This window comes from Hibiscus syriacus, unplaced genomic scaffold (genome assembly GCF_006381635.1).
Source record: "Hibiscus syriacus cultivar Baekdansim isolate YM2019G1 unplaced genomic scaffold, ASM638163v2 tig00110206_pilon, whole genome shotgun sequence".
Lineage (NCBI taxonomy): Eukaryota > Viridiplantae > Streptophyta > Magnoliopsida > Malvales > Malvaceae > Hibiscus > Hibiscus syriacus.
The window spans coordinates 1,866,882-1,971,770 of record NW_024062627.1 but is presented as its reverse complement, the minus strand read 5'-3'; the positions used below and the strand labels follow the sequence as shown (position 1 = coordinate 1,971,770).

Sequence of the window (104,889 nt, the reverse complement as noted above, 5' to 3'; positions counted from 1 at the left end):
GAGCGTTTGGGGTGAGTCTTGGTTTTTCGGCCGACGCGAGCGGCGGCCGAAACGGCGGTCGGAGCAACGAGGGGCCACCGGAGGGGCGGCCGGAAATCGCCTTGAGGAGAGAGGCCAGAGAGATTCAGTTCTCTCGTTTGAGAGAGAGACCCGAGTGAGAAATGAGAACAGGGGAGGGGTTCTGGGCCGTTTTTGGTAGATATATACCCCCCCATGCGACGTCGTTGTGAAGAGGGGGGGGGGTTTTGCATTTTTATCTGCGGGTTAATCCCGTTTCAGGTCCCCCGTATTTTGTTTCAATTTACGTTCACCCATTTAATTCGAATATTGTCCCCTAATTACATTTCCTTCCAAATTGGTCCCTTTTATTTATTTATTCATTTCTTTTCATTTTTTATTTCCAATTTCGTACATTTGTTTTTATTTTTTTTATATATTTATTATTATTTACCTCTTACTATTTCTTTATTTCATTTTTATTTAATATTTTTTATATCTATTTTTATTAAAAATTTCTTTCATTTGTCTTCACTAACATTTTTAATTTTGTAGATAAATTCCAACAAATCAAAGGTAAGTAATTTGAATCGAATTTTTTAAATTTTAATTTAAATGTCTAGTTTTTGCTATAAAGACAACCGACAAATTAATTGGTACCGAAAGGGCGGTTCAAGGGTGCTAATCCTTCCTTGACCGTAACCGACTTCCGAACTCGATACGTTTCTGGTACAACGCAGATCAGGTAAGATGGTGTCCGGCCCACCTAAATTCGTTTTAAAGTGGTCGGTGGCGACTCCAATCCACATTTTCAAGTCGAAGCCCAATTCCGGGACCCAACCGAAAGACGGTTACGACAGCTTGGCGACTCCGCTGGGGACCGGTAAGTGAGTCAGGCCAGAATTAATTTTCAGTTGTCTTTTTATGCGAAAATAGTAAATTTAAATTTAAATTTATTTATTCGATTCCAATTAGTTACCTTTGATTATTTTTGAAATAAATAGTTGTACTGACATTTTTTCAATGATTTCAGATTTTTAAAGTTTTCCATTTAAGGCTCTATACCCGAGCTCCGAACCCGTTTTAAGTGGGGGTGAAAGCGACGCATTCGTGTGAATTTATTCACCGCATATGCCTAGCAAGTAGCCTTCGGGATTCATATACCTTATGTCTTCGTGTGAATTTATTCACCGTGCGGGCATAAGGGAATGTGTCCTCTCGAGTTTAACTTAGTCCACACAAGCTTGTAATAGGCTTAGGACTAAGGGTCTGGCAAGCCCAAGGGGGCACCAGCAAGGAGAACTCGAGTACCTTTTTAGAACCTAAACCGGGAGAGTACAGAGAATTAGAGCCCACCCCAAAACCTCATTCCAAACCCTAGGCTATTTTGTTTCATGCTTTATTTTCTGTTCAAAGCATGCGAACTAGACAAATATGCGGTTAGGATTTGTTTGAAATTAGCATGTGGGATAGAAATCATGTCCGGGTAGGAATATTAAGCATGTTCGGGTAGATATCATGTGGGTAGGACTTTTATTTTCATGATTGCTTTTTATTATTTTCACATCACTAACCTTTTTCATTAATTGTTCTCTTTTGTTTTGTTTTCATCATTCGCATCATTTAAACGAGGTGTTGATCCACCAAAAATGTGTTTGTTAAACATAAATAATCTGCATTAATGGACAAAGGAGTTATAATACAAAGATACAAAAAGCTCAGAAGTCCAACCGTGATCAAAGAATACTCGGAGGCAAGGGTTGCAGGGGCAAGACGAGGAAATAGTTACTGACCTGGAGAGTCCTTTCAAAAATTACGAGAACAAGATGGTGAAACCCTAGCTAAGCCGGAGACCATCATTGATGAATTCCAAAAACAAGTCGACAAACTTCGGATGGAGGGTTCCAATGGCACTTTCGTTTGGAACGAGCTCGGCATAGAGTGAAGGCCGGAGATGCAGTCATTCGAGACCTTTTTTGGGGCAAGCAACTTATCACCCGCACAAGTTTAGCCAAAGGAACCGGAATGGTTCGACAGGATATTCAACCGGTGAAAAAGCGGAAGACGAATCAACTTTCCAGAGGCTGTGCAGAATCTATACCATCAAAAAAGTTTTTTTGTCTCTTCAGACGTAACATTTTTGTCCCCAATAAGGATTATTCAGAATAATAGGCACATTTTTCGGATCAATGCCTCGAACATTTCATGCATCATACATTCAGACATATTGTGCATTTTGTTACTTTTCTTTACATTCGCATTATGATTCCTTTTTTTTCATTGCATTCACCTGTCTCATCAAAAATGAGAATATTCCGACCCTATGACATATAAGGAGCTTTACCAACATTTGTTCGACGCACATGTGGTGTCACCATATCCAGAGAAATCCATGAAGCCCCGTACCCCAAGTAGTATGATGAGAACGCTCATTGCAGCGGAGTCCCGGGGCGCACTATCGAGAATTACTCCACAATCAAGAGAATCATACAGAAAGTACGTAACAAGAATCGGATCGACTTCAACAACTTGGGGGCATCCAAGTGAGGAAGACCATTTCATCATTTGAGACATTTTGTTTGAATTTGTTTTTTCATTTTTTTTCTCAAGTTTTTATAAGGATTTTTAAATAAATTTATGTTACTTTAAATATGTTAAGCAATGGATCACATTTGCAAACTTGCAATTCTTTGAATATCATTTGAATTAAGAAACTCTGAAATGGTTCAAAGTTACATATCTTTGACGAAGTAACATGATTTAAAACAAGGAATTTGACTTTACCCAGAATGTACACTCAAACACCGTACCCTGCTCTTGAAATTAACCAATATAACATTTTCCTTTCATAAGGTGCGGACAACATGGGGCATCCTTTTGCATATGACATTATTATACTTTTTATTTAAAGACGTTCAGTGATGATAACGATCTTCACAGATGGAATAGTCGAGTAAGTGAATCTAGTTTAGGTCAATTGCTTGAAAATTGAACTCTAAAGATGAAATTTTTTACTTTCAACAAACACCTAGACTATAACAGGTTCTTCTTGACAATCTTAAGAAATTGAATCCGTAAAAATTGAGCTATTCCGCTAAGGCAATTGGTTATAGAGGAAACTTGAAAGCCCTGGCCTTATGAGTAGATTACGTTCAAACCATGACATTGCTCGGACACTTGGCAATTCGGTGTTTGCTCCACTGCTCTTGTCAGGCCGAAGACTCTGTGATGAGATGAACCCTTCAGTTAACTTGATAAGAGTGATTATAATATTAAGCTGTCCCTCTAAAGCAATTGGTTTAATGCCCCGGCTTTATGGATTCAGCTAGCCAGATAATGACAAGTTAAATCAAATTTATCTAAGCAAGAAATTTTTGGTAAAACGGACTAAGGGAGTTAAGGGACACCTGTTATAGTCAACTACACACGAGCACTCAAGAATTTCATTTTTAGACCGATGTTTTTGCACTGCCTTTGTTAGAGGAGCCTACAAAGCTTGAACAAATAGAAGATTTCAGAGGACTGAAATAAAAGGTCTAGTAAGTGATCATGCTAGTTGCGTCATCTTGTCCGCACCCAATTGAAGTGCCAAAGCATGTCAAGATACTTTAAAAAAAATGATGACATTTTTTCCAAAACCTTAGAAAGGAGGTCAAGCGAAAGCCAACCCATCCATTTGAACATTTGTCAAAGAGCTGTAACTCTGAAAACGTTAAAAGAGCTATTGATTCCTTTGATATTCTTTGAACTCACATTTACAATTTGATTCAATTGCGAACAATATTTTACAACATTTTTATCATGTCTCTCTCTTAAAACAAGAAAAAGGAGAAAAACATTTTCAAGCAAAACAGTCTCAGATATGAAAGGTCTGTAAAGCCAAAGCTCGGGAAGCAAATGGGGCACGATCCATTCCAAGGACCTGATTGACAGACAAAGCACGAGACTCCATCCAGAAGATAACACATAATTCATTCATATCGCATGCATCTTAAACATACTTAGGTGCATCACGTTCATCATTTTAGCATACACGTTTTTGCAGCTTTTAGAGTCAAGTTTTGACTTCAGGATGAAGGATACTCGATTCTCAAGCGCCTTCAAAGAAGGATGGTGGTTGATTAACTTGGCAGTAAGAAGCTACACCTCAACCGACTTGACATCTTAGAACCAATTTCAGATAGGTTCGAGAACCAGTTCAAAACAAATCCAGTTCGACACAAACTCAACCATGAGCACGAAGGATATTGGACTTCAGACAACGCAAGTTCAACTTCACGACGAAGGGACCGCTGCTTGTCAAAAACAACTTCCCAATTTCAGAGCCAATTTCAAATTCCCAGCGAATGATATTGGACTCAAGACAACGCAAGTTCAACTTCATGACGAAGGGACCGCTGGTTGTCAATAAACAACTTCCCAATTTCAGAGCCAATTTCAACTTCACAGCGAAGGATATTGGACTCCAGACAACGCAAGTTCAACTTCACGACGAAGGGACCGCTGGTTGTCAATAAACATTTCCCAATTTCAGAGCCAATTTCAACTTCACAACGAAGGATATTGGACTCCAGACAACGCAAGTTCAACTTCACGACGAAAGGACCGCTGGTTGTCAATAAACATTTCCCAATTTCAGAGCCAATTTCAACTTCACAACGAAGGATATTGGACTCCAGACAACGCAAGTTCAACTTCACGACGAAGGGACCGCTGGTTGTCAATAAATATTTCCCAATTTCAGAGCCAATTTCAACTTCACAACGAAGGATATTGGACTCCTGACAACGCAAGTTCAACTTCACGACGAAGGGACCGCTGGTTGTCAACAAACAACTTCTCAATTTCAGAGCCAATTTCAACTTCACAACGAAGGATATTGGGCTCCAGACAACGCAAGTTCAACTTCACGGCGAAGGGACCGCTGCTTGTCAAAAACAACTTCCCAATTTCAGAGCCAATTTCAAATTCCCAGCGAATGATATTGGACTCAAGACAACGCAAGTTCAACTTCACAACGAAGGGACCGCTGGTTGTCAACAAACATTTCTCAATTTCAGAGCCAATTTCAACTTCACAACGAAGGATATTGGACTCCAGACAACGTAAGTTCAACTTCACGACGAAGGGACCCCTGGTTGTCCATAAACATTTCCCAATTTCAGAGCCAATTTCAACTTCACAACGAAGGATATTGGACTCCAGACAACGCAAGTTCAACTTCACGACGAAGGGACCGCTGGTTGTCAATAAATATTGCCCAATTTCAGAGCCAATTTCAACTTCACAACGAAGGATATTGGACTCCTGACAACGCAAGTTCAACTTCACGACGAAGGGACCGCTGGTTGTCAATAAACAACTTCCCAATTTCAGAGCCAATTTCAACTTCACGGCGAATGATATTGGACTCAAGACAACGCAAGTTCAACTTCACGACGAAGGGACCGCTGGTTGTCAACAAACAACTTCTCAATTTCAGAGCCAATTTCAACTTCACAACGAAGGATATTGGACTCCAGACAACGCATGTTCAACTTCACGACGAAGGGACCGCTGGTTGTCAACAAACAACTTCTCAATTTTAGAGCCAATTTCAACTTCACAACGAAGGATATTGGACTCCAGACAACGCAAGTTCAACTTCACGACGAAGGGACCGCTGGTTGTCGACAAACAATTTCCCGGTTCCAGAGCCAATTTCAACTTCACGGCGGAGGATATTGGACTTGGAACAATACAACTTACTTGGATTTCAACTTCACGATGAAGGATATCCAATTCCAGGCTCAGCTTAACGACGAAGGGTCACCCGCGGTTTCAACTTCATGACGAAGGGAATCATGCACACAAGCAGCATCAATCTCTAGATTGGATTTGAACCTCGCGACGAAGGATATCCAACTCAAAGAAGGATTATCTGTCAACAAAGACCTTCGAGTTTGACTACGCTCAGCTCCAAGGCACATCATATTTACAGAATAGCTCAAGACAAGAAGAGCTATCTATCAACAAAATCGTTGAGTTTGATTCCATTCAGCTCGACGGCACATCATTCACTACTTTTCGGTTGCAGTCGAGGTTTCTAAGTCAAGAAGAAGACTCGGGTTAATCGTGCCTCGGTAACAAAGAAACTATTTTCCGGCAGTATAGCTTAAGTCGAGAAAAGCTATCTGTCAACAAAGACCTTTCGAGTTCGAGTTCGTTCAGCTCGAGGGCCTATCAACCACATGATGGAGTCAATGAACTACTTTCCAGTCGAATTTCCAATCAGAGTCTTTAAACCGAGGAAAAGACCGAGGCAGACTACAACGAGAAGCCACATCCCGATTCAAATCCCAAACTACGGCTTCAATTCTATATCATTCCAAGATGAACTCGGCTTCACGACGGAGGAGTCATCCGCAACCCAATTCGACAGGGAGTTATTTTTCAACTCCACATAACGAAAATTTGTGTCTTTTTATCTTTGTCCTACTTTTCGTTCCACGAAAAAGGACAAAGAGGGGCAGCTGTAGACACTAATTTTCGTCGACACATTTTTTCCCCCTTTATATGTACCTACATATTTATATATATACATATTTTGAAACTACGTATATAATATATAGTTTTTAATAGTTTTTAAAACTATATAATATATAGTTTTAAAAAAGACATTTTAGAAAATATATATAATATATAATTTTTAAAATCATTTTGAAAACTTATATATATATATATAGAGTTTTTGAAAACATTTTTGAAAACATATATATTATAGTTTTAAAAACATTTTTTTGAAAACATATATATTATATAGTTTTTGAAGATATTTTTGAAACCATATATATTATATAGTTTTTTAAACCATTTTGAAAACTTATATAATAAATTGTTTTAAAATCATTTTGAAATTTATATAATATATAGTTGAAATTTTTTTTTGAAACATATAATATAGTTTTAAAACGTTTTTAAATTTATATAATATATGATTTTGAAAATATCTTTGAGATATATATTATATAAAGTTTTAAAACATTTTTTATCATATAGTATTTTATTCTTTTTTATTATTTGTTTTGTTTTTATTATTTATTTTATCGTTTTTGGGTGTTTGTACAGGTCCAAGAATCCAGTCCAGTGCACAGGTCAAGTAGTTGGGCCTGAACCAGCCCAAGACCCTTAGGGTTTCCCACATGTCTCACAGCACTGCGCCGTATGGGAAACCAACACGGCCAGTCATGCCAAACGGCCAGTCATGCCAAACGGCCAGAAGAGTCCGGCCGAGATCCCCGGGACTGAACCATCCCGAGGTACTCGGCAACAACCCACCACGATCCCGCTCATCTCGGAACCTGAACGGCCAACACCGGGGCTATAAAAAGCCCCCGGTTAGGCCATGCAGAGGGGAGGGTACCCACGGTGTGGAGGACATCATCAATACCCAAACAGAGAACAAAGATCATCAACAGAAACAGTAAACCGAGACAGAGAATCCACAATACCGAACACGGTAAACATCAACCACCACACATAACCCACAGAAAGCCAACAACAACAGTACCCACGAAAAACTACGAAACCAACCAAAGACGAAACAAAAAAACATTTCAAAACCCACATGCAAGGAGAGCAAAACTAGTAAATAACCAGATCACGCTGGAAGTCGAAAAGCCACCGACGAGAAAGGCAAAAGACGAGGCTTTAAGCGTAGATCTACGCCGGTGGGGGGATTTCTTGAGTGTTTAGGTTTCAGTTTCGGGTTGGGGGCAGTGAGACGAGCGTTTGGGGTGAGTCTTGGTTTTTCGGCCGACGCGAGCGGCGGCCGAAACGGCGGTCGGAGCAACGAGGGGCCACCGGAGGGGCGGCCGGAAATCGCCTTGAGGAGAGAGGCCAGAGAGAGATTCAGTTCTCTCGTTTGAGAGAGAGACCCGAGTGAGAAATGAGAACAGGGGAGGGGTTCTGGGCCGTTTTTGGTAGATATATACCCCCCCATGCGACGTCGTTGTGAAGAGGGGGGGGGGTTTTGCATTTTTATCTGCGGGTTAATCCCGTTTCAGGTCCCCCGTATTTTGTTTCAATTTACGTTCACCCATTTAATTCGAATATTGTCCCCTAATTACATTTCCTTCCAAATTGGTCCCTTTTATTTATTTATTCATTTCTTTTCATTTTTTATTTCCAATTTCGTACATTTGTTTTTATTTTTTTTATATATTTATTATTATTTACCTCTTACTATTTCTTTATTTCATTTTTATTTAATATTTTTTATATCTATTTTTATTAAAAATTTCTTTCATTTGTCTTCACTAACATTTTTAATTTTGTAGATAAATTCCAACAAATCAAAGGTAAGTAATTTGAATCGAATTTTTTAAATTTTAATTTAAATGTCTAGTTTTTGCTATAAAGACAACCGACAAATTAATTGGTACCGAAAGGGCGGTTCAAGGGTGCTAATCCTTCCTTGACCGTAACCGACTTCCGAACTCGATACGTTTCTGGTACAACGCAGATCAGGTAAGATGGTGTCCGGCCCACCTAAATTCGTTTTAAAGTGGTCGGTGGCGACTCCAATCCACATTTTCAAGTCGAAGCCCAATTCCGGGACCCAACCGAAAGACGGTTACGACACCATTAAATTGCTAAATTGTAATTCGGCAAATGAAAGAATGTTACCTTGGGAGTTCCAACAGCAATGCTGATATCTATATAATCTCGATAAATAATATCATCCCCATCGATTACAGCATTTACGATAGGTTGATGCTGAAGTGCACTGACAGCAGCCTGAAACAATGAAATAGAAGAAATGGGAAGGGGAAAAAAAGAGAAATCAAGTTAGTGAAGGTAGGCCATCAATGCATACATGAGTAGAATAAATCATCGCATACTTTAACAAAACCTGACATAAATCCGAACTTGACACCATGTTTTTCAACAAAGGCATCCTTGTAATCAGAGCGGAGCTTCATCAAATTAGTCCTTCAACAAGAAGAAAATTAATAAGAAAATAAAATAAATCAACTTATCACGAGTATAGTTCAAAGTAGATATGTGAGAAAAGTGAGGTAGAACAGGCAGTCAGCAGGATGCCTAAAACTTGATACAAAGAACTGAAATCCACTGGAAAAGTGAACTCACATGTCAACTTCATTGAACGTTGTCAACATTGCAAAAGTATTTCGAGAATCTTTCAATCGCGTAGCAACACATTTCCTAAGCCTTGTCATAGGAACCTTAATCATGAAACCATAAACTATGGATTATTTTCTAAGATGCTAACATCATATTTCCCAAAGAAACCATTTGGGTGTAAACAGAATTGAGAAGACCTACCCTTCTTTCTCTTTCCTTGGGTGGAAGTACAGGTTCAGTAGCCGTTCATCTTTGAGGTGGTGAAGCGGCTTTAGGCTTCTCCGCAGCAGGAGAAGGTTCAACTTTAGCTTTTAGCTTATCCTCCTTTACAGTTTTAGTTGAAGGAGATGGCTCGGAAGCAGCTTTTTCAGATTTTTTTTTTCAGTGGGAGCAGCAGCTGCTACACCCTCACCAGACTTTGAAATGACAGCAATCCTAGTACCTGGTTCCACTGTATCTCCTTCCTTGGCTACATACTGTTGAACTGTAAAATTAACATTCAGATAGGAGTATAGGAATAAAGAATAAGATAGATAATGCTGTGCATGCATGCGTGATCAAACAATCCAAATTTATTGATATATCACCTCTTGAAGCACGCCATCTTGGGGGCTGGCAACATCGATTGTAACCTGGTGAAGATAAACATTACATGTATTACGGGTGTAAATCCATACCGTATCTGCTCGTGGGAGAGAAAAAAAATGGTGAACAGTACCTTATCTGTTTCGATTTGAGCAATTGGTTTGTCTGCTGTTACTCTATCACCAGATTCTGCTCTCGAAAATTCAGATATATGCACAATCAACCACTTCCAAAAACAGACATTTAATGAATGGATAGAAACTACCAAAGCAGAATACATACTTTTCAAAAATGTTGCCAAAGTGCCATCACAATTGATTCTCCCATAAAAGGGACAACAGCATCAATCAGAGCCCCTTCATCACAAGCAAGTGAATAGGGAGTAACAAAGATTAGATTAAACTTAATATAATAATGACATTAAAAAGTAACGCATGGTTCTTTTCAAGACACCAGAAACTCACCAATATGTACTTTATACAAGAAAAAATGCACTAAAATGCCAAAAATGGAGCGGCAAGCACCAAAAAAGTTCTACATCAAATCATTACAAAACTAAATTACAGCCAAGATATTCATACAATTGCTTTCACTCTTTCCTACAGATTGAACGGAACTTCTGAACTAAATCAATTTTTATCAACCTATTGCCTGAAATAGTATGTTATGTTTTAGGATAGGAAATAGAAGAATTTTAGAGATTTCAGAAATAGAGAGATTTTAGGTATAGAAAACGTTCTTCATTCATAAGATGAAAAAATCCTTAAAGGATTGGTACAAGTTATATATCTACAGTACCAGCTGTCCAAACAGAATCTAAAACAAAATAACCACCTATGCTGACTCACCATTCCCTCGTTTATCACCAGACTCTTCTAACAGACTCAAGCCCCATCTTAAAGGCCCAACAGTAATTAAAAGAGAATTAATCTATAGACCCATTAACCCCTCATATGTCTCATCCGACTCTTCTAATTTCTTCAATTCCCAATTCTTCAGGTATCTCGATCCCTAGCCTTCCAGAGAAATCCCTAATTTCCTTCGAGTCTCCCCCAATTTCTGCTGTTTCTTCCCAACTCTTCCCTTCGCGATTTCCCCCAAATCAACACTATCAAACCCTAACCTTCCTGTCATCATAACAATACCCCCTTCTCCAGATGATTCTTGTCCCCAAGGATCGAACTGAGGAAATTATTGTCTTAAAACTGTATAATCCTCCCAATTTGCCTCTGTCTCTCCCATATTCGTCCACTGAATGAGCAGTTGAATGACTGCTCGATTCTGTCTTGTAATCACTCGCTGATCCAAAACAAGGGCTGGGTAAATCTTCAATTGTCCATCCGGCGCGACCTCTGGAGGATCGATCGAGATAAGTCCTTTGTTCCCTACTTTCTTTTTAAGTAAACTCACGTGAAAAACTGGATGGATCTTCGAATTTGCTGGAAACTCTAGTTTATAAGCAACTTGACCAATTTTGTTTTGTATCTTGTAGGGTCCAAAATAACGAGCAGCAAGCTTCAAATTTCTTCTGAGGGCCAGTGATGTTTGTCTATATGGTTGAAGCTTCAGGTAAACTTCATCTCCAATTTGAAACTCCCTGTCTGTTCTATGCTTGTCACTCATCTGCTTCATTCTGTTAGAAGCTTTAAGTAATTGCTCTCGTAGTAGTAAATTTAATTGTTCCCTATGTTGCATAACATCTTTCACTGCTTCCACCCTAGATTCTGTTGTCCATGTCACATTAGGGGCTTTATACCCATATAAAGCTTCAAATGGTGTCATCTGTAGAGCAGAGTGGTAGTTAGTATTATACCACCACTCAGCCTGAGCTAACCATTTGGACCAAGTCTTTGGTTTCAAGAAACACATACACCTCAAATACTGCTCCAAGCACTGATTCAACCTCTCTGTCTGGCCATCTGTCTCAGGATGATAGGCAGTACTAAATAATGTAGTTGACCCCAATTGCTTCATTAATTCTTGCCAAAACAGACTAGTAAAAGACTTGTCCCTATCAGAAATAGCCACCTTAAGAGGACCATGTAATTTGTAAACCTGATCAAGATAAACTCTAGCAACCTCCACTACTGTATAGGGATGAGATAGTGGCATAAAATGAGCATATTTAGTGAATTTATCAATCACCACTAAAATGCAATTATACTTTGTTGAAGGTGGCAATCCTTCAACGAAGTCCATTGTAATCACTTCCCAAGCATTGTTTGGGATTGCAATAGGCTGTAACAACCCTGACTTAGAAATATGTTCTATTTTAGTCCTCTGACAAATATCACACTGCTGTATATGCTCCTGAACTTGAATTTTCATCCTTGGCCAGAAAAAATAAGACTTAATTTTCTGATAAGTAGCTTGAATTCCTGAGTGACCTCCTTGTGGTGAATCATGCAAAGCCACAATTATATTCTGCCTCAAATTCCCTTTGCTGCCCACATAAATCCTATTTTTGAAATACAAGACTCCCTTCAGTAATTTCCAGTCCTGTAATTGATCTGGATTAATAACCAGAATAGGTTTATTTTCTTGAGCTAGAGCATCTTCTTCATAACTCTTTTCAATATCTTGTATCCAACTAGGAGTTATAAAAGTAACTCCCATTTGATCAAATTCACCAGAATCTATTTGTTGTCTAGAGAGTGCATCTGCAGCTTTATTAGACTTACCTTTCCTGTACTGAATAATATAATCCAACCCTAATAACTTTGTAAGCCCTTTCCTCTGAATAGTTGTAGTTAACTTCTGATCAAGTAAATGTTTCAAGGACTCATGATCTGTTTTAATGACAAAAGAACCACTCTCTAGATAATGCCTCCAATGTGAAACTGCCATCAAAATGGCCAAATACTCCTTCTCATAAATGGATAGATCTGCATGTTTAGGACCCAAAGCTTTACTCAAATAGGCTATAGGTCTTCCTGCTTGAGAAAGAACAGCCCCAATCCCTTTAGAACTCGCATCAGTTTCCAAAAAAAAATTCTACTCAAAATTAGGCAAAGCCAAAACTGGAGCATTACACATAACTTCCTTTAACCTTTCAAAGGCTGTAATAGCTTCTTGAGACCAATAAAACCCATCCTTTTTCAACATATTTGTTAAAGGCTTACTCAGTTCCCCATATCCTCTGATGAATTTTTTGTAGTATCCAGTTAAACCCAAAAATCCTCTTAGGGCTTTCAGATTTTTACGCAAAGGCCACTGCTGCATGGCTTTAATTTTTGTAGGATCTGTAGCCACCCCATCAGCTGATATTAAATGCCCTAGATATTTCACTTGCTGCTGTCCAAAGAAGCACTTACTTCTTTTAGCATATAACTTGTTTTCCAGCAGCACCTCCAACACTGTTCTTAGGTGCTGTTTATGCTCTGCCAAGCTAGGACTGTAAACCAAGATATCATCAAAAAATACAAGAACAAATTTCCTTAGATATGCTCCAAACAAATCATTCATTAAAGCCTGAAAAGTAGTTGGAGCATTAGTAAGACCAAATGGCATTACTTTAAACTCATAGTGTCCTTGATGAGTCCTAAAAGCAGCCTTGTAAATATCTTCCTCCTTGATTCTAATTTGCCAATATCCTGACCTCAAATCAATTTTTGAGAAGAAAGCAGCCTCATTCAATTCATCTAACAAATCCTCCACTATAGGAATAGGAAACTTATTTTTAACTGTAGTAGAATTAAGTTTCCTATAATCCACACAAAATCTCCAAGTTCCATCTTTCTTTTTAATAAGTAAACATGGAGAAGCAAAAGGACTTTTACTCACCTGAATAATAGAAGAGGACAGCATTTCAGTAATCTGTTTCTCAACTTCAGCCTTATGATGATGAGCAAATCTATAAGGTCTAAGGTTTACTGGTTGCGTTCCCTGTTTAAGGACAATTGCATGATCATGTTGTCTACTAGGAGGCATTCCTCTTGGTTCTTCAAAAACTTCTTTAAACTCTTCTAGTAGGTCTTCTAGTGGTAAAGGAATTTCACTGCCTTCTACTTCAGCACTTAACAAATAAATCTCTCCATTCAATTCAGTGTCCTTTTCTGCTAACTTCTGTAATTTGTCACCTGTGATAGATCTGATTAATGGTAGCTTCTGAGACCCTTTAATAACTACAGTTTCTCCATTATTCTCAAAACTGATAGTTTTAGTTTTAAAATCCATCATTATAGGGCTGAATTCTTCCATCCAATCCACCCCCAAAACCATATCACTACCTCCCAGAGCTAATACTCTAAAGTCATGCTGAAAATCATAGCCTTGCATCTTCCAGCTCACCTTATTACTCCTAGCAGTACTGAACAGCTTCTCCCCATTAGCTACTGTGATGACTAATGGTTGGGTATGTACTAATTCAACCCCTTCCTTGGCCCATTTAGGAGTTACAAAACTATGGGTGCTGCCACTATCAATTAGCACATTAATAGGTTTTCCTCTGATAAAACCTTGGATTCTCAGGGTAGTATGCCCCACATTCCCTGTAATAGCATTAATAGAAATTTCCAGAGTCTCTTTAGCTTGATCTTCCCCCTCTCTAATCTCTCCTTCTACTAATTCTTGTTCAGGCTTCTGAGACCCTTTAATAACTACAGTTTCTCCATTCTTCTCAAAACTGATAGTTTTAGTTTTAAAATCCATCATTATAGGGCTGAATTCTTCCATCCAATCCACCCCCAAAACCATATCACTACCTCCCAAAGCTAATACTCTAAAGTCATGCTGAAAATCATAGCCTTGCATCTTCCAGCTCACCTTATTACTCCTAGCAGTACTGAACAGCTTCTCCCCATTAGCTACTGTGATGACTAATGGTTGGGTATGTACTAATTCAACCCCTTCCTTGGCCCATTTAGGAGTTACAAAACTATGGGTGCTGCCACTATCAATTAGCACATTAATAGGTTTTCCTCTGATAAAACCTTGGATTCTCAGGGTAGTATGCCCCACATTCCCTGTAATAGCATTAATAGAAATTTCCAGAGTCTCTTTAGCTTGATCTTCCCCCTCTCTAATCTCTCCTTCTACTAATTCTTGTTCAGCAGAATCAGTAGGTTCCTCTTCCTCCATACAGTTGAGCTGTCTCACTTTGCACTGATGTCCGGGAGCAAATTTTTCCCCACATTTAAAACACAAGTTATTGACTCTTCTGTAATCCAATAAACTCTGTTTGTTACTAGTATTAGGAGGAGTTGTCTTAGGCAAAAACCCCTTATTCCCACTGCTCTGTTGAATATTTGAGGGATTATAAGAAAAAATTTTGTTAGCCACTTTATACTTCTTCCCTTCAATCTCATTAGCCAATTCATAAAGTTTTGCTTGCCTGTAAGCTTCAGATAACTTCTTTGGCTCTAACACCTTCACCTTGTGCTTTAATTCTTCCTTGAGACCACTAATGAAGCTTGACACAAAATAAGCCTCCTCCAGATGCATGTTCTGTTGCAGTAAATAGGGTTTTAGCTCTTCAAATTTTTCTTGATATTCCTCCACACTCCCCTTCTGCATCAACTTATTGAATTCTTCAATAATATCAGAATAGTTTCTGTCCCCAAATCTGTGACACAAATCAGCCTCAAATTCCTGCCAAGTAACTCTATATTTCTGCAATATATAACCATCAAACCAGGTTTCAGCCTTCCCTACTAAGTACATAGCAGCTAATTCCAGTTTTTGCTCCTCTGGAATTCCAAACAAATTAAAGAACTTCTGACATTTCCTAATCCAGCCCCTGGAGTTGTTACCATCAAACATTGGTAACTCCAATTTGGGTCTCTGTAACACAACATTTGTATTCCCAAAAGGGTTTTTACAGTAGCTTCTATTATCAACATATTCATCTCCTTCCCCCTTAGTCTCACTAGAATTACCCATCCTATTTTCTTCTTGCAACTTTGGATTAACAGTTTGATGACCAGTAAACCCCACAGGTTTAGAAGCTAATATCCCAGGTTCATTCGGTTGAAAAGTATATTTCTCATGCTCGTTAAGAACCGTAATCAAACAGGGTTGTTTACCTCCATTTTTGTCCTGTTTCTCAACTGTTGTTGGTTGGTTCTTCACTGACTGAGGTGAATCCTTCTCCTCAGCTGCTTGATTGACCAGCTGCAGGATTCTCTGCAAATACCCCCTGTTCTCAGTCATTCCTTCTTCTAGTGTTTGAATCCTTCCTTCCAACTCAGCTTTCTGCTCGGTCCACCACGACGGTAAAGATTCCTCTTTCACCTCCATGGTCTGTTCTGTTACCTCACTGGTTCCAATCTTCTGCATCTTCCTTGTCTTTCCCAGCTTGAACTACTTGATTTTGGATCACAAAACCAGCTCTGATTACCAATTTGTTATGTTTTAGGATCAGAAATAGAAGAATTTTAGGGATTTCAGAAATAGAGAGATTTTAGGTATAGAAAACGTTCTTCATTCATAAGATGAAAAAAATCCTTAAAGGATTGGTACAAGTTATATATCTACAGTACCAGCTGTCCAAACAGAATCTAAAACAAAATAACCACCTATGCTGACTCACCATTCCCTCGTTTATCACCAGACTCTTCTAACAGACTCAAGCCCCATCTTAAAGGCCCAACAGTAATTAAAAGAGAATTAATCTATAGACCCATTAACCCCTCATATGTCTCATCCGACTCTTCTAATTTCTTCAATTCCCAATTCTTCAGGTATCTCGATCCCTAATTTCCTTCGAGTCTCCCCCAATTTCTGTTGTTTTTTCCCAACTCTTCCCTTCGCGATTTCCCCCAAATCAACACTATCAAACCCTAACCTTCCTGTCATCATAACATAGTACTTCTTGTCAACAGCAAAATGGGTTTTTGACAATGGCTAGATGTTAATGGTCTATTCCAGATGAAGTGGTGTCAAAGAACAGTTATAGAGCAAGGAATTGAATTATAGCAAAAAAAATTTACCTATTTTCTAGCATTAGAGGACACTCTAGATACTGAAACACCCGGCAGAATCGCCTGTAATGAGTTCCTTAATATCTGGAAAAGCAAAAATAAAATCCAAATGCTTCAGCTAAATAAACTATTGAGATACGATTTTATTCGTTCTAATCTAAATTATGTCGGGTTTAAATATTTTGATTTAAATTATTTCTTTATTTTTAGTTTATATCATTTCATTTTTAAAACTAAATTATAATCTTTTATATTATTAAATTAAATTTATATTGATTAAATAGATTTTTGACTTCGAGACAAACCGAAAATTAATATAAAGTTTTAGCTTGGGATTTCATAGACTATTTATTTCATCATTAACAATCGTAGCAATACAAAAACATAAAACATATTTCAGAAAAGAAAGAAAAAAACATGAAACAGTTGCTGATCCGGAAACAAATATAACAAGATAAAAATACATTTTTTATTCTTGAATAATTAAACTTTATAATATATGTTGGGAACAATCTGCTGCATGACTTCAAGGGAAACCTCCAAACCCACCGCCTACACCAGCTCCACCGCCAAACCCACCACCTGCGCCACCTCCAGCTCCGCCTCCAAATCCACCTCCACCAAATCCACCACCACCTCCAGCTCCCGCTCCGGCACCAAGACCTCCTCCTGCTCCCGCTCCGGCTCCAAACCCACCACCAGCACCCCCACCAATTCCACCTCCACCGCCACCTCCAAACCCTCCACCGCCACCGCCACCAAGTCCACCACCTCCACCGAGCCCACCTCCAGCACCAGCACCCCCACCAAATCCAGCTCCACCACCAGCACCTAACCCTCCTCCACCTCCACCACCACCAAAACCTCCGCCTCCACCTCCTCCTAAACCACCACCAATTCCCGGACGACGACGAAACAGAGTTTTCTCATCCTCAAACCCACCCGCCGTAAGCTTCCTAGCACTAGCAGCAGTACTGCAAATCACAAATGCACCAATAAACAAGACAAGAAGAAGCTTGCAAGAAGTCATCTTTTGCTGATATAACACTCAGATAGATAAATTTGCATGAAGAACTGGGCATCCGAAGGAAGGTTTATATAGCAAAACAAGGGAAGAAAAAAGCCATGGAAGAAGCTTGTAAGAGCACGGTTGAGGTATTAAATTCCGTCCATCTTCATCATCTGAAAGCCATGAAAAAACCCTAACCGTCTTTTGTTCTGGAAAGCATTTGCTTTTATGATTCAGAATCCAAGTTGCATGGACTTTTTAGGGTTTTTAAAAGAGAAAATCGCCTCAGTGACAAAAAAAAGTTATAATATACGATTTTAACCAACTTTTTTTGGATTTGCCAAAATGACCAACAAAATCGCAACGCGAAATAAAAATCGCAACGCGATCCCCAGAATCGCAAATCAGTTTCCAGAATCGCAAATCAGTTTCCAAAATCGCAACGCGATTCTTGAAAATCGCGATGCGATAGTACAAATTCGCATTGCGATTTTCCAAAATCGCAACGCGAATATGAAAATCGCAACGCGAACACATAAATCGCAACGCGTATCCGTAAATCGCAACGTGTATCCGTAAATCGCAACGCGTATGGGTAAATCGCAATGCGTATCCGTATATCGCAACGCGTATCCGTAAATCGCAACGATAATACATAAAATCGCAACGCGTATCCGTAAATCGCAACGCGATATTTAAAGCGCCATTATAATCGCTACGCGTATTTTATTTTCAAATTACAAAAAGAATATTAAGACAAAATCCCGTAATCGCAACTCATAACCTAAAACCTAAAATCACAACTCAGTCCCATCTCCATCTCTCACTCTCTACGGCGAAGAAATCCGTCCCCATCTCCGAAGATTTCCGTCCCCATCTCCGGCGAAATCCCTCACAACCATTCACGGTCAGAAATCCCTCACAATATTCAGAAATGGAAAATCAACCTCCGAGGGTTAGTTTTTTTAATTATTTTATTTTGAAATGTTTGCATTATTGTAGGTTTTTCATATTGAAACTGATGATAAGTTTACTGGTCATTTCAATAATAGATTAACCATTTCACTTAGATTTCATTTCGCGTTACGATTCTGTCGTTGCGATTTTCATTTCGCGTTGCTATTCTCTCGTTGCGATTTTCAAGTTAGTATTTGTCTTTGTCTTTGTTCTGTCTTTTGGTTGAAGTAATGCAATCCATTCAAGTTTCAATTTGCAGAAGAGTCGCAACGAGATAATGAAAATCGCAACGAGAGAATGACTGTCGCAACGAGAGAATCGCAACGCGAAATGGAAATCGCAACGAGAGAATCGCAACGCGAAACCAAAATCGCATTGCGATTTTCATTTCGCGTTGCGATTCTCTCGTTGCGATTTTCATTTCGCGTTGCGATTCTCTCGTTGCGATTGTCATCTCGCGTTGCGATTCTCTCGTTGCGATTTTCATTTCAACCAAAAGACAAAACAGTGTTGCAAATTTTAGTTTAAAGAATAAACTACTACTTTTTATGTTTATTGTTTTTGGTATATCTTCACAGTGTAGTTTTTGGTATATCTAACTTGGTATGTTTATTGTTTTTGTAGAAATTTTTTTCGGCTCAATTGACCTTGAGAAATAAAGTCAGCCTGGCCACTACAATTGCAAAGAAGCTTTCACCTGCTCAAAGACAATTGTTTGAGGAAACCTGCTTCGGGCCATGGCTGAGAGTACAGCATCCGGGTGGAGATGCTAATTTGACCCATTTGTGGCTTCAGACCATGACATCAAATCTACCCGACAGTATACAACGTGGTGAGGAAGAGATATGGTTTCATTTTCCACCAGCGTATACTTGCTTTGGGCGGAAGGAGTTCTGCTTAATCACTGGTCTACGATTCGGACACGATGATGTAGGCCGGTACACTCGTCATATCGCCCGCCCATCATGGTTATCCCGGGTTTTTCCGGATGAGTCAATGGAGAAGCCGAACCTACATGTCGACGACCTGAAGAAATTATTTAATAAGAAAGCTGGTTTCACTCGGATGGAAGACGTCGATGTTGTCCGAGTATGCCTTCTACTACTTGTGTATGCCGGCTTTTTAGGCAGAGAGGCCAGACAACCTATTCATCGGGAGCTAATAATATTGGTAGAGGACCTGAATGCATGGAATCTGTTTCCGTGGGGTTCGTATATATGGAAAGCTACCTGGACTAAGTTGTCGTCTGCCTTTGATGACCGCAAAAGTTTGCGGGGCGATGGGTCCAAATACACTTTGTCAGGCTTTGTTTGGGCCTTTAAGGTAAGAATTTCTATATAATGTTTCTAAAATTATAATTAATTATTTAACAATTACTAATTTTGTTATTATATTGTTTGTAGATTTGGATATTCGAGGCTTTCCCCAGCATGCGTACATATGCAATAAAAACGTCAAATGATATTCCCAGGGCTATTTCCTGGAAGAGGAAAACTCTGTTGGATTGGGAAGACTTAATACCATATGCCACAATAAATAATGTAAGTTAACACAAATACTTTCATATAATATATAAACAAGTTATTAATAGTAGACGTTTAACTTTGTTTGAGTTTTTATATTTTAGGAGGCCAACATTCCATTACAAAGACTGTCACCCACGGAGGAAGAGCTTGCCACTGATTGGTGGCAAGCTAGTCAGAGTTTTTTTGATGGCACGGATGATGAGCAGCATCCACTTCCTCCAATTCGAGAGCCATCACCTCACCTAGAGCCATCACCCGATCGTGACGACTATACACCTCTAGAACGAGAGCCATCACCTATCCCGTCACATCATCGAGCCTCTTCTCCACCATCACCTCATGATAGGCGACCGGCAAAGATGCCACGACTCCTATCTCCCTGTTCTCCACCTCCACATCAACGGGATGAGTCAAGGGAGTTACGTGATGAGGTCAATGCCTTGCGTGAGGAGATCGGTACTCTACGCGATAACGATGGTGCATGGCGTGTGGAGGTGTCAACTTTACGTGGTGAGGTTGCCGCTCTACGTGAGATGATAGTATCGTTGCAGAATGAGGTTCATACTCTACGCAACGAGGTAAGTTTAAGATTTTCCATATTTAACTTAATGATAAATTTACTCGTAATTTCACTTAGATTAGCCATTTCACTTAGATTGCTTAGTAAATTTATTCGGTTGCTGCCAATTCTGCTAAACTGTGTATTCTTTAACACTGTGAAATAGTATTTGTCTTTGTTTTGTCTTTTGGTTGAAAGTAAATTTGTTCGGTTGCTGCCAATTCTGCTAAACTGTGTATTCTTTAACACTGTGAAATATATTTGTCTTTGTTTTGTCTTTTGGTTGAAAGTAAATTTGTTCGGTTGCTGCCAATTCTGCTAAACTGTGTATTCTTTAACACTGTGAAATAGTATTTGTCTTTGTTTTGTCTTTTGGTTGAAAGTAAATTTGTTCGGTTGCTGCCAATTCTGCTAAACTGTGTATTCTTTAACACTGTGAAATAGTATTTGTCTTTGTTTTGTCTTTTGGTTGAAAGTAAATTTATCCATTCAAGTTTCATTTGCAGAAGAATTTATAGTTTACTTTCGCAACACGAAACTTAAAATCGCAACGCGAAACCAAAATCGCAACGCGAAATGAAAATCGCAACGACAGAATCGCAACGCGAAACCAAAATCGCAACGACAAGATCGCAACGCGAAACCAAAATCGCATTGCGATTTTCATTTCGCGTTGCGATTCTTTCGTTGCGATTTTCATTTCGCGTTGCGATTCTGTCGTTGCGATTTTCATTTCGCGTTGCGATTTTGGTTTCGCGTTGCGATTTTAAGTTTCGTGTTGCGAAAGTAAACTATTTCTTCTTCTGCAAATTGAAACTTGAATGGATTGCATTACTTCAACCAATAGACAAATCAAAGACAAATACTAACTTCAGGGTATTAGTTTGAAACATATTTTTCTTTGTTATCTGATGCATTTTGTGAACTATGATAGAATAATGACTTGGGTGAATACAATGCAAGTTTGAAACATATTTGTCTTTGTTTTCACTGTTTAAATATCATGTCTGTTTATTTACTGATTTTTGTATTTAATTATTTAGCGGCCCGATAGAGTGGATGCTTTACGTCGGGTTATGCTTGCACGACGGAGTTCGCGCATCAGACAGCGTGCACGTGCTATTAAGTCTCCGTACACCCCAATAGTGCGAAGACACCGCAAGAAGAAGCCCGACTCGCCTGTCATCCCTCAAGAGTCCACTCCTATCGTTGAAGAGGCCCCCCATATCATTCCTCGAGAGTCCCCTCCCACCGTTCAAGAGGCAACTGTCATCGTTGAAGAGGTCCCTCCCACCATTCCAGAGCCCGATTCACATGGGGTAATATATCGAAGTATTGAGAAACCCCCACCGGTTCCGGACATGATGGATGAGAGTTGGCTCTCGTATGAGTTACCGGCCAGTACCATACCGGTATCTGAAGAGGAGAGGGAACAACTACCGGACACAATTTTGGATAACACCCTTTGGGCTAAGACCGCAGTTGATTTTTATCTACATGAGCGGAGCAAGGGGTGTTTCACTGACATATGCAAGCTCACCGATGATATCTTTTTGTTGCTTGAACGGCCTTGGTGGGGCGTATTATTAGGGGTCGAAGACAATGGCTATTTCGATGGGGGGGTAAGTCTTATATTTTTCTTATATTTCAATTTGATTAATTTTTTTTTTAAATTTATGTAAGTCACTAATATATGTCTTTTTTTGTAAAACAGCATATCGATGCGTGGGTGACACGTCTTCTAATAATAAGAAAACTTAAGAAAAATAAAAATATACGATATACAATAATGCCGACGTCTTTTCACGCCGTTCACTTGAAGAATGCACGAGATGAATCATTTGATTTGGGCAATGGACAAGCTAAACTTTATCCTGCATGGTGGGAGGTCGATAAGGTTAGTATTTATTTTAGATTGAGTTTAAAGGTTTTATGAAATAAGTGCGCAAATGAATGAATTATTACTTATGATTGCAGGTGTTTATCCCTGTTTTGGAACGTAAACATTGGATTCTCGTCGAGCTTCAGCTCCCATCCCTTAAGACAATAGTGTATGACAGCATGATAAATTACATATCATTGGCTGATTTAAGAGATGTTATTAAGGGATGGAGCTCTCATTTGGCTAAATTCTTGGATGCGATCAATTATTGGACTCGTTCTGGAAACAAGAAGCCAAAGAAGCTCAATATTACAGTTATTAGAGACGAGACCGCGCCACAACAAACGAGCGGAGCCAGAGGAGATTGTGGTCCTCTCGTATGCTTGGCGTTGGAGCGTTTGACGACGGGAAGCATCAAGTATCTACCTCCCACCGATAGAGATAAAGCTGCAGTAGGCTTGTGGTTTCGGCATTATATGGCTAAATCGATATATACGAGACGCTGCCTACCTGCATCCGCGTTATAAAAATGTCCATAAACAATTGGTAAGTTTATATACTTATAAATGAAAATGTTTGGTTAAGTAATTAGAATTCAATAATTTGCGTAGAAAGTGTTGTTTGAACAAATGTTTGGTTTCTGCAGGTTAATCTCAGAAGTGAACTGCGTGAAAATGATGTCGAGCTGCAAAAGTTGATTCAATAGTTTAATTGATTGTTTTTTGATTGTTTAATTGATTTGTAAAAGTTGATTCAATTTTTGATTGTTTAATTGATTTGTAAAAGATGATTTGTAAAAGTTGATTTGTGTAATTGATGCGAACATAATTCTTATTTGTGCTTGTTTAATTGATTGAAATGTAATGGTTGATTTTGTTGATTTCAATCTGCATTATGTTGAAGGCAAAAATGACTATCGCAATGCGAAATGAAAATCGCAATGCGAAATGAAAATCGCAACGAGAGAATCGCAATGCGAAATGAAAATCGCAATGCGGAAATGAAAATCGCAATGCGTTTATAATTTCGCATTGCGATTATCTCGTTGCGATTTTCATTTCGCATTGCGATTTTCATTTCGCATTGCGATTCTTTCGTTGCGATTTTCATTTCGCATTGCGATTTTCATTTCGCATTGCGATTTTCATTTCGTATTTCGATTTTAATTTCGCATTGCGATTTTCATTTCGCATTGCGATTCTCTCGTTGCGATTTTCATTTCGCATTGCGATTTTCATTTCGCATTGCGATTCTCTCGTTGCGATTTTCATTTCGCATTGCGATTTTCATTTCGCATTGCGATTCTCTCGTTGCGATTTTCATTTCCGCATTGCGATTTTCATGTTGGATTTTCATTTCGCGTTGCGATTGTATTTTCCGTGTTGCGATAGTCAAATGCATGCCTAATAGTGATAACAACTGAATAACAAGAGTTGGTTAAGTCAAAATGGTTGGCCTGAGTCATTAATTCAACTGAAAATGTTAAAAGTTCACACATAAAATCCACATAATACAACGTTTGCATATGAGCTTTTGATGGCAACGTTTACATAATACACATAAAATGTTAAATGTTAAAACGTTTACATAATACAACTGAATAACAACGTTTACATAATACAAAGTTCACACCATATGAGCTTTGGATTTTGATGAGGATCCATATTTTGGTAGAGGAAAAGATGATTTTGATGGCACTGGTGATCCACATGTCAACCTTGTATGACCACTTTCCTTGCACCGACTACATGTCGATCTCTTCTTCTCTTCACCCTTAGACGGTATACGATCGTGACTTTTTGGTCGGCCAGGTAGCCTTCTGTCCATGGCTGGTGGAAAAACTGTTTGTAAGTCATCTGGTATGTCCCACTCAGAAGGATGTGGAATAGGGTAGACAATCTCGGCATAAGTCTGTCGATAAACTTCTGTAGTGTAGCAATCCATAGCGTATGCGCTTGAATCATCTTGGTTTAAATGAAGAGCAACTTTTATAACATGGCCACACGGATAACCAGATGTTTGCCATTTCATACAACTACACGTCTTTGCATTTAGATCGACTAGCCCATTTAAGTTATTATCCAGTACTTGAAACAAAGTGTTTGAACATGGTTCAACTCTCCATGACGTTGACTTCACAACACGTTTCGTTATCTTTTTTTCAGTCCATGGTGTAACACGATGTTCCAATGTTCCTGTAAATTTAAATAAACAATACTTAGTAAAATATATAAATATGATAAGTTACGAATTCAAAGAAATAATACCTGCATGGTTTCTTTTCTTGTAGTACCACTGTTGAATAGAGGCTCGAAAAACTCCATTAACATAGTAATGGGTAATTTCCGGGAATGACGACTTAGAGCGTTGATTGATTCTGCACTATTAGACGTCATGAAACCATATCTTGCTCCAAGTTGATGTACTCTTGACCATCTTTCAAACCCGACATCTTCTAGTGTTTGAGCACACTGAGGCAAACACGTCTTAAACAATTTATATGCTTATTGAAATCCACTTCCCGATAAGCTTTTACAGCCTTCCAGTATGTCCATTTGTGCTTTTTTATACCAGCAGACCTTGATTTTAGATTTCTATACAAATGAACACCACAAAGTCCATGAAAAGCATCTGGGAAACACCTTCTAACAGCGTTGTCAATTGAGTTTGCCCTATCGGATATGATTGTCAGATTGCTAATAGGACCTATGCAATCCCTAAGATGCCCCATAAACCATGTCCATGAATCAGAGGTTTCAGATTTGCCAACCCCGTAAGCTATTGGCAATATCCCATTGTTAGCATCCATGGCTACTGCTAATAAGTTTACTCCAAGGTATCGACCTTTCAAATGTGCTCCGTCAACTATAATAACTGGGCGCATGCAAGTAATAAACGAACGAATCTACAAAATAATATACACAAGAAATATAATCATTTAAATGTGAAATGCATGTAACTAACAAAAATGAGTCAACAAAATTATATTGATTTACTAACCGTAGCACCAATGGCGATAAACAGCAACTCAAAGCGTCCATCTCTATCTGTTTTGATATGAGTTACCGACCCAGGATTTTTCAGCTTTAAATTGTGACAATAAGCCGGCAGTTGGGCAAACGATGCTTCTGGCGACCCCCTCAACAATTCCAAGGCATAACATTTGGCTCTCCAAGCTTGAGAATATGATATACTAATCTTGAACCGAGCATTCATGTCAGTCATAATTTCATGTCCCCGATATACCCTGCCATTCAAAAACATTAACTCAGCCAGAAAACCACCCAACACCTTTTGTTTGCTTGTCTATGGTGAGGAAAAACTTGGGTTCTTGAACATGTATGTTTATCAATAAAAGTCCTAACTTGAAACATTTTGCAATCTTTTATTCTCTTTGCAATCATACGCCACGTACAGTTTTTGTCAATCATACACCTTGTTTCGAAACGATCTTTGCTTGATTTGTTAACTTTTAGTTGATAGCCATCTTCCACACATTTCGTATATAAAGCTATCTTCAAGTCTTCCTTTGTATCAAAACAATCATCTTTCTTGATACGAATAACTTTTGTGTAACAATCAACTGCTTTCTTTATCAACTCTTCTTCCGGTATCTGAAGTAATTCTGGCATATTCCAGTTATACGCCCGTGGCATTTTCTTTTCTTCGGGGACTTTTTCTTCTTCTTTTCTTCTTCAGGATTATATGAATTACAGAATGGATGTTCAACATGTTCATTCACAGTCGTAACTTCCTCCTCATTATCATCAACATTACATTCTTCGGCAACGGCTGTTTCATCATCAAAATTCGGGTATTGACCAATATCAATATCATTACACGCATGGTCTGTTTCTTCTTCTGAAACATCATCAAAATCCGTGTATTGACCAATATCAAAGTCCGGATATTGACCAAGACCAAATTTCGAATACTGACTAGTACTCACAATTTTTTCTGTTGGCTCATCATCGTCTAACTGGTCAATACGAAAACCGGAATTTGGTGCTGAAAGTTGATTGGGATTTGGATTAGAGAAAGGTTGTGGGTTTTGAGAAAAACTTAGTTGATTACTACCCGCTACTGACCCAACAATACTACTTCTAGGTTCAACAACATACAATGTAACATCATCTTGTGAAACACTAATGTAAGCAATGAATCGTTCAACATCTTCATTGTCGGTTAACAAATAAACTTTACCATTTCTCTGATAAGATAGCCTAAATCCACTTAGGGGCTCTAAATTCAATTTATTTGAAACACGTAGCATTAGAGTTTCATAAGTTAACTTTTGTAAAGACAATTTTAGTTGAAGATTTATGGGTAAAGGCATATATTGTAAAACACCATTAACATTATCCCATGACCCTCCAAAACACAAATCTATCCAAACATGATCAACATTAGATGATTTCATGGTTGTAACTAAACAAACGAGATGCGAAACTAAGACCTGTTGCCGGATGGGGAAGGATGTCGTTGGATATAGGAACGGATGTCGCCGGAGAGAGTGATAGATGGAGATGGAATGAGTTGCGATTTAGGGATTTAGTTTATGATTTCAGTGTTATATACCCAAAATTTCAGTGTTGTGATTTACAGATTCTCGTTGCGATTTACGGATTATCGTTGCGATTTACAGATTCTCGTTGCGATTTACGGATTATCGTTGCGATTTACGGATACGCGTTGCGATTTACGGATTATCGTTGCGATTTACGGATACGCGTTGCGATTTACGGATACGCATTGCGATTTACGGATACGCGTTGCGATTTACGGATACACGTTGCGGTTTACGGATACGCGTTGCGATTTACGGATACGCGTTGCGATATACGGATACGCATTGCGATTTACCCATACGCGTTGCGATTTACGGATACACGTTGCGATTTACGGATACGCGTTGCGATTTATGTGTTCGCGTTGCGATTTTCATATTCGCGTTGCGATTATGGAAAATCGCAATGCGAATTTGTACTATCGCATCGCGATTTTCAAGAATCGCGTTGCGATTCTGGAAACTGATTTGCGATTCTGGGGATCGCGTTGCGATTTTTATTTCGCGTTGCGATTTTGTTGGTCATTTTGGCAAATCTAAAAAAAGTTGGTTAAAATCGTATATTATAACTTTTTTTTGGTCACTGAGGCGATTTTCTCTTTTTAAAATAGATCCATGCATTTCTTTGACTTTTTTGAAACGTACCATCAATGTTCAACGCCGTCATAAAGAGAGAGTGCAGGACAATATGGGTCATCATACCTACACCAACCATAAAAGGAGACCCAAATTGCATGGGTCGCTGAATTAAACATCGAGGAATTTGTTGGTGTGTACACGTGAGTAAATCCATTACAAGTAGATTAATGGTAAGTTAGAGCCGTAAAATTATATCATTACATAGGGATTTTGAATAGTATTAGTTTATGTTTTAATCATTAATGATTTACTGTGGTACATGAGATTCATGCACAACCATACATCGAATATTCTTATATATTTTAATTAGGTTTATGGTTTATTTTAATTTATTTCATATTTATTTTTTTTGCGTCTTTTCATATTTGTTAGATGATGACAGTGTCAATTTTGATACTGTTTGTCAACTGTCGATATTTTTTTATATTACGTATTTGTTTTTCATTAATTTTTATAATTATTTTTTTATGATACGTTTTTATCTTTATTTATCATATATTTTTTCTCATTTTTTATTGATTGTTTTTGTTGTTATCTCTAGGGATGGCAAAAAAATCCGAACCCGACGGGGAAAACCGAAAACCGAATTAAATGGGTCGGGTTCGGGGATGATAAACGGGGACGGGGAAAACCCATTTATTTTAAACGGGGACGGGGACGGGTTTGGTAATCCCCGCCCCGATTACCCGATTACCCGCTCGATACCCGACCCGATAAATATTAAAAATAATTATTTATATATATATATATATATATAATATTAATAAATTTAATTTAAATAAAAAAATATATATTTATATATTTAATTTAAATATATATATATATATATATATATATATTCTCGGCCCAATACCCGACCCAATACCCGGCCCAAAACCCGTTTAAATAACCGTTTATGCTAAACGGAGATACCCGTTTCCCCGCGGTTTTCCCCGATTACCCGACGGGGATCCCCATTTAAATCCCCGCAGTTTTTTAAACGGGGACGGGTACCAGTTTTTTAAACGGGGACGGAGACGGGGACCAATACCCGGCCCGAACCCGGCCATTTGCCATCCCTAGTTATCTCTCTTCTTAATCTCCTTTGACCATCATCTCTCTTCTCGATTAGAGGCAGAACCATTCGATTAACATCTCCAATAATTCTTAAGATATATACATTATTACTTATTATAATTATACTAGCATGATTGACATATATAGGTGAACTCTAAGCTTTTATATTTTAAAAGTCAAAGTAAAAAATAAATTACAAACTTTTTAAAGATATGATAAAAAATTTAAGGCTTAAATATACAAAAAGGTGATATTCAATTTATGCCTTTTTTCAGTTTAGTGACTAATGTTTATTTTGTTTTATTTTGACACCTAATGTTTCGTTCTGTTACTTAAAAAGTTTGTCAAGCCTTGACAGGCCGTTAATTTTCTCCGTTTAGTGACCCTTATTTCTTTTAAATTACAAACAAAATCCCTAAAATCCTCAAGTTCTAACACTAACCCCCGTCGCCGCCCTTTCCAGCTACAACCACCGCTGTCGACGTAGTCTTTGTCATCATCCTAGTTATAAGTCGTCGTTGATTGGCCGTCGAAAATGCGATTTTCATCCTAGGGTTTGTGAGGTATAAAACGTCGATTCGCCGTCGATTTTCCGTTAATCAATCACGATTTCATAGGGGTTTTGGTTGTCGGGGAGAGGTGGGGTCGGGTGGAGATTTTTCGGCGGCAAAGGACGGCAGTCAATGTGGGTTTAGGGGTTGAAATGAAGGTTTTCAAAGTTTTGGAGTTATTTTGAAATTTATGTGTTTTCTTTTTAAAAATATATATATTTTTATATATTTTTAAATTATCAGATTGTGACACGTATCATTTAACGGAGAATATTAGCGGTTCGTCGCGACTTGACTCATTTCGAGTAACAGAATGAAACGTTAGATACTAAACTGGAACGAAATAAACGTCAAACACTAAACTGAAAAAAGAAACATAGATTGGATACCCTTTGTATATTTAAGCCAATTTTTAATCATAAAAGATCAAAATATAAAAAATTTCGAAGACAGAATACCATATACAATTTTAATTGAGAGAGATTTTGAGTATACAAGTATCAGGCCTTTTAATCACGAAATACACAATTATCATTGTAAAATCCCAATTTATGGAACATGTTCGAGATATACAAAGAAAAATAAATTATTTATCCTCTTAAAATGTCAATCTTTCAAATTACTTCCTCTGATGGCAAGCCATCATCTCATTTCACAATAATTTACAATTACCTTCACAACTACGCCGTTTAATTTTAACCCAACTCGTAAAAGTGAGACCAAAAAAAAAAGAGAATTAATTACAATATTATATGATCAACAATCAAGCCATTGTCAAATTATTTTCATCTATGGATGGGATATCCTTAGCTTTAGGAGACATCTTTGAAAATAAAGATGATTTGCTATCAAAGAAGCTACCAAATGGACGAGAGGGATTCTCATCTGAATTCTTTGGCTCTTTCGCAATAGCCATTTTCGGCGGTTTATCCTTGCTACTGAATATAAGTGCAAGCTGCAGAAACCGACGTTTTAGCTCACTGCCGGTAGGACTACCGTTTTCCTGCATCGCTGTCTCTTCTGCCTGCTTTATTGTATTTATTACTTCCTCGGGGGAGGCTATCATTGTTTCCACTGTTTCGTATACCTATTAAAAGGAATTCGGTTTCCGACATCATTTGCTTTGATTCATTAGCACTTAATGAAACCATCGATCTCGTCAACAGTTTCTATCGACGTTTCCCGTCGATAGAAACGTCAAGGCGTGCGTGTAAAATAGAAACATACCTGGCAAAGCTCATCCAGTTTATCGTTCCAGACGTTTCTCTGGCAAGTTGCAACAACATAGTCTTTGCATTCGTAAAACAGCTTTGATAAATTCTCATCAGCAGAGAGCTTGTCCTCGGCTAATACAAATCCCAAACCAAGCTGAAACATTACGTATTTGAAATATTTAGCATTACGAAGAATTAATGGTAAAAATAATGACATGCACCTTACAAATAAGAAAAATTACTACTATTCTTGTCCCATGTTAGTAGAATTCGCGTGTGAATGTTGGATGCGAGTACGTGTATGATGCAGATATATTCATTTTTCTTCCAAGTTTTTCTATGTATTTGTAGACCCTTAGACAGTCCTATCCATATGCATCGGACATGCATTTCAAGAAGAAGAAAAAGCTACATCGCCACTTGAGTACATGTGTTCAACACTTGAGTTCAATGCATATCTTGACATGGGAATGGGATCTGATCATTTAAAGACCCAACATCAAAAGATTTTTTAAAATATGAGCATACACCTACCAAACACACCTATATCCGACACTCACACTCAAATTCGAGGAACTTAACTGTCAAATCATGTTACAGAAACAAAGTAACTGAACAGCAGATTGGGAATAAGAGATAATAAATAAAGAAAAGACCATCTCTAACTAGGTTAAAGCACTTACAAGAGAAAGAAACAGTTGTTGAAAAAGATCAGTAACCGGAATGTTCTCGAAGAAGTTCAGGATACCCTCCCTAATGCAACCATAAAACATGACATTCTTGTAAAAACAATGATCCCATCGTGGAAAATTTAAGAGTTGTAACATAAAAATTTGTGAGTCCAACTTACACTGCCAAATCCTCATCATAGAGAGGTGTTTGATTAATGGCAGGTACGGGTTTGGATGTCTCCCATAGTTCACGCCACAAGTTACCTAACAAATATACAATATTCACATATTCCATTGTGCAATCAACGAATCTATGTTCTCTCCTCAATAGTAAGACCTAACAAAGAAGGAACTAAAATGAAACTGGGATAACAAGAAAAACCTTCTTTTTGCATTCTACTACTTAGTTGACCTCTTCTACTCGTATCCTCATTGCTTGGCTCAGTTTCAATCCAATCAGGAGGAGAGTGCCATCTAACAAAATCTTCTAAAACACAGCCAGGATTTGCAGCCTAACAAAATTGTTATAGGAAAAAGATTAAGCATTGAAGGTTGAAAGAAGTTTGTCTTGCATCCATATTTACCTACAATAGTAGTAAGATAGATGATATATCTTTGCGCTAAAATATCACCTTGAAAGCCTGCATATCAGAGAGGAGCCGAGAGCACCCAGCGCCAACACTAACCCACAAAAGATAAGGCAAATGAGTAAAAGAAGAATAACAAGAATAATGTAACTACAGAGAGTATCAAGATTACCGGACACAAAAAGCTGTGATTCGTACAAAAGGTAGAGGGAAAAGATATAGAATAATTATAAAAATTCAACATAAATAACAGCATCATATAGGTTGATCCTGTAAGTAAACAACATTTGTTTTAAATTAAAACGGGAAAGCTTAGTCTACATTAAGATTTAAGAATAAACCTTATGCAATAAACAGATTAAGATGATCATCAAAAGAAAATAGTATCAGTAAGAGTTCTATAACGTTAAATAATGTGCAAAGAGGCTATGGAGTTTTTAGTCAATATACTGACCTCCCTGTCCGAAGCACTAACTCCTCTGTTTCTCTGATAAGCTCTTCTGTAAGCAAAGGTCCTTCCTACAGAATTACAAAAACACACTAAAGCAGGGGAATATGCTTGAAAGGTTGGTAATCTACTGGCAGAATTTGCAACCAAACCTGGGTAATAGGTGAGTATATCGGTTCACCAGTTTCCAACATTGTTAAATTTTCAATCAGTTGATTAGCTCCCTGCCGAAGAACAAGTTCCCTAGTCTTAACTCGTGCACAGAATGCAGAGCTCACAGACATTGTGCCCATAGAAGCATCTGATTCTTTAACACTTGAACTAGCTTCCATCATTTCAGAAGCAAATGATTTAGCTGCAATATCTTGCCGTCTTTTTCTTGATAGACAACAGTTAAAAACCTGTAATTGTTGATATAAAAGACATGAATCTAGATCTGGAATCTCATTCACAGGAATGCCAGCCAGATGTCTTTCGTTGGACCAAAATCTTCTCAGCTGCATGTGTAAAGGATTCCAAAAACTTTTCATCAGATGAAGATCAACATTATGTAAAGCAAAGCAAACAAACTCTCAATGCATTAACATGTGAAAAATGAAGGATTTTGATTTACTCAAAAGATAATTTGTCGCATGAAAAAATTGCAAATACAATGATACACACTCTAGGTTGACCATGTTGTTATGCTAGAAGCGGTTATTATGATCTTATGAAACCATGGTACCTTGAACTTCATTAGCTAAGTTCTGATAACAGTTTTATTAAGACAAAAAAATTACAATTGTAAACTCAGTGAGGTTTTATTTCAGCATTGATCATTTGTGTTAATTCAGATAAAGTAAGGAATACCCCACTTACTTCTGTAACAACCCTGCACCAAAAGAGTGCCATCTTGCTTACGCTTCTAAAACTTCCAATTACTTCAGAAAGCTTAACAACAAAGCTCTGTGGAGGAGCACCATGAATGTCTTTAACAAAAGATATCTTTGGTGTAGACCGTTCTGAATCAGATACAAGCTTCCTTTGGAGGAATTTTCCATCTGCAGATATTACGATGAAAGTGAAAGACCATCACAAGAAAATGCTGAAGTTATAAGAAGAAACATATCACCCAGAAAGATCACATGTCTCATTAGCAACATATATGAATCTACCTGCATCAAACAGTGCACGAATCAAATCAAGGACTCTCTCATCATCACCAAAGCCATAATCAAGTTTATCCTCTTTCTCGCGGATAACGAACGACTTGACTGCAGACAAGCTCAAAGCCTGCCTTTTCCTTTCTGGGTGAAGAACTTCCAAAAGATGCCAAAAGATCTTTCAACCGTCTAAAATTGTTTCCAGCCCTGGGACCAGAAGGAAAGTACAGAAATATAAGAACACCATGTACAAGCTGAAATATGATTAGTCAAACGATCACACATTTGACCAGTTAGCATTAGCTCAGAAGCAAACACACATTTTTTCTAAAAAGATCAAACCATGGCCATCACTTTAACAAAACAGTGTCAATACCAGAAAGTAAATCCCAATAAAGCTAATCAATTCAAAAATCAGCACGTTTAATGAGGCATCCTACAATTTTTTTTATATTGACAAGAGCAGATAAAGAAAAAAATCTGAATTCAAGTATTCCCAGCAAATTTATTGCAAAAACTTACTCAATAGCTACAGCCAATTGTTTGATGACAGATGATGTAGGAATGCTTTCCGTGTAGGTATTTAGAACGTCTACGGAAGGAATTGCTTCTAACAACTGAAGGAAAACAATCTCAGCAGCAAATTAAAATTTTAACCCATGAGAGTGATCAGGAACTGTGGAAGAGAAAAATAAGCAGAATCACAAATGTACCTTTGCTTCCATGTCATTCTTCATGTTGAGCAAATATATATGTTTTCATCGTAGAATGGAACAGCCATTATTGAAATTTCAACCTTCTTGGAATCTTCAATTCCTTTTCTCCCTATTCCTATATTTCTAAACCTTTCCTGCCATTCCTGTTTTGTCCCTAAATTTGTGGGCTTCCACCTAGAATGCTTTGCCTCGTGAAAATTCTGCGTAATACCACACAAAATTTAAAACTAAAATAAGTAAACACGGACTGAGAAAAGAAAGTCATATCAAATGAATTTAGAGGGGAAAGAAGGCAAACAAAACTTTTTAAAAAATTGTAGAATAGTTAATAAATAATCAGCAGAACTTTGAAGCATTTTATGGCTCGCTTATTTGCGGAGAAGGTGCAGGAGAGCTATATATATATATATATAGTTCCATTTGAAATGAAAAAAGCTAAACTCTTCGAAGTCGATACTTAAATTCACAACGAGACTAGAAAAAACTGTTCTACAATTTACTTCATTTTCTCAGCAACCAAACAAAGAAGTGCATTATATCTTAATCCCAATGACCTTCTATTTTTATTTTATTTTTAAAAAGGTCATGATCCTTCGCTTCTTCTCAAGAGAAATTACCTTATACTCGCCTTCGTTCCTAAGAGATTCGTTCTTGAATTCCTTGGACGATAATTTATCAGAATCTTCACGAAAAGGATAAGAAAAAATAAAGAAAAAAATCAAATTCCCGTTATAAATATTTACATTAATCTCCTTAAAACCGGACATTTAAAAAAATCTAAAATTAGAAAAGCGAAAATAAAATTAGCGATGAATATTAACTGCCAAAAATATAGTGGATAATTTTTTTACCTAAATCGGATTTTAAATCAGTGAAAACTCGCTCGGCTTTGGCAGCTGCGGAGTTGAAAGCGGTTCTTGCTTTGGATACAAATGAAGGAGCCTCCATGTCGTGCGCACGTTAAGATTTGGAGCGTTGAGGGGAGAAAGGAAATGAAAGTAGTTAAAATTGGAGGGGCCAGAAGGACGGCATTTGCAGGCAAAGCGGGAGATCTGTTTGGATGGAGAAGAAAGATAGTGGAAATGGAAGGATTTTGAAAAATAAGAATAAAATATTAAATAACATTTATGCGCATATAAAATTTAATTTTGGTTTTGTTTTATATTTGAGGTATGATGATGATTTTTATGTAACTTGTCGTTAACCGCGGCTTAGATTGTATATTAAATTTTGACTTCATTATAGAATTTTGATTCAACTTATGGATAAGATTTAGAGAGTGGAATTTGCTAATAAGTATAATAAAATGATAAAAAAAACTTAATATATAAATTTGGTCCCTAAAATATATAATTTTTCAAAAAAATAAAAAAATATAAATTGAAATAAAATCAACAATTCAAACAAGTATTTTTCTAAAGAAATTATTTTTTAAATAGGCATAACTCCAATAAAAAAAATTAAGAATGTCAAACTAAAAATTTTCAACCATAAGAGAATATCAAACAAGGATTGATCAACCTCGATTAATGATATATTAATACTAATAAGAAATAAACAATTATTTAAATAACTTTTAAATAATTTTGAGGCTTAACGATAATGCATGATATGATCTCTAAATTATTTCATTTTCTTTTATTCAGATTTATTTATTTTTTATGTGTGGTACCACGTGACACATTTTAATATATGTCACTTGTTAATTAAGCTTTTTAGAGACATTAATATTGGTAGGGATTAATTTGAGAAAAAATAATAACATTAGGCTTTAATATGGGTCAAAGAATGATGAGAAAAACAATATATTTTAGAGATTAATTCATAAATACGAAAAAAAATTATAATCAAATATTTAATTTTGTTGAATTTGTAAGGATTCAAAAACGAACTATGGGTGTCCTCGTTAGAGTGTTGTCAATAAGTAACAAGTATTTTGAATAAATATTATATTATATTATAATCAACTTAAATTATTAAAAAATATAATTTTAAATTTATAAAATTGAATATTTATTGTTATAAAAATATGAATAAGAATAATTAATTTTTAACACTACCTCAATATTTTAAATGAAACGAAACTTTGGTATGTGAAGTAAAAGCAATTTGAATAGAGTTCGTCAAAGGATTTGGCGTAGTTTTTACTTGAAATGCTATTGTTCTTTATTCAAATGGCTTTCAAGAATTCAACTCCAAGTCTTGGGTCTCCTAAGAGTTCAGACTTAAGACCGTTGATCTTGACTTGTCCAGCAACGTGGATAGACTTTTACAAATAAAAGATATTTAAAATTCATTTTTTCTATTTTAATTATTAATATATTTAGATTCCAAATATAAGTATCATTCTTGCATTGAATATTAATTAAACTTTTTTTTTATAATTATGGATTTTTTTTTAGTACAATGAAAGCTCTCAAGCTATTGCGTCGTCAGGATACCTTGAGCATCCTTGTTGAAATGCTCTTGAATCCCCTATAGGCGGTTCAGAATGCATAAGGAAACTAGCAGAAAGCCCCAGGCCAAAGCAACCAAACCATCGGCCACCCGGTTACCCTCCCTAGGCACGTAGTTGAACTATAGTCACCAATCTTGATGAACGAGAGCATAAATGTGCGGAACCATTGCCGAAATACTATCAAAACTTTCAGGCAGGAACAAACAAATGATTTTATGTTAGGAGGGATGGATTTATAAAATTTTAAATATAGGTAAACTTATAAAATTTTAGAGGGGTTGAATACATATTTTCAATATAAATTACAAAGAAAATATCTAAAATATATAAGAATTTAAAAAATTTAGTGATACAGATCACTCTCACCCACCCTCCCTCTGGGTCAATATCCCTGAATTCAGGCTTACATTGGAGAACATAGATCGCCTTCTTGCTATCAGTTTCAACGATAATCTTCCGAAAATTTCTCTCCCAAGCAAACTGCAACCCCATATAAATACCCTATAATTCTGCATTAATCACCGAACAAACTCCAATGCACTTCGAAAAACTTATAATCCAATTGCCTAGGACGTTTCGGACAACGCCTCCACATGATGCCAAACCAGTTGAAGCTTGCCTCGCACCATCAGTACTTAGTTTAAGACAGCTATCCGGTGGAGCTAGCCACCCAATGTCTCACTTCAAACGTGGATGACGGACAGCCCTCAAGTTCTTTTTTATGATAGCAGCAGCCGCTTCCCTTGTGAGGTGTAAACTGTGCCTATATTCATTGAATATATTTAAATTCTTTCATTGATTGATTAATTTATCTCATTCTCCACTTCTTGTTTCCTAAATCTCTAGCCTTCGGAGCACCGTTGCCTATATTCATATCGATGAATACCTTAATGGTAAAACCATTACCCATCCATCAACCTACCGTTTCCTTTCTCAACTGCTGCTTTCGTCTCCGATAGATTCCTAAACCTTACGAACATAAATGTCATTGGCTTGAGTTTCCTTTCCGGATTCTTTTGTGCTATGAAGACATCTAAAACTGATCCATACACCTGAAATGCTTCTCTTAATGTCGAATGGTGGATCCTCTTACTAACATTGTCTACAAACACCGCAAAACCCAGCCGGCGACGGTTCCCTGTTCCTCTCTCTCCACTCTTGTTTCTACAGTAGTGTAAATGTTAGTCACTAAAAAAAATTTTAGAATTGAATTTGAGCAACAAATTATATTGTATATTTTTCTAATAAATTACAATAAATATTAAAATTAACGGGATGAATCATTCAGGAATGAATGAGTTTGCTGGTCATACCCAGGGTTATAAATTAGTTGGGTTGAGTTTGAGTATTATTGAGTTCGACTCAACTTGAAAAGTTTAAAATTAAGATTGATTCGACTCGAAAACTCATGAATTTAAAATTATTAAACTCGACTTGAATTCGAAATAAAAAGGTGATGCTCGACTCAACTCAAAAGCTCGTAAGTTTAAAATTTTCAAGGTCAACTCGAGGTATAAAAAAGCTCGAACTCGAAACATTCTTAAATTTAGTTTAGAAGCTCAAACTTGACCTTAAATACATGAAAGCTTTTATATTGTATTTAAAAATATATAATTGTTAATATTATTAATAATTTTATTTTAAAAATTTAATAAATTATTTTTTAAATTTGTTCGTAAGCTTTTCAAATCGTATATCGAGTTCATTTTACAACCCTATTCATACCAATTGAACCGAGTTAACAATTTTAGGAAACTGATATGGGCTTAAACTCAAAACAAAAGTCCTATTTTCTCCGCATGAGTTGGAATAACAATGGGCTTGATCTGGATAATTTGAGTTGTTGTACATTACATTGAAATGATACAAGATAATTATAAGATATTATTTGTTCATAATTTTTCTTTAATCAATAATAATGTATACATGCTTGCAGATATAGTTACTTGAACCCGATATTTTAAGGGAAAACAACACTCTCTTTAACCACTAAGGTCAGTTTATAAATTTAGAATAACAATTATTTTTAAATACAAAATTTTAAATATCACATTTAATGATAATTCATATCTCATTTTACATGAGATTATATTTAATGATACATATCGCTTTTAGAATATATCAAAAATATTTAAAATAAAACATTATTTAGTAAATAGATATACCAATAGTTAAACTTTAGTTTTTTTAAATGTACCTATATTTATAATTTATGCAATAAAAATTTATTTACGTTGTTCATATTTTAAATGTACCTATATTTAGTAAATAAATATACCTATAATAATTTGATACATTTTTTAATAGTATAAGGTGATTATAATATAGTATAGGTTTAAAATTTTCTTAATCAATTTACAATGCACACACTCCATGTAGATACAATTGTTCGAACCCATAACTTATAAGAAGAACAATATTTTCTAAATATAGGTACATTTAAAATAAAACATTATTTAGAAAACATTACCCAAATTTCGTTGAATCTTCCACGTCAAACATGAACAATAAAATCCAGCTTGAAACAAGCATCAATCGGACATATACATTACTCAGGCTGTTCACATTATATATATATATATATATATATATATATATATATGTGAAATTTTAAATTTATATGAGGTCAGATTTCAGATAATTGGGTTTAAGACTCAATTTAAATCGAAGTTTTGGGCTGAGGTTTAAATGAACGAATCTGATTGTTGATGTAACCATTTTGCGCACAGTTAAAAAAATATGTTATCGGTTTTATTATTATTTTTTAATAAAATCGATAAAATATTATCGGAAACATTATTATTTTTATTGATTTTGTTATTATTTGATGTTTTACCGATTTTGTTAACATATAAGATAAAGTACAATCGGTTTTATTATTTTTTCTACTAATTCTATTCTTACTGGACATTTTATCGAAAATATTAAAAGACATTAATATCTTACATAAAAATAATAATATTTTAGAAATTTTTTTATCAATTTTGCTTAAAAATAATAATAAAATTAATAATATATTTCTTTAACCATATATTAATACTATCGTTAAGTAAATTTCACCGGTTTTGTGTGTGGGATTCGTGATGGAACAGAAAAGCAGGCATGGTCCCACCAATTGTGGACATGGTTGCGCCGTGGATGTCTCTATTGGCTAGCCACACTTTCCAGGTCAATGGTTGAGCCAGCTTTCCAAAAAAAAAAAAAAATCGTTCAACGTTTACATAACAATAATATGATAAATTACATAAAATAAATATAAATATAATATGAATAAAATAAAACATAAAAATAATACAAACATGTTATACCAATTTTAACTTCAAAATCACATATATATAATATTTTTATTTTTTTCTTTAAAAATGGATTTTTAAAACTAAAATTTTCGCATTAAATGAGAATATGTATATAAACGCATATCTTTTCTTATCCTTAAAAATCAACTCTATATTAAATAATTTTAAAAGAATGCTATAAAGCATCAACCGTATTTATTCCATAAGGAATGGCGAGCAATGCTAACAAACAAATTGTAGTATAGTTTGCTCCAAGAATTTGTTGAAACCTAACTGAAAAGATAATATATGAAGATATATATATATATTTTTAGTTAGATTTCACTTTGCGTTGTGAATTGATTATTATCTTATAGTCATCCTAAACTATTAAAAAATAAAGTCTTGAATATACTTTGAAAATATATAAAAATTATAAAGTTTTTTTAATATAAAACAAAGGATGATGTTGCTACACTCGATGAGCACGAATGAGTATCGTTAATGATGAACATTATTAAATTAATTTATAAAACATTAAATTACAAAGTACTAAACATATAATTATAAATTAGTTAAAAATATAAGTGCAATTTAATTAAAATACAATATTTATAAAAATATTAGTTTTTAGGGTAAACTATACTATTGCCCACTTAACTATTTACTCATTTTACTTTAACCATCGATTTTTTAATTTTGTTAATCGGTTCACGTAACTATTTAAATATTGTCAATCAAGCCAACCGACGTTAAATATTAACGGAGCAGATGATGTGACAGTTAATAAAATTTGTATAATTATACATTTAGTCCTCATTACTTACACCTTACACATTCTATTAATATGGTCATAACATTTATTTAATTCAATAAATTTAATCCTCAATCCGACGGTGACATGGGTCACTATATGATTGGATGTTTTTAAATATTTTTTATTTAATAAAATTTCCATTCAATCAAATGGTGCCACATGTCACCAATTGAATGAATGAAAAATAAATTAAATCAATAATCGCTGCTGGTGGGGTTTGAACTTGGAACGCAAACAAAAAAATTGAATACCCTAACCACTAAGGTAGACCATTAAATTTGTTTAGTATACAGAACATAATTTATATAATTTATAATATAGTCAATGGTAATAAATGACTTTATAAAGTCTCAAACATGAAATAATTGAATAGTATAAAAATATATAATATATATAAACAACTATTATGATTGATTAACAAATGAATATGTTTTATTTACATTTTAAATCACACTTAATGCAAAAATTAAAATAAAAGTGAATTTAATATGTTATAATTGAAATGTATCATTTTACATATTTTAAATTAATAAATTGTCTTCGTTATTATAATTTTATTGAATTGAAATGTATCATATCTTATATTTTAAAATATTATAATATCGATCGAATTCTAATCTTATTTAACATCCCTATATTAAAATAGACTAATACAATGAAATCAATTTTTCCCTAAAATTTTCTTCAAATATATAATAAATAAATAATAAAATATAACATCCTTACTCTAATAGGGATATAAACAAGTCAATACATAAGTTAAAATGCTTACTATGATAAGCCTCAACCATCAGGAAAATTCTATGTCAATGAAGTTCTTCGTATATTAAAATTATTTTTTACTTTTTATTAAAATGATTTAAAATATAAATAAAATACATTCACATATTAATCAGTTATAATATTTGTGTGTGTATATCATATTATCGAATTATTCAAATTTTCAATTATTTCATGTTCGAGTTTTTATTATGTTATTTTCCCTTTTTTTATTGCCATTAACTATATATATTATGTCATGACAAGTTTGTTATTTGAATGGTGTAACCCATTGGTTGGGCGTTTACTTCATTTCTTCACATCTTAAGTTCAAACCCCACCAGCAACGATCATTGATTGAATTTATTTTCTTTTCATTCGATTGGTGACACGTGACACCATTTGATTGGATGAAAATTTTATTAAATTAAATAAAAATATTAAGAAAAAATCTAATCACATAGTGAGACATGTCACCATCTGGTTGAGGATTAAATTTATTGAATTAATCAAAGTTAGGGTCAAATTAATAGAATCTGTAAGTAATGAAGACTAAATATGTAATTACATAAATTTTATTAACTTCCACATCATCTCCTCTGTTAATATTTAACGATAGGTGGCTTGATTGATAATATTTAAATAGTTAGGTGACCCGATTGATAAAACTGAAAAATCGGTGGTTAAAGTAAAAGGGGTAAATAGTTAGGTGGTCAATGATATAATTTACCCTAAAACTAGTTTTTATAAATAATGTATTTTACATTAATTACATTTAAAATTTTAACTAATTTATAATTCTATTTTTAGTACTTTATAATTTAAAGTTTTATAAATTAATTTAATGATGCCCATCATTATCGGTGCTCGTTATAGAATTTTTCTAAAACAAAGACTAAGAATTTTCCTATATTATAAGTTAGAGCATTTGAGTCTCTCTTAGAGATAAAAAAAAGTCCAAAGTGAGAAACAATGACATTTTTTAATTTTTTCAACATTTTAAATATTATATAAATCTTTAAATTTTTAAAGAATTCAACGCATCATAGATGGATATGTGTCCTGAATTAATGGAATAATTAACGAGGACTTCAATTATCCATGTTCGCACTCATTTTGGAACAGTAGTTAAATTGCTCTACTCATTATGAAAGGATTAAATAGATCCTGACCTTAGATTATAGGGGGGGTCTGACTTCTGAGTATGTATACCTTAATTTGTCTTACCACAGAGTTCTTAAGATTTAAACCCAAAAGCTTTGGTGGAATCCAACCAAAAAAAAACCGCCAAATGTCAACGCATACCTAAATTCAGATAAACTGACAAAAAATTTAATAAAAATCAACACTGTTACAGTTTACCTATTAAATTTAGGGGTGAAATTTAGATCGCGTTAATTTTATTGAAATTTTTTTAAATTAATTGAGTTCACGATAACATTTAAACTTTATTTGAATTTTATTATTTGAATTGAGATAAATTGAATATAGTTATTTGAGTTTTTTTCCCGAATTTAAATGTATTTATTTATAATATTATAGTACTGATTAGTTTCAATTTAAATGACTCTATCTAACCATATATATATATATATATTATCTTTTCACATGTACAAGTAACATTTATAATGTTATTTAATAAAATAAATACGATTTAAAATTATTTATTTAAAAGAATGTATTTTGAGTATGGAATATTTATGGGAGTATAAAAGAGTTAAGGAAATGATAGAAATAATTTGCAAAGAGTTTTAGTTAGAGTACTAAATTAAATAAAATGCAGAGTTGAGCAACTAAATTGTAAAAAGAAGAATTAAATTTTCACATATATTTTATTATGGTAGGTGAGCATGCAATTCAATTTTGGTTAAACATGTACTTAAAAAACATAAGTAATTGAATAAGCAAAGAAATTAATTCTCGAATCACAGAATAATCAAATTACTTAGTTAAAAACCATTAAAACATCGTTCAAATTTTTGGTTTTTTAATTATTCAAACTTTGCAGATTTAAGCTCAACTCAAAATCTATATTTGAACCATAAAATTAAATTAATTCGAATAAATTATAATTAAAAAATCATTTTATTTCAAATGCAATCAAATTTTTCATCCCTGTTTAAATCTAAAATCAAATTCACATTTGCTGCGGGGTTTCCTTTTTACTCGCTTAAGCCACCCCGTTGAATATTCTCCTCATGCCACTAATTTTCACACCATAAAAATTAAAATAGTATACAAGTTCACGGCATACCAAAATAAATATAATATAATATAAAATTAAATAATTTTATACATGTTACATAAATCATCAAGAATAAAATTAAATACTAAAATATATCTAAATTCATCGGTGACTAGAAAACTTTAATTTTGATGTTGAAATTTTGATTTTAGCCTCCCTGATTAACACTCAAGTATTTTAGAGAAAATACTCTTACTATTATAAAGATATAAAAAAATAAATAGTACATAATTTAAGATCATAATACTAATAAATAATCTAATAAATTAACTTTAATTTCTAATCAACTCACCATCAGTTAAAAATTAATTATTAATATATATGATCTATATTTTATTTAATTATTAAAGTTCGATTAGTTTAATTATATAAAATCATTTTAATATTAGTTAACTCTTTTATACTAATAAACTTATTATACATACATATATCATGTCCACAAAGATACGATAAAAACATAAAAAAATATTACAAAGTTTACCCACACCAAAAGTTTGATTCTGATTGATGCACGATGAAAAGGGTTATAATTTAATCTGAAATCGACGGATTTTGATCCGATGTAATTTAATAGTAAGATTTTTTATAGAAAAAAAGTTAAGGTTGGGTTGGGTCGGATTTTATATAAGGGTGAAGTTGGGTTGAGTTAGGTTCGAGTAAAGAGTAAAAAATCTCCGACTTGACCCGACTTTAGGGTAATATTGTAATTTTTTTTATATAAATTTACGAATAATTGCTATAATACTTCTCTCTCTATATATTTTTCTTTTTAAATTAGGTCCTTATTTTATATCGGGTTGGTCGGGTTGGGTTGGGTTTGGGTAGGGGCGGATACACTAAGCCCCCTAGGGATTAAGTGCATCCCCATTATTTAGGAAAAAAATTAAAATTTAGTATAATATGTTAAAGAAAAATGAAAAATAAAATAAAATTTTTTTACATCCCTATTATTTTTAAAAAAAGAAAATTAAAAGTTTAGACTTCATTTATAAATTTCTGGATCCGCCACTGGGTTTGGGTGGATGAAATTAGGGCTGAGCAACGAAACCGAGAAAACCGAAAAACCGACACGAACCGAGTAAAACGGTTCGGTTCGGTTTGGCTTTAAACGATTCGGTTTTCGGTTCGGTTTAAAGACTTCATTTTTTTGATTCGGTTCGGTTCGGGTTTTCCATATGGAACCCATTTATTCCATATTGATCCGAATAGGCAATTTTTGTAAAAAAATTATAGTTTCAAGTGATTTTTTTATTGAAAAACCGAAAAACCGAACCGAAAAACCCGAACCGTTAAAAAAACCGAACCGAACCAAAAAAACCGATTTCAGTTTTTTCGGTTTTTTAACTATTCGGTTTCGGTTTAAATATTGAAAACCCGTTTATTTCGGTTAGGTTCAATTTTTGGTAAAAAACCGAACCGAACCGAATACACCCCTAGATGAAATGTGCTCTTTAGGTTGGATTGAGTCAGGTGAAGGATATATATTTTCGGGTCGGGTTAAATTTGGGTGGAAATTATGTATATTTCGAACCGGATCAGACTGAACAAAAACCCAATCTAATCTGATCTATTGCCATCCCTAATTATAATTAAAATAGTTACATTCAAATCGATAATCACTGATGTGGGTTGAGCAATGAGTAATATAAATTAGTATTCTTAAATATTTGTTTCAAATTTTATAAATGAAAGAAAAATATGGAGTGTTTTTCCTTTAACTTTTGAGACGTGATCTAATTAATTTTAAAATAATTAAAAATCAATATGATTATTCCTTCCAATAAAATTGTTTCTAATAATGAGTTGGAAAAAAAAATCATGTAAAGTATAAAAAATTTATTATTTTTAATAAAGTTTTTGTTACAATATTTATTGAAAGTTGTCTGAATCATACATTTACTTTTAGAAGATATATGGATCGCTCTACGACTTTTGGAGCGTCACTCATCCATCTCTATTATTGTATATGCATTAAGGCGACTTCTAGAAGATTTATGGACTACTTAACAATTTTCGAAGGATCACCCGATTGTCTATCCATTATGATAAAAACAAGTTCAGTTTAGCCTAAAATAAAAGTGACAAGCCATCCTATTTGTGCCCTCTATAAAAGGCTAATGAAATCTTTCATCTCCCTCCTCACAGTATTACATTAAAAGGCTTTGGAAAAGAGAGTTTTCTCTCTCTTTTTCTTTAAACTGTTCCTCTCTTTCTATAAAAAGTAAAAACCGTGGTAGTAAAAATGTATAGGAGGAACTTCAGCTTCTTCTTCTTCTTCCTCCTCATGGTATGTGTGTGGAGCTGGAGAATGGAGTTTCCGGAAGCTCAAATGGTGCCGGCGGTTTATGTATTGGGGGACTCATTGGTGGATGTGGGGAACAACGACCACCTTCCTGTTTCGTTCGCCAAGGCCAATTTCCCTCCCAACGGCGTCGATTTCCCCACCAAGAAACCAACCGGCAGATTCTGTAATGGCAAAAATGCTGCAGATTTGATTGGTAAGTACAGATTAAACTTGAACTTTTAGAGATACAGATAAATAGATTCACATTGAATGAATGAATGGATGGTTGAAATATTTTTGAGTTCCAAAGTAACAAAGAGCTGCTGCTGCTCCATGCACTGCACTTCCTTTTGTTTTTGGCGACATGGATTAATTAATTTTTCAATATCATCTACCTTTTGTTGCCAAGTTATGGCAGTCACGTTTCAGTTTCTAAAAATAATACGAGAATAAATATATATACCTATATAATATAATACACTTCATATATGTTATTAATCAGTGAATATCTAAAATATTCAAGATATTGAACTAATTAAAATATGCTAAAATTGAATTTAATTTAATAGATAATATTCGTAGTATTTTAGATTTTTGTCACTTTAAAAAATTAATTAATTTTTTAAAAATATATCTTATTATTAAAATGTTAAAGGAGTGAAACTTGTAGATGTATATAATATAAAATTATTATCCAAGTATGGAAGTAACGTCTCAGTTAATTCTATGTTTCTCCTTCTCCTTTTCGTGTACATTTTTTATTCATCTTTGACTGCAAAGTTAGAAAATTCAAATTATTAGTAATTGGTAAAACTAACCGTAATAACAGAAATAATAAAAACATAATTGGTAAAACTAACCGTAATAACAGAAATAATAAAAACATGACAAGATAGCATAAAAAATACTATTATCATATATAAATATAAACTACAATTCGAGAATACTCTATTACTGATATAAAATATTAATAAAAATTAATATAACTCAAATAAATTAGAAATTCATTGTGGGACTGTACTTTTGTATATGCTTTATTTACATATAAATATATTGGGTAACATTTGATTTCTGTGTAATGATTTGAGCAGCTGAAAAATTAGGGTTATCAAGTTCACCGCCCTATTTCTCTGTCGGACACAAATAATGCTTCCTTCATAAACGGTGTTAGCTTCGCCTCCGGTGGTGCCGGAATCTTCAACGGCACCGATCGCATTTTGTAAGTGAACGTGACGAATGTGGATCGAACACGTAATTTCAAAATTTACTTTTCTAAATATATCAGCACAACAGGGTCAGGCAATACCTTTGTCGAAGCAAGTGGACAGCTATTTGGAAGTGCACAAACGTTGGTGCAGCAGATGGGAAATTCAGATGCAGAAAATCACTTTTCGAAATCACTTTTTATTATTATTATAGGCAGCAATGACCTTTGATTACTTTGGATCTTCCGATCTTAGAGAGAAAAATACTCCCCAACAATTCGTGGACTTGATGGCCAGCACCTAAAAGAACTGCTCAAGGTATAACTAACTATTTTTTTTTTCTTAATCTACTCTGTATTTGTGTACTTCGATACCTTAAATTTCACTTTTGGCAGAGACTGTACGAGTTCGGCGCACGTAAATTCTTTTTGGCTGGTATAGGGGGCATAGGGCATTCCTTCCGAAAGAGTTAAAAATGAAACCCAAGAATGCAATGAAGAACGTAATTCTGGGCTGTTAAGTACAACGAAGGGCTAAAGGCAATGTTGAATGGGTTAAAATCAGAGCTTCAAGGCATAACTACTCTTACTTTGATACGTACACTATCATGCAAATATCATCCAAAACCCATCTACCTACGGTAATATAATATATAATCTGTAGTGTTTCGAATTTTCCTTAAGCTTTGTTTTATCATATTTTGATTGTGTTGCATGCAATTGCAGGGTTCAGTGAGATAAAGTCTGCTTGTTGTGGACTTGGCGATTTGAGAGCTGAAGTTGCTTGTGTGCCGATCTCGAGATATTGCTCCAACAGGAAAAATCATGTTTTCTGGGACCTTTATCATCCGACGGAGGCTACGGTTCGCATTTTTGTGGATACTTTTGATGGTTCTTCCCCAGTTTGTGTTCCCATGAATCTTAGGCAACTAGTTTCAGCTTAAGCCTTTGCTTATATAGCAAAAATAATAATAACGAAACATGTTGGGTATTAAACACTAGTAGTTGAAAAAAAAATCATATCAATGTAAGAAGATAGATAATTTAGAAGAATAAAGATTCAAGTTAAAAATTCTGTTTGGTTGCTGTGAAAATCTGAGAAAAAGATTCAAATTTTTGTAGTTTGTTTTCTGATTTTTGGCTTTCATTGTTTTGATTTCCGTATCTTCAGTGATTTTTCCCATCATCCAAGCAGAGCAGAATCAGTTGTTTATTCCAATCGGCTTTATAACACCTCAATCTTCCATTATTCATTGCCCGTTTGCTTAATTAAGAAATTCCAGAACATTCAATTCATGCAACCGCATTTAACTGAATTTTATTATTTAACTGTTATCTTGTTACATTGGTATATCTCTTATTTTCCTAAGGTATTAGTGTCTGATATCAGACATGTTTCAATAACCTTCTAAATTCATGAAAAAAAGGAACATAATCATATTGAACATATACTCATATAAGCACTCTCACACTCCTCGAAATCTTTTTCTTCTCTTGCTATAAGCAGAGGCTTAAGCTGAAACTAGTTGCCTAACATTCATGGGAACACAGACTGGTGAAGAACCATTAAAAAGAGTATCCGCAAAAATGCGAGCCGTTGCCTCTGTCGGGTGATAAAGGTCCCAAAAAACATGATCTTTCCTGTTGGAGCAATATTTCGAGATCGGCACACAAGCAACTTCAGCTCTCAATTTGCCGAGTCCGCAACAAGCAGACTTTATCTCAGTGAACCCTGCGTGCAACATAATCAAAATAAGGTAATCTTTTTTCTCTCTCTCTTTTAAACAAAGTTAAGGAGAACTAGAAACACATAAAGATTATATCTTATATTACCGTAGGTAGATGGTTTTTGGATGATATTTTGCATGATAGTGTACGTATCAAAGTAAGAGTAGTTCATGCCTTGAAGCTCTGATTTTAGCCCATTCAACATTGCCTTTAGCCCTTCGTTGTACTTAACAGTCCAGAAATTACGTCTTCGTTGCATTCATGGGTTTCGTTTTTAACTCTTCAGCAGGAATGCAGCCTATGACCCCTATGCCAGCCAAAAAGAATTTACGTGCACCGGATTCGTACATCTCTGCCAAAACAGTGAAATTAAGGTAATGAAGTACAAAAATAGAGAGTAGATTAAGAAGAATAATTTAGTTATACCTTGAGTTGTTGTTTTAGGCTGTTAGCCATCAAGTCGACGAATTGTTGGGGAGTATTCTTCTTTCTAAGATTAGAAGATCCAAAGTAATCAAAGAGGTCATTGCTCCCTATAACAATGGCGAAAAGTGATTTCGAAAAGTGATTTTCTGCTGCTGATCTTCCCATCTGCTGCACCAACGTCTTGTGCACCGCCAAATAGTTGTCCACTTGCCTCGACAAAGGTATTGCTTGACCCTATTGTGTTGAGATATGTAGAAAAACAATGTTATAACATTTATCAGCAGCAGAAAAGAATGAATCGATCTGGGTTTTTCTTTTTTGTCTACTTACAAAAACATGATCGGTGCCGTTGAAGATCCCGGCACCACCGGAGGCGAAGCTAACTCCGTTTTTGAAGGAAGCATTCTTATTCTTTAACAAAGAACGATAGGGTGGTGAAGTTGGTAAACCTAATTTTTCAGCTGCTCAAAATCACATAGAAATCTAATGTTACAGTATATATGTAAACAATGTACATACAAAATTTATTACAAGTCAAATATGGTGTCCGGTGACTTTTTAATTAAATAATTTTAAATAGAGTGAGCTTATTCTTTTCAAAAGTGAATGTGGAGTGGAGCGAGATGGGTGGTGTGGATTTCTTTTCTAATAATGGTAATGGAGTGGTCTTGATAAATGCTTGTCTAGTATTTTTGCCCAATTATATGAAATTATTATTTTATTATGGTTTTATAGAAAATAAGTATCCAAACTATACTCAAAATTAACAATAAGTGTTTAAATAATTTTTTATTCAAAATAGGAGTCGAATTTTCGACGTTGTACTTTTAGGTGTCGGGCTGTAACGACGTAAATATGCTGTTAATTGAGATGTGTCGCCCTCATATTTTTTGAATTTTTTGAAAATTAAAATTATTATTTAAAAAAACCCTATTTTTTATTTTTCACAAAACACCCTAAAATCATAAAACCCCCCTATATATTCCTAAATTCCTAACTCAAATTCCGACAAACCCCACCCATCGGTGGCGGAACCCACTACCAGTCATCCCTAAACCAAAGTCCGATGAAAATCACCCACCATCTTCCTTTCAAGATCGAAATAAGAAGAAGAAATGCGATCAATTTACGCACAATTTGCAATCCATGATTTGTGGCGATTTTCGACCGACGACCAGTTTAAGAGTGATGACAAGGGACTGACCAGCAGCGGCGTCCGACGATCGACGGTATGCAGCCGAAGATAGCATCAACGACCGACAAAAGAGTTGCTTAGGGGTCTTTTTGATATTTTTGAAACATTTGAGGTTTTTTTAAATAATAATCTTATTTTTTTAAAATAAAAATATATGTGACACGTGTCCATTAACCACAGAGTTTAACATCGTTACAGTCTAGATACCTAAAAGTGTAACGTATAAAACGTCGGACACTTTTTTTAATAAAAATTTCTTTAACGCTTAAATTAACTTTAAATATAGTTTACAAATTATTTTTGCCTTTAGCCTTTTATTATATACATATATCTATTAAAATGATAAAGTGTACTATAGAAAATTCTAAGCTCTTTGTGATTTATATTTTTGTCTAGTGAAGAATATATAAATATATTTAGGGTAAACACCTATATTAATAATAAAAATATTTATATAAAATAACCACAAATAAAAATTCAAGAAGAACATCATCAATGAAATAACTAACACAAAAAATTTAAATTTCAGACAATCACATGCCATCCTGAATTCTCTTGCATCCGCCACTATTATGTCTACACAATTGTAGAATATATTTTATTTTATTTAAAAAAATTCATGCTTATATATTTAGTACCTTTAAAAAGTTAAAAACTATTTAAAATAATTAGAAAAAACTCAAATAAGATAGGACAAAGTGAGACGATGATGGATGTATTTAACATCCATAAAAATAATAAAGATTAAAAAAAATATGCATTCATAGTGAAGTACAGAAGATGTTAACAAAAACATACATGGGTCCGATAATGAATTTGGCAACATTCATTGAATCCGCTATTACCATCCTAATGATAGAGTATGTACTATGAATCTATAATCACGATAAACATAAAATTTTATGTTAGATGATAGACTTTTAAATTTTTAGTAAAAATAAATTTATAAAAATAATAGATTTTATAATATTTTTAAATTTGTATTAGAGGGACTGCCGTACGGCCCTCCTCAATCCACGTAGTAACGAAAGGTACAGAAGGTGAAAAGTTAATTAATCAATGTCGGCAAAATACGAAAGAAAGAAACTGGAATGCATGGAGCAGCAGCTCTTTTTGTTACTTTGAAACTCAAAAATATTTCAACCATTCATCCATGACATCTAACGAATCTATTATAAACGTATCATCAAAAAGTATAATATGTATTATTAGTTACTTACCAAGCAAATCTGCAGCATTTTTTGCCATTACAGAATCTTCCGGTTGGTTTCTTGGTGGGAAATCGACGCCGTTGTGAGGGAAATTGGCTTGGCGAACGAAACAGGAAGGTGGTCGTTGTTCCCCACATCCACCAAGGAGTCCCCCAATACTAAACCGCCGGCACCATTTGAGCTTCGGAAAAACTCCATTCCCATCTCAACAACATACCATGAGGAGGAAGAAGAAGTGAAGTTCGTGTTATACATTTTCAGTACCAGGATTTTTATAAAAGAGAAAAGCTTAAAGAAAAAGAGGGAACTCTCTTTCCAAAGCCTTCTAGTTAGTACTGCAAGGTTGATATGATATGCGAGGATAGAAATGAAAGATTTCATCTGCTTTTATACAAGCCTCCTTACTGTTTCCAGTCTAAACAGAACCTGTGTTTTTTAAAAAATATTAATAATTTCGATAAATATATTTGATTCTCCATTATTTAAAATTAACTAAATAGAGAAAGAACATTTTTAATATTTTTTTTTCATTTATAACATTCAGAATAAAAATTTAAAAGATATAAGCTCTTATATACTTCTTAAGTTTAACGTCTGTGTTAATCTTTCGATTTTAATGTATTTTATATTTATATATGTCGAAAAGTTGATGATATAATAATTTTGATGTAATTTATTATATTTGTGTCATTTTTTAGGATATTATATTTTATCATTATTCTTGTATGGTGTAAAAGTTTATATATGAGTCTCAAAATGATAGAGAGTTTATAATTAAAAAAAAACATTTTGTGGTGTGAAAATTAGGGGACGTGAAAATGATATTCAACGGCGTGGCTTAAATGAGGAAACCCCACAGCCCAAAAATGGTCATATATTATATATATGAATATTATAACATATAGGGACATTTTTCATGCTATTTGTCAAGCTTTTGTATTTTTGCGTTTAAATATAGTGATTATATAAGTTTTGGTATGCATTACTTACTCAATCATCAAAACCATATTTTAATTTTATTTTAATAAATATATTCAGTGATTTTAGCGAAAAAAGAACATTATTCCACCTACATTTTTAGATTCGAGTAATCGTATCTTCATGATGTGAGTACATTGACGATGATTAAATAAAACTTTAAACATATATTACCTTATTATCATCTAAACTATCAAAAAAAAAAATAGTATTATTTTAATTTCAAACGCACCAAAAATCACCCATTTTTATCCCAATCTCACACATCTTTTACAATTTTTGGGATGTAATAAATTTAATTCAGATATAAAAGATGTTAATTAGGAGACGGCTATAAACTGATAAAATTATACGTGGATTCAACGAGTAAACTGTAACAGTATTGATTTTGATTAAAGTTTTGGTCCTTAGCTGAATTTAGTAGGTTCAATAATACTTTTAATATTATTATAGTCGGTTCAATTTTTTAAAGTATAAACTTCAACATTATGCCACGTTCATCGCACTTCCAAATATTTTATATATGATTTTCAATGATTTGTTGGAATCGCATTTCTTCCAGGTGTGTTTCAACAAATTCTTCTAATAAACTATTAATTACTTTTATTCAATTTGTTTGTTACCATGACATATCACTCCTTGGGGTTGGTGTTATATATATATATTCTGGTAATGGACCAATTTCAATTTCCAAAACCATATATTAAAATTTATACATGTGATTCTCAAGTTAAATAAAACATTATATACACGTGTAACTGCATTACATTTTTGTTTAAATTTTGTGTGTATTTTATTAATCTAAGATAAGTATAAGGTAATATCTGTTCAAAAATAACACTCGATCATTTGACATTGATCGCTCGTACCCCTGACATTATTGGTGTTCAAACTATTGATTTTAAGGAATAACAACAATTCTTTACCACAAAGGTCAAAGGGTTAGTGCTTTGTGTGTACGTATAATTTATATTAAGGAATGAATTTTAAATTTTAAGAGAATATAAATATTTAAAATTTTAAAAACAAAAGTAAATCGTTTAATTTTACACCTTTTTAGGATCGTTGGATGCGAGGAAAATCAAGGTTGATATTAACAGTAGGAAATGTAAAGATATTCACTGGAAAAAAAAAAAACAATGAGTTAATCTCAGCCTTTATTTCTCCTTATCAAACGGTCCTAAAAAATATGTAAAACTTTTAGTTTTAAGTTTTACATTAGGTGTAAGTGTATTTAACATATATATATATATATAAAAGTTTAAAATTTTTAGGGTGCATTGGTTTGCGGAATCTTACATTATAAAGGGAAATATTTTTTTCCAGAATTGTATTTTCACGTTTGGTTCACATAATCTTACATTACCGGAAATACTCTTTTCTCAATAGTAACATTTTTGGGTTAAAATGGTAGGAATGTCATTACCTCCAATTTTAGGTAATCTTTACATTTCTATCAATTTGGAAAAATACCCTTGGACTAATGAATTCTTTTTATAAATATATATATATTTAATATTCAATTTTACTATTTATAATTTATGGGATGAAAAAATAGTATTATTTTAAAAATGTAATTATTATAAATATATTTTACTACCATAATAATTTAAAATATAAATTTAATATACTAATTATATAATTATTATTAAATGTAATTTATTCTCAAAATTAGAGATATATAACGATTAAATATTTGTATAAATTTCATTCAAATATTTATAAATTAATATTAAATTTAACTTTAAAAATATATCATAAGGATAATTGATAAAATATACATTCAATAATCTTATTCTTCTAACTAAACACTGTAATCATATATTCCTACTAAACAAATCAAACAAAGTAATATAATATTCTCATAGTAATATTACATTTTAGTAATATTATTTCTAATGGTAATATTATATTCCGTGAACCAAACTCTTATTAAGAGGAAGACAACCAAGTACTCTATACCCATTGCCCAAAAGGGTGGCTAGCCAGCCACTGGATCCATCTTTGGTGCAACCATGTCGACCATGGTGGGACCATGCCTATATATATTCTGTCATGCATCCACCACACGCAAATTAAATAATTTTTTATAATTATAAGTATTTATTTTATTTATTGACCCGTTATTTGAATAAAATATATAAAAAAATATTAAAATGATCTTATCATCCAGATTGCTTTATCCATAAAGTTTAAGACGCAAATTAAATATTATTTAAAAATATTAACATCTTATACGGTTAAATCAATCGATTAAATAATCTTGATTTGAGAATATAATTATCAATTTCATCTTAATCCAACCTGATCTAAAGCAATTTTGGTAAATAAATAGTAAAATTTTGTTTATCTAGAATTCTAATTTTGAAATGTACCAAACTCAAATGACTTTCCAACTCATATAGTTTTAAATTATAATAATATAAACTCAAACCAAAATGATTAAATACGAATTAACCATATTTAAAGTCAACTTATTGGCTAGTCCAACATAGATATTATACGAAATATTAAAAATAAATGAATTGTTTATATTTTAGTTATTTATGTAAATATATAAAAATTGTAGATATAATATCAATATTGGATGTGAACAGGCTGAATCTACTTGCAAGTGATCGATTTGTCTCATTGATGATGGAAAATTCAACAAAAATGCTTAATCAATCACTATGAAATTCGGATATCTTCCTACGAAGTACACGTTATCAAACGCGTTATCGAACCTTCATAGGTGTTTTCATACTAGATCTTTGGCATATTTGCAAAATACCCCCTCGATGTTTGTTTATATTTTAAATTATATTTAATATTGTTATGTTATGTCAACAAGAATATTAATTATCAATTGGCCACCCTTGTTTCAAAAAATTGAAAGTTTAGAATTTAAATTGCTTAATAATTTTTTTAAAAAACACATTTGAAAAAATAACAAATTTTAAAGGTTTTTTCGTTATTATACCTATATCTTTTGATAAATGCATTGATTAAGTACCAAACCATTATTATTATTATTATTATATTAAAGTTTGAGTAATATTTTATTTTAAAAAATTTATGACCATATATCAAGTATGAAATTTATGTCAATGTTTAAGCTGGATTTTGGGCATGCTGATTACAGGGCTCACTTTAGCTGGATCTTAGCTAAATGTTTAAGCTGAGGAGTGAAGCTAGCAGTCTGTTCTGTTCTATTAGTAGCTGGTCTCAGTTAATGTGATTTGGGATAATATTCTCTGTAGAGGTGAGAAGGTTAGTTGGCATCGGCTTGTATGGTTTTTGGCCATATTCCAAAATTTTCAATGATATCTTGGATGGCAATGTTAGACAGATTGTCAACTAAAGACATGCTTGCAGGTTTGGTATAGATGTTGATAGTGGTTGTGGTCTGGGTTCATTTGTTTCATCTGGGAGGAGTGTAACCACAGGCTATTTAGGTAAGACGCTCGATCGATACCATTGTAAGTAGAATTAAAGAAGCTGTAAGTATTAAAATGTATGGATGCCGCATGAATAGGCTAGATGCAGTAAATAGACAGTTGTGTATAGATTGGGGTTTGATGTAATGGGTTGATGGGTTATGGTTGTTGCAGCTAGTCTGCATTCTTTGGATGAATAAAAATTTACTTATCCAAAAAAAAATAATTATGTCAAGTAATTCTAAAACAACTTTTTTTATCAAAATAATTTTATTTTTTAAGGATAAAAGGTTAAACTTTTTATGAAATAAAATAATGTTTTTATCTTTAAAAAAATATTTTTACTGTGAGAAATCTTAGAGTGAGTGTGAAAGGATCAAATATTGAGATGGTCACCATTTCCAATTTGGTACTATCTTCTTTGTCTTATTGCCTTTTTGTGGAAATTTTATCATTTCTTTGAACATAAAAAGTTGGCATTCAAACCATAACTATAAATTCAAATTCAAAATAATTTCCTGAAAACCATATACCATTTGAACATGCACCGGAACAGATTTGTCGGCAATTTTATTAGATTTATCATTTTGAAATTATTTACGTTAATGGTATTTAAAATATTGTTTAGTAAAATAATTTTTTTTTATAAATATATCCCGCAAACCCATGTTTCTTAAAAAGTGTGTTTTATAAGATACGTCTTTACTAACGAGACAATGTTTCCGAACATAGCTTTCAACATTGATAACATTTAAGATTAAAATAAAAAAAAATAAAAATATTGGTCAAAAGTAAGAAAAATGTAACTATCTAGATCTGGTCCATACATTACAATCGAATCTAATCAATTACAAATTTAGTCAAAAAAAAAAACTTTGTGTTTGATAAATTTAAATCATATAAACTAAAAATATCGATAAAAAGAGACAATAGTAAAATTATGTTTCTCCATAATATAAACTAAAAAGGATATAGAAATATGCAGTGAAACAAAAAGGATGAATGATTGATCCTCTTGAGGTCAAGTTCGATCATTTACTGTTTAGTACTATCTTAAAGAGTTAAAAATTAAAAAGTGGATTAAAAAACTCAGTGTGCTCCTTAAGGTGTATAAAAACATGCAGATATTAAACACTTCAGTAAAATATCTGAAAAATGATTTTGAAAACATGCTTACTGCCCCAATCGATCACCAGAATATAGGTTCTCCTGAACCATACACCCACCTGTATACCGGTAAAAACTTTCTGCATAGTATAAGGAATGCGATAAAGACTTATCAATGCACAAAGCAGAAGTGTCTACGATAAGATCTGACTAAAAGTGAAACTTCCTCTAGTAATACCCATGACAATATAATAGGCATGTGTTTAAAAGAAAAAATAATTTAATTTAATATAGAAATAATCGATAATACAAAAATATGTGCACATATCATAAAACAACGATAACTATAGATCATGTATTTAAAGCATGCAATATGGTCAGAAATTCACAGTGATTCAGATAAATAAATCAAAACGGTAATATAACACCATTAGAAACATATATGTATCGATTTGAAAAGTCTGACATAATAGCCTACTAATGAGTCTACATATCACGACCTGCAATAGTGCTATAACCTACGTATCGAAGGAAATTAAATTTCTATCCTCTCAACGTACACGAATTCTACAGATATGTTAGTCTGGAAGCACCGAATCTAATCGTCCCTCGATCGGGTAAAATACAAACCTTCATAAAACTGCATTCCCTGATAGGTTCTATATTCAAGACTTATTAATCAAATTAAAATACTAAAGTCATCTACATACTCAAGTCAACAAGCTTATTTCGAGGCTTTTTGGTTAGAATTTTACGAAATAAGCTACAAAATTCGAAATAGGACATCGTAAAACGTCGGGGTTGAGGTTTTCGAAAAAGTCAACATTGGTTAACGATTAAAATCAACGGTGGTTCAACGGCTCGACTTGATTCGACTCAATTCAGTTCGGCTCGATTCGATTAAGTTTAACTGGACTGATTCAGATCGATTTGGTTCGTACTAGACCGGATTGACTAGATTAGGTTTTAGGCTGGACCGGTTCGATTCAAGCCGAATTGGTTTGGGCCATCTATGCAGGCCCATTATGCAACCTAGTTAATACGCCTGGATCCGGACAGGTTCACAGATGCAGGTCGGGTCAACCCAATTCTAGAAGGCTCTCCCCTAAGCGGTGATGAAGCCCCACGCACCACATCGTCCTGATCCTCCACATCACTAAGACCGTAGTCCATTCACACAACATACATACACCTCATCAAAGAGTGAAGTCTGTGACTGCGTTATGGATGCTATACGGCTAAATATTTCTATAAAATAATATATATAATGTAGCCAATCTATCATGGTTTGCGATAGTATTTTATTACAACGATAGAGCATATAACTCACCTATTCCACACATAAAGCGTGGCTCGATTTAGTCCAAACCATAGTTTGAACTTCTATTAACAAAGCATACAACATGTCCACATAAAACATAACATATCCAAATGACCAATAAAGCTTAGTTTATTTACTATGCAGTCCGAGTGCTATATATGAGCTTTTACAATTACTATCATAACACATTAATGTATTCCTAAACAATCAAAATCATAATTTTCGTGCAAGATAGAACATATCCAATCAACCGGTGGTCGGATCGGATTCGATATTTACAACCTTTGAGGCTGAAATCAAGCAGCTGGTTGACAAGCAAACTGATTTATCGTCTTCGGTTATTGGCCTTTTACTTGTCTTTTTTTTTCTGATTCATATTGGGACTTCAAGCAAAATTAGCTTCCAAGTCGAAAGAGATGACTCCAAGGAACATGAGTTCTGCACAGGCAGTACCTCCAAAGTAGAATGAAAACAATGTAGCTCTTGATGGAGAATTGCCTAATGGAAAAGTCTCGAGTGGTGTTTGAACAATCGAGCCATTAATCCATCTTCCGGGGGTATCTACACAAATGGCAAAATTAGTTGTCTAATCTTCCCATGAACAGGAGCAGAGCATCGGTGATCCGGTTCTGTTGATGAGGATTTTGACTGAAAATGCTCAAAAGTAACAAAATTCTTAAAATCAGTTCCTAGCTGATACTCCACCAGCTATGCCATCTGTTTAGCCTATTAGATTAGATGAGTCAAGCAACGCTGCCGCTGCCGCTGCTCTTGCATGGATGTCTATAGGGGCCGGAGCCTTTAAGGAAGCAACTGAAAACCCTGGCACTTCAAAAGGCAAATTATCCGCAGAATCGTTATACAACCCGGCTAGGGAACTTCATCCACAAGCTTCACAAGTTTGAGGGCAGTTCCCTCTTTATGGTTTTCCCTTGACTCGACTTGTCTCCATTTCCAGTTCAGCCTCCTTGGTCTCCAGCGAAGCAATCTTCGGGTGTTTTGGCTTTGCAACTCTGAGTGCAGTGACGGATTTATCTTATTTTTAGGCATGTATTTACTACAAGTTTAACTGTTTAAGGAAGTTTTAATTTCGGTTCCATTGAAATTGATTAGTATTTGAATTTATTTTATCGTTTACACCACTCGAGTTTACCGAATTTAAGTTAATAATTCGATTTTGTTTAAACGAAATAATTAACTCTAGTTGCGTGTTCATTGCATAAGAGAGCAAAACATTGCATTTTCTATATCATGACAATCTCCCGTCTCATAACTTATGGAACATGATTCACTTATTAGTTGAAATTCAGTGTATTTAAAGAGAACTAATACAAAAGTATTTTTTTTAAAAAAAAAGCCATGGGTTTAGGTTCTTTGTTCATCTTCATCCTCAGCCTCTTTAGAAGAAAGAGGAGGGTCAAAAGGGCTAAAAACCCTGTAAGCAGAGATGGCAGCCAAAACGATGAAGCAGCAAAGGACCAAGACATGGAGAATAAACGCCACCTTCATTTTGCTGCAGAATTTCCCATAACTATTGCAGGCTTCACTCCATGTGATCTTTTGATCTCCTTTGTAAGCCAAGTCTAATATTTCCATCACTGCTGCCCCTGATGTCACCATCAAATATGCTACAATCTGTGCTCAACACACACACACCCATATTTGAGTTCAAAATGTAAACCTCAAAATTTATCAAGTTGATGGTTTTTACCTGATCAGAGACAAAAAGAGCCAAGCTTTAGTGACGAAACATTTGATGCAAGAGGCAATAGCGGCGAAAGAAGCATATCCGGCACAAATGGCACTGGTGAAAATCATGTATCTGTGGAAAGGAAAATTTTGAGTGTTTTTTTAACGATCCAAAAGAAGAAAGAAATAAAAGCAGTGCAGCAAAGAAGTTGAAAAAGCATGGGTTACTTGAGCCCTGTGAGATTGATGAAGTTTATATCTCCATAAATGGTGTTGTGTTCCTTGTTGGTGACAGTTAACCAAATGGTTGCAATACTCAGAGGAATCACTGAAGCCGAAGGGAGAATCCAGCGACTTGAGAAGTGGGTTTTTGTTGTCTGCGCTTTCTGCACTCATTTTTTCTTCAAATGGTATGAAAAACACGCTTTAAGCTCGGAAAATTACAGTGGGAATGACTGAATGATTAAGTGGGTGATAGATAGAGTTGTACATTCTCTTTGGTCTTCAAGTTTTGGGAAAAAAGGAGGCTAGGCGTGATGTTGGGTTGGTAAGATAAGTTGGTGGGAAGAGTGAGAAACAGTGGGGGCTGTGCTTTTTGAGGGAATGGAATGATGTGATTTTTAGGGTAAAGTATACCGCAAAATCATTTAATTATAGGTTTAGAAACAATCAGGTCACTTTTTTATGTGGTGGGTGTTGCCATGAGTGCCTCTTCCTTTTATCCTTCATACTCCTTGAATCAGATAAGGTTAAGCGAAGTTGATTCTGGTTGATCCATGTGCCCTCTATTCATATTAGAACCAACTAGAAGTGGTTTCTAGTAATTCATGTAGCTCATAGTCTACATTTCAATCACTTCAAATGGGAGAACTATCAACAATCTGGGATTTTAGTTTCCCACTTTCTGATCCTTAAAAATCTGAACAAAAAATGTCAAATTCTAGATCTACCACTGGTTGTGTCATATCAACATAATACGCTTGACTGAACTTGAACTATGAGTTTCAAAATGCTCAGATCAACTCATATTTATAATTTATGACTTGGAACAAACATAAACATAGACGGTGATGCTTTAAGATGAAGAAATGAAGTCAAGAAAGGAGAATTTCATCCACAATCATGGAAAAAGAGAGAACATGAGTCAAAAAGTCACTAATTTGCATATCTAAAGGGGAATGATATTGGCAATGGCACTTATTGTGGAGTTGCCTTTCATTTCACACTTACAAAACTCCTCCCTCCTTAAAGAATGTTTTTTTTAATTACAAGACTGTTTCTCTCTTACATCTGTTTTTACATTCACAAATCATACTCTTTTTTATGTCTTCTCCAATGGCAAAAAAATCAAGCTCTCATATAACTGTCTGTTACTTTGCTTCCTCCGGAGTTCAGAGGAAACGTACATCAGAAAGCCGCAGTCCACAAAGCATTCTTGCCTTCCCCGCATCGGCGGTGAACATCTCTCATCCTCTCAACCGACCTGCAAATCCCGCTGCAGGTCCAGTCAAATGAAGCAACACAAACGTTGCCTGCTTGAGCCTTCCACTCGCAATCTGCACCAAATGTTGTCATCATCAATCTTTTGTTTCGGCTCATACAACAGATGGTAATTTTTTCTCTATTTCTAGCTATACTTTTGAGTACAGAAAGATTAGTCATGCACACACACAAACATGAAAAGCCCCGGAGGAAGACGGGGGATGTTACCAAATAATTGATATCATGTACATGTCGGGGTGTTTTACTTTTTCTTTCTTTTATACACAATAATAGGAAAGCACTAGATTAAGCTGGATTGAACATCTAACGGCCCTGGATGTCACGACTTAAAGCAGATGATTAGTAAGAACCACTTAGTGATAACAAGGATGATTCAAGCTAGAACAAATGATTAAGTTCGAACGAAATGACCATTTATTCCAGATAGTAGACCGGGTGTTAACATTTATGACATTACCTGCAGTGCCACAGCAAAGGCTTCGGTCATCTATATGCTCGACATCCAACCCTATAAACCATGATCCCAATGAAACATCTTCATTTGCGTACTTATGCAGCAGGTGCCTAGAAATTCATCATGAATTAAGAACAAAGATTAATAATCATGAAAGAACTTCAAAGATGAAGATGCAGTGTTTTCTCCCGAACATCGGGAACTTACTGGTTAATGGATATGTAGGAAGCTAAATCTTTTGAGATGACATATAGCTGCCCTGTTGCATGGCGGAAATACTTGTTTCCCTCCTCACCAAATTTCCAATATTCAGGTTCTTGATATCGTACTCCCTGTCCAGGAATGACTAGAAAGTGAGAAAAGATAAATATTGGTAACCTTGAGCTTTTAGGTTAAAACATTATTTTGGCTTACTTTTGGGCAAGAACTGGACCGGATTTCATGCAACCAATATAAACCCTGGGCTTGGTTCGATGTCTAGCCAAAGTTGCTCCGAGTGTTGCTGCAAAAGCAAATAGATAGACCAAATTTAAGAAAATATAAGGGGCAGTTTAGTAAAGCTGGTTTAAAAGCTACAAAAAGGCTTTAAATAAATTTCAATTCAACTAAATGAGGCAAAAATCAGGCCTCATCAACAAGATGTGCTATATCCCGTTATTCCGTATTAGTCATCATATTAAACACTTAGCTTTCAAGCTGCCAAAAGGTAATATCCAATCTATCAATCAAATATAGGAAACATGCAGCCACAGCAGACAATGAGTTACATCTCGAAATAGCCATCATTAGAATATACATGATTTCAAGTGGAAAATACACAATGACTGCTACCGGGGGAGAAAATACATTTTTAACATTCACTGGTCTGAAAGACTGTTTTTCTTGAAATGCAAAACCAGGGGGAGAAAATGTTGCATCTTTACCTATTTACATGCACATCATCATCGACTTTGACATAGAAATCGGCATCCCACAAAGCAGCAGCAGTGGTAAAGTATGTTTTTGTCTTGGCTGATAATTCGAGGTAACCCTCAACATGCTCCTGCTCGAATGAAATTTTTACAAAAAATTAAATAAATCCACATGTAGCTGTTCTCAATATATCAAAGTATTATAAATATGCTGTAGACAAGTTTGTAAGTATGCTCGAGCATCTTGATATTGGAGCAAATCAATAACGTTGCAGGAAAAAAAACTTGTATGTATGAACATATACATAAATCTAAAAAACAAGAAAGATCAAGGATAGTACCAGTCGCATAAAGTCACCATGCTTTTGATCTTCTGCTTCAATAGCTCTATCAAGGATACCCCCCGAAGTAGCACTGTGAATCAAACAGATAAAAGTTTAAAGGATTTGGTTCCAGGGATATAGTCCTTGACATCAAACATTTAGAAGGCTATATATAAGCAACAATCCGAGGAATAGTTAGTCAATACAACAAAAGGCTTCATAAAGTTGCCTTCCAAATTAATGGTTTATTGAAGTAAAGACAACCGGATAAAAAAAAATCTCCACATCGGCAGGATAAATAAATGCCTAACTAAACTAGCTCTGAAGTTAAATAAAGTACGCACCTATGACCAATTACAAATCGCATTATGATTCCTTTCTCTTCTTCAAGCTTCTTTCGTTCTTCGCCTGGTTTTCATGCAAGTGAAGGAACAGTACAGATTCATCCCAATAAATTTGTTTAGAAACAAATTAAATGATACCATGAATTCACTGTTATATGGAATAAAAGAGACAAATCTATACCAACCTTGAGGCATCCAAGTAGCACGAACCGAATCTCTTCGTTTTCTGCTGCTAAACGCGGTATTGATGCCTACAACCATTAAAAATTTTCGTTTCCCACTTGCTTCGGGTATTTTCATGTCGCCTGAGATGGGAGAACCATTGATTATTGATTCTTGCACAGCCCTTGTAGCGGCTAACTCCATCTCCAAATTTGATATTGTTTTATCCAGTGTTCTGCATTTTGATAGTCCATAAAAATAACGCCTTCCACTACATTTAACAAAAAGCAGAATGGATATGACTTACTGTATAGCATTATGAGTCTTTGAAACTTCTCCGAGTATATCCTTAGGTTCATGTTTCATATCCATCTGTTAACAAAAGTGATCACATGAGCTAACAAGAGCGTAGCAGAAGTAACAAAATTATCCAGTATGTAAATAAAAACTCACTCGTATTGGATCACAACCCTCTGAAATTAACTTTAGCCTTTCATCTTCTTTAACACCCATTGCTCGCGCTATGGTTTTATCCTTGGCCTCGGGCACATTCCACATTCTGATGCCAAAAGATCTAATTAGTTTGGCATTGGCATTAGTAAAATAGAACTAGGAAGGAAAACATAAAGTTAATTTATCGATCTGGGAGCAAGAGTTTCCATTAACACTAGAACAAATTCACTATAACAGTAATAGTCGAAGCCCCCAACAAGAAGTTTCCGATAACAACAGTAAACAAGATTCTGAATACCGAATTGCAATATTAGAATAACGCTTGTTGCTTCTAGACATCTTCTGGGTTCTATTATCACAGGCCAAAAAACCAGTTCCAGCATTAACTAAATAAACACCATTTTCAGAGGAGAGAACATTGGGAAACAACCGATTTTGAACTGTAATCCATCCTTACCATGAATTCGAATACCAGAGGATCTCAATGATGGCAATATTAAGAAGCAGAAAGTAGATTTGAAATAGCCAGAACTTTAAACCCATCATTCAAGAAGCAAAAAAGACGAACATGAAAACCTCCATAACACTATATGAATTATGAAGTGCAGATCTTAGCATTACACCATTAAACAAAGAGGACACATTAATTACAAAGTCTACCTCAGTCCATTTTAAAAAAAAACCCCACAATTAATGATAATTTATTAGAAGTTTTCATAATCATTGCCATTCAAATAATATAACAAATAAGCAATGAACTCCACTTTTTGTATAGCAGTGAACCTAGTAAAAAGTGATTAAAACAATGGTCCATGAAACTAATTTAAGAGAAAAACAGCTATTGTAAATATAGTCAAAATACAAAATCCTCCTAAATCAGGTAATCAAAATCCATGAAACTGATAAATTTACAAGCACCGACTTCATCAAGCTGGAAATACAAGGTAGAACCAAATCAAGGCATGGGATTCAAAGTAGCTAAAAAGGAGGAGATAAAGTTTACCCATCAGAAAAGAGCATTCCAGCACAAAAACAGCCAATGCATAGCAAAAGAGTCCATTTCTTTGTCACCGTAGACTTAGAATTTGCCTCGAATCCTTGCTTTTCCAACCCATTCCCGTTTCTACCTCCAAAATCACTTAAAATCTAAATCAAAGCGATAACCGTTCCTTATCTCAAGTCAACAAAGTCAAAATGACCGAAATTTCAGATCCAAAAATTTCAACTTTCCAAAAAAAATCAGAAGAAAGCAACGACCTTTTACACAAAGAAAGTGTACTTCAACCCTTGAAGTTTGTATCTTCAAATTGGGTTTTCTGGGAATTGTTTAAGCTGAGAAAATTAGAGAATGATGCTCTTTGGGGAAGTTTTTGGAGATGATCCAACAACTTCAACTGTTGAGTTCTTACATATAAATATATATATTAGAATAAAAATATAATATAGAAGTTTCATTTAAATTAGTATTACCGACATTTCAAAAAAAAAATAAATTATAAATTTATATTTTTTTGGTTTTGTCCATCAAAAACGCCAATGAAGGTTTGGTGGTACATTGTTTGAGTCGTAGCTGTAAATTCACTGACATTCCAACCATTCCTCTACTTGTAGTTGATTCTTCGATATGTAAAGCCAGGCTTGTTCAATCTGATAATAAATGAAGATTTTTCTAATTTTGGACAAGAAAACAAAGCCGATTTCATGTTTGAATTGGTTTATTATGGGAATTATTCGGGAAAGTCTAAAAAAATAGTTTAATTTAAGGTTGAAAATAGTGAAAATGAGTACGATTGAAAACGTGAGAAAAAATATGATAATTTAGGTTAGACGAAACTTAAAATTATTTATAATATTTTGAAAAGTGGTATAATTGGAAAACTTATACTATCCGTAAATATTAATATTTGGTACTTATGTGTTAAAAATGAGGGAAATCACAAGTATTGAATCGTATTAAACATTTTAGGTTGTAATAGAAAATATTACCAAAGATATAACATTTTAAGTTGGACAGTGTAATATTTTAGATTAAAAGATAATCTTTTAGGTTGTAACCAAGTATCGTACTTGTGGTGAAATAAATATTGAATCATATAATATTTTAGGTTTCAATCGAAAATGTTACTAAATATATAATATTTTAGGTTAAACTAAATAATTTAGGAATCTAGATTCAATCCAATTAGCATTTGAAATTCAAATTTTAAGATCAAAGGCTTTATTATTATTATTATTATTATATTATTATTATTATTGTCATGCGAAGACAGATCAACAAAACTAGAATCCATGAAATGAGATGGCTGAACACGTGCAAAGAACACGAGTCCAATAATGGATTTTTATGGAGTTTTGAAATATGTAAGAAGCTATTGTCAAAAACGTAGACTTGATAATGGGACTATGCCTGATTTTATGTTAAAATGTATGAAATTAAAAAATTATATTAAAATTTTAGATAATAAACATTTTAAAATAATTAAAAATTAAATTATTAATAAAAAAATATTAAATTATACGAAAATTTAAATTTTATCCACGTTAATTCTTCTTCTGACTCATCCCTGGATTTGAGTTTTGCACTAGAGCTTGATCATGTCAGAAACACAGGGCCATGCAATTGATTGAAAAACATATGGACCCACTTCCACCGCACTATGCATGTCATTTGATTTAATACTGATTAACCATTCATCTTAATTATGTAAGGGACCCTAAACATTACCAACATAAAACTTAGGGGTGTAATTGAATAGGTATTCGACGAATCATTCGTATAACGCTCATTTATTAAATTAAATAAATGAGTATGACAGAAATTTTTATGTTCATTTGATAAACGAACGAACAAAAGTCTATTCAGTTCGTTTATGTTCAGGGACAAACTCGTTTATTGACTTGCTTACTCAGTTCTTCTTTCCTTTTTATATTTAATATTGATATATGAAGTAAATTGAACATAAGATGAATTTTGGAGTTCAAACTATGAAGTTTAAGGAAATTAAGGACTAGGGGCGTAGTTTCACCATTTTCTTTGGCTTACAAATAAAATGGTGAAGAGAAAGTGTTGGTGGTGGGATATTAAACCAACAATGAGTACTACCATGAACATTAAATGGATATGTCCGTGAATGCTAAACGAACACACACAAATAGATTTAAAAATAAATAAACGATCAAAATCATAATACTAAAAATTTAAACGAACACAAACCAAATATAAATATCTTAAAAAATAAACAAACGAATACGACATAGCTTTATTCGTTCAAATTCTGATAATTTACTACCCTAATAAAAAACATTGGAGAACCCTTTGGGCAGATGAATGTTGGCAGGGCCAAGGCCTTTGATATCCAAATACAAGAGGAATTTTGAGCACATTAAAAGCATAGATATTTAATTTGCTTATTCATGGTTCCCATCATATATTCAATTTGGAGACATTACTTGAAACTACAACCCAAAATAATATTCTTTTAACCCTCTAATTTGAACACATTCCTTGAAATATTTAGAACCCAAAAACAATATTTGTTTATTCATGACACTATTGTAGTCAGAGACGGAGTTCTATTAGGACCTAAAGGAATCTCGACCTTGTAAAAATTTTATATATTTGATAGATATTGATTTAATAATATTTTAGTTCATGTAAAAATAAATATTCAAATTAAAAAATATGAAGATTTATTAAATATTTAATCAATTAGGGGTCAAACTAATGAAAGATAATCTCATGCTCACAAATTATTTAATTTAATAACAATTTATATCATTGCAAGTTTAAATATCAGTCAAATTAAGTATTGTCTTTTGAATTTTGAGTTTAAATACCTAATAAGTCATTATATTTTTCTTAAAAAGTTTAATAATTCGGCCTCTATTAATATTTAATCTGGACTCCATCACTGATTGTAGCACTAACCAAACAGCTTCAGTAGTTAAAGAACTTATTATTATCTTTTAAGATTTTGAGTTCAAGCATCGTATACACAAAAATCTAAGCGTTCATTATCAAATAATTAAAAATATTTAAATTAATATTATTTTATAATTATCCGGATTTATAAAAAAAAATGGCACCATTGTACGATCCAAACTCCAATCCTCCAGCCCAGGTGGAAGGTGCCACTCGATCTTGACATGGATAAGGATGATGACCAAAGTGTAATAAAAATAAATAAAAAATAAATGCCATTAGCATCGTCCTAAAATAGGATAATTAATGTCCTCAAATTGAAATAGATTATTAGGATTATAAGGTGATCAATGACGTCCTATTTGATTCACGTGATGAGCATGTTAGCACCTGTCAATGTCACCGTCCATGTTCATGTCACATGTGGAGTTTTAATTTGTCACAAATAAAATGACAATTATTCAGTCCTTAAAAACATTATATCTTTATCTTACAAATCTATATCAGTAAAGAAAGTTTATCCCAATATAATAATAGTTGAAATTTGATTTGAGAGCAGTTGATTTGTCGCCAGTGAAGTAATGGAAAATTTTAAATTATTATGCGTATATAACATATCTAATTTGATTTAAGTTAATTTTAATCTAAAAATATTTATCTATAATTTTTTTTTAATTTCATAAGTAATGTATAGGAAAACGACCTTATTTAACGTTGATCAAGTTATATTTTTTAAATAAATACTAAAAAAAATATTTTTTTTGTAAGTTATAGCAAAATAAACGTATCATGAGTAATTTTATCCTTTGTAAGATAGAATTAACTAAAATTTATTGATACACTTTTTTATTTATATTGGGTTAATATCTTGCTTATTCGATTTATATTGTATTATTGTGTACAATTTAGTATTATTATATGATTTAAGAAAATATGTATTCGTGTTATAAATTGATCCAAGTAATTCAATTTAAAGAAAATTGTGTGTTTTCTATGTGTACAATTTAGTATTATTATTGATCTAATTCAATTTAAAGAAATTGTGTGTTTTCTAACATATTTATATAATTTCTTTTAAAATATATAAACGTATACCATCTTTTACACATTAATTTATTAATATAGATTTTGACTTTTTCTACATTTTATTTTATTCATGTTATTTTTATGTCATTTCTTAAGTCATCATGTTCAATATAATTTCTTAAGTATCTTGTACACAAGTACGTAAAATACTTTTAACAACCACTCAATATAACTCGCACGATCAGTGCATGTACTGAGCAACACGAGACATCTGGTCTAGTGTGACTTGGATATAATAAAGCTCCCACAACACTTCTATACAGGAGCGATCGTCAAATTGTTTTCCTGCATCGCGTGTAAGCTGCGATCGTCAAATTGTTTTCCTGCATCGCGTGTAAGCTTAGGTGAAACCAACATGGGTGTAGATGTCGGTTTAGCTCCACTCATACTTTTCATGTCAAGCAATTCTTTAATAAACTTCATTTGACTCAAATCAGCTTGTCCGTTGATCGTTTTACTTCAATTCTAAGAAAATAACTCAACTCCCCAAGATCTTTGAGAAAATTCGGACCCTAGCACACAGACAACCTCATCAATGACAGTGGACGATGCGCCTGTGACTATTATGTCATCAAAATAAACAGCACATGACCTTATCTTCACCATGGCACCGAATAAAAACAATGTATCAACACTCGACTCCTTGAAGTCAATACTAAGGAGAAATTATCGAAGCTTTGAACACCACATCCTCGGTGCTTGACGCAACCATACAACGTTTTCTTAAGCTTACACATAAGGCGAGTACCATCTGCTGCAACACTCTCGAAACCAGTGGTTTGAACCATGAAAACTTACTCATGGAAATCTATATTAAGAAAAGGCGTTGTTCACATCCACTTGACGCAAGGACCACCCACTTGAAATAGCTAGGAAAAATCACGTTTACAGATCCTTTCATCACTGGACTAAATGTGTCCCTGAAGTCAGGGCCTGGAACCTGCAAAAGCCTTTAGCCACCAACCTCATCTTGTAACGTGCCAGTCCTATTTGAATTTCGTTTGACCTTGACAATCATTTGCAACCGGCAACTGATAGATGTTCATTCTTCAGGCAACAAAACTAATCCCGAGTGTCATTTCATTGAAGAGCATCATCTTAGTTAAAACAACTTGTTGTTAGCGAGGACATTGAAGAGCTTGGTTGACAAAGGTAGGCTCAGAATCTTTCAAAGTACCTTCAACATTAACCAAAAAGACTTTGGCTTAACATCCTAATCTTTCTTCTGGTTATTATAGGGTGACTATTGTAAGAAGTGAGAAATGCCATATTATCGAGTAGGTATGCATAGGTAGCTCAAGCGGTCGAGAAACAACACCTGAAAGATTGGATGAAGTGTCATCTTCCTGCTCATCCATGTGATTGCTTAACTCTTTATTATTACCAACCCTAGGCAACCCCAAAGAGCTTGAACTATCAGAGAACAATCATTGGACACCTTGACTCGAGGGGCTCATATCATTTAACAAAGAGTTTTATAAGACCATTGAACGACCTTACATAATTGGCAACATCAGAAACAACAAAGATGGATGATGATTGTCGAGGTATGTTAATTTGAGCATTGTGGTCTGACAATGTAGCATATGTGAAAGGAAACAAGCATTCATAAAAAATCAGTTAGCGTGATATATAACGCGTCCATTTTATGCCATACATATCCAAGAAAAACACATGGTTGAAAATGAAATAAGAAATTTGAAATTTAAGAGAAATAAAGAACTAACAGATGCTTTATAAACTTTCATTTCCATTTACAATGCAGGATGATTGGTTTATATAGATCAGCCTTGCATTCGCATGAATAGTAACAAACCCTAACCAAATAACCATCTCTCAACAATCTAACTATTGCCCACGTCATTATTATGCAACTTATATTTAAATATTCTCACGATAACCCTTATCACCTAAATTTATAAGGATAAATACTTGATTACAAAATAAATTTATAAAGTAAAAATTCTCATTTACACTCACAAAAACAAAGCTTTACACTTTAATCAATTAAATTTCTTATTTTCTTCAATTAATTTGTGTTATATCGATTCAAGTCAAAATCTAACGAAGAGCATAAAAACCACATCATTCGCTCTATTCTTCTAACCTTCTCCACTCTTCTAATTTTGCTTAACACGACCACAAATCATTCACACGATCAATCATCGAGGATCAAACCATTTAAAAACCTTCTTCCATGATTATTATATATTCATGCAATTGTCAAATAAACATATAATTCACAATTACATTGTCAGAACAATTTTGAGTTCTTCCATTTTCATCGTTGATCAACATTCTTCTTCCCCTTGCCTTCTTCCTTTCGTGTGAATGAGAACTAGAAGGGAGGAATTAATTGGAAAAAATGAAACGATTGAAAAATGTTAGGGTTTTTACGTTTGGGTATGTTCAAATAAACAAATATTTTTTCGATCAAAAATAATGACACGGCCTTTAATATATGGGTAAAGTACACAAATGGTCTCCCGGCTATAGAGTGTTGATTTATTAAGTCTCGCGATTATTAAAAGTTATAAAATGATCATTTGACTATATATCATTACTTTGTTGAGTCTCTCGACTATTTAAAGTTATAAAATGATCACCTGACTATTCATGTGTTCCGAACTCATAAATTTTTGTTAAAAAATTAACGATAATATGAGATGGACGTTAACCTATTGATTGAGATATGTTAAAATATGATACTAGAATCTCAAACGACTATCATATCTCAACTAGTAGGTTAACGTAAAACTTAAGCGGTTGTCATTTTTTTTATTAAAAAAAGACGAGTTGGGATATATAAATAATTGAATGATCGTTTGTAACTTTTAATTATTGAGGGACTCAACAAGCAATGACATATATTCAGAGGACCATCATATTCTTTTAATTAAAATCGACAGGGTATATTTTTCCTTTAGATTTCAGATAAAATATTTTAATTATTAATATTTGTTTGGAATATGGAATTTAAAAATAAAGAAATAATAATAACAAAAAGGGGACAACAGAAAAAAAAACGAAAGGGACATAGCACCTAAGTGGAATCCTAGGCCGACCGAACATGATACATCATACATGTGATCCATGCGAGTCAAACCTAGCAAGCCGATTAGGGGGTTTTTGTGTTGGACGTTTAAATTTTAATATAAATTATATCTGATTTTTATTTAGTTTTTTATTTAAATTTTTTATTATATACGAATAAATATCACCTAAAATTACCTAATAAATATTAAACTTACGACCTAGAGAATTTTTTTAATAATTAATTTTGTTTGTAATGCTTTATATCTATTGTCTTTATAATTAAGTATGATTATACTTATGTAAAAAGAAGTATAATATTATCAACGGGGTTGATCCAAGTGGTAATCAGTTTAATATTGTTTAAGTAAGTATTGAGTTCGATGTCTTATGTTTACAGAAAATCACTATTGCAAGACTTATCTACCAAATTGAAATATGCGATGTGAGTTAATCCAAATTAATTAGGACGATAAAGTTCTGGAATCAGAAGGACAACATAAAAAATATATATATGAATACACTTGTAACATTTAAAAAATATATATATCTAACATAAAACTTAGCTCAGTTAATTTAAAAAATAATAACCAATTAATTTGAAATTCAATTCCAACGATTTCTAATAAACAATATTTTAATTGATTAACACAGTTGTGTTTCTAAGCACAAGAAATATTTTAAAGTTTCTCTACTCAACGGCGTGGTCGAGGGTGTGCAATGTGTGCGACCGCGCAGGGTCTAAAATATAGGAGTGTCGAGTATATCTATCAATTGTTGATATTAATAAATATAAAAATAGGGGTCCCGAAATCGAGTATATCTATCAGTTGTTGCCATTAATAAGCATAAAAATAGAGGTCCCGAAATCGAGTATATCTATTAGTTGTTGCTATTAAGAAACATAAAATAGAGACCCTAAAATCAAATATATCTAAAAAAATAAAAGCTTCAAAATCGAATATATATTAAAAATAATGATCCTTTTATAAGAATTTGTACATGACACCGACAACCTAACCACGGTCATGTCTCTACTAAAACTTTCCTCGTACGTTTGTCCCTGTACCATGCATTCAAGACCAAATCGAAAATCGATTTATGGGAAAATGAGTAATTTAATATTTTTTATATTTAATTTTAAATAAATATATTAAAAATCGTAAATAAATATTTAAATCTGATAATTAAATATGTGATGTGTTAAAGAAAAATCATTTAGATTTTTTTATTAGTTTTGGGTATTACAAGATATATTTATTCAAAAGACTTTCAATTATTTAACAATAAATATTCAAACATTTATATATATATATATATATATATATATGATATGTTCGAATCTAAAATTTCTAAAACTATTGAAATCATTTAGTTCATGCAAACATCATTTTTTTTATCTTAAATAAAATTTAATCTCATATTTGATTTCTAACAACTTTCTTTCCTCTTATAAAATACATTTTCCATTCATCATTTTCAAACGTGAATCATGAATGAGTACACGTCTAATAATAATTCCAAAATCCTGAATATAATAATCAGACTTAAAATTTTTAGTGATGATCTTACGTAATTGTCTTCAACTTTTTCTCTTCTCTAACCACCCCCATTAAGTAGCTAAAGCTAGAAGGCTCACCCCATTAAGTAGCTAAAGCTAGAAGGCTCACTTTCCTTCTAAAAATGCTTGAATCATCCTCAAGATTTTCATCCATGGCTAAAGCTTTCTCCCACATCAATGGCAACCCAATGTTTTATTTTCCCTCTAGACCAAATCCCAACCCTCATCTCCCTTTACTTCTGCCTTTTAACAAGCCTTTCAAGGTTACCATGTCATGCAACCGGTCTTATTGGGCCTCCATAAACGAAGACATCGAAGCTCATCTCAAGCAGGCCATCCCGGTACGCGAGCCACTCGTTGTTTTCGAGCCGATGCAAAATTTGACGTTTGCCGCCCCACGGAACACCGCTCCGGCTTTATGCGTGGCCGCTTGTGAGATGGGTCTTCGTGACCAAGCTTTGCCGTCAGTCCGCGATTCACCTTGTTATGCAGCTTCGTTCTTCCATGAGCATCTCCCACTGACTGAAAGCTCTAGGCCAAAGTCCGAAGTCGAACATGAATATGGTCCCATGGAGTTTACAGATTGGGGACGCAATGATACCATTTGGGCTTGAGCTCTTGGCCAAATCGGATGATCCAATCCAAAACAATTCAGATCGAATTCTACGTGTGATCTCAACGATCACACGTAGTATAGGTTCAGAGGGAATGATTCATGGACAGTACTACGAAGTAGAACCACATGAATCCGGCAACAACGAGTCGAGCCACGTCGAGGAAATCGAGCGTGTCTCCGAAAAGTACGAAGGGACATTGTATGCTTGCGCCGCGGCGTGTGGGGCAATAATAGGTGGGGAAGTGAGGAATAGAGAGAATGAGAAAGTATGGTTTATACGTAGGAAAAATAGAGGGGATTATGAATAGAATTGGAAGCATTGACATGGATTTGATGAAGTCGAGGGTAGAGGAGCTAAGAAACTTGGCTATCAATGAATTAAGAGGGTTCGATGAAGCCAAGGTTAAGGCAATGTTGAACTGGCAAATTAATTTTTGATTCATGCAGCAGCCCGAGTTTAATTATAAGCAATATCCCAAACTATTCCTTTCTTTGTACTTGTTGAAATCAAATATGTTTTAAGTATTTGTTTACAAATTATCTTAATTTAGGGAAAAATATCATAGATACCTTAATTCGAGTTTTGAAAAATAAATATTTAAATTGATTAACTAAAATCTTAAATAGATATATATTGTATGGAAAAATGATTTTTATTGGAAAAATGAATTTTTAGAAACATTGAGGCATATTTTCAATAGATAATAGTAAAAGTTTGAATCATGAAATTATGATTTTATATTATACTCCATGAGACTTTTACACACTATATCATAGCTCAAAATGATCGAGTGATAAATAAGAAATTGATACTCAAAATAAATTACTTGTAAATTGTTTGAGAAAAAAATAATAGAAAACTTATATCTCATATCGGTGAGATAAAAATATAAAAATGCTATATACATAAACCAATCAGATGTTATATAATGTGTAAGACAAGACTTTGTCACGTGAGTAGGCATATCATATGGCCGTTGTCCTTGATTCGTTCAATTCATTCTTCTACTCATAAATTTTATCAATCAAACCACCTAATTATTTAGTTGATATCAATTAAGATCACTCGTTAACATTTAACAGAATAGGCGATTTGATTGTTAATAAAATTGATATAATTATACAATTAGTCCACATTACTTACAAATTCTATCAATTTATCCCTAATTTTAAATTAATTCAATTAATTTATTCTTTCAATCAGATGTGACACGTGTCACTATGTGATTGGATATTCTCTTAATTTTAACTTATTTAATTTAATTTATTTTCCTCGAATCAAATGTAACACGTGTCATTATTTGATTAAAGAAAAATACATTGAAGAAAGATACGAGGGTGATAGGATTCAAACTTGGATATTTAGGGGAAGGATCATGGTTTTCAGAACCGGACCGGTTAGCGAACCGGCTATGCTACCGGTTCACTGATTCAACCGATCGAACCGGTCTGACCGGTCAGAAGAACCGGACGATGTCATAATTATTTAAAAATTAAATAAAAATACAAAAAATATTTAATAAAAATAATTTTTTTATCACATTCATATTCAATTCAAAGCAAGTCATAACATATATATTTAAAAACCATAAAATCAAGTGAAACAAAATGATTCAAATTAACTACAACATATATTTAAGGTAAAACATATTAATAATAAATATAATTATATAACTATAATAAAAAAATAAATTTGGGGCTAAAAAAATCATAACAAAATGATATTGTTTGGTTTAATTTTTTTTAAAAACAATCTTACATGGCTAAGAAACATAGAAGATCATCCCAACTAACTTCTATAAATAATAGAGGTAATTTGACATTCAAAATCATGGAGCCTGTTGGTGAGCATTGAGTGAACTATTCTTTTACTTCAATTAAGCTCGAATTTTAGGCTTCAATCGAGCTTCTAATTTTTTTTTGAGTTCAAGTTTCAATATTATATTTCCAGTTCGAGTTAAACTTCATAATTTTTAGCTCGTAAGTTTGAGTTGAGTTGAGTTTACTTTTAAATTTTTCAAGTTCGAGTCGAGCTCAGCAATACTCGAGTTCGACTTGGCTCGTTTAACAAACAACTTCGTTTGGTTTAATTTTTTTAAAAAACAAAAACAAAAAATGCGTTTTTTTCAGCCAGTCCGGTTTGAACGGTTCAGCGGTTCTGGCCGGTTCACTAGTAGCGGTTCAACCGGTTTAGATTGAACTGGACTAGATAACGGTTCCCGGTTAAACCGGCTGGTCCGGTCCGGTTTTCAAAACAGAGGGAAGGATTGCCACCTTTACCACGGGCTAACTCTTTTTCTAGATATGCTATATATCTCATAATATGTAATGCCATAAAAAAATGTGAACAAAAGTGATAAAGGAAAATTACCATGCCTTTACCACTATGTCAACTTATATATTTAGTAAATGATTAAGTAACAACATATAATATATACAGTATATTGCATGTAATGCTAAAAAATGTTAAAAAAGGACTCAAACCTAAATAATTTGAAACCATTAGTGTTAATCTAATTATTAATTTATAATTACATACATTATATATTTTTTAAAATATAGTTAATGTATGATTTAAAATAAAAATAAGTTTAATATTTAATATTTTAAATTAAATTTATATTAATAATTATTTATATAATTACATATATAATTATTAAATCGAATCTTAACAATATCAAATTTTTTATTCTACAATCAGTTATGATCGGTAGAATTTATGTTTTATGTAATAATGATTTTTTTCTTAATTCGCAATATTTATAATAAAAAGTTGCAATCAAATAACTAAATTGAATAAGATACAAAGTTAGATATTAAATTGAAAAAGAAAGAAAATTATTATCAAAATAAAATTAAAGTTACATGAATATTTATAGCGGTAAAGAAATGTAGTTTGAATTTGATCAAAATAGACTTAAAACGATGGATATCAGAAGATTGTTCTAAATTTAATTTTTATAGTTAAAGCTTTAATAAATATTTTTGTTTGTTGAATTTCTAATTTTAATCAAACTAATACATGGCAACCATTTACTTTTCTCACTATATTAACAAAATTCAAAAACAATATACTCATATACGAAATCAAAAATTTAATTGATCTTAAGTTGAGGTATTGTGTATACAAAAAATACCCGTTGGAAGGGTCATCTATTAAATCCAGGTGTGTACACGTGTCGATCCGAATTAATCAGAGCATAATATTGACAAATGGGGAGGAAAAAACTTCATATAAGGGGTCATAGAAAAATAGGAAGGATAAAATTTTAAAAAATTATTTAAAAATATTGTATAAAGAATATTTAACATTTGTGAGGACTAAAATGGCATTAGCCCTGGTTAAACCAGGGGTGAAGTGAAGCCCTCCCCTAGGTTCGTTTCGTTTAGTCAATATATCAAATAATTTTCTTATTTAAAACAATAATTTCATTATTAATCTGAATATATATAAATAATATTTTTAAAATTTTATTAATAAATTATTCAAATCCTAATAAAAATAGGTTTCATTCTTAATATCACGGTCACGATTTTAATAATAATAATAATAATTATTATTATTATTATTGTTGTCGTTGTTATTATTATAATATGTATAATAATTAAAAAGCTAGAAAATCCCATCATTAACATAACCTTATACTGGTAGTAAATAGTAGTATACTTACACTCAAATTCGGAAAACAAAAGTTAGAGAATCTGATATAAATAGGCAGTTAAAGAATCAATCTTTTTCAACTTGTTTCCTCTATTTTTCTATCTTCCCCGCTTCGGGCATTAGCACCGCTTACGCTCGGTAAGTTGATATATTTTTTGTGTTCAATATCTAAATTTTTTGAAGAGCGAATATGACGGAGGTGACGGTGTTGCATGTGGTGGCGGAAGCGGATGAGGTGGGGTTATCATCTTCGTCCAAGGTTGTTGATATCATAGCTGAGAAAGAGAAGGAGAACAAACAGGAAAATCTTTCCAATGGCGCCAATGCGAAGACTGCTAAGGAAGGCAGTGGAAGTGACGGCTCGGACGTTGACGTTAACCGGAACGACGTCATAGATGGAGTTCCAGAGGAGTCGAATAGCGAGAAAAACGACAATTGCATTGGTGAAGGAGGAGAAGTGAAATCCGAATCCTATTTAGTTGAAGATGAATATAGCATCGGAACTGGGGATCACGAGGAGGAGCCAATTGAATTGTGTCACGGGGAGAGCCCTATTGATGAACAAATTCAAGGGATGTTGTTGGGGGTGATCCCGTTTTCCGCTATTAACTCAGAAGATGGAGTTCCAGAGGAGTCGAATAGCGAGAAAAACGACAATTGCATTGGTGAAGAGGGTGGAGAAGTGAAATCCGAATCCTATTTAGTTGAAGATGAATATAGCATCGGAACTGGGGATCAGGAGGAGGAGCCAGTTGAATTGTGTCATGGGGAGCCTGTTGATGAACAAAATTCAAGGGATGTTGTTGAGGGTGATCCCGTTTCCGCTATTAACTCCGAAGATGGAGTCTCTGAATCGCCTGAAGATGTTGTTGAGTCTTCTGACGTAGTAGAAATTGGCCCCTCGGTTGAAGGTGGTAAGTCTTCAAATATCATAGAAAACGGATCCTCCACGGCTGTAGATGAGAAATTAACTGTTGGTTCGAATCATAACTCACAAAAGGTGATAAGTCTTCTCTTCTAAATGAGAATGTAACTGCTGAAACAGATACTGGGGCTTTTGTTCTTGTTTTTGGAAGCTTCTCTGTGAGTGTGGAAGTAAAAGTGGCGTAACGGCTGAGACTTCATTGAATTCTTATGATGATCAGAAAATAGAAACTGAAATTATTAAGTCGGACGAAGGATTTGGAGTTTGATATCTGAAAAGTCGGACGAAGGGATTTGGAGTTTGATATCTGAAAAGGATATTAGCTCTGCTCTATAGTCTCTGAAGAGTTGAGGATACAAGTGATGCTTCGATAAGTAATCCTGATGGTGAGCAAATTTGTGGCCTCACAAATGGAGGGATTCAATCTGCTGATGGGAAAATGCCATTCAATTACATCATCAAGGTCCCAGTACAGTGATGAAAATTTAAAAGAAAATATTCGACTCGCTCAGATTAATGTTGATGACAAGACTCGAAGGCGAGAGCAATTCGAATTGAAATGCAAAGCATAGGGTAAGTAACTTCATTAGATACTTTTTTATATTTCTAAATAAATTCGTTTGATTCTTGTTCTAATGATTGATAAAATGCTTCAAACTAGGCTACTTGTAAGGAATATGGCAATGACTTTAATGCTGCTGTATCTCAAGAGCAAAAGGCTCGAGACTTGCATAGGTCCAAACGTCAGGAGATAGAGTCTTTGCAATCTCTGATGGATATTGATGTCAAGGTAACCTGTTTTACTCCCTCCATGTAATTTATTTATCTAAATGTGCCTTTTTCTTTATGAGATGATTATATGTTCTAATTATACTTTATAGATACGAAACATGAAACACACGATACATGAAACTCTACCTCTTAGGGATGAGAAGAATTTCATTCGTGAAATCAATAAATTAGAACAAACTCGTGAAAAGTTCTCATCTACTATGGGTAGACAGGATGAAATTCGGCAAGGTTTGGACGAAAGATCGCCTGAAGGTATTGTTTCAATATGCTCTTCTTATTACTGTTTTTACCCTTGTTGTACGTTTATTTCCCTTTGAGCAGCATGTTCTATGATTTGTCTGCATCTGCAGTCTTTAAAGAAGGAAGCGGAGCAATTGAAATGCAATGACTTAAAGGCTGAGGCAGTACTAAGGCTGCTAAGAGAAAATACCATGATGAATTTGAAAAGTTAAACAAATTGCAGTCTCGGTTTAAAGCTGCAGATGACATTCAGCAAGAAGCATATGCACAGTTAGGGCTTTGAAGAAACGATCATATGAGAAGGTTTTTGTCCAAGTCACATAGGACACACCTGCATTTTACGTGAACATCTGGTTGAATATATTGCATATGGATACTAATAAACCACTTTTTGCACAATGAAACTAAAATTATCCATCTCTCCTGTTTGAATTTGCAGAGCAAATACTTTGGCAGTACAGGGATGATTTAAACACGGCGAATGATTTGGCTTCGAAAGGGGGTAAAGAGACACTGCAAAGTTTCTGTACTAACCAGTGAGGCTGTGCATTCACTTGGCACAAATTTTTTTGTACAATATCTTATCTAATCAGGTGATGGTTCAGGTGGAGAAATTTATGGACTTGTGGAACAACAACGATGAATTCCGTAAAGATATGTAAGATGCAATGCAAGGAGCACAATAAGGAGACTGGGGACATTAGATGGTCGCACTCTGGTCCTGATGAAAAACCACCTGTAATTCCTCAAGTAGTAAATGAAACGTGGCCAAGGATGCAGTGCCCGGCTTAACTTTGGAAGATCAAGCAAAAGTGATGTAGCGAAGTTGAAAAGGAATTGATAAACATGTGCCAAGGAGACAAGGGAATCTGGGACTGGGATGCCTGTGAAATCAAATTGAGGAGCAACCCAAGCTCGAGATGCCGAAAGGGCTATGAAAGAAGCTGAAAGAAAGAAAGGTGATTCACAATAAGAAGAGGCATACTTTTTCATCTGTTTTCCTTCTGTTGATCAACCAATTTTTTTTTTTTACAGGAACGTGAGAAGAGGCAAAAAAGAAGGAAAGACGAAAGGCTACCACAGCAACCAATGATACTACGAGCAATGCAAGTGAAGCTGCTGAAACTCTAGTTGAAACTAGAGAATCCCAAATAAAGAAGATAAAGCTATGGCGTTTCGAAAATGCTTGAAAAACATTCACAATTTGCGAAGCAACCAAGGCAAAATCCATTCCACCACCTCCTAGGAATCAGCGTAACCGAAGGATGCACGCATGGATATGGATCTTTTTACTTCTCTCATTATGTTCGCTTTTTTTTTTCTAAGAGATTCTTTTCTAGTGATTCTTTTTTTCACTTTTTTTGAAACTGTTTTCTCTTATTCTTTTAATTCATTAAAAAAGTATATTAAAATTCATAAGAGTTTAGAGTTCCAGGAATTTGTTTATGTTTACAAAGCAAGTATGATGATTTTCTTCAGTTTATTACCGTCTTGTTTTATAAATGTTTAAACAACATTTTGGTTTAATTAGATTTTGTTGATGTTAATGAGTTGTGCAGTAATACCTATAACAAATGTATTCTATGATAATTATAAATTAAGTTATCTCAGTGTTGATTAAAGGGATTAGTGTTATTCTTAGAGGTTTTAGGTTCGAGCATAAAAGATTGTATAAGTATTTGAGCTTTCATTATTAAAGAGTTGAAAATCTTTAGAACAAATACTAAATTAAATAGGCTCAACAAAGCAACAAAGTAACCTCATATAATCGAGGGATCATTTGTGTATTTTACCTTTAAATTAACGAGAGATTCCTTATTAGCTTGGGGTTTACAAGATAATATATGTTCAAAATACTCTCAACCATTTACTATAAATATTCAACACTCTTGTAAATGATAAGCTCGAATCTAAAACCACTAAGACTACTAAAATCGTTAAGCTCGTACAACATTTTGATTTAATTTAGATTTTGTTGATGTTTATATGAGTTGTGCTGTAATACCTATATCGAAATGTATTTTATGATTAGTACAGATCAAGTTATATCAGTGATTAAATGGATAATTATTATTCCTAAAGGTTTCTGATTAGCATATTATATAAGTATTTGAGCTTTCATTCTTAAATAATTGATAATCTAACAGAGTAACAGATGGATTATTTGTGTATCTTACCTTCAGATTAAAGAGAGATTGTTTATTTTGGATTGAATTATGAATTTTCAAAGAAAGATACATATGGTTTATAAATAAACCATGTGTATTTTTCAACTCCTACATTAACCTTTTCCTCCCTTTCAATTCAGTTTCAAAAATCCAAAGGCCGGTTTTTCTCCTGTAGTTTCTTTTCATAATTTCCCAGTAAACGAACAGAACGCTTTAACATCGTTTCGAAGCCAAACAAGAATCAATTCATGGTGAAAGGAGGGCAAAACTTGCATGCTGATGTCATTCTAGTAATCGATCAGCTAGAGCGCCATTGCTTATCTCCCGATGGATCTCTTCTCCAAATCTGCCTACTACGATCTCCAACTCGTATTCTCTTTTTATTTTTTTTAAAATTAATAATTTTATGATTTTTTATACGCTCTCATTTTTCTTGTCATGTGATGGTTTTCGATTTTCAGGCGAGAGAGGAAATGTCGAGGGAAAGATTACGCTACTTAGAAGCAATGGTAATATTCTAATTCAATTTTTTTTTTAATTTTCGGGTTATCATTTTCATTTGTAAAATTGGTTTTAAATTTTGCAGGCAATTTACTGTGAAGCAATAGCTATGGTGGAAGAGTATCAGCAAGCGGTTTCGGTGGCGAATCTCGGAGGCATTCGAGATCTTCAAGGCCTTTATCCGCAGCTTGGATTGAAGAACTCTCCTCAGGTTTCAAATAATGTTCATGAATGTTTTAAAAAAAAAATTGTTCTTTTTTTAATGTTTACAGTTAAAGGAGAAACTTATTGGGCATTAGATTATATTAATTTCTTTTGGATGTAAAAAAGAAAGTGTAAATTATATTTTTGAAAAATTAGATATTGAAAAACTAAAAATAGAAAAGCGTTTTTTTTTTTACTTTTAATCATATTTGGAAAATTTGTGTTTTGTTTTAGGCATTTTTTCGATTTTATTCCATTGCCATTTTTCAGTTTACTAGAATTTATGTTGAAGTACTTCAGATGTGGGTATAGGGATATAATCTTGAAAATGAATTGATTATAACGGGTCTGGCACTATAACATAGTTTACAACTTCCTTATATCTAATTGTTAAGAGGGAAATTGAGAATGCATATCATGAAAATAAGCACCAAAGTGATAAGAAAACAATCTTCATAGATGGGAATCTGGTAAGTACTTTACTATGTTTTTATGAACATTAGGTTTATGAGACTCTAGAGCACCGGTTGGCTGTTGCAGAAGCACTCAAAGATTGAGACTTCCACTCATATCTAAAGATGGGGAAATACAAGAGGAAGAAATTGAGAAATGGAGTATGATGTCACGGAGTTCTCTGGATAGTACTAGTACTAGTCTCACGATCTGCTCGAGTTCAAACTCTTTGAATTATGCAAATAGTGCTGCAACCAGTGGTGCAGCTGCGAACAGTGCTGGTGATTCAGGAGAACCTGCTGTTGGTGGTGTGCCTAATCGTTTTCTCGGAATAATACCTGCTTATTGTGGCAAACACAGCTCCAACATATGCCGTTGTCAATGGTATGGAAACTTTGTTTCATGATAGCAAATGAAGATCTGAAAGTTTTTATTCCAGAAATCTTATCGAATCTTTATTTACCAGATGTCCTTGCTTCTGTTGTCATAAACTTTCTCACAAGAAAATGAGACATTTTAATTTTTCTTTTTTAAGTTGTGTTTTAGGATATGGCCGACTATCAGTTAGCTCTTTCAAGGGAGATCGATGCTCGTTTGAAATCTAAATGTGACAAGTTAGCAGATGCCTTTGTCGATGATATTGGTAAGTCCATGTATCCTTCTTTTTTTTCTTCTCAACATGCCTAGTATTTTGTATATGACCATGTTTTTTAGCATGTTATCCTGAAATAATCCATCATTCATAATGTTCTGTCCTAAAATTCTTCATTGGTTCTTGGTATTAATCCGTAGATCTTGTTGTACGTCATCTTGCTGCAAGAGTCAAAAAGCCAAGATTACCAGCAGTGAAACTAAAATGGGATCACAAAGAAGCATAGTTTGCTTCTTCAAATGTTTATGTCCCTAATATCCCCATTCTTCTTGTGCTGCAGACTCGTCTTCGGGAAGTCAAAGTTCGAGCTCTCAGCTTCCAGAAAGGTTTTAGTTACTTTCTCCACTTTTTCAGTGTTGGCTTATATGCTTGATGTTGATCACGTTTTAGTAATATTTCATTTACCAGGGTTAAGTTGATAATTGAGGAGATTGAGAGGGAAGAAGCAGCTTTGCGGGAGGATCTCTATTCCGCAGATAGGAAATTTGCAGAATATTATAATGTAGGTTAATACATTTCGTAAAAAAATTACAATGATGGAAGTTTATAGCAATCCATATGAGATTGAGCCAGTTTATTTTATTGGATCATTTCTTCATCCGGGCAGTAAGATTGTTTTGATCGCATCATGTTCTGAAAATAGTTTTTTTTCTTTTAAATTTTTCATGACATGTGATGTTAAACAACTTTCTATAACCAGGTCCTAGAGCAAATACTTGGAGTGCTTATTAAGCTGGTCAAAGATTTGAAGCTGCAACATCAACATAAATATGTAAGCATTTATATTTCTGGGAATTCTTTTAATGTTTCGAGTGGTAAGAGTATATGATTTTATCGGTGTCTGTTGAGGGTCTCATATGTTTTTCTTTATTCTTCCTTGGACCAATCTCTAAACTCGTGTTTTCACAACTTTTATAGGATGAATTACAAAAGACGTGGCTCTGCAAAAGATGTGAGACAATGAATGCAAAATTAAGGTTTGTTGCCCTATATATATTACTTTCTATATTGTGGATTGTTTCCTCTGTTATTGTGTTTTTAAACATATTTCATTGATTTGTGTTAAAGAAAAATGGGAATAGCTTACGAGTCGTGTTTGTTCTATTCTGTTGATTTAAATCTCCGGCACGGTCTGCTGATCCTTTATTACAGCTTTTCATATTTCCAATTATTGTCTCAGGGTGTTGGAGCATGTTCTCTTGCTTGAAACTTATACACAGGAGTCAATACCAGCACTACATAAGATACGGTACTTCTAAGGCTGATGTAAATAATTATCAATACAAATTACAGTTTGATATTGAGCCATAACCTTGCCTGATTTTATTGCCAGGAAATATCTCGTCGAGGCAACGGAAGAAGCTTCTGCTGCATATAATAAAGCTGTATGTTCCATCTTCCATCCTCTAGTTTAACAGTCAATTCTTAGATTAGAATGTACATAGTTTTGCATTCAAATCTATGCTTGTTTCCAAAACTGAGAACCTCTCTCAAAGGATTTTTTTTTTGTTGAACAAACTCCGGGTTACTGTCTTTCTCGATATGAAATTGTGTTACAACTTTTAACAGGTCACACGCCTATGCGAGTATCAAGGTGTCGATCCTCACTTTGATACAATTGCAAGGCTGTATCATGATGTTGTGAAGGTAGCATCAACTTTAAGAATTGTTGAGCTTTCCACTCGTTTCCTTTTGAAAAAAAAACATTAACATCGCCAGTTTGTTTACAGAAACTAGAAAACATGCAATGGACTATTCACCAAGTCGAGATGGACCTCAAGCGTTTACCGGATCATGCGAGCACATAGTTTTCGGATCTTTCGGTGATACCATTTGAATAGTTTGTATTATCCTTTGTTATTTCTACAATCGGGAATCGAGTACTTAATGATTTCGATCCAATCCTTTGGTCAATTGCTTGTTGCATGCCATAGATTATGGTTAGTGAAAAGCATTATTTGTTGTGCCATAGATTCACTCTTGATTTGCCTCAAAAGCTTTTTTACTGTACATGAGTATGACTACCTAATGATCCTTTAAATTCATAAAAGAACTTGAAAAAGAATGAACTTATTCATATCAGGTGCATGCTTAAATATAAGAAGATTATATTACAAATATAAGAAAAAAACATTATAATAATAATAATTATTATTATCTTTTATAATAATAATATTTAATTATTTTCAAGTGTGTTGGTATCAAGTTGATTTATGATACCAAACTCAATCAAGCATCTAATAATATTTGTATGTTAATTATTTTATTTTATTTTATCAAATCTGATCATCGTATTTCATAAATTCGTTAATGATAACTGCATAAACTTAAACTATTAATTTTTGGTATAAATACACCTATGACCACTTAGTTGTGTACGGATTCTAAATTGATCACCGATTTATCAATTTTATCAATCAGATCACTTAATTATTTAAATAATACAAATCAAACCGTTAACTATTAACATTTAACCTCATTAAAAAACCTAAATGAGGTTAAATGTTAATAGTTAACGGTTTGATTTGTATTATTTAACGGTCCTTGAGGTGGTGTATTTTGTAAATGATTATAATACAAAGTACCTTCTTTAAAAAACTATTAACATTTAACAGAGAAGATGATACGATAGATAGAAAATTTAATATAATTATACATTTGGCCCTGTTACTTACATATTTTATCAATTTTATCATAATTTTAATTTAACTCAAAAAATTAATAATTAGATTATGACACGTGTGAACCTCTGATTAGAATGTTTAATTTATTTAATTCAAAACTTATTTTTCTCCAATTAAACATAACACATTTTTATCATTATAAGTGATAAAATTCAAATCTTAAATAAGATAATATTAATATCATTTAATTACTAGAATATTATAATCATCGAACGACTGATTAATTGTTAACTTAAAGTCATTTTTTTATTAAATTGGTTTAAAGTGAATTCATTGAGTGATCAAAGTGATAAAATGGAGTGTTGTTTTCTCTAAAGAATCGGATTCGAACTATTGTATTTACATGATTTGATTTAAGGCCTGCTCACCTAATGTCATTAATGAGGTTTCGCTCCCTAACATGGATATGAAAACAAACTGCAAATGTTGGATATTCCAATTTCAAAGCATTGTTTCTTCTTCTTATATTCAAACATTGGTTTATAAAAGTGCTAATACAAAGGTTAAATTATCTTTAAAAAAATTATATTTTAATTTAGGAGAAATTTAATCCACCAACTATACAAGCCAACTATACAAGTATGTAATCATATTTTAGAGGGTGTTTCAAAATCCAAAGCTCATATGGTGTCAAGAAAAAGGAAATCAAAATCGCAATCATCTTTAAAATCCCAATCACAACTAGCTTCACCTTTTGGGACTGTTAACTTAGGTGATTTTTAAATGCAAACATTGTAGTATGTAGATTTTATGTGTGAACTTTTAACATTTTCAGTTAGATATGTATTAGTAACTTGAGTTTGAAAATTGCTATGATCTGTTCAGTTGTTATCACTTAATATGCAATCATCTTAATGTCTATCGCAACGCGGAAATTACTATCGCAATGCGAAATGAAAATCGCAACGAGAGAATCGCAATGCGAAATGAAAATCGCATATGGTATTTCGCAATGCGAAATGAAAATCGCAACGAGTGAATCGCAATGCGAAATGAAAATCGCAACGCGAATTTAATTTCGCGTTGCGATTCTCTCGTTGCGATTTTCATTTCGCGTTGCGATTCTATCGTTGCGATTTTCATTTCGCATTGCGATAGTACTTTTTGCATTCAACATAATGCAGATTGAAATCAACAAAATCAACCATTACATTTCAATCAATTAAACAAGCACAAATAAGAATTATGTTAACATCAATTAAACAAATCAACTTTTACAAATCACCTTTTACAAATCAATTAAACAATCAAAAAATAATCAATAATTCTTAGAGAAAATAACACTTCTACTATTGAATCAACTTTTGCAGTCATACATCATTTTCACGCAGCTCACTTCTGAGATTAACCTGCATAAACCAAACATTTGCTCAAACAACACTTTCTACACATCTAAAACCTACAAACAGCAAATTATTGAATTCTAGGTACTTAACCAAACATTTTCAAACCACAAGCCTATAAACATACCAATTGTTTATGGACATTTTTATAACGCGGATGCAGGTAGGCAGCGTCTCGTATATATCGATCTAGCCATATAATGCCGAAACCACAAGCCTACTGCAGCTCTATCTATATCGGTGGGAGGTAGATACTTTATACTTCCTGTGATCAACGGTCTAACGCCAAGCATACGAGGACCACAATCCCCTCTGGTCCTTTCGTTTGTTGTGGTGCGGTCTCGTCTCTGCTAACTGTAATATTGAGCTTCTTTGGCTTCTTGTTTCCAGAAAGAGTCCAATAATTTATCGCATCCAAGAATTTAGCCAAATAAGAGCTCCATACCTTAATAATATCTCTTAAACCAGCCAATGATATGTAATTTATCATGCTGTCATATCCTATTGCCTTAAGGGATGGGATCTGAAGCTCGACGAGAAGCCAATGGTTACGTTCCAAAACAGGGGATAAACACCTGCAATCATAAGTAATAATTCTTTCATTTGCACACTTATTTATGAATACCTTTAAACTCAATCTAAAATAAACACTAACCTTATCGACCTCCCACCATGCAGGATAAAGTTTAGCTTGTCCATTGCCCAACGCAAATGATTCATCTCGTTGATTCTTCAAGTGAACGGCGTTAAAAGACGTCGGCATAATTGTATATTGTGTATTTCTTTTATTTTCCTTAAGTTTCCTAATTATTAGAAGACGTGACACCCACGCATCGATATGTTGTTTTACAAAAAAAAGACATATATTAGTAACTTACATAAATTTAAAAAAAAAATAATCAAATTAAAATATAAGAAAATTATAAGACTTACCCCTCCATCGAAATAGCCATTGTCTTCGACCCCTAATAATACGCCCCACCAAGACCGATCAAGCAACAAATAGATATCATCGTTGAGCTTGCATATGTCAGTGAAACACCCCTGGCTCCGCTCATGTAGATAAAAATCAACTGCGGTCTTAGCCCAAAGGGTGTTATCCAGAATTGTGTCCGATAGTTGTTTCCTCTCCACTTCAGATACCGGTATGGTACTGGCCGGTAACTAATACGAGAGCCAACTTGAATCCATCATGTCCGGCACGTCAGAGGGTTTCTCAATAATCCTACATATGACGCCATGTGAATCGGGCTCTTGAATGGTGGAAGGGACCTCTTCAACGATGACAGTGGCCTCTTGAACGGTGGGAGGGGACTCTCGAGGAATGATAGGGGCCTCTTCAACGATAGGAGTGGACTCTTGAGGGATGACAGGCGAGTCGGGCTTCTTCTTGCGGTGTCTTTGCACTATTGGGGTATACGGAGACTTAATAGCACGTGCACGCCGTCTGATGCGTGAACTATGTTGTGCAAGAAAAACCCGACGTAAAGCATCCACCTTATCGGTCCGCTAAATAATTAAATACAAATATCAGTAAATAAACAGACATGATATTTAAACAGTGAAAACAAAGACAAATATATTTCAAACTTTCAACCAAAAGACAAAACAAAGACAAATACTAACTTCACAATGTTAAAGAATACACAGTTTAGCAGAATTGGCAGCAACCGAATAAATTTACTTCAACCAAAAGACAAAACAAAAAGACAAATACTAACTTCACAGTGTTAATAAACAGTTTAGCAGTATTGGCAGCAACCGAATAAATTTACTAAGCAATCTAAGTGAAATGGTTAATTTAAGTGAAATTACGAGTAAATTTATCATCAAGTTAAATATGGAAAATCTTAAACTTACCTCGTTGCGTAGAGTATGAACCTCATTCTGTAACGATACTACCATCTCACGTAGAGCGGCAACCTCACCACGTAAAGTAGACACCTCCACACGCCATGCACCATCGTTATCGCGTAGAGTACCGATCTCCTCACGTAAGGCATTGACCTCATCACGTAACTCCCTTAACTCATCCCGTAGAGGTGGAGAACAGGGAGATAGAAGTCGTGACATCTTTGTCGGTCGCCTATCATGAGGTGATGGTGGAGATGAGGCTCGATGATGTGACGGGATAGGTGATGGCTCTCGTTGTAGAGGTGTATAGTCGGGTCGATCAGGTGATGGCTCTGGGTGAGGTGATGGCTCTCGAAGTGGAGGAAGTGGATGCTGCTCATCATTCGTGCCATCAAGAAAATGCTGACTAGCTTGCCACCAATCAGTGGCAAGCTCAGCCTCCGTGGGTGTCAGTCTCATTAATGGAATGTTGGCCTCCTAAAAATATAAAAACTCAAACAAAGTTAAACGTCTACTATTAATAACTTGTTTATATATGATAGTATTTGTGTTAACTTACATTATTTATTATCGCATATGGTATTAAGTCTTCCCAATCCAACAGACGTTTCCTCTTCCAGGAAATAGCCCTGGGAATATCATTTGAAGTTTTTATTGCATATGTCTTCATGGCGGGAAAGGCCTCGAATATCCAAATCTACAAACAATATAATAACAAACATTAGTAATTGTTAAATAATTAATTATAATTTTGAAAACATTATATAGAAATTCTTACCTTAAAGGCCCAAACAAAGCCTGACAAAGTGTATTTCGACCCATCGCCCCGCAAACTTTTGCGGTCATCAAAGGCAGACGACAACTTAGTCCAGGTAGCTTTCCATATATACGAACCCCACGGAAACAGATTCCATGCATTTAGGTCCTCTACCAATAATATTAGCTCCTGAGGAATAGGTTGTCTGGCATCTCTGCCTAAAAAGCCGGCATACAAAAGTAATAGAAGGCATACTCGGACAACATCGACGTCATTCATCCGAGTAAAACCATCTTTCTTATTAAACAATTTCTTCATGTCGTCGACGTGTAAGTTCGGCTTCTCTATTGACTCATCAGGAAAAACCCTGGATAACCATGATGGCCGGGTGATATGACGAGTGTACCGACCTACATCATCGTGTCCGAATCGTAAACCAGTGATTAAGCAGAACTCCTTCCGCCCAAAACAAGTATACGTCGGTGGAAAATGAAACCATATCTCTTCCTCACCACGTTGTATACTGTCGGGTAGATCGCTAGTCATGGTCTGAAGCCACAAATGGGTCAAATTAACATCTCCACCCGGATGATGTACTCTCAGCCATGGCCCGAAGCAGGTTTCCTCAAACAATTTTCTTTGTGCAGGTGAAAACTTCGAAGCAATTGTAGTGGCTAGGCTAACTTTATTCCTTAATGTCAATGAAGCCGAAAAAAATTTCTACAAAAACAATAAACATACCAAGTTAGATATACCAAAAACTACACTGTCAAGATATACCAAAAACAATAAACATAAATAGTAGTTTATTCTTGAAACTAAAATTTGCAACACTGTTTTGTCATTTGGTTGAAATGAAAATCGCAACGAGATAATGATAATCGCAACGCGGAAATGACTATCGCAACGAGAGAATCGCAACGCGAAATGAAAATCGCAACGCGAAATGAAAATCGCAACGCGAAATGAACATCGCAATGCGATTTTGGTTTCGCGTTGCGATTCTCTTGTTGCGATAGTTATTTCCGCGTTGCGATAGTTATTTCCGCGTTGCGATTTTCATTCTCGAAACTATTCTTCTTCTGCATTACTTCAACCAAAAGACAAAACAAAGACAAATACTAACTTCACAGGCTAAACAGTTTAGCAGTATTGGCAGCAATCGAATGAATTTAATAAGAAATCTAAGTGAAATGGTTAATCTATTATTGAAATTACCAGTAAACTTATCATCAATCTCAATATGAAAAACCTAAAATAATGCAAAAATTTCAAAATAAAAATAAAACAAAACTAACCCTCGGAGGTTGATTTTCCATTTCTGAATGATTGTGAGGGATTTTTGACTGTGAATGGTTGTGAGGGATTTCGCCGGCGATGGGGACGGAAATCTTCGGAGATGGGGACGGATTTCGCCGTAGAGAGTGAGAGATGGAGATGGGACTGAGTGTTGTGATTTTAGGTTTGAGGTTATGAGTTGCGATTACTATGGACGGTTCAATTTCCGATTTATTAAGAAAAAATTAGTGTTTGGAATTTGAAAAAAAAAATACGCGTTAATACGAATGGCGCTATGTAAATCGCATTGCGATAGTAAGATTCGCATTGCGATTTACGTATTCGCATTGCGATTTCCCTAATTCGCATTGCGATTTACTTAATCGCATTGCGATTTACGTATTCGCATTGTGAATTATGAAAATCGCAACGCGAATACGTAAATCGTATTGCGATAGTAAGTATCGCATTGCGATAGTCAGTATCGCATTGCGATAGTCAGTATCGCATTGCGATTTTCCCAATTCGCGTTGCGATTTACTTATTCGAATTGCGAATTGGGAAAATCGCAACGACACTGTAGACAATCGCAACGCGATTTTCAACTATCGCAACGCGAAAATGCAACGCGAATTTGCGATAATGGAGATCGCGTTGCGAATTAGCGATCGCATTGCGATTTTGTTGGTCATTTTGGCAAATCCGGAAAAAGTTGGTTAAAATCGTATATTATATGAGATTTTTGGTCACTGAGGTTATTTTCTCAAATTTAATCTACCAACTATACAAGTATGTAATCTATTTTTGTAGTTTTAGTTTTGAAGCAAATACGTAAATGACGTGAATTGTCATATCTTGAATTTAAATGTGGACAGTCCATTCTTTCTTCCTACCTCAATCTCTTCTCCCTACCTTAAAGAAATTAAAGAAAGAAATTTAATCATTATCATATTTTAGAGGGTGTTTCATAATGTAATGTTATTTCTATAAATAATTAGAATATACGATTATTCGATATATTATTAAGTATATTATGTTATTTCATTTTATATTGTCAAAATATTATATCACATTATTTAGTTCATTTTATTAAAATGATTTTTTTGTATTTAATATAAGATTAATCAAAATCACACTTTACTACATTATACTTATCATATTTTTTTTTAAAAAAATTAACTTTATAACATTAACTTGAAAAATATTGATTAAAAAATTAAAAATACTTTTTTATTAAATATATTTTTTGAAAAGTAAATAATAATTTATTAAAGAGAACTTTATACTCTCAAATGTAGGTGCACCATCTACAAAAGAGTCCCACAAACATTCACCTAACTCCAAATAAATATATGTTTGGCCATAAGTTCCATATGTACATATATATTCTTCATATATATATTCTTCATATATAAACTTCTTCCTTCCCTCATAATCCCTGCATGCTTTTGTTTAGCTTGAGGGCCTTAGCTCTCATAAATGCCGCCTGCAATCTTCATCCTATAAATGCTTTCTATTTACATTGCAATCTTCCTCACTCCTTGAAAAAATCCACTTCTTTTTCATTTCCAGCTTCAAATTTCAAAGCCAAAAAAAAGTGTTCTTGCTGCAATGAAAGTTCTTGGAATTGGGTTCTTAATAAAAGTGTCCATAAGAATTGTCTTTGCTGCTTTCACCTGCATTTTTGCCTTGGGTAATTGTCTCTAACATCTGCTTGATTCATCTGCTTGAAGAACTCAAAGAGATTTGTCTGTGTTTTTTGTAGGAGGGGCTATAGGGGGAACAGTTGTAGGAGCAATGAAAGGCCAAAGAACTGAAACTGGGTTCTTCAATAGTGCTGGGATTGGTGCTGTTGCAGGTGCATTCACAGCCTTTCAATTGCTTGAATCATTGGCTTATGGGGAGTCATTATCAAAGGTATAGTGCCGTTTACCTTATCCCATTGCCAATTCAATTTTGAAGAAAAAAAATAGAATAGCATTAATATCATCCTTCACCAGTGACATCCAAACATTTGGTTTTGTTTTTATAGGTAGCCTTATTAATTAGCTTAGTAAATGGGAATGTCTTCATTGAATGGGTAAGTCCAGCAATGCTAAGTTAACTTTCTCGGTAGCCAAACAAGATCATATAGTCTTCTTTTAAGTCATTGTTGACTCTTTCATCTCATGTTTCCAGATGAACTCTCTGGATTCAACGTATAGAGAAATTGCAGACATTTATGATGTAACTGGAGCAAAGGGTTTGTCAAGAAGCTGCATTCAAAAGCTTTCAATGCATGAATTTCGATCTAGTGAACCGATAAAATCGAATGATCTTGATCAACCTTCTTGTTCAATTTGCTTACAGGTAAGAACAAAGATCAAACTATATAATAATATAAAACAGGAAATGATTTGCTTATATGATTTCTACAGGGTCTAAAAGATGGAGAATTGGCAAGAAATCTTCCAAGATGTGGGCATATATTTCACTTACAATGCATAGATGAATGGCTGAGAAGGAAAGGCACTTGTCCAATATGCAGGGAACATCTTTTTAACGATTCTGAGGAATTTGTCCAATGTATAATTTGAAAGGAAGATGAAATATAATATTTGATGATAATATTCTATTTTACCGCTGAGATCATCAATGAGTTCTACTTTACATATTCGAATAGTCAACTAATAACTTATTTAATTCATATTCATTTAATAATACTCGAATAGGATCAAGTGGGAAAATCAATTATTGCCACCTACGGTTACCCCGCTAGTCTGATATGCTCTTGTGGTCCTTCAACTTATCCTTGAAGAAATTCAGAGATACATCGCTCATAACAAAAGAAAATTACAATGAAAATGTTATTATTTAAGACTCCTGTGAATTTGTTTTCCTTGATATCCTTGAATGCTAGGGGTACAGTATAAATGGCATACATTGGTTTCACGATTACAAAGAGAATGACTAAGCCTCCCATACAGAATTACAACTAGAGTCGAAAGGCGGTGAGCCAATGGTTTCATAGAGAGTATTGTCCCAAGATATCACAAGGATAAAACCGAACTCTCGGTGCTGCGGGAGGCAAACAAGAACCAGATGATATGAGAATCAGTAAATCCGGATAGATCCTGTGTCCGAATTCATATGTTACCTCAACTTTGAGCTAGCAGCAGATATCAGGCATATTCAGATACAGTAAGGAATACGCTTTTGCTTGAAATCACGGTTTACTTCTATGTCTTGTGTTTAAGGATGTGCCGTAATTGGACCTTCTGTGTTTCCATTCTTGCCTCCAGAAGTTTGGCTTTCAAACTACCCTTTGGTGGACCACTAGGCCACTTGATGCACCCTTTCATCCCTCTCGTTATGTTTGTATGACCGGTGTCGGGTGAACTCCACTTTCCCCCCATGTCCGAGCCTCGATCTGGGGACGTGGTACCGTCATTAGACTCCCGTTCATTTGAAAGCCGGCCATTTGTTCCTTCAACTGAAATTATCTTGTAATTTTCTCCATTGTTTGGACCTGATCTCCAAAGCCTGGCTACAGATGAAACCTTCTTGAACTGTCTAGCCGGTAAGGAACAAACTTCACTTGTTTCTGTGACTGAGGAATGTCCACATGCATTTTCTTCCCAATCAATTCCACTACCTGAGAAATTACTTGCCCGACAATTCTTATTTACTGATGCAGCACTCCCTTCTGGTGAATAACTTGAGCCCTGATCCTCGAGATGGCTGACAGTTTCCCATCCACTCTCGTCTTCTTCTATCTCATCATTCTGATCAACATATGCATTTAAATGTCTCGAAATGACGCCTTTTTTCATCATGGTCATTTTGGGCCTCACCGTATGAACTTTCGAGGCATGGCTGGCCGGACTATGTGCAACACATTGTTCAATTTCACTTTCATTGACTTCGGCTAAAGCTGTGTCTCCAAAAACAGAGAAAATGTCATCCTGCGTATACGTAAATTCCTCGATATCTTCAACATTAACTGATGCAGCAGCTTGTCTTAGCGCTTCTGCTTCTCTCATGTCTTTCGCATCGAGAGTTCCAATTCTAAACCTTAGAAATGTCTCCAAATCCGCTACAAGCTTGTTCATCTGTGAATATCGGTCTTCAAGTGCTACCTTTTCATCGATGAGCTTCATTTGAACACGTTCTTCACGCCAGACCTCAGCCATCTGCAACATCTTTCTTTCCTCGTCAACTTCCTCTTGGTGCTTCATGGAATCTCTCCTTAATGCTTCGACTTCAGACTTGTCTTCTCCGATTTCCTTAGCAAGCTCATTGCATACTTCTTCAATCAGTTGCCGGGCCTTTCTTTCCTTTTCAAAGTCCTGCATATATTGCTTTGTTGATAACTTGGTAGCAGCCAACTCATTCACCAATTTCGAATTGACAATTTCAAGCCTCTGACTGTTTTTCTTTTCCCGGCTCAACTCAGATTTCACGTCATCAACAAATGCACGTATTTTCTCATGCTCTCTGCTCCGCCATGCACCCCTTTCCTCACTAACTTTCCTCAGGAACTGCTCGAGCTTCTTCTTGGATGACCGTTGCTCAGTCTCAAGTTCCTCAATCCGAGATCGAGCCTGCTCTACCTCAGCTTCGAGGAGAGAAACAATTGATACTGCACTTACTTGTTGGTCAATACGCTTCTCGTGGCTGTACAATTTTCGTGCATCATCTGTTGCTTTTAAACCGACAGGATCCCACTTTGTAGCTCCCTCCATCGCCGAGTTTGAAAATGGAATCGAAAGCTCAACCTTAGAAAGGAGAAAAAAAAAACAGCTTAAAATCAGAAAGTGTAAAGAAAGAGATACTCCTCCCCGGTTTTGTAGTGTACTACAGCAATCTACAAGCCAGTTCGAGAATAAATACACAAGCGATACGCCCGCCCCGGTTTTCTTACAAACATCCCCGAATCAAGTGGTTCGATTAGTTCATAAGCTGATTAAACTAAACTAATGTCGACTCGTGTAGTAATAACTAATAATTAATCAGTATTTCTACTCTTTCCCATCGTCGATCCTAAGGATTCGCCGACAACCCTTAACAGGCACTGAGAATGTTCAAGGTTTTAATATAATATCTATCCAAAAAGATTAACTTATCATACCACTAAACACTAAATTCATTCTGCATTTACCAGGGACCAAGTCTTCGGCTTTCGTAACATTCGGACTGCCGAAAGGAGCACAAATTATGACCACATGGAGACATATCTGCTGCTATGAGTTAAAACATAAAGACTTTGTTTCCTATGTGATTTTCTATTCAATGGTTTGTGATATTGATCATATCAATAAAAGCTCGAGAATCAGCTAAGGAGCTCCGTGAAGCAGCATACCTTACGAAGGAGGCAGTTCTTCGTGCCGGAGCTGGAGCCACGGCTCGGTAACAGATCCTTTGCATCTGAACTGTAAATTTTGTCTTTGTGATGATAAAGAAAAGGAACATCCATAAAACCATCACTAGGCTGCACGAAATCACAACGCAATGAGCTCAAACATCCCGAAATCGCAATTCAAACGTCAAATCATTAAATTCAACCGATCGTTAGAGATGCAGCAAACTAGTAAAACTTCAGATGAAACTGAGTAAGCGGCACAACTTTCAGAAGCAATTTAAAGGCAAATCATAAATAGGAACAAATAGAATACTCCTTCAGCTACAGAAATCCAGTAAAGCCATGCACATTAAAAGCTTCTCATAATCAGACAAAATAAAACCATATCATTCAATGCAATGATGGGAAGCTTCAAACATGATAAATGCATCCAAAAGCAGACCTTTTCTGCGGTACGGAAATCAGATCAATCAATTACGTTTAGCAAATACTTAGTGATTCATTTCTGAACAGCAATGGGAATAGGAAGATCAGCATTGTTCTTCAAATTTAATCAACAAATTAACAACTTTTAACATGAAAAATATCCAAAATCATCCTTTCAAAATCACACTTTTGATCACGTCTTAAAAGAAGGCATAAAACAACAGACTTTGGGCCACAAAATGGTTAAAGAAAATCTCACCTTAAACCCCAATCTGTCCCTCCTCTCTCCAACGTGAGTCAATGTCTCCGGCAAATGAAACCGCCACATTACGGCTGCAAGCTTTCTAGCAGATACCGTCAAAGCACCTTTCTTTCGTCGTCCCCGAGCACCAGCTCTCCGGTCACCATCTTCCTCCTCCTCGAGCTCCGCCTTAACTCCACAGCCTTTCTCTCTCTCCTCCGTCTTCCATTTCAACAAAGGAGTATCCGGTCTGCTCCGCCGTCCCGCCAACGGTGCACCAACCCGCTTCCGCCTAGCGTTATGCGTCTTCCGCTTCGTTGTCAGCTTGAGATCCACGTCCACTGGGATCCACCCCGGAAATGTAGCCGGTAAACTCGATTTCCCAGTCACCTTCATCACTCTCAAACTCAAACCTCTTCCATGAACATTCCAAAACAAAACAAAAAAAAAAACTCCTCTAAGAAGAAGAAACAAAACAAGTAAAGAATAAGAAAAATACTTTATAAATTTACTTCGACAAATTAAGAAACATTTTTTTTTCTTTGTGAAGTGTGTGAAAGTGAAACTGATCGAGAAAACAAAAGAAAAAACAAAATAAATGAAAAGAGAGAAAATGTAAGATCAAAGAGGATAGAGAGGCAGTGTGGGATTGTATTATCTCTTTCATTGCTGTGTAGTGGAGAAAAAGACGAAACCTACATGTGTATAAAAATACGTTAATACATTTACAGTACTATACGGTCAACGTATACTGGGAATTCGGGACATGACGATACGAGGCCGTTTACAGGTCGACAAGGACGCGGCTTTGCACGAGCGGCCGGGGAATGGCAGAGAGACGTTGTAAATTTATATTTTTTTTAAATGGGAGAAATTAAACGACTTCGTTTTCAGTGGTTGGAAAATATTTAAGAGTAAACTACCTCATTGGTCACTCAATTATTGGATTGATTTCATTATAATCACTGAACAAAAATAATTGTCAATTAAGTCACTAAATTTTCATTTTTGTGTCAATCAAGCTTAGGGATGGACACGGGACTCTAACCCAACGGATTCTGACTCAACACAAATTCATTGGGTCAGATGTTTTTTAAGTAAACATTTGAGTTCGAATCAGATCGGGTCCGAGGATAAGTACGTGTTGGGTCAGGTTCGAGTTCAGGATGAAAAATATTGACCTAACTCGATATGAAAAATAATTTAATTATTTCTTATATTTATGGATAATTGCAATAGTATCTCTCTTTATATTATTTTTTCAATTAGATACATATATATATATATATATAGATGCATTTTATTTTTATATATATTACGAGGTTTATTAACTTTATTTTCGATTTGAAACTTTACGTGCATATTTGATATTGAACATACTTACATAACTCAAATTTAAACTCGCAAAGATAAACATGAGACATTGTTCTTGTAATTTCATTGTTATCCATATTTCTAATGAATGGTTGATAGTTTCTAGACATATTCTGCATGTTGTCAATTTTTTGTCTGAGTTTTTGCACGTCATAGATTTTATCACCAATATACCTCAAGTAAATACAGTTTAATATGCATTTATTTGTTATGAAAAATAATATTTTTATTCTAGGCAGTACATCAATGTCTCCCCTATATCTAGATAATAGGCTTAGGGCTGTTGAGTGTATTTTAAACCTAGAGAGGGAGAGGATGCAAAACTTAAATGAGTAGGGAGAAATAAATCAATCATAAGATAAAATTTAATAAATCATGTGTTTCTTTAATTTTTGTTTGATTTATTATTTTCTAACATAAAAAATATATTATAACTAAAAAGATAGAGAGAGCTCAATCTAATTTTATTTTTAATTCTATTCTCTCTAAAAATATATATATATAATTTATTATAATTTATTAAAGATTAACTAATGATTAATCATTTATCAAAATTTCTAACCGTAACTGTAATTTTTAATTGATACTTTTAGCGGTTTTGTTAATTGAAAACGTATAGTCTTAACAGTTTGATTAATTAACCTGTAAAATGTAACAAGGACACCGATTAATGGTTACAGGTTAATTTGAATGTCTCTATTTGACGTAGGGGTTGACGTAACAGTTAATAAAATTGGTATAATTATACATTTAGTCTTTATTATTTATATATTCTATTAATTTAATCTTATTCTTAAATTAATAAATTTAATCTTCTAATAAGATAGTGAGCATAATACATACTCGAATCTAGTTAGAGATATTTTTTCTTAATTTTGATTTACTTAATTCAATAAATATTCCCTTGTAATTTAAACCACATGTATAATAAGGGGCTGTTTGGTTCGGAAATGTGGGATTCCCATGGGAATGTTGGATTCTTATAGGAATGGAATCCGTATTCCCCCTGTTTGGTTGGCCAGTAATCTCATTCCCGGTAATGTTTTATTACTAATAGTGGATTTTTTTAGGTATATTAATGTGAATGTCATTACCTATTCCCTTAGGTATCGTTAGATTACCGGCGTTTTGGACTAAAATGCCCTTAATTTTGTTTTCTTCAAAAATATCATTATTCTGTCATTGAATAATAAAAATTCTATGAAGGTTAAATTACAAATTTATCCTTAAACTATTTTAGATTTACAAAAAAAATCTATAATTAAAATTTTATATGAAGTTCAGGGGTTAAAATAAAATTTTACCCTATCATTAAACCTTTTTATATTTTCAATTTTGTAAAAAATATATATAAATTTTATGAATTTAAATTTTTTAAATAAAAATATATAAATATTTTTTCAACTTGTTAAAAAACAAATATATAATAAGGACAATTTGGTCAAATATACATTCCAATAATCTTTTATTCCTTTAACCAAACACGATAATCTTACATTTCTGCTAAACCAGCCAAACACAAAATACAATATTCTCAATAATCCTATTCTCTGGTAATCTTTTATTCTCACTAGTAATCTTACATTCTGTGAACCAAACGCACCCTAAGTGAATTGAGTTGCTATGGGCTAAATACTTGTTGACCCAATCGTGTTATAATTCAATATAAATACATTTGTTGTATTTGGGCTTACTTTTTGACCCAATCATGTCATAATTCACATACTAAATACCAGTTTACTGTAGTTTTTCACTTTCATATAACAAAAACCTTAATCGTCTCTATCAACCTTCTTCTGTCATCCCTGTCCACCGTCATTCACCGGCGGATCTCCGACACCAATTCCTTTGTTTTTACGCAACAAAGCTTCACTAAAGAAAGCACTTATCATTTTGAGAAACTTTGTCTTGCCAGAGAAATCAATACACCATTAGGCCCCAAAGAAGTGCTATCTGCCAGAGCATTTCAACAATACATCCTTCTTCTTTATTCAAAGTTCATACAAAAATATTGTTCCGGTCTTTTATTATCATTAAAATAAAATCTCTTTATTCCTAAATATTATTACGTCTATTGTCCACTTACACGAGACAAAAGTATGCCCCATCGATGGTTATTTTTAACATTATTACGTAAAAGTTTATTTAGTGATAAAAGATAAAATTATTTTTAAAAAATCGACTTCAAATAATTATATCAACAAATATATATTATTGATAAATTTTAAAAAAAAACTTGAATAAATATTATTTTATCTCTAAATTATTTATAAAATATAACAGCACTACGCAATAGTTGTCTCCCTATTTTTCCACTCATAGGGTACCAATTTGTCTTTATCATAAAAGAAAAAGATTTGATCATCATCATCAATAATAATAATAATAATAATAATAGTAATAATAACTGATTAATTTCGTAAGATGAACTAATGCTTTCTTCACTCTCCCTTTTACTGATTATGATGTTTTATTTTAAATCATGAATTATATTTAAATATTTTTTTTAAATAATTTGGTATGACTATAAAGTAGTATTTATTCATAATTTTTATTGAATTGATAATACAAGCCATGTAAATACAATTGTTCGAACTCAAAACTTCTAAAAATATAATATTTTATTTTATCATTAAAAGCTCTTAATGATTCATATTAAAAAGGTTAATCAAGTGTTTAAGAGATTAGTTTCCACGTACAATCACTTTTTTTTGTTAAGAAAAATACTTTTAGGGAAATGGAAAGTAAAATTCTGTAAATGTTATAAAAAAAAGGGGTTAATTGCACTAATACCATCATATTATATATTAAATTTTAAACTTTAAAACGTTCAATTTAAATTGTAAAATCAAGGATAATTTTCAATTAGGTCACTATGTGAGTGTAATTGTCAATTTTAGCATTAAACAGTTGTTGGCAATCACATTCTTCATAGGGCACAATATCCATTATCTAGTGGCTGACCAAATACTTGTTATTTTCTCACTTTAATGCTCTCTTTTTTTCCTACTCTTGATTGCCCTAACAAATCTTCAAGATATATGTAGGGATCGAAAAATTATGTACAAATAAATTGACCCAAATTAACATATTTGATCTCTTTTCTTTTTTGAAGTCTTTAACTTGAATTTAGGTCAAATTCTTTTGCCAAGTGAACAATTTGGACTAAACGAAAATTATAATAATATTCTTTCATGTTACGTAAAAGGAGAAAGAATAAGGGCCTTTTTGTACTCAAAAATTGCACGGCTGCGTGAACTAAACATGCAAATACATTTTGATTAAACTAATGTGTTTATCCTTTTAGAAAGGTTGTCAAACCTTATCCATAATTGAAAAGGTAATTGACTCATTTACATCAAAACCACATTCATTAAGATAGCTTTTATTTATTCAAAGTTTTGGATTTCTTTTTATGTTTTATTTATGAGCCAAATTATTTATCCGTTTTGATTTGATGGTATGTATGTATATATGTATCATGAGCGGATGCACCAGGCCCCCTAGGAGTCAAGTGCATCCCCATTATTTAGGAAAAAAATTGAAATTTAGTATAATATATCAAAGAAAAATGAAAAAAAATAAAAAATTTTGCACCCCATTATTTTTAAGTTTTATTTATGAGCCAAATTATTTATCCGTTTTGATTTGATGGTATGTATGTATATATGTATCATGAGCGGATGTACCAGGCCCCCTAGGAGTCAAGTGCATCCCCATTATTTAGGAAAAAAATTGAAATTTAGTATAATATATCAAAGAAAAATGAAAAAAAATAAAAAATTTTGCACCCCATTATTTTTAAGAAAAGAATATTAAAATTTTGGACCCCATTTATAAATTTATGGATATATATATATATATATATATATATATATATATATATATATATATATATATATATATATATATATATGAACATATGGAGTTTTTTTATTTGGATTAATATTAAAGACTGTATATCATATAGATGAATATTACCCATCAATGTTGAATATAGAATTAAAATATTAAAGTACATACATCAATTGACAACCTACCATGCAAAATATGATATTAAAATGAAGATGGAAAAAAGTAAGAATTTTCCTTGAAAAGAATCTATTATTCAAAATTGAGACTCTCAAATAAATTTTTTAGTATTTGTTCTTTTATAAGGGGAAGGAGTCGTTTGGAATCGTACTTAACATATAAAGTTGTACAAAATTAAAGTAATATCTTTTACCCAAAATTTTATCGTAAGAGAAAACGAAAACATATTATCGATTGAAAATATAAAGAAAATATCTAAAATATGTCTTAATTTAAATTTTTTAGAGACGACTAACCCCAACTGCACCCCCTCGATTCATTCTTGATTATGCCATAAGCTTAATTTTTTCTAACAATTATGAATTATTGTATATTTATACAAAAATATTATGGATCATTGTGTAAAAAAAAGATAATATTTATTCCGAATTATTTTAATATATTGATAACATATTATGCAGACGTAATTATTTATATATAAATCTTTTAAGAATAATAATATTTTCTTTTACTATTACGAAGATTCAAATTAAAATTAAATCGATTGAAATTGAAATTTCCAACAACACATAGAAGTAGAGGACAGAAGGTGGTAGGCAATTGGGTATGGTTGCTTTTAAAACAGCACTATCCAAAAGCTGACTCCCCATCCAACCCCCCCTCCCCCCCCCCCCAACACAGACACACACTACCCCAACACTTTGGTCCTAATCAAAATATCATGCATACTGTGGGTGTATTCGGTTCGATTTGGTTTTTTATCAAAAATTAAATTGAACCGAAATAAACAGGTTTTCAATATTTAAACCGAAATCGAAATCGAATAGTTAAAAAATTGAAAAAACTAAAACCGGTTTTTTCGGTATGGTTCGGTTTTTTTAACGGTTCGGGTTTTTCTGTTCGGTTCGGTTTATCGGTTTTTCAATAAAAAAATCACTTGAAACTATAATTTTTTTTTATAAAAATTACCTATTCGGTTCAATATGGAACAAATGGATTCCATATGGAAAATCCGAACCGAACCGAATCAAAAAATTAAAACCTTTAAACCGAACCGAAAACCGAACCATTTAAAGCCAAACCAAACCGAACCGAACCATTTTACTTGATTCGTGTCGATTTTTCGATTTTCTCAATTTCGTTGCTCAGTCCTAGCATCCACCATGCAAATTGAACGGCGCCACTACTTTATTATAACTTTAATTACACACCCACACCAAAACAAAAAATAAAAAATTTTAACATACCATTTAAAATTATACACTTCTAAATAAATATAATGAAAAATCATATCATTATGGTGAAATTCTCCTATCACAAATGGGAT

The 104,889-nt window shown here is 33.9% G+C and overlaps 3 protein-coding genes, 1 long non-coding RNA gene and 7 pseudogenes across 4 annotated transcripts; 5 read left to right on the top strand and 6 right to left on the bottom strand.

The window, feature by feature from the left end:
* Positions 1-17,154: 17,154 nt before the first annotated feature.
* Positions 17,155-17,658, bottom strand: LOC120113443 (glycine-rich protein 5-like). Its single transcript, XM_039134615.1, has one exon. It carries the CDS (start codon positions 17,656-17,658, stop codon positions 17,155-17,157), a length of 504 nt encoding a protein of 167 aa, XP_038990546.1.
* Positions 17,659-29,987: 12,329 nt separating this feature from the next.
* LOC120219509 lies at positions 29,988-35,263 on the bottom strand (annotated as a pseudogene).
* A 282-nt stretch (positions 35,264-35,545) lies between these two features.
* LOC120219516 lies at positions 35,546-59,497 on the top strand. The gene is made up of 3 exons (XR_005525310.1): positions 35,546-35,559; positions 44,309-44,313; positions 58,970-59,497. It is a non-coding gene; the product is annotated as an uncharacterized LOC120219516 (long non-coding RNA).
* Positions 45,881-48,151, top strand: LOC120219515 (annotated as a pseudogene).
* Positions 48,678-52,050, bottom strand: LOC120219513 (annotated as a pseudogene).
* A 433-nt stretch (positions 59,498-59,930) lies between the features above and the next one.
* LOC120219512 lies at positions 59,931-60,835 on the bottom strand (annotated as a pseudogene).
* Positions 60,836-61,435: 600 nt separating this feature from the next.
* On the bottom strand, positions 61,436-70,032 carry LOC120219268 (annotated as a pseudogene).
* Positions 70,033-74,113: 4,081 nt separating this feature from the next.
* On the top strand, positions 74,114-91,323 carry LOC120219511 (annotated as a pseudogene).
* LOC120219510 lies at positions 82,605-86,134 on the top strand (annotated as a pseudogene).
* A 2,277-nt stretch (positions 91,324-93,600) lies between the features above and the next one.
* LOC120219508 (NEP1-interacting protein 1-like) lies at positions 93,601-94,730 on the top strand. Its single transcript, XM_039216329.1, has 5 exons — positions 93,601-93,841; positions 93,914-94,065; positions 94,181-94,228; positions 94,327-94,497; positions 94,566-94,730. Exons 1-5 carry the CDS (start codon positions 93,760-93,762, stop codon positions 94,722-94,724), a joined length of 612 nt encoding a protein of 203 aa, XP_039072260.1. The 5' UTR covers positions 93,601-93,759; the 3' UTR covers positions 94,725-94,730.
* Positions 94,731-94,972: 242 nt separating this feature from the next.
* On the bottom strand, positions 94,973-98,683 carry LOC120219506. The gene is made up of 4 exons (XM_039216326.1): positions 98,175-98,683; positions 97,490-97,618; positions 95,361-96,905; positions 94,973-95,330 (listed from the first exon to the last, which is right to left on the bottom strand). The coding sequence occupies exons 1-3, from the start codon at positions 98,550-98,552 to the stop codon at positions 95,367-95,369; spliced, it is 2,046 nt and encodes a 681-aa protein (XP_039072257.1). The 5' UTR covers positions 98,553-98,683; the 3' UTR covers positions 94,973-95,330; positions 95,361-95,366.
* Positions 98,684-104,889: the final 6,206 nt, after the last annotated feature.

Bases quoted from the DNA above. Each gene is read 5' to 3' on its own strand.
- LOC120219506 (XM_039216326.1), bottom strand. From the start codon at position 98,552: ATGAAGGTGACTGGGAAATCGAGTTTACCGGCTACATTTCCGGGGTGG. The intron at 97,619-98,174 runs GTGAGATTTTCT...GATTTCGTGCAG, and splicing joins GGGACAGATTGGGGTTTAAG to CCTAGTGATGGTTTTATGGA. The intron at 96,906-97,489 runs GTATGCTGCTTC...CTCCTTTCTAAG, and splicing joins AGAACTGCCTCCTTCGTAAG to GTTGAGCTTTCGATTCCATT.
- LOC120219508 (XM_039216329.1), top strand. From the start codon at position 93,760: ATGAAAGTTCTTGGAATTGGGTTCTTAATAAAAGTGTCCATAAGAATT. The intron at 94,066-94,180 runs GTATAGTGCCGT...TTGTTTTTATAG, and splicing joins ATGGGGAGTCATTATCAAAG to GTAGCCTTATTAATTAGCTT. The intron at 94,498-94,565 runs GTAAGAACAAAG...TGATTTCTACAG, and splicing joins CTTGTTCAATTTGCTTACAG to GGTCTAAAAGATGGAGAATT.
- LOC120113443 (XM_039134615.1), bottom strand. From the start codon at position 17,658: ATGACTTCTTGCAAGCTTCTTCTTGTCTTGTTTATTGGTGCATTTGTG.